Here is a 126,497-nt window from a genome sequence, read left to right as displayed (position 1 = left end):
GTGTGTTTGTGAGGATTGGGCCTGCAGGAGGACCTGTCACACCGCAGCTGTGACACTCTCCACACATGGGACCAAATTTTGGAGCCTGTTCTGCACTTTTAGGTGCCCTTTCCAGGTATAATTGCTCCCATCACAACAACGAATACTTCTTGCATTCTACTTTCTTTTTAAAAAAAAAAAAAACTTAACAAACCGAACTAGCACGTACTCAGGCATTAATTGGGGTTAACCTATTGAATCGTTTATGTATAATGAGTCCATATTAGTCAAACCTCCTGCCCTCTATTCTCGATTCTACTTTGCATCAGGACGTATGGATTTTCTTCTCTGCTGCGTCTCCATGTGTCTGTTTAGTCCAGAGGCCAGAGGACTCACGAACTGTGGCTGACTCGCGCTTGCCTGGATGAGTGCAGGCGAGTTGTTGTTTTATTTCGCCGAGAGTCCTTTGACATTTATCTCTCTTCACCTGCTCCGTGATGGTGATTCCAAGTGACAGGGTCTCCTCTCTCTCTCTTCCTCCTCTGTCTTTCCGTCCCCCGTCCCCTCCTCCTCCTCCTCTTCTTCTTCTTCTTCCTCCTCACCGTTTTCCTCTCGCACCATCCCCCCCTCCTCTAAGCTCGTCTTCCTTTCTCCTCCAAACCTCGCTGCAGCTTCGTGCGTCCTAACCCCGGCCGCTCTTGGCACCGCGCAAAGTAAATTGAACTCGGTGTGCTGGGGGGACCCTTAAAGAGGAAACGCGTGTCAGTCGGGGACATTTGACGGCAGACAGCTCAAGATGGGACGGCGAGGGTGAAGACGTGCATGATGGGATTGCTCTCTTATAATGTTTAAAATGGGACAGCCTCTCTGATCCTTCAATTACTTAAATGGACGAGATAGGGAAGGAGCGCGTGCTGCCACTGTAGCTCTACTGTAACGCTCAGATTAGTTAATTGGTTACCCTCTGCTACAAGGTAGAGGCTGTATTTCACTCCAGCAGTCAGGAGGCATCACTTATTCAAAGTCCTCCCACTGTCAATAAACTGTAACACAGAAGGGCTTCTGTCCGGCCTCCTGCAGTGTGGGTTTACTCTAGCTGGAAGACAGATGTAGCTTATATGCAACCACCAGCACCACCACGCTGTAGCTATTTCTGAGAGGCTCCTTTGCTGCGCAGCCTGCTGCAAACGAAAATGTCAGCCAGAGAGGTGGCTGTTTCAATTTGTTTTCATCCTGTGTATTGGCCAGCTCTTCTGGGAAAAGTCACCTTAATTGCAAAGGCTTCAATACTTGACCTCACCATCAGTTCATTAACCCAGCAATAAAAGAAGCCCTCATTCTGCCAGAACTGCACCCGGTCTGCCCATTTGAAAACCATCTCACTTTCACAACCCCGATTTCCCCCCAGAGTAAACGCCTCTGCAAGCCACCCACTTTATCAATTGCCTTCATAATTTTAAAAGCCTTTTTTATGTTGTTGTTTTTCTCTCATATAGTAAATGGAGCCATAATTTAATATTTTAATGCATGTTAATGTGTTGTTTAACCTTCTAGCAACAATCAGGCGTCTCTAAAAGGTTAACCTTGAACGTGAGCCAGTGCAGACAGCAGCACAATAACGCGTCAATCTTTGAAAAACATCTCTGTCTAATGGATTAGTGGTTGATTGCACAGCCCCATCTCGAGGTAGATGCCGTATATATTGGATAGGCATTAAAACGAGCATTTCTCAATTTTCTCCCTCAGGGTCAATGGATCGCTAGGGCAACAAAACGCTGAGTCAACGCTTGCCTGTTAATTTATCTTGGGTTTGATTATAGCTTCATTTACGTCTCCGTGCAGCCCACCAGCACAAAAGTTGAACAGGTTGGATTTGAAGGAAAGGAGGGGGGTCTGTTCAAAGTTCACTCGAGAGATCTCTTTCCTTTTATAATAGACGGCTGGTTAGAGTATAAGGTATTGTGAAAACATGGCAGACCTGCACTGACATGAGAGGTAAACAATATTGTAAGAAATATGACAGGTAGCTAAAAAAAAAAAAAAAAAAGGAGTTGTCTCGAAATGAATGAGAGAAAGGGCATGCAGCTACTGGTGTGTGAAGGGTAACTAGACTGTCAGTAACCTTTATGTGATGGGCTGACATTGTATCTATCATATTAAGGATTGGTCAGGTGGAAAAGCAGCGATCAGGCACAGCTTAATATCCTCTGCTCTAAAAAAAAAAAAAAACAGGAGGAATTCTATGAATCTAAGTCATTTCAGTTATTTCCTTTGACCTGAGACATGTGATTTCATATTTGGGATTCACTGCAGTGCATTTCTAACTATACAGTTGATCCGTCTGAAACGGTTTAAGGCTTTAGTGTGCTTCAGAGGTGTGGCTTGTCTGATCTTTTCTGCACGTGTGCAAAGATGTGAAGCAGGCAGGGATTTAACTTCTCTCTAAAACTAATTTCTTCACTTGTTACAATCAGATGCATCCTGAATGTTTTGAAAAGGAGCCAAACTGTGCTCTTTTCCCCTTTTGGGTGATTAATGACAGTGAGCCAACAAAGTTACACAGAAGACACACAATTCCTGGAGACACGAGGGAGGAAGTGGAATGCCAGACCTACTGCCAGAGAAGATATTTTGCAAAACCTGAGCTTACATTTAAAGGTCCAGTGTGCAGGATTTAGAGGGTTTATTAGCAGAAATGGAGCAGAATATGAGGGTTCATTACAATGGTCTGTTTGTTCATGCCTGCAACATGTGCGAACAATAGCTGTCGTGAGTCTGGATGTTGTGTGACGTCACTCGATCAACATGAGGACCTGTATTACAGACTTTTTTGAGACGCTTTAGGTGCACATTTGCAATTTCTTGATTGAGCCTAAATTGGAGCAACGAGCAAACACCTCATTCTCACGTGGAGGATCATCACTGGTGACGAGAGGTGGGCCTGCAGAGAAGAAACAGTAGTTTTTACCATGTAGTTTCCAAAAGATGTTTCAGGTCAGGAGCACCAGGAGCATGATTGTTGTTTTCTTCTAAATTCACGTTTGTGCACCGTGAAACTCGTCTCCCAGGGAGGAAGAGCTCCACCACGACGTCCCGAGGCGTACGAAGGAAAACATTCGGTGCAATGGTGCTCCATTATGCTGTGCGCCCAGTTACAGCGAGGCGGTTACACCCAGGTGTGTTGGCCTCAACATCAACATCATTGCTCTCCAGTAGTCCCACTCACCAGATTTGTCCCCTTTGACTTATTCTGCTTCCCCAAACTGAAATATAAGTTTCAGGGTTGCACAGTGTTGGAGATTTGACGCTCATTGCAGGCTGTCCTCAACATAACGTAACAAAACTTTCAGTGAGTGTTACAAGCATTATAGAAGCACTGGGAGTGGTCTATCACTGCACAAGGAGAATTCTTTGAAGGGGATGGAGGCCTAATTTAAATCAGATCGTGTTTTTTATAGGCACGGTCTTGTAACTTTTTCATCACCCCTCATATTCATAAAAATGTTTTTAACAAACAAACTCCAGACTTCTGCATGAACGGCCATGCTAAACATCCATCCACCTTTCTGACATCCACACCCTTTACGTGAAAAAGTTGGATGGCGTTTTCTGAAAGCTACAAGGCATTACCACAAAGGTTTCGAAAACTGTCCATCCACCTTTGGGTGGAGATGCAGCAGGTTAAGATCTTGACAGGCTTTTTGCCACACAGTGCCGATTTAAACAGGTGTGAATAGTTTAGCTTTTCGAGATAATTGCATGGTGCATTATGTGAACAAGTTTGTTCATAAAGCTAGTAAACAGCAGTGTTGCTCTATGATTATTTGGAAATTATAATTTGACCATAGCTAACATCAGCAAATCACTTGACAATTAATTATTTCATCAATCAGTCAACCAATTTCTCATCATGACTACTTTACATTAGAGTAGTTCCAATTGTTTTCCTTAGCCAGCTCTGTTAAAAGTCTTTTAGTGTTGAAATACAAAATGAGATATTAAGGTTCACTAAGGCTTTGAGAAACATGCGTATCTTCTTTCTTGCTACAAATCCGATATGAAGACATGACGCCACTGTTGTGTCTGTATGGTAAACATAAAGATACAGCCAGCAGCTGGTTAGTTTAGCTTAGCTTAAAGAGTGGAAGCAAAAGTGACTGGCTAGCCTCCCTCTGATGAAATGATGCCTTATTAATATGTTCCAATCTGACTCTGATAATCCATTAAAAATACATTAAACGTGTAAAATGACACATTGCGTTTTTATAGGGGTCACACTGGGTACAGTCATTTTCTGTCTGGCTATAGTCTCACTGCTTTCCTGGCAGTGTTGCAGAGATGACAAGCATTGTAAACTCACACGATTAACTTATTTCAGAATAACAAAGGTGAAGGAATAGGGAGATGACTAAAAAAAATAAATAAATAAATTAAAATAAAAAGCTAAGAAGCATTAAAAATCAAACAATAACATTTAGGATGTATGGCTCTAAAAATGAATTGTGAACTAGTCAGCACTGTGTTTGTTCCTGATGTGAGCTGATAGAAACTAGCAGCAGCTTCACCACATGTAGAAAGCACTGGTGGGTCAGAACAGGCAGGTTCATACTGAATATTTAAGCTGTAAATTCATCCTAAACTAGTGAGAGATTTAGAAAAAAAAAGTAATAATACTGTGAAACCCGTTCAACCAGTGTAGTGCAGTAGAGAAGTGGAGTGATGTGTTCTGCTGTTTAGATCTTTGTTCGGACTCTAGCTGCAGAGTTCTGCTGCTTAGCAAACAGAAAGCTGACGATCTGCTCAAGATCAACTTCTCGTTTCGTATATTTGATTTGCTGCAGGTTTGGGTCAGTCTCACTGCACTGAGATGAATCTGAAACAGATCCCCAGAATGTCAAGTAAAAACCTGTTATTAGAATTAGTCACAGTTATTGAATCCTACACCAGGGCTGATTATTGGATCCAGTATCAGTTATTGCTATTATTTTTCAATTGATTCTAGATTTAATAAATTTATTTTAAAATAATCGTTTTTTAAAAATGTATATATGTATTTTATGGTTATTCAAAGGTAAAGAATGATCTAAATTCCCAGTCCATTTTTGTAATTTTATTTATATGTCCATGTATTTCATAAATAATATAAAATAGAAGGGATATATTCAGTGACTTTTTAAAAGTGTTGATTACAAATTATCGGTGTCCAGTCAAAAATACATATTGATCCCTATATTACACATACATCACTTGGCACTATGAGGCACCACCACCCAGCCCTGTTGTGGCTTAAACTCACTTAAATTCTAATATAATAAAATATTGATTTTAACATAACAAACTGTTACATAACAAACTAAAGTGCGTTCGATGTTTGTCTCGGTGGTAGTTTATATGTCTATCTGCTGCTTGTGTCCCAAGTCTCCTCAGTTTATCCACCCACCCTCACATCTGTCTTTATCCCTGCTCTGTAACCAGAGGCTCCACCTCTGAAAAGGTGCATGTGAGATGCCTGCGATACACTACAGTGACAGTGGTTGAGCAATGGGCCTGTCTTGTTCTGGGGCCCCTGCTGAAGCACAGTTCCCCTTTGTTCTGTGATGTATTGATCCATTCAGACCTCCTCCCGAATGTACTCCGCTGGTGCTCACTCTGCTCAAACCAGCTTGTGCCATGGATCTTCCTCTAATGCTTGCTCTCACATGGCAGCTAGAAAACGAGCCAAACCCAGTGACTTTATTTTCTACTCGAGTTATAACGATCGCGTGAGCAATTGAAAACCTGTACGTTCTATTTTTTATGCTATTCAATATAAAGGCCTTCAGACTTTTTCCTTGTCCATCATATCGTCTGCATCCTTAAGAGACCTGCGCGAGCGGATCAATTGATTGTCTGCTCAGCGTCTCCACAGTAATGTATTATGTGCCTTAAGACCTTAAGGCATTGTTAGGAGAGGGCTCGTCTCAAAGTCTTCGGGTCACACTTTATATTCTGAAATAAAGGGGATGCAGCTCGAGCAGCTCGTGTTGCTTATTGCCAGGTCACACAGAGTGTAATTAACATGCCATCTCACTTGCAGCTGTGGTGACTCATTAGTAGTGTAACACGGAGGCAAAGCAATATTTATTTAATTAAAAAAAAAAAAAACGCAGAATATACTGGAACTATAAAGTCACCTCTAACAGCGGACGGCGTCTCTACATATATGCAGTGTTGTATGTTTGAAAACACAGCGACTGACGAGCGCCCATGCAGCGGTTTCTCAGTCCAAACGTATTAGAATCAAAGACAGGGTTACGTGTATGAATCCGATCCATTAGTGCTGCCTCCACACAGGCTGAAAGCCGTGCAGGATGAAAGGGAGGATTTATCTGCGCAAACTCATCACATGATGTGACCCGGGGCCTGCAGCAGAAAGGTCTCTCTCTCAGGTGCCATGGAAACCAGCCCACCTCTGGCTGCTCGTCCCTTCGTCCTCCACTCGCCCTCTGTGCTTTTCCTGTGGAGGCTTCTCGGGCCTGTTGACTATCTGACTTAGTTTTTTTAAACAGAATATGTCAAAGCTGTGTCGTGTTCTAGCTCATTCCCCTGTTGGCATCTCAAGCATAATGTACCTTAGAATGTATTCAGATTACTTCACTGATTTACACATTTTATTGTGTTGTAGATTTGATGTTAAATTGGTAAAGCTGACGATTTTTCCACATCAGTCTTTACTTTATAATCCCAATCTGTCATTTACAAAAGTATTTATACCCTTTGTTGAAGTTCTTTAAATTGTTGTCAGCAGATTCACACTGTTTGCTGTAATTATCTCTGATAGATGTCTAAAATGTGATTGGTCACCAGTGTAAAAACGGCCTGTGTTTGTAAGGTCCCACCATTCGCTCTACTTGTCAGGACAAACACCATGCCATGAATTCCAAGGACCCTCTGTAGACCTCTGTGGTAAAATGATGCTGAAGCATAGCTGAGGGCTTTGAGTGTTCCTCCCTTTGAGAGCACAGTTTCCTGAATATTTATGAAATGGAAGAAGTTTGAAACCACCGGGAGTCCTCAAAGAGTCGGCTGTCTGGTTAAACTGGGCAACCAGGCAAGAAGGGTCTTAGTCAGGTAGGTGACCAAGAACCCAACGAACTGTCTAACAAAGATTTAGGAATTCTCCTCAGACATGGAGAACCTGCAGGAAGGACACCCATCTCAGCAGCTCTACATCTGTCAGGCCTTTATGGGCGAGCAGCTGGATGAAATCACCCTGGGTAAAAGACACATGACAGCCTGTTTGGAATATGTCAAAGTCCAAGAACTTTAAGGCCACCGGGAAAGAGATTCTTTGGAGCACTTGTGGAATAGCTCTAAGCACTTTGTGTTGAACAGCAAGCGCTATTCATCACCTGTTAATGTAATCTTTACAGTAAAGCATGGTGGTGGCAGCATCATGCTATGCGGCTGCTTCTTAGTACCAAGAACAGGGAGACTGGTCAGACCTGAGAGAAGAATGACTTGGCCAAATACCTGACCTGAGGTTGTTGTATGGTTTATCACAAGACTATACCAAAGCAAACAGCCAAGACAACGCTGGTGGGTCTTCAGGATAAAATGTGCTACTGTCCTTGAGTAGAGTTAAAACCCCAAAGAATGTCTGTAGAGAGACCAGAAGATAACAATTCACAGATGCTTCCCTTCTGATCTGTTGGAACTTCCCAAATCCAGATCCATCAGTAAACCTGCAGGAACTCACTCAAGAAGGCACAAGAAGCACGAACTGTGGCAGTCCAAACGGTCTGGATACTTTCTGAAGTGCCTGTAGGGCAAAGTTACCATGACTAACAAATAGTGATGCCTCCTTTGGCCTCTTCTCTTTTAGATACTCCATGTAAGCTGGTGAATCCACTGAATATTTAAGTCTGTTTTATTAGAGCAAAGCTGATTTTTATGGAGGACAAAACATGTGTTGAGTAAATTGATTAAATAAATTAAGTAAGAAATGCACAATGGAAACACTAAATACTCTGAGGATGTATTATTTTTGTTTGTGTATATTGTACTTTACTCATACTTATCCAGTTCATGTGACTTAGGCAGACAGCATCAGAAACACAAAATGCAAATTTAATCAAGTTGAACCCTTATCACCACAATCCTCTGAACATAAGTGGGCCTGAACCTGATTTGCCTGTAGTCCAGGAAAACGAAAACAGATGCAATCAGATTTATGACGTGACTAACAGAAACGTATTTAAGGTTTATTAAATCACATGGATTTTATCCAGATATGAGACACTTACAATCTGCTGTGCATAAGTGCCCTGTGATGGACTGGCACCCTGTTTGTGCCTGACCTCTCCCCCAGTACTTGCTGAAAGGCTAAACTGTACAGAAAAAAGACAAAGAAACAAATTCATCAGTAAACAGAATATTTTTTTATCACAAAATAACAAAACCAAACACAAGCCTTTATTTTCCTTCAGCAGGATTCCTTTTCCTCAAACACATTCACTGTGCTGTTGCCCAGATCATCCACTAAGACATTTGGGAGAAAACATCCGACTACAAATATGAGATAAAACAGATTAGACCACTAAAGGAAAGGAAATCTTAAATGTATTAATAGATAACGTCATTATCTTAGTAGTCATTTAATAAGGTGACATCATTTGAGCTGCATCTTATGATTTATTTCCAGTCAAGTTTTGTCCTCTGCTGTTGCCCTGGAGGATCTCCAGAGCAGAGGTGTGAGGGCCGAAGCTGCTGCCGTGTCCTACACCTGGGCGTTATATTTGCCACCACTGTTAGAGTCTGCCTTTGTTACTTTTAATAGCTGTGACGGTCTCACAGAATCCCACAAGGCTAGATGGCACTCTGCTCAGGGAAATTCATGTATTCTGCCCCGCGCTCCGTAATATATGGCTGATGTCTCCGGTGCAAATTAAGCATTTTACAGGACGTCTATTAGCATTTCCTGTTTTATCACTAGTGAGTGGCTGATCATGCATCAGCCTGGCAACGAGTGGATGAAGATCACTGCCAGCTCCGTGATTTGTTTGCCTTGCCATGTAGCCTGAAAGTATCAGCATATATTTAGATTTCTAAATGCCCTGCTAACATAGCTTAGCAGATGTTGGGGAATCATATGGATGTTGGTGTAACAGAGACCCCCTCAGGTATTCTCATTATTCTACTACTGAGCAGATGGCAGGGAAACTTACCACACTTACTATTATCCATCATACATATTCTGCTCCCAATTTACATAGCTGCTGCTTCACAAGAGCTCCTACAGGGAGAGTACCTAGCTCCAGGATTGCACTGCAGCTCCACCTGAGGCTTAGGGAGACAGTCTGAGATGTCACTGCCACTACGCCTCAAACTCAAATATGCTAATGGTTGTACAGAGGAATTCCAATGGGTGCATTCCAGTTGTATATTTTGGATTGCGAGGGAGAGAAATATGCAGCTTGATGATTTTTAAATAGTTTAATATCATTCAGGAGATGTTTTTACTATGAAACAGCCCTAATAAGATGGTAAAATAGTGGCTTTTGCTGCATCTGAGAGCGTTTGCGTGTCACTTACCAGGTTCTCAAGTCTCCAACCCGATGCATTTGCATGTGCAGGCGTTTGGGAAATAAATTAAAATTCCTGTAAAGTTTCTTTCTGCAAGCCACGGCTCCTATAAACAAGAAACACCCAAAGCTGAATCTGTATCTGCGCCTCTCGCTGGTTTGTAGAAGATCAGCCTCGGTTTGAATGTGATGATGACATATATTTCAGAGCGCCAATCAGGATTTAGCAACATTTCAATCACACTGTCATAACATTTGTGACTAGCTGAGCGGAAATATTACCTGAGGATATTTTTTCGCAGCACTCATTGATGTTTATTTAGTCATGAATATTTAAAGGCACCCCATCACGTTTTGGATCGCTAGTAGCACAATGGTACAATGAAGTGGATTCCTGTTTTGTTTATTCTCATGCAGACGCACAAACACGCCGTATACACATACCCGTTCATGGTTTTACATTCTTTCACTGATCTACAGGTGCCAAGAAATGCAGCTCTGCAAGAACAAATGCAGGATAGACAAAGACTGCTAACAAGCAACCATGGACATAAACTATTTTTCAGGGTCAAAAAGTCGGTTTTTACAACAACCTCCTGGGCTGAAAAGGTGCAGTTCCTTTAATGTCCACTTGATGGTGGCTCTGAATGTTAGTGATTCCCCATAGACCCCCATGTTAAAATGTCCAACTTTACAGCAGAAACAAACATCTTTACAGCCTGGTACAAAAACGGTTTTGGTCTCTGTAGTTAGTTTCCCCTTTTGTGACCACTATACACAGGGCGAATTTTTATGTAACTCACACATTTCAATTGTATTATGGCTTAAATGTATTCATTATTGGAGGAGTCAGATACTGCCCATATGATAGCAGCTGGAGCCATCACACTGAGGCTGTCTTCTAAATCAGATTTTTTTTTTTTTTTTCTATCAGTGCGTACTCCAACAGTCCTTAAAAAGTAGGGACTGTTTCACGGCATTTGCATATAAAAAAAGGACATATTGCTTCAGCATGATCGTGCACTTTGACCTGTGACCCTTTTTGCAGTCAGTAGTGCAAAATGTTCAGTAAAATGATAAACTATTCTGTTTGGAGCCCAGACTTACATTGCTATGTGCCAAATGAGCTGCCAACTGTTCTGTCCCAGTGACTCAAGGATGTTTATACTCACGCTAGACAACGAGATGCATCTTCTGCTGCAAAGGATTATGGGTCAGAATGGCCAGAAAAGCATGCCAGCTTGCATACTGCAAAATGCGACAGGATGCTATAGAACATTTTGGTGCTTTTGCTAAGTTGCATTTGACATACTATGTATTGAGACATACTAAATCTTGTTTCTGGCATACTAATTAGCGTAGCAGTATGGCTATCGGAACACACTCTGAGTTTCAATGCCATTACTAAGGAAACCTATGTCCTTCTTTTTATGTAGCTCATGTTTAGAAGGAAGGAAATGCATTCTGCACATTCGTTAAGCCTCAAGGACGCACCATCCACTGTATATAAAGACAGATGAATCCTCCATGACGTCACCCATAGGTTTTCTGCAGATCAGTTTTCCGTCTTGATGGAGTGACTCCAGCCGTCACCATCTTGGCAGCGCCTGACTCCGCCAAACTCCCGGCTAGTTCAAAAATGAGTGGAGTTGAGGTGGGAAACAGAAGCATCTCTGGGACTCATCTTATGGACTGCTTCTCAAAGCAGCCACCCCCTAACTATGCACAACTTTAAGCTACAATACAGTTTAAACAAGTCAGTTATATAAAAGTTCATCCCCTGTACGGTTGTCATTAATAGTAAAATTAGCTAAAGAGACCAAAACTGTTTGTGTACCAGACTGTAAACATGTTTATTTTTGTGGTAAAGTTGAATATTATACCATGGAGGGAAGGACTTTCTTTTGAGGAAGCCTCTTGTGGAATTTGTGTATTAATACAACTCTTGTGTATTTTTGTGTTGGCTTCACTTCTCTGCCCCGGAGGTTGCTGCTTCATATAAACAGACATTTGGTTTGTTTATGTAAAAACTCCACAGGGAGGTCTTTAGTCTTCTAAGAATACTTTAAGTCCTTTCCTATGAAATGCGTTGGTAATTCCACGAAATACTTTTGTCGAACGATGCCAATGTTAAAACGTCGTTGGAGCCTTTATGTCAAGATGATGTTGGAGTCGGCGAAGGTGAAAACGCAGGTAGCATCCGCTCACAATGGAACACTGTGGCGCTCTTCAGTGTTTACATACGCTCCTCTTTAAGCGTGCTACATCCAGGCCAGTGATTTGCAGTGCACTGTTCATACTTTAGTTCCACACTGGAGCTTTTTTTTTTTTATAATAATTTTTTGCTCCTCCTCCTCCTCCTCCTCCTCTCTTCCCTCTGAATGGCTCTCAGTGGTGAAGGGGAGCAGCGGCAGTGAGGCAGCACTGGGCCTGAAGGGCACTTTTCAGCCTGGCCAAACACACTCGGGCCTTGCTGCTTGGCTGCGCAACATGGGTCACCGCCTTACATTAGGAGGACCCTGCCAAAGTCAGCCAAGCGGAGCCCTGCAACATACCTGAAAATGAATGAACAAAGTGCCTACTGCAACAAAACAAGCATGTCTGACTGCAGGACTCTGTTTATGATACCAAACATGAAATATTAATGACATCCGAAAGGTGTTTTTCATTACGTGTCTCATCGGCGGATGGACTTTTGGCGGCCGTAAATCTTGGCGCGCATTATCCAGCTAATATTTTTAACAAATGAGAAGGGCCCGGCCAATAGTTTTGATTGGTGCACCTTATCTTGGCACGGCTTGGAGATGAAATGGTCTCCCGTGGAGCCAGCGGGGGGCTCCGGCGGAGGTCAGAAGGACAGACTAAAGCAGACCTCTTGTCTCAGCCGCTGTTATTTATTTGGAGTTGGGGCTCCATCCATCACTTCACACTGTCTCCCTGCTTGTAAAGGCAGCAGCAGCCACCATCTCCCAGCTTCTCCTCTGCATCCCCACTCATACAGTCCAATGATCGACGTTTCATGAGAGGCACCTCAAGGTGGGGCTAAATGGTCTTACAGTATATTCCCAATCATGTCGCGTAGGCGGAGTCTGACTCTCATGCTCTCTGCTGTGTAGCCCAGCCTGCCCAGCCTGTACTGTACATGACAAAAGCAAGAGGATGGAGTGAGTGAAATAAATCCACACTTCCTATTTCTCACAGCCACTTTTTTTTTTTTTCCTTCTTCTTCATGCCTCCCTCCTCTGTAATTTGCCAGGCAGAAAGCAGGAGGAGGAGGAGGAGGAGGAGGAGGGGGGGTTTGGATCACTGCGCGACATTACAAGAAACGTGCATGTTAGTAGTAGAAAGCAGCGGCAGCAGCCTCTCTCTTTTTACGCACACCCTTCTCCAGTGAAGGCAGCAGCAGTTCAGATCAGATTTCACATTCAGCTCCGACCAGCTGAGAGAGAGAGACAGTCAGAGAGCAGGAGGGCTCGTTTCTCCGCTTTTCCCCCCTTTTTCTGAAATCCCCCTTTTCTTTTTTTTTTCTCCAAAAAAAAATAAAAAAATAAAAAACTGCTCGGCGAGAAAACGCGTGGAAACCCCCCCGGGTGCGCGGCGCAAATATCGGGATTTTTTTTTTTTTAGTTTTTTTTTTTTCCTCCCTTCCTTTTTTTTTTTCTTCTTCTTCTTTTATGTATTTTTGCAGGATTTCAGCAGCGAGAGCGCCACAGAGAATTAGATAAGAAGGGGGGAAGAGAAGCAGAGAGAGAGAGATGGACGAGCAGCCGAGGTTGATGCACTCTCACACGGGGGTAGGCATGGCAGGGCACCCCGGCCTGCCGCAGCATATGCAGGAAGGCACCGGAGGAACGGACGGCGACGGGAGGAAACAGGACATTGGAGACATTTTACAGCAAATTATGACCATCACGGATCAGAGTCTGGACGAAGCCCAAGCCAGGTAAAAAGGACGTGCGCCTGTTCGCTGTCAGGAGGAGAAGGAGGAGGAGGAGGAGGAGGCGGCAAACTGGGCTCCAATAGAAAATCAAATAAAAAGAAAATCGGGAAAAGATAAAAAAATTTCAAAAAAAACGCACGAGAAAATATACATACGCGTGCTTGGAGGGGGGAAAAAAATAGAAAATGACACTGTGTACAGAGTGGATGTGACTGTAAATGCCTTGTGCCAAATCCGACCAAAAAAAAAAAAGAAGCTCCAATTAAAATAACTCGACAACCGCTCAAACAGAAAATTAAAGTGTAATATGAACATGGGGTTTATTGCCAACGTGAGGGTATTTTTTAAAACACTTCAAGTCAAGCTGCATTTATTGGAAAACACAGATGAAGCTCCTCATTTAGTCTAAAATAAGAAATTAGTGAGTAACAGACAGTCCAGACTGGCTCTCAAGTGGTTCTTTTGCAGCTTTCTTTTCTTTTCCTGCAAATTCAAAACAACTTTCTTGCATGTGAGACATAATTTAAGATTCCATCCATGTGAAGCTGAAGTTGCACACTTTAAAAAAAAAAAAGAAGCTTTGTTTTATTGTTGTGGCACAGCAGGTCAGATCAGAAACTATCATTTTAAAATATGAGGAAAATAAATAAAGCTGAATAAATTGAATCAGTGGAGCACATGTGGGGACATACAGGTGCTATGAGGAAATAGTTGTAATATTTTTTTTTTTTAATTATAATTTAAGTGTTGTATTTATCCTGAAAAAGGAGAACGATCACTAGCAGTAATTTGGAAACTCTGTTTTGTCCTTTTGCTCATGAAGCCACTTTTTTTTTTTTTTTTATTCTGTTTCAGGAAACACGCTCTCAACTGTCACAGAATGAAGCCAGCTCTTTTCAATGTCTTGTGTGAAATCAAAGAAAAAACAGGTACGTTCTTACTTGTTCTGCGCCCTGAATCCACAACCTCAGAGTACCGATCTGTCGTTGCCTCCAACTGTCCTGACCCAGGCCAAAGGAATACAATAGTACAAAAAAAAAAAACAACCTCAGAGGCTCAGGACCTGCTGTCTGAGAGTGTGTGTTAGAGTGTGTGTGTGTGTGTGTCGGCGTGTATTTTATCATCAATCATTGCTATTCAGCCTCAAATTCACACTGGTGAACCTGATGTTGGATATTCAGTCACAACACAATTCGCCATATAAATTTCAGTGACATGTACGACGTGTGTTTCCTCCTGTCTGCGTGTTTTAGCAGTTTCACAATAGAAAACTGTGGACAATTACTTCCAACAGTCCTTATCAATTATTGTGTCAAAATATGAATGAGGGCCTCTTTTTTTTTTGATGCTATTGTGGAATAATAGAGAGTATTGAGCAAAAATTGTCACAAGCACGTTGATGTCTCCCCTTGTGAGTTAACTGTCAAGTCTGGTGAATACGTCTCTTTCTATTATGTATTGTGTCTCTCTATTAAAGCAGTTGTGAGAGAGCATGTCAGCAGAATAATTGCTAGGAGAGAAATAACGTAACATAGGAGGCGTAAGTCATGTTTCCAAATCATTTTCCTCGTGACATTTTTGAAATTGGCACAGATAGAACCCAGTGCACTTCAGACTGATAGCGTGCATCTCGTCCTTTATTTGCCTGTCTTTATGTGCCATAGGACTCTTCAAAACTTACAACTGTTTTGAGATATTGAGTTGCCAAAGCATGCCGGTTTTACTGCGAGAGCCGGCGCGTTCTGTGTGTTTCACACTCATTAGTGCATGAAATCAAATGGAATGGGTGGCGGATGAAGACGATATTGTTTTCATTGTCTCCAAAGTTGCACTTGCTCATACTTGACCTTTGTGGCGGCGGCGGCGACTGTTTATTCCTCGTGTGTGTGATCCCACCCTTCGCCTGGTGCTTTCATGGATGTTTTCATTGAGGTTTTCATTGAAGTTCACCTCGCTGCCTAAACCCCCACCACCACCACCCAGCCCTCCCCTCCCCTGCAACAAGCCTGGCAGTTTATCTTGAATCGGCCACTGCCTCAGGAGAGAGCAGGGGGGCCTTTTGAAGCCTGCTGGCTCGCTCCTCTTTTTGTTGTCTTGGTAGGTTTTTTCGGAGGGGGAGTGACACAGTTATGCATAGTGTTTTACTCCCTGGCGCTTCACGGAGTTCATCCAAAGTTCGGCTCTGCTGAGAGTACAAAGTAACTTGGACCTCTTCCTGCCTGCACACCCTTTTTCTTTTCTCTTTCAGCTGGTAACCTATAAATACGAGGTGCAGCTTGTGGAGCTCTACGCAGGAGATCTGCTGCTTGTCATGTTGTTGCACATTTTCATTTTATCCAGGTAGCTTTGTTCCAGTTTTAGTGGGAAACATTTAGTAGAATTAATGCTGCGGATTGATTTTTTTTTTAACAGTTTGAATTTGCTAATTTGTTCTCAAACTTTTTGGTGTTTATAGTCTCAATCCTACAGACTGTTGCTCTGTCGTCACCATCACTCCACTGAGTTTTAGCAGTGCAGTGAGAGTCAGTGTAAATTAAGTAAAGAGTGTGAGGATGATCAGTTTCTTACCATATAACAATAAAAACATACACATGATTAAAATAGGAAAATAAATATTATTCCACCTCATTAAATACAGAATACATAACTCGGGCTTAGAATAATTATTTTGCAGTGCAGGTTTTGACACAACTTGTTTACTGTCAGTTTGACCTTATGTGAGTGAAAGACGGAAGTTTTTGAATTTTAGTTGTTTTGTAAAAGTCGCAGCTTGTTGCTCCATCTAGTGGCTCACTCTCCTTTTCAAGTGGATTAAAACAAAGCGACTTATTTATGAATAATTTTCAAATTTCTCACTTTAGATTTTTTAATATTTATTTACGAAAACTTGATTTTTGTTCCGCTAACCTGGGAAAAGTATTTGACTCTTTTGTCACAGAGCCGGTGTTGTTGTGTTTGCAGTGAAAAAAAAAAAAGAAGTATAAATTTAGCACTTTATTGCTCAGTTATTTTTCTTCTTGTTTGCTCGTGAGTTTTACTTTTGTCATTTTCACTTCTAAAATTAGCACTAAATCAACCCAAGGCGACTTTAAATATTTGAAAGCGTATCCTCCGGTGACTCCTCCGAGCTGCAGCTGAGCCGCTTTAACTTTTTGTCCCCACAACCATCGAGAGTGCAGAGAGACAGTGTGTAGCCACAGATCTGCTGTTTGCTCGTTGTATATTTTCCATCCCTGGCCGTCCCCGGAGCAGCTGACAGCACCTGCAGGACACAATGCCAGCGCTGATCTAGGGCCTGAACTTGTGACCCGCTCTGTGTATTTTTACTGGGATGAAGTGAGCGATGGCCAACAGAAATATTGTGCAGTATAAACAAGCACAATAGTGCAGCAACAGCCGGGAGGAAAGGAGAAAGGAAGGAACACTTTATTTAAACCAATGGCTTTTTTTTGTTTTGTTTTTGTTCCTTTTTTTTTTTTTTTTTTTGACAGACATCGGCTCTGTCTTTACCCAGTTTCATTCCAGGCATATTTGGGCCGTCTATTTTACTTCAAAGGAATGCTGTTTTTCAGACGCTGCGCATAAGTGTGTGTGTGTGTGTGTGTGTGTGTGTGGCATAATGCATTCCTAAGAGGAGACAAAGCATGAAATATATAAAGCATATTAATTATAAGACTGTATGTGTCCAAAAAATGTGGAGCAAAGGTAAAAGCAGCAGGGTTTCGTCTGTGTTAGCGTTCATCCTAGCAACGGCGGTGTGCTCGTGTTAGTGTTCTCACAGAGACTTTCCAAAAATATATCCAACAGTGTGACTCCGCTGCTATTGGGCCATGAAACCTTAACCTCTCACTAACTGAATTCTTAAAGTTAACAGGCTGGTAAATATAGAGATGTCAAATAATCTCTCTATCTTAGTTACAGATATTTTTAAGGTGGGCTGTTTTGTCTGGGTCTTCAGCGTCACTTTTTTTTTTTTTCCATGATTGATGAAAACGCCTCTTTAGATAAGCAAATGCTTGACAAACTGATTTGGAAAATGAGCCGCCTTGACCTCTGTAAACACTTCATCAACATCATAAATCTCTGGCACTGTCAAACAAAACCACTCCTTGACTGAGCTGCTCAGTAAATGTGCTGCTCTGACTTGCTGTTTAATTTTTTTCCTCTCAACCTCAACAAAAGGCCAGCTTTCTCGTGGCCCGTGTTTGTGTAGTGTAAGGTTTCAAGCCTAGGGGATCCTCCATTTATAAAAATGACTAGCCGAGTGATGTAATGTTATTTTTTGAAGGGTGAAAATAGGGTGTTTTACAGAGGGCAGCCGAGCAGTGTTTGACAGGATGAAATGAGCCAGAGGTCTGATTATGGAAGGTGCATGGAAGCCCACACTACATTGACTTGCTTGGCATCTGCCTATTTGTAATACAGAGGCTGAAGTCAGCGCAGCGCCGCACGTCACTGTAAAAACACTTTGAAGCAGCCTTCAAGGTGATCCGGTGTGATGTAATCTTTAAAATGTGAAACAGCCGCGTGCAGCGATAAAAATGTTGGTCAATTTACTCGTAAGATGATTGATGGCAAATGGATCGCAGACAATTTTGATAAATCATTTTCGAAGCAAAAAAAAAAAGCCAAATATTCTCTTTTCCGGCACAACCAGGGCTGCAGCTAATGATTGTTTCCATTATTGATTAACCCGTTGACTTCTTTTTCGACTGATTGATTAGTTGTTTTTCGGTAAAAAGGTGCTAAAACATCCATCATTGTTGCCTAAATCACAAGCCGATGTCCTCGAATGTCTTGTTTTGTCCACAACCCAAAGAGATTCAGAAGAAAGGAACCAAAAAATAATCCGAGAATTTTTACTCAAACCAATTATCAAAATATTTAATAATTAGTTTTGTAGTTGACGACTAATTGATTAGTCGATTGATTCTTGCAGCTCTCATCTCCAGTGTGAGGTTTTGTTTACTTTCTTTTTAGTTTAAATCTGTAAACTTGATCTCTGCCGCTGAAATAAGTTTTACAGTTGTTGAAACTAGATTATTTTGTCGATTAATCAAATCATTTGGTTGAAAAATGTCTTGTTTTGTCCATCCAACAATCCAAAACCCAATAATTTTAACATTTTCTGTCATGTAATACAAAGAAAAGGAGCAAATTCATCCATTATTTTAAAAAAAACATCACTTTTGTGGAAAGTTGTGATCAACAGTCAGTATTTTTGCACTGAGAAAAATATCCTCAAATACAAGACCATACAATTAAACACATTAATCAACTAGCAAAACTTTTGCTTTTGTCCACATGCCAGTTAAATCAGTTGGTAATAATAACTCCGGCTCAGCACTAACGTGGCGACACACAGCAGAAGGTTACACTCTCAGGTTAGCTAACGGCTGCAGAGAGCCACATTAGCGCAGCTGTAAAAACATTTGTTGCATGTTGGGAGTCAGCGCGAGCTTAAAACCAGCAGGTAGTAACAGCGCCCGTCGCCTCCCGTGCACTGTATTACATGGCGGCGTTGGATGTCACGGGGCCGTGCCTCCCCTCTCGTGATCGTCTCTCGGTGGACAGCGATACGTGCAGCTTTTGTCTTCCTCTTATCCTTCCTCCCCCGTGCTGATACAGCAGCATTGAGGGGGAGAGAAATGCCAAGCTCGCCGCCACAGCTGTTTCCCCAATCTCTCTGCTTAATCATCCACTGAGAGAGAGGAAGAGCTGGAGTCTAATTCTGCTCCGAGGATGTCGACAACTGGGGGGAAAATGTGTTGTGATTAACCAGCATACGGACTTTTCTGCTCTGTATTTGATGCAGAATCATAATCACAGAATCATCAGTGAGTGACAGCATTGTAAATGGCGAGTTAATACCATTACAGTATAGAACAATGTGGTTACATTATACATTATGCAAATTGTCAGTCGCCTAATTGATACATGTTAATCATATTAAGGAGCTTAATTATAGGAATCTTACTGTGCTGCGATTTGGTAATTAACACTGACATCACATGTACAAGGAAAGTGATCTATTTTTTTCCAGGAGAGCTTTTCTTTCTGCGCCGTGATCGTCTCCTCTCATCCTTGTGCAAAGGAAGCTCTACCACGTTTTTTTTATATATTTTTTTATATTTTTAACTTTTGAATTTCCTGAACTGATGAATGGTTTTTTCCCTCTCTGCTGAAGGCCACTGGAATGCAGTTTGTAGAAAAATTACATTTAGCTCCGAGCAGCCCTGCCAGTGCGGAGATTACAGAAGGAAGGCAAGATCCAAGCAGACTTGTAAAAGAGCCTCAATCTTTTACCTGAATGTCGACTCCTGCGCTCGGCGCCGAGGAACGATGGCTAAAATATCACTGTTCTGCCATTTACCTCGATCAAGGCTCTCTGTGCAATCTCAGCCCCTGCAGGTTTGCTCTGCTTTTTTTCTTCTATACCGGCCTCCTTAATATGTTACGAATTTAATCAAGTCTGCAAATTTGTTATGCACGTTAAATTGAACATGCAATGGCACATTTGAATGTGGTTGCCATACCAACCCCCCAGGAGTTCATTTTCCATAATGTAGTGTTTGGAATCTCATTTCCTCCGCTCTCCCCTGCTGCTACTTGCAGACGCCACCTCCAGGCTCCCACTGTATGTTCACTATGAAGGAGGCTCGGCTGCCACAGCTTTCAAACACTGGAGGGAGGGAGAAAGAAAAGAGAGAGGGAGAGAGAGGCCTCTCTCCACGTAGTGGAAATGACACAAATTAATATACACTACTTAAACCAGACCAAGATTAATGGTTCCCTTTCGCTGCAGCTTAGTCCCACTGTCAGTTGCCGGGTGCTCGTTGGACAAAATCAACACTAATCAACATTTATTCCACTTTTGCCCTGGGCTCTCAGGAGTCTGGCAGGACTGCCTGGCCCCCCCTCCTCCACCTCCGCCGCCCCTCACCTCCTCCCTTCCCTCCCAGCAATCCACCCCTCCCTCCGTCCGTCTCGCTACGCTTTTCACCTCTCATCCAGCTCCTCCATACATCACCCTCCTCACACCGCTCGGCTCCTCAGAGGAGAGTGCGCCCCCTCCTATCAGGCCACATTAGAGTCATGATAGATTTTCTCTTTTCATTTGCATCTGATATTTAACACAGCAAAGCAGTTGCTCTGTCACTTTACAGTGCGAGCCTCTGAGTGTGTGCACACAGGCTTTTGGAGTAGTCAGTAATCTTATCTGCACTCGGTCGCCGCTGCATTATGAGAAACAGGATACGCAGGCACAGCTCAGTCAGGAGTCAGTGTGTGTGTGTGTGTGTGTGTGTGTGTGGCAGGTAGTGTATTTATACAACACTTCATTTTCTGGAAAGTAGCATTTTAGATTTCCCACAACTGGGAAACCGAACTCCGAGGTCCCGCTACGAGGCCAACGTATCACATGAGCGTTTTCTGAACAACTACACATCTCAGCGCAAATCTGCACAACGCTCAATGGGTGCTGTGTATCGTCAATCTCCTTTAGATTTCCGTGACTGGCAGCAGTGGCGTCCACAGATCTGCTGACTCTTCTTTCAGCCTCACCAGCAGCTACAATAAGTATCCCATGAAGGCTCGTAATTACTAATGCAGGTCGCAATTCCACCGCTGCTGCTCGTCTCTTTGTCGTTCCAGCAGCTCTGATGAAAACACGCTCACAGGGGCGATTAGTGGGAAATATGCCCAAAATTAAGCTGCACCTACGCTATATCCTAACTGTAATTGCGCAGTAAATGGGGGTTTGCGCTGTTCTCATGGTAAACAAAGACTGGACTGGGTCTTGTGTGTTGCAAAGGAAATATCAGTGTTCTCATTCTTGTCGTTGGAGTTAATTCAGTCAAATAAAGACGGGAAGCAGAATGCAAAAGGAGCAGATGTCTGGAAGTAAACATGGTGTGTTGCTCCCGCTTCCTACCTTCAAGTAAAAGTCTAAAATGGTCACTTTTGGTAGGAAATTCCCAAAATATATCCATTATATTTATATTTATTGGCACAGATAGAACCCAGTCATCTGTTAGTGAGTTTGCAGGTTGCAGCCAGCTCCCTGATTCTTCTTGTTCTAAGCATGTAGGAGAACCTACAGTGGCTTAATTGTAAAATCACCAGTGGCCCTCCTTAAAGCCAGGGTGGGCTACAGTAGAAACATGACGAGCTCTGTGGAGGTGGACTCGCTCCCTCTAAGGATAAACAGTGTTTCCCTCCAAGCTGGCAAACAAGCAAAAACGTGAAACAAGTCCTTCTAATGTCAGATTAATCCAAGCTGAAAACCAAGTGATTTTATCTACACGGGCTGTTTTCTACGAGTGGAGCGTTTTAAATGTCAATATCTCAGTCGATGGTGTTCATTTAATTGTGAGAAGCCAAAATCGTTACTGTGATTAATATTCCATTTTTGTGCAGCCCGACAACTGAAGTTGCGTTTCACTTTCGCAACTAAATCTTCCGTTTCAGTGTTTCTCACCTTGGTTCATTTTGCAGTGAAAACACTCGATGTCAACAAGCTTCAAAAGACTCGATGTATCCCACAAATCTCAAGAAATAATTTTGCTGTCGGAAAAATCTATGTTTGCCAGATTAGTCATGGAAAATGAGAAGATTTCTTTTTGTATTAGGCAACCAAATAAAAGCCTGATGTGTTTGACTTAATTTGCTTTACTTCCAAACGCAGCTCTTACCATGTGACTGTTGTGCACGTCACAGTGTTGACGGTGGAAGACGTATCGTGCAGCCCTCATTAACAAAAAAAAGGGATGACGAAAGTTGCCATTCAGTCAGTGTGAGAACGCTGTGCTTTGTACTGCAGTGTGGCCCCGGTTTAAGATATAACATCGACATTTGCCCAAAATGAGCATTGAGGCATTTTTGATTTTACTAGATGAAAAAATCATGAATATAGTTAAGCCTGGTACGACATGACTACCTGCTAGCCTGTTGCTCAGTTAAGACATTCTAAATATGTGAATTAGTTTAAATTATAGTTGTTTTTTTTGCTGGTCAGTGAGAAAATGTGTGCATTTTTTTTTTTTTTTGCATACATCCGGATTCTCATTCATCCAGCTTGTGTCTTACCCACTTGTTCCTATTTAGGGAGCTGGATGTGCTGGATCTATTCCCAGCATGCATTGGGTGGAAGCCAAGGAAACACCCTCAGCGGGTGAACAGTCCATCACACCGGTTCAGATTGTATTAGCGTCCGGTAATCTGAGGTGGAATCCCTCCTGCGACAGACCTGCAGTCTGCACGTTGCTTTATTCCCCTCTGAAGATGAAATTGTGCAAACAGCTGATGCCTCTTTTCCTACTTTGCCAAGATATTCAGCGCAGTGTTGTCCATCTTGTAGGACTGCATGGCCAGAGGCATTGTCATGGCACCAACTGGCCTCATTGAAGTGACACCGAGTGCTTTGTCAGCTTTGTGTCTCAGGTGCCAACCTGCGCTTCCCAAAATAAACTGTCATGCAATGTGGCAGGACAGAAAAATGTAGAAGGAGCATGTTGGGACCTGGCGCCCCCCTGAAAGGAAACAAATGTTCCATAGCAGAAATGTATTGTGGGTTTGGATGCCTTCCCAGCGCCGACACCAGCGACGTGGTGGGGAACTCAAAGCGTGGAGCGTGATCGTCTGCAGCATCAGCAGGGGTCACAGCAGGTGGAACCGTAGACGCAAAACGTGGAGTTTCTTTGCGTCGACGTCGCCTTTTAATTCATTTTTAACTGATTTTATTTCACCGGCGACTGTTAGATTCTGACAGCTCTTTGTTATTCGCAGACATCCTCTTCCAGAAATAGCTTATGCTTACCGTAGTTAGCTCTTCTTCCTGTTTTTATAAATGGTGTGTCATTTTCTCTCCGCGGTGCAACATTACACCGGGAGAGCGAGCGGAGGATGTGCACTTGGTTGAAGTCACTTTCAGGCTGATGTCAGGAGGCTGGAAAGGGTGAGCGTGTGGAAAGTCGTATGCAGAGATTCCTCGCCGACCTCTAAAGTGTAACCACTGGCCGTGGCTGCCCTGCTGGATTTGGCCCTGAGCGTGTGATTCCTGTTAGATCTCGCTGTGGCCTGTGTGCTCTGTAGCTGCCATGACATTTTTATGACTAGTGGACTGAAGTAAAGGTGGGAGTCACAAAGGCTTGAAATAGAAGCTCAGTCCGCACCTCCATAATGAGGAACCAGGAGCTAATCATGCAGACAAAGGGAAGGATTCTGTCGGCTGACACAGGAGGTTTAATAATGTTTCACTAAACATGGACTGCAGAGCCGGATAGATGGTGATTTGAACAGCGTTCTGGCAAGTATCGTCCGAGAGGAGGTGAAATGGTCACATTCATACTTTCGTAGGAGGTCACTGCTCCATCCAAGCAAGCCACTAAACATCACTGTTCATCTGTGCATCCACTCAGTGCTGAAAACAACATATAGTGGCCAGTTTGTTTTCGATTTTTGGGAAATTATAGAATCATATGTGTGAAAAATAGAACAAGCAGACCCCTTTGATTTGAATCTGTATTTTTGCTTGAAGTCATCTTCAAAGAACAAAAAGATTCACTTTGTATTTAGTAAACCAAACCAATTTAGCGTAGCTCGCGTTATCACACAATAATAGCTGCAGTGCTGTGACACCACTGTGACAAATGGAATAATAGCTGTAACACTGACAAGATGAATTACGTTTACCGGTGACAGATAATTTTGAAGACATATTCTGTGAAAGTTTTCAGACTCCTGCACTTTTTGCACACTTTATTGTGTTTAACCCTCCGAATCCCAAAACCCAGTGGCGGGTTTGAAAGGCACGTTGTCTTTAAAAACTGCCACCGTGACACCATTTGTCAGTTGGTTGTAAGAACACAAGGAATCGTTGGGATTTTCAACTTTTCCAAGACTCACTCTGTGCAATTCTTTTAGAAAACTTAAACAAAATTAAGCCTATATCAAAATCAGAATCAGCTTTAATGGCCAAGTACGTACACGACATACAATGAATTTGGTTTCGGCTGTTGGTGTTGCCCTTGGAATGAGCAAGGAATAATAGAAATAGGAAAATAAAGTAAAAATAGCTATAGAAAAGAAGGGGTAAAATAAAATAATTTATGATAATAAAAAATAAAATAAGATAACAAATATATACAAGAATTTACATATCTGAGCAGAAAAAAAAAAGTTATGTTAAGTCAAAATCACTTTATTTTCTATGCATTATTTAGCCAAAATTTAAAAAATAAATAAATAAATCATCACTCCTTAAAACAGCCAAGGAACCATTAATAACTCAACCAACAGTCATGTGACAAAAAAATCAGGGAGCATTTGGCTGAACTGCAGCCTGTGTTTGCACAGCGCAGAGACAAGTATAAAAGCACATTTAAAAAGTAAGAAAATAGTATGGAGGGTCAGGATTTATTGCCAGTTTTAGTAAAGTCTTTGGGCACTTGATAAATAGGTTTAATTGTAAAGTCCATGTTGTTTCAATTTTGAATGTAACATGAGCAAGATAATGCAAAGGAACTACTCCAGTTTTAGAGGGTTAAAGAAAAAGCTGAAGTTTAGGAAAAAAATACATTGCAAAAGCAGCATATTGTCATTATCTGAAAAGAAAAATTCACAAATCATGTTTTCCCCGTAATTCACACTCTGGCTCGTCATTTATTTGGATCTAAATTGTTCCGTTTTCCAAACACGCTTCAGCATTTTCTCAGTAGCGTCCAAGATTCCTGCTGGAATGCTCTTTTGGTCGGATGATGAAGTCAGAAGTTTTCCAGATTTGATGTATTGTAATTTACTGTCTGCCACCGTTGCCTGTTGGTCGGTGTCTACCTGCTATCTGCAGATACGTGGCTGGAAAATGCAATAAAACAACGTGCCATTAAACGAGCTGGTATTTGCTAGTTGGCAGCAAACTGACGCCATCGTTAATGCAAAAACGTAGCAACGACAGCGCTCCAGTGATCAGAAATTCTATCAAAACATGCGTGGACAGAAAATGTGCTCTGACTGGCCTGTATCTCCTCTTCTTCTTCTTCTTTTTTTTTTTTTACTGTCGACTGGACAAAATAAGCAATTAAAATATCAATGGAGGCTACAGGAAATTGTGATGGGCACTTCTCTATTTTTTCTGACATTTTATAAACTAAGCACTTAATTAATTAATGTAAAAAAATCAGGAAACTAATTGATAATCCAAATAATCATTAGGTGCAGCTCTAAAAGCCAGCTGGCCTCCCTGTCATTGTTATTCCAGCTGATAAATTCACATTGCTGCCGCCTGCGCTGTAAAGAGATTGTGTTGATAAGTTAATATTCCGACAACAGAGATGAGATAAAGAGGTTTTAGGAGTTTGGAGGATAGTGTAACCTTGATAAAACGCTCATCTCAGTGACACTGATTTTCACCATCCATCTTCATCTGATATGAAGTATGCAAATGGTGGCATCGGCTGGGAGTGGAGTACAGTGCTGTTAAATGGGCCATTTCAAATGTTCTTTGTACCATGCTGACTTCCAAAAAAATTCACTGTCAGCCAGCTCGGCACACACTGAAGTCTTTTTGGAGACACTTTTCCACCTTTATCTTATATCTTCTTCTATTACTTCCACTTCTATCCACCCTCTCCTCCTCCCGTTTTTTTTTTTTTTTTCCTTCCCTTCTCCGGCTGCTCCCTTCCCCTCTCCTTGCGTGCCATACAAATTAGGCAGAGACACTGACAGTGTCAGAACGGCTACTCATGAAATATTAACAGCTTGTAGAGAATTTTACATTTCTCTTCATTTTTAACTATGTCAGCACCGACTGTGGAACATTTATTTGTGTGAGTTCAGGAAGGCTATTACCCTAACAGCCTTTTTTTTTTTTTTTTTTTCATGTTGTAGATGATATCCATCAACCCTGCTTCCACGTGCATGTAGTCTATCTCACCTCAAATATCTCTCCCCATCAATCCCACTGTGTTTATTTGTCCCGGGTTCATGATCTCTGGATACAAGATCCTCCATGTAACGAGGAGTTTATTGCCTTATGAGGCGGGTAATTATCTCTTTATGAGTAAGTTAAGTCCAACACTTTGCATTAAACAACATATGGATAGCTGTTAAAATGCCTGCATGGAAGGTAAAACATGAAGTGACTGTGATAAACAATAAGTCCAATTAGAAGTCGCCTAGAGTCAGTGTTCCTGAACATAAAAGAGAATTTGATGCTTCTCTGCTTTAAGACGTTTGATTTTGCTTTTATTTATTTTTTATCTCCCCGGTTCACAACTGCTCACCGAGCGCCTCCAGCTCAGTGGGCGGGGATGGCCTCTCTCTCTTTCTGCCTTTTTGTTGGATGGCCTCTATAAAGATGGAGCTGTCAATCATGTGCAGGCTTTCCAAGTCCTGAGAGGCAGCATCAGTCCTCAGTGAGGGACTGGAACAATGACTTTTGTTGTCACACATGTGCATTTCGGTGAAGCGTTCTGTGGACAGTGTGTTGCCCTTTAATTAAATTCATTCTTCCAGTCTGAAAGGAGGCGAGCAGATGATTGTCCAAATAATTGAACGGACTGATTATAGTGATGCAGAGAAAGGCCAGTTAGATCCCGTGACATGCATTCAATGTTTCTTCAAGGAAAGATTCCAGTTTATTACAATTTGACCCACTCTGTCTCCTAGAAATTACATTCATGAGCAACTTAGTAGTTTTCCCAGTTACATTTAGGTGTTGGATTGCATTCAAAGGCAGCATTGTTGTTTGAAGAATGAAGCCCCACATTGGTCGGGAGGTGGTCGGGGTAGATGGAGGGCAGAGAAGAAGTGCACAGCTCTTGACTTGTTTGCATCCAGACTGACGCGTGTTATGACGTTTAGGTACACTTTGGCTAAGGTTAGGAAAAGATTGTGTTTTGAATAACTATAATTGAACACATATAGTCGTCCTCAATGATTGGCTCAAAGGGTTGTTCAACAAAATATTAGTTTACAGGTCCTATCATGCTTGTTTGCTTGTGTGTTCGCTAACACCCAGATAGCCTAAAAGCAGCACATGAAAGTCCTGGAAGGTGAATACCTGAAGTCTGCATCCAGTGAGTCAGACTACATGTGCAGAGTTTTGACCTACATCTTGGACATTACCAACAGTCAAGCCAGTTTAGGGCAAGAAAGGAGCAGTCGTGTGTTCATACAGTTTGTAAAAAAATCCAACAGTTTCACCAGATTATCTCAACCAGTTCAGTTGGAGATAAAATGGAAGCCAGCAGGACGTACGTTGCTAGTAGTCCATCACTGGTTGGCTCAGCTGAACAAGGAAGTCAGTATGCTGATGTCTGTTTTTTAAGACTTTTTAAAAAACATCTTCAGAATATTATTTTGAAACAGGAGTGGTTGATTATCAATATATATAGTATTATGACAGTAACCTGTTTAGGATATCATGTGAGAACAGGGATATTTCGTCTAAAACCACTGATATGAATGTGTCATCTACTTGTCAATATTGTCTGACTCCATCCTCAGACAGTAAAACAAGGTAAATCAACTGACGTCAAGCTATGAAGATTCAGGTGTAAATATTCCTCCTATCATCGCTTTGTAGCTGTAAAAAAAATAAATGGAGGAAAATTAGTTAATGAGGTGTATCCTCCTCTCTTATTATACGTGGCTGGGCCTTCCTCTCCTCCTGACTAATGATGATGTGTGGCACAGGTAGCTGTCAGCAAGGCATGATTAATTAAAAGAAAAACTAGGCCAATTTGTCATATTGTTCCAAGTGTGGTCAGAGAGCACAGCGAGTTGCACTGCTGCTGCCTCCACACCCTCCGCTGTACCTCCACACTCACAACTTGTTGGGTTTTGCAGCTGTTTGCGAGAAGTCTCATCAGCTCCGGGGGAGTTTTTTTTTTTTTATCAGCGTCTCTCTGCTCACGCTGTCTCAACGCAGACCCGATAACAATTAGGAGGCGTCTGCTTCGGAATGGGGCTCAGAAATATAAGCGTGCCAAGCGAGGCTGACATAATGAACAGATCCAGCACAGAGGAGAGCGCTTCTTTGTCTGCCGAGTTTGAAGTCTGTGAGAAGCATGGAGCCTTTTGCCACTAACACAGATAAAGCTGCGTTAGATTTTCTGTTTTGGAGGCACAGGCTGTGTTTAAAAGATGGATGTAGTCTCTGACTCTGAAGCCAATGCACAGCTACTTAAACCTGCTGTCTTTCTAACCAACAGCAGGGGGCGACTCCTCTGGTTGCAAACAAGCAGGAGAAAATTACTGTGTTCCTCACTTGTTTTGTTACCTCAGTAAACATCTTCCGAATAAGTTTATGATCTCAATCAGCACTTTAAAGACTTTTAGAATACAGCGTGGTGTCGATTTTGTAAATTCTGGTCCTGAGCTGCCATGATTAGTTAGCATTCTCGATGACATTGATGCTAAAAATGCATCGACGTCTATATTTTTAATTTCTTTTCTTTTAGTCTGAATTGTAACAACAGCTGATTTTGTTCTGTATCACTTATTGCTGTCTAATTATGTGAGTCATTTTTGAATTCAGTCAATGGTGGTACGCTTTTAGACAATGGATCACAGTAAAAGTTTCCAAAGAAACAAGGCTTGCAAAGTCTGGCAGTACTTTAAATGATCACAAACGTAAATGTGGTTCATAGTTGTTGTCAAGAGATCAAGTAGCTCAATAAGACTGCATGTTGACCAGTAGCCACCTCCAAGCTGCTGCTTTGCACCGCTAAAGTCCTTCTTTTATAACCTTGATGTTTTTGGGCGAAATGACTCGTGTGCATTAATCAACTGATTGGTACAACAGCTGATAGATCAACTGAAAGAAAAACAGTTGGTAGCAGCAGCCTGTTTAGATTCAAAAAGACAACAAAGCGGGTTATAGTTTCGCTACCTCTTGATTGACAGGTCGCCTCACATCGAGACCTAAAGTTCTCATTCAAAAGAGCAAGATGGCGACGGCCAAATGCCAAACTGGAGGCTTCACAACGGTTCAGACCAGTGGGTGATGTCATGTCTGCGACGTTTATCTTTTATATACAGTCTATGTTTGGAGGTTCACCCATGCAACAGTGATTAGCATTGTTGAGAAGCCAGCGTTGCTTTCAGCTCACACTGACTGAGGCTTCTCAGCTGCCAGCTGTGGGTCTCACTGCAGGCCCAGTGAGGAGCAGAAGGCTTGTTTGTGTTGGACTGCAGTGTTGCTCCCAGCGTGCAGCCTGGCCCTTGTCAGCGGCCCTGTCATATCTGTCTCGGGCCTGTCCCGACAGCCAACCCGGACTCCCACGTCACTAAGGCGGGCTCGTCCTGGGAGAGACAGGTGTCAGCAACATGCGCCCCCCCCTCCCCTCCTCTCCTCTCCTCTCGCCTTCCCCCTCACTCATCCAGGCAGATGCCTTCTGCAACCGAGCCTCATATTTGAAGCTGAGCAACTTGGAAAGAAGGGTGATCTCTGCCACCCATTCACAGTCGCCATATCGCAGGAGACCGCAGTTCCATCAGCGTGTGAGAGCGCTCATGTCAGATATGGAGCATCCACCAGAGGAGACTGTCCCAGTCCGAAAGCATTACAGACTGGGGCTGCGTCCTGACTGACTGACACACTGACTGACAGCTTTATTGTGTCCTTTGAGGAACGGGGATAAAAGGCTCTCATGAAGAGGCCTTCCAAACACAGACCATACTCAGTTGTGCTCGGGAAGAATTACTTGTTCCTTTGTATGCATTGTTGTTTCTTTGTATGGAGTCCACGTCTTTTAGCTGACAACACACTTTTTTTTTTTTTTCTTAATTGCACAAAAGCAGCCGTGGAGGAATCTGACTAGTTATATTCCGGCGACAGAGCTTCAGCCTCATCGGGAATCTCGTGTCTTGTCCTTCATTTTGGCAGCAAACGTGTCCGTGTTCTGTTGCCGATTTACCTGCCGGCGCGTTTTTATTCAAAGAAATGACATCGAATCGCAGATGCCTGTGTCTTCTTACTCCGCGGCCAGCAGCAGCAGCAGCCTTGTTTTCTCCCCGTGTGTTATTTTTGTAGTCGTCTGAAGTGATCCACGGTGAAGCCAGACAAAGATTGCTGTATATTTAATGTCTTTCAGCAGCCACATTAAGAGTGCAGTTTGTATGGTGGTGGGCGGGTGAAGGGGGGGGGGGGGGGGGGGGGGGGGGGGGGGGGGGGGCTGCTGTGACATTAATAATTTAATTGCAGTCGTGTATCTGAATGCTGCAGGAGCGCCAAGTGATGGATATTTTTAATGATATGAAGAATGAAGCCCAGAAAGATCAATGCTGGCACACACACATGCACACACAGTGTCTGTCAGTGTGAATCTAAGGGCCTGGTGAGGATGATTGTGCTCCCACACTAATATTGTTTTGGTCCATAAGCCGTCTGGTCTGATCTTACGGGCTGAAGGTCTCCGGCCCAAATGACTCTGTCCCCTTTTGCTGGTGCTGTCAGAACTGACAGTCCTCATGTTTATTTCATTTTGCGTCTGGGCTGTCTCGTTTCCCTATCCTCCAATGTCATTAACGCTCCGAGCCAGGACCCTGCAGTGGCGCGCCTAATGAATTCCTCTGCGGCTCCTCACTCCCCACCTAGTTACCCCAGCTCAAGGTGTCAAATTAAAACAGGCTGGGAAAAAAGAGAGAGGAAACAGTTTGTGTGTGTGCATGTTTGTTTTAAGTGGTTATTACTGAGAGAGTGTTGATTTCCTGACCACTGAGAACTTTTAATCTTTCAATTAGAAAAAAGAATAATAAAAAAAAAAAAAAGAATGAGCCAAAAACAATAGACAAAAAAACAAGAAAACAAAAACCGCCTCTCTGGTGCAGCAATGAGTTTGATGCTGTAATAACAAGAGCTGCTTCTGATGTCGACATGCTGCTTTAACCTTCTTTTTGGTTTATGATCTGTGTGATTATTACTTGATGAAGAATTGTTGCTTTTGGGATCTCCGGGATAATTTGGGGAATGAATTCTTCAGCAGCGAGGATGCCTGGGTGACTGCTAATTGTGCTTATTTAGTTGTCATTGTGATAAGCGTAACGAGGCCAGACGTGTTATTGAGCTGTGAGGCTGCAGTGGGGAAGCACATTTCTTATATTCACCCCATATCGACGGAGGTTTTATGATGGGCGTTCGTTTTCTACGTTGGAACATGTACAGCAAGTGGGCTTTTGTTTGACTTTATGAGTTTAGAAGGTGTGTATTGGGGCTGAATGGAGAAATCTCTGACAGATATTGATTTGCAATATGAGTCTTTAAAGCCAAGCTTCGGTTCATTATTCACAGGACTTAAAACATGTGATGGAGCATTACCATGTGAGATAAAAGCGAGACTGTCTCACTAGAAGGAAGCTGGACCTGCAACAATGAATCAATTCATTGATTAACTGTGGTTAGCCAGCTATTTTGGTAATTTTTTTGAATAAAAGTCTAAATTCTGTAATTCCAGCTTCTTACATTTGAATATTTTCTGGTTTCTTTCCTCCTCTTTGATAGTGAAGTGAATGTCTTTTGGGTTGTGGACAAACGAGACATTTGAAGGCATCTTCTTTGACTTTAGGAGACTCTTCTGGACATATTTCACCATTTTGGACGTTTTTTTTAAGATCCAAGCAACTAATCGATCAATCGATTAATCGACAATGAAAATGACAGGAGTCCGAGAGGATGCCGTGAAATTGTACAACCATTGACACAACAGTTAAAACCACAGGTCAACCATGCTGCCTGTAGTCTAAATGACAGCCTTAGCAATTTGCTGATTGCATTGTTTGGAAAACAAGGGAATCCTATTGTGGTTATTTTGGCAGATATCGTGTTCTGAATCACGATAAGCCAACGGTGATCTTTGTATTTCATTTCAACTGAAAGAAACAAAAGACTTTTCCTGTGGCCTGTACAAAATAAGTCTGTTTCCGTACATCACAATGCTTAATTTTCTCACCTTCATCAACAAACTGCCTCTCCTGCAGTTTGGATATTGCACTTGGTCATACTGCGATCTCCCATTTTTTCCATTAATTGTGTAGCCCTAACGTATATGGCGGCTAAGCAAGGCTGTGTCGCAGAGCGTATGTCCGCTTCTCAGACGAGACCCTTCAGAAGTGACCACGTTGCTGGCGGAGTGTCAGAGGCCTCCCTGTGTGGCTCGCTCTCTTCCTCTGACAGCACCGGAAAGATGGAAAATGGTGTCAATCAATTCATCAGAGCAGCACGGGTGGCTGTGCGGAGAGGAGAGCTGGGGGCGTGGTAATGGCAGCGTGCAGGCGGAGCACAGCACATGATTATGGCTCCCTGCTGCAACTATTTCCCCTCACCGCTGTAGCTGATGCTGCAGTGCCTTAATAGACTGAGTGACTGTACAGCCGTCAGCTACAAAAGATTCCTGTGGCGCGTCCTTAGCGGACCACAGTGGCGTTGTGTTGTCTTGTGGGAGTGTTTGACGGGCCTCCCCTGCGCGCTTCCACAGTTACGGCCGCGTTCAGGCCCACCTTGGTGCTCAAAGTCCATGGCTTGTTAGACTAAAAGAATGTGCCACATTAATTAAAGATGTGTAAATATGCTTGAATGGGCCGCATCTTCGCATTAGGAGAGATTTGCGGAATCGGCGCTGTAATATATTTTAATTAAGGATTAATTAAAAAATAATGGGGATTTTATTTTGCCTGGCAGACTGGGTTTGGACATGATTCTGGCGTCTGCTGTGAGCTCATCAGTGGAATATTGAGCACCTCGCCTGCTTCTCGGGAGCACAGGGAGACTCTCAAGGTCTCCTGAAAACAAAAGCTCTGCCCTCGCCCCCTGTTTGGAGGGAAAAAAGAAGAAAGGAAAACAGACATTTACTGAGGGAGGGAGTGGCCAATGCTTAATTAAATTTTTTTTCTACCCCCCCCCTTCCCTCCTTCACTCCCCTCCTCATCCTCACCCTCACCCATCCTCTTCTCTCTTTTTCGGCTGGCAGAGCAGCAGAGTGGCTCTGAGACACGGAACACTAGTTGTGCTGGCAATTATGTTAATGGGATGCTATTAGGCCATGATTCCGTATGAGCGATCGGGGAGAAGAAGAGCCCCGGCGGCAGAAAATGATAACGGAGCGTGCGCCTCGTTGATACCGCTCCAGCAGGATCATTTGCATAATGAACCCTCCCCACTAACGAGGGGTGTGGCCTCGACACTGAGCTACTTAGAAAGCTCAGGAGTCGCAGCATGAGGCGAGCCGACAGTGAAAGCACAATGTGACAAAAAGATTCATGGACTTCACTAGTCGTTGCGAAAGCCATTTTGGCACGAATGTAAGTGTAGCATGCAAATTCCTCCGCTCGCTCCTTTGCAAACTCGGTTTACAGGCTCTGCTCAGTGTTTCCTTCCACTGAGAGACATGACAATGCAATTTCTTTGTAATGCACTCTCGCTGGCTCTTTGGTCTAATTTAGTCATGTATCTTAGACTCCCCAAAATCAAAGGTGATTTTTTTTTTCTTTGCTTCTGCGTACTGCTGGCACATATAGCATATTGTTATTTCTGGCAGCTACATTCTAAAATGTCTTCGGTTTCCATAAATAGCTACAAATCAAATATTCATTATGCTGCCATTGCCAATTTATTCATGTTCTTTTTTACTTTCAACCTTTCTCTTCAGAGTTTTTGCATTGCTTGTGCAGCACACACACACACACACACACACACACACATACACAAGCGTACACACATACATAGAGACAGCGTGTAGAATTTTTGGCTGTATGATTCACTAAGCGTTAAGAAGGAAACTACCTTGGGGCACCAAAGCCCTGTGGATTCCCTCAGCAGCTAAAATAAAACAAGCTGAGCAGGGATTGCTCCACTTCATTTCCACTGCTACACTGGCTAAACACACTGCACGTTTGGCCGGCCGTTTTCGCCTTATTTGTGCAGCCGAGGTTACGCACTGACGCTATCGATCCAAATCCGAACAATTTATTATTAATTTGGTTGCACAGTGCAGCATTTTTATTCATGCATCGCTCCTCTCTCTTGATGTCTTGATGTATTATTTGTGTGTCCACGCAGCGCGCATATTTTCCTGCGGCACGGCCTGTCGTCTTTAGACACAGCCTCAGGATTTGATCAGAATGATCTGGAGGCCCAGGGGAAGACATTAAACACCCAGAATGCCCCTCAGGCTGCTCTCCCCTCCTCTCATTCTCAACCTTTCATTCTCCCTTAATGAGAACTCCTCCTAATTATTTCAGTGGCTGGAGCGTGGGGACACAGCCGGAGTTAGATCCCCTGTGCTCGGACGTGACTGCTATGCTGATGAAGGCGGGGGATCAATAATTTAGGCCCTAGCCTTAATGGTGGGGTGAGGAGAAAGCGATACATCTGAGTCAGAGATTACATTTTAAAGGCATAGCTGGAGCTCCAGCCGGAGTTAACAAGAAACCCCCTGAATGTGTTTGCTGTAAACAGCTGACACATTTATGTTTACTGGAATCCTTATTGCTCTTCCTCTAAAGCTAAGTCTGCGTCTAAGTGCTTGTTTACCTAGCTTTGTATATCCTGCATTCAATTATTGTAGTCTGCAGAGTCACTCTGAAAATGTCTCGCTTGCCAAATGATTTGCATTTGAAGTACATGGGGATATAATTGATTTAGAGGCATGAATATTGATAGTATCTTATCAGCTTGGTGCCCATCCCTCAAACCGCTCTGTGGAGAATAATGGTCCTCTGAGCATTTTTCTGGTCATCTTGCTTTAGCGGATGCACACATAATCTTTAAGTGTACAGAGCCTCGGCTCCATGAAGCCCTTCCATCTCCCTCTGGGGAGGCATCCATGCATCTTTTAAGGACTCTTCACATCAAGAAGGCCTGAGCAGAGTACCCTGCAGTCTCTCCCTCAATTATTAAAGCTGGGATTTTGATGCTCTTTTTTAACTTTAGCCTTGGAAGAGAAAAGGAGAGAGGGGAGCCACATGCAAAGGACAGTAGCCAAGCCAAGCCTCACATCCCTCCCTTGAAGGGAGAGAAAGATGGTGACAATTTTCTGTGGCAGTTTATTAGAAGATTCTTTTTTTTTTTTTTTCTTTAATGGAAACTTGGAGGAGGTTTTGAAACATTCATATGGATTTCATATTGCAGACATTCCCGCTTCAAACAGAATGATTCACTGCGGGTTGCATTACAGTTTTCCAGCGCTGCATACACTGTCACTGTGTGATAGAAAAAAGGGGCTGTATCCAATTATAACAGGGGACACATTTGCTCACAGTGTTTCCTTTGATTGATGTGTGAGGGCTGTGATCGGAGCTCTAACGAAGTCCAAATGGCTCAGATTGAAACGTTACTTATTGACTCAGCCTGACAAACAATAACATCAACAACAGACATCAGTGTCCTCTGCGGTGGTTGCCATAGAAGTGGTAAAAATGAGTGATGAATCAACTAAACACAGGACAGGATCTCACGTTATTCTCTTCATCACTTGTAATGTAAGAAGATTTAGTTATTGCGTTCGGGCTCAGGGTACAGAATCCCACTTGGCCTTGATTGGATCATTGTTTATTTTTTCATTTAAGTGCCAAGGAAGTCATGCAAACTCCACAAATTGTTTGGCTGATGGCAATGGCACTCCATATAAACTCCATCTATTGTCTCTGTGAATTGCGGCTGCCTTTAACTCTGATTAAATATTGATATCCATGTAAACACTTGTGCCATATTGGGTACTTTATTCAGAGTCACAGTCTCCCTCCGCCGTGTGGAATGAGCTGCTGTTCGCTTTGAGAAATAGGCCCATTGTTTCTGGGGTCATTGTTGATTTATGGTGACAAAATAAAGTGTTCTGACACCCAGCTGAAATTAAGGCTCAGCCGATTTCCAGCTAAGGTGTCGGAGAATTTGAATAAATGCCTCTGCGAGCTAGCATGCATGTCCTCCGTTTACGGCACACGTGAAGCTGCTGTGAACAGCGTCAGCTGTCGCAGTAATTTAATATTGTCTTCCACAGGCATAAATATTCTCTGGTTGGGAAAAGACAGAGGATTAGTATGTCCTAATTGATAATTGACAAGATTTATTCAGCATCCACAATCAATCAAAGCAACACTTTGTAAAGTGGTTTGCTACATGAAAGCCAGTCATGTCTTTGATTTGCACGAGCGTCGGCCAAAGTGTGTTATACATGAATCTGAACAGAGGTTGGAAAGATAATATCTTTGCATTCAAGTTAAAAGTATGTATATGTGTCCTGTTGATGAATCTGTGCCTTGAAACAAGTACCAGATTCTGAAAAAGTGAATTATTTACAATTATTATCAAAAGAGAAACAGATCATTTTGAGACAGGCGCATATTTGAGACCAGCTTTACTCTCAAATTCCCTGTTTTACAAACTGTTTATTCAGTATATCGACAGCATCTACATATTTTATCAGTTCAGGATCATTGGACAGCAGTAATTCCATCAGTGCAACTTAATCCTTCCACACTGGGCACTCTGTTGCTCAGATTCTCTGTCCTTTTAAGTTTAATTCACTAATCAATTCTAAACTTGACACTTCCTGCTCAGTTGTTTTTTTTTACACTATGAGTGTTCTGTGTCTGCTTTTAAACAAAGTGTGAGACGTGACGGTTAGTGATTGAATAAAACAGTCGAATGCAGTAGAAATTATTTGAATGTATTGTTTCTATTCATTAGCTGGCTTCACTAAACCTAAGAACCACAGTCAGGCTAAGCAGTCGCACAAAGGTGGGGATCAACTCTTTAAGTCAACTCTGGGGTTCTGAATCTAGTTATGAGCACATTCACGTATTGTGTCGTTCTACCAAGGAACACAAAACAATGAAATGGAAATGAAACAGTGCTAAAAGTTTCCTCTCACTTGCTATTCACTGAGCTCAGTTGGATCTTATAGGAATGATGATGTTATTATCCAAGAGCACTGATTGGTCAGCAGGTGGCGTTTTAATATGACTGTTATCTTGAATATAACCGGAGCAGCTGTGCAGCATGAGTTGCCATGGTGGGAAAAAAAAGCCATCCAAAATCCAGAGTTAAACCTGAAGTAATCTTGCTAACCTCAAATCCAGAGTTCCAGGGACTTCCGGAGTGGTCCTCTTCAACAAGGCCAGAGACCCCCAGTGACACTAACCCCTCTCCCCTCACCATTGCCATCGACTCTATGCGTTGCATTGATGTACAGCTTTTCAATGGAACATTATTATCCTCTTGCACATTTCAAGTTCTTGTTTACACTACATACTATGTAACCTTATATATTCTCAGGTGACTAATTGCACATTCCTGCGCAATGAAAATATTTCTGTTACTTTTTGTGATTTGTAAACCCTTGATTACATCCATCCATCCATTATCTATACACCACTTAATCCTCACGAGAGTCGCAGGGGGGCTGGAGCCAGTCTATCACAGGGCTACACTTAGAGACAGGCAACCAAGCACACTCACATTCACACCTACGGACAATTTTGGAATCATCAATTAACCTCAGCATGTTTTTAGACCTTGTGGGAGGAAGCCGGAGAACCCGGAGAGAACCCACGCTGCACGGGGAGAACATGCAAACTCCATGCAGAAAGATTCCGGTGCCCCCACCGGGACGCGAACCGGCGACCTTCTAGCTGCGAGGCAACAATGCTAACCAACTGCGCCACCTTGCAGCACCCTTGATTACACATTCTGCTAATTTGACTCTTAGCACTGCTTCTTATTTGTCTTGTTGTACTTAATACCTCCGACTGGCAACACGGTTTAATCTTTATGTTCCTGTTTACTGGTACGCACTAAAACACTAAGTCAAATTCCTTGTATGTGAAAACTTACTTGGCTATAAAAGCTTTCTGATTCTGATTCTGAAGGGCAGAATCCCACTGCCAGTTCAGATCAGCTCCTCTTGTGCAGGAAGTTCTTGCGCAACAACGTAATGGTGACCAAAAAATTGGAACGAATACGTGAATTTCAGTCGCAGTTAAGCTGCTACAGGTAAACTAAACATGTTCTACTCATACACTTAAAGACTTCCAACAGTTTAAGTAGAAAAATCTTTTCCTTTTGTTCAACAGCAACTGGAAGAAACGGCAAAGTGGAAGCAATTAGAAAATAGTGAATGTGTGGCGTTGAAATAGTTGCTGTGTTAAAGTACATTACTCAGTACTTATCACATGAGCCACTACTGCAGCTGCTTCTTTTCCGGAGCTTTTATTTGTTATTTGAGACTTGGTCATTACTTAAATCCCCACATTTATTTGAGAACTTACTGTACTCAGCCATCAGAAACATTGCAAGAGAATCTGGGGACACCATCATCCTGGATTGCATCCACAGATTAGCTGGAGGCGCCGTGGAGCTCACTACCACCTGCGTCTTTCATCCTACTCTGCAATAGTTGCCACATACTGAGATAATGCTACTGCGAGGGGAGACATTTTCTTTCCTTCCCTCTCTCTCTGTTTTTTTTCTCTTTGTCTTTTCTCTGAATAATAGATCTCCTGCCAGTAGAGTTTCTTTTTTTTCTCCCCTCTGTGTTTTCCTGATATCTCAGGGTCAACTCAATGGCTATGTGAAATGGAAACATTACACACTCTTACTTTGAGTCTTTACAAGTGTATGTGTTCATACAGTATACCTCGATCCGTGTCTGAAATGCTGTGCTCTTGGGAGAGGGAAGCTATCCACATATAAGAAATGAATGAGGTAATGTGCTGGGAGGTAATGGGTTTATGCAACATACTGGAACAGAGAAGCTCATTAGGAGACTGGAGCCTTAACCCCAGTGCTGCTTGCCTTTACTCCCTTTGTCATAGCAGACTGGTGGAAGCCAGGGAATTCAGTGCTGGAGGGTGGGAAGGGAACGGAAGACGGGGTGGGGGGGGATCCATTTTGGGAGGTGGAATTTAATACTGGGAGCTTTTGCACAGAGGCACAGGTGAGTTACTTTATGTATGAAATGGCCTGTCTCCAAGCAACAAACCAGCCATGTCGCTTCTACTGGCAAGGAGGCACAATCAATAAGAAAGCACTCAGTATTAATACTATATAAGTGACCTGCATGTCATGTTAAATGTGCAGAGAAGTCGATGGCAGCTGTGATTCAGATGTAGATCCTAAAAATAGGTGCTTAAAAGAGATTGATACTAAAACAGAATGTTTTTGGGACCAGCTAAAACGTGTCCATGCAACCTATGGCTGGCCATTACATGCATTCATGATTAAAATGGATGTTTTCCAGTTTTACACCACTTCCTTAAACCCTCTGAACTCTAAAAACCCACTTGCGGGTTTGAAAAGCATGTTATCTTTTAAGAATTGCCAAAATTCCACCATTTGTCACAGTCTGAGTCTGTATAAACAGAAAGAATTGGCAGACTAACTTACTGACAGTCCTTGAACTACTCATCTGGGACTTGCTTTTTCATCGGAAAGCTTAACCAAATGTGAGCTAGAAATGGTGATATTTCTTTAAAATGACTTATTCCAAAATTTTAAATAAACAAACAAAAATGTTCGCACCAGATTCTGAGAAAAACCAAAACTCTGCACAACTTGACTATTGGGCTGAACTGCAGGCTGTGTTTACATGGAGCAGAGAGGAGACGAGTAGTAAAATATCTGTAGTATGCTATATAGCATGTATGATATATAATGTTTAATTCATGCTCACTAATCAGCTGTGTGGCTATCAACTGACCAATCACATTTATGCAGGTCTGAAGGCATTATAACTGTTACAGGATTATTCATTGGTAAGGTTTATTTGCTATTACTATTATTTATGTTGACAGCAAATTTTTACCTACTAGTTAATATGGTTCTCATTCATCTGTGTAATAACAATTGGATGAAAGTAGCAGAAATGTTTCCGTCACTATTTCCTTGCTTCCTTGTTTCTGTCTTCTGCAATGGTTTAATGGCACCAACTTTTTAATCCGGAAACGTCTAGTATTTGAGTGTAATAGATTTCAAACATATGATAAAGCATTACCACGTAAGACAGCTTCAAAAATGTGACTGTGACACAAAAAAGAATAGCACAAATTTGTTAAAACTTAAAACTTAATATTCTGTTACGTGACTGTCGGTGGCAGTTAAGTCGCTCATGTCTTTTAAGTTATGCTGAGAAGTGTTTTTTTGTTTTACAGAATCAAAATTTTTGCCAAATTTTTAAATGAGATGTGTAGAATACAGTGATTTTGATGAAATATGTCAATTGTAAGTTTAGTTTTGGGCACATTTGGCTCAGGTGAGTAGTTTAAACTCTGCTAAAGTTGGTGGATTTGTGTGTTCAGGCAGTTAAAGAGTCTTTTTCAATGAACCCATCTGGTATTAATGGTCAGTCCCGCCATCAAGCCTGATTCAAGTGCATCTTTTAAAAAGAAAAACACATCTATATTCATTTATATTCAAAGTTTGCTTTGTTATTGGTGCCAGACTCAAGTAATTGGAAAAATTTGATGTCCAGTCTCGTTGCTTACTGGATCTTTTGATTTACTGTTGCTGTAAACATGTTATTCTGGATTTTGTGCGGCAGTGAATTCAGCCACAGCAGAAATATTCTCTCTGCTTTGATGTGGATTTTGTTGTACAGTGAGTGTAATGTTTTGTTGGTAGCTGCACACGACACGGACAGAAAATTCAAAGCTGGGCTTTGTGCCATCCACAGCGTTATCACACATCAGTGGACAGCACATCAGCTGACTGAAGTGTGCTGCAGTATGTGTGCACTTTGCTCGGTGATGGTGTCAGCATTATAACTCAGTGAATAACATGCTTCGATCATGTTTGTTTTGTATGATTGAGACATGGTCGGGGGTTTGTCTCTCGCTGCAGCGGCAGGATTTGTTTGGCAGGCGGGCAGGCAGGCATCACCAGGTTTCTGGCCTGCGTGGAGGCAGAGTTTCCGGTCTATTTCCAGCACAGCGTGTTCATTCTAGGTGACTGGGGGGACTGTGTGTCATTAAAGGCCCGTCCTCTGCCTCTACCCAAGTGTGAAATGCTGCGCCTTGGAGATGCTGGTCTGCTTTTGTTTGTTCGACCAGCAACTCGGAAATCCTGGGCAGAAGGTTATTGCTGCTTTTAGAGGTCAAGAGCATGCTGCACTGTTTGAATTCAACTTTTTTCATCTATAAGCCTCCACCTGAGACTCTGTCCCTACTATATGTGATCAGTGATCATTGCTTATTTTCACTTTTAGATACACCTCAACCTAAATAGGCATTAATTTGAGTAATTGAGACTGTGTTACTCTGTATAGCACACAGTTTTCTCATTTACTGTCAGAAAAGAGAAACGAGCCTGTTGGGACATATCACCACAACAATAAAGTCGGTCAATTACCCCCTGGTTGACTATTTCAAAACCATTTTATAGTTGATTCAAAGATATAAAACTTTATTGGATTAAAAGATACGGGACAGAGCACTGTATGGTTTTCTTGGCTCTAGTTTATACTATCTATATTATAGGTCCTTCATGACATTTAAAACTTTATTGGACAGGACTTAGAAATCTGGGGGCAGTATATAAAATGAGGAATTTATTAGACTTTGTGCCCTTTTGTGTAGGTTGCGTTTGAAATATCGTATAGAGAGACAGATGAGCCCAGCCTGTGTGGTTTTAATGCTGCAGTCATTCAGTAATGATGTGCAGTAAAGAGCAGGTAACAGATGCTGAAATAAAAGGAACATGATATATCAATATTTAGCATAGCAGATGTGATGTGGCGTTTTATAATGCCAATAATCCCCAACTGACCCTGTGAGCCTGTAACAGCTGAGTGATTAGTGTGTTTAACAAAGCAACGCTTCGGAGCTTTATTATTTATCAGATATGCAGGGTTTTAGTATTTCCAGGGTCATCTTGCAGCATGATGTATATTTCCTGCACAGAGAAAGATACGTTCTAGATGTGGTTCAGGAAAGGCTATAAAGGCCCCGTGTTAAGCCAGAGACTTTTTTTTTTTTTTTTTCTTTTTTCCCCGAGGCAGGTGCGCATCCTCAGCCACGAGAGCAGAATTTAAAAGGAGCCGGGGAGGTAGGCTCTGCGGGGAAACCAAAGTAGGAAGTCAATAAGGCCTGAATCTTTTATGAAGGCAGAGGTATTCAGATCACAGCTCTGCCGACAGAAAGAGCAGGCTGCTGCTTATATGAGGAGACAGAGAGTAGTAGAGGGTCTAAATCTCTCCCAGATTTACCTCAGCCCTCATTAACGCAGGAGCTGCTGCTCGTTACGGCTCGCGCCTCCTCGTATGTATAGTTTCTTACACTGTGATGCCAAAACAGAGCAACAATACGGGAATACATGCATCATGACGTTTATTTTTTTATTGCATTTGTGTTACAACTAGGTGGATGTCTCAACCCTTTGAAAACCCATTGGCAGGCTTATGAGGCATCTGCAAAAAAGTCTCCAAGATTACACCAGAGCTAGAAACTACGAAAACAGGAAGAGATTTTCAACTTTACCACGGTCCTTGAACTACTCAACTGTAACACAGCGTTCCCTCATAACAATAAACCAAAATTAAGCTTCAAATTGTGTTTTTTTTCATTAGAAACCACCTTATTCTACGTGCCTTGTAAAAAAAAGCAACCAAAAATAAATCATTTGCACAAAACAGTTTATGTAAAAAACTAAAAGCTTCTGCATTTCTCTGCACAACCGAAAAGCCGTCAGTGGCTCAGTGACCAACAGTCACAAGAGATTTCTCAGCTAAAGTGCAGGCTGTGTTTATACAGAAAAGTATGTAAGCAAATTAAAAATGTAAATAGTAAAATATCTATTGTGTGCAGAGTCGCCATTGTTCCTCTAGTATTGGTAACATCTGTGGGAATTTGGAAAAATGTTGGACATAGTCTGTCTCTACTTTGTACGTTAACTAGCAAAGACGAAAGGCATCAAAATGGCCTTTCTTGTTTTTTGGAACAGCTAAAAAGTTAATACAATAAGATCACTTCAAACTCACTGGGAGTCTTTGTTTAAGCCTGTAGACTTCATTCATCACTATTGATGCCGGACTCCATCAGTTTATAAATCTACGGTCCAACTGATCTCAATTCTTTGCTGTCATATAATAGTCATTTGACTGATCACAAGATAAGCACCGATCACGAGACGTACGTAATCCTTTAGATGGGAGGATGAAGCTGTTCTTTGGTAAATAAAGGAGTTGCAGCATGAGGACTCTTGTCAGAAGTCACTCTAACATTTGATCACATGTTCAGTTGTAATTGACTAATGTATGTAAACTTGCCGCACGACTGAACTGTTGTTCCAAAAGTGCACTCTAGTATCTAAGCAAACAGCTCTACACCCTTAAACAAGATACAACCCAACTGCACTGGTTTTACGAGATGCAGTTTGTCCCACTTTTTAACTTCTTGGTTTACAACATTCTGGCATTAGTGCAGGGAGGGAGGCAGCTGCTAGTGGTGGGTGGCTTTGAAAAGTCACTGACTAGTATTTCTGCTGCCGACTAGTGAGGGTAACAAGGGAAATTTAACTGTTTAGTCAACTAATTGCGCATATCGCTGGTCTGCAAGATGTGTAAAGAGGAAACTGTTTGCTAGTTGCTGTCCCATACCAACGTACTAAGACGATAATGTGTCATTGTCGTGTCCACGACTTGATCCACTTTTCCCAAGCAGCCAAACATGCAGGTTTAAAAGATGCTGGCGTAAACGTCCGGTAGACCTAATTGAACAAAAGGATGAGGCCAAAGCTGTGACATGAAAATATAAACATAGCGCTTCATATTAACAGCAGCCTTTTCAGCACAAGCACTGCGCAGTTCCTGTGGGGCTGAACACTCAGTTCACACTCCATCATCTTTGTCTGATGTCCTCACTTCACTCCGACTTTTTCTGAGCATGTTTGAGTGTGTGTGCTTTGTGCTGAAAGACAGAGCGTCTGAGTGGCTCTTGTTTACTAAGGCTGCGTCTGGGGAAGTTTAAGTCTGTTATTGATTAGGGAGCCAGAGTGCATCTGAGAAGTGATGTTTTGTGAAGCATCGGCTGAAGAATAGCCCGTGTTGTGTTGAGAACTGAAAATAGCCCATCAGCGCCTAATCAAATTAATGCATACTTGCTGCTGCCAAGATCTAATTTAGCACGCCATGGAAATGCACAAAGACACCAAATGACACTGGATGAAAAGGGAAAATATTAATTTGAGAAGGGAAACAAATATGCAGCAGGGCTTTAATAGATTCCTGGAAACGTAACATCGACGCTGCCCTGCTCATTCACGATATCGCCTCGGCGCACAGGAAGGAGCAGGTGCAGCGTTGCAGAAAGGTCGAGGTTGTGAATGCTGGCCGGCTACACCGGGGCCTGGGAGATGTCCACAATAACAGACCTTTTTTATGTCCTTTTTCTCTCCCAGCGATGCTCCGCTGGCTCTCATTGCAATTAAAACCAAGTGTCCATCAGAGGCTATCTCTGCTCTGTGTGGCCCATATGTTTGGGTGCTGATAGAGCGTGGATTACTCTGTTTGGGACACAGATAACAGGCTGTTTATAACCTTGGCAGAGTCTGGGGCCTAATCTGGCAGGAGCATATTTCCCCTTGCTCCCTGATAAAGGCCTGTTAGCAGCTTTATCACACGGGCAGATAGAAGTCGAGCCAGAGCGAGACGAGCACAGCACTGAGCCCAATCTGGCACCACACACACGGTTCTGCTGCTTTATTTTTAGAAGCCTTCCCAACCTCTCCCCCCCTCTACCCCCCCAAACTCACACATTTACACAAACACCAGCCCCACTCCTTGTCAGAAAGAGCAATTAATTTCTACATCTGCCTTCACGGGCAACACAAGGACCCACAAACAAATTAAAAGGACAATGTCCCCATTCATCATTATAGCATTTGGAGTTGCATTATGCTTGTGCATGAGAAAAGAAACAAGAGCAGCGAGATGAAGGCCATTCTTTCTTATACATGTCATCGTGTTTGCTGCAGTTTGTTATATATAATGTTCGACGCTGAATTAGCCTGAGCTGGAAAACAGAATGCACCCCGAGCTGTGTTTATGTGAGCTATTCTTTCATTTATAATCTACTGTATGAATGGGTTCAAAAAAGATATTCCTGACTAAATAAAAGGAAGGTTTTATAGCTGTTTTCCTGCTTATACCTCTAAGTTGCTCTGGGATACGTGCGAGCCTGCTCTGCTATTTTCTGTATCCCCATCTTGATGGCTCTGCGTAGGCACAATTAGAGAGAGCGCTCCTTTCACAGCCAGAGAAAATTGTCGTCCTCTGCAAATTGCTTTTGCCGCAGCTTAAAGAAGATCTCTTGTTACCCTCTCATTCAGTCTTTCTCGCGGCCCGCTCTCCCCCTCTTTCAGGAAAATTGCTTTCTCGCAATCAACAGATTGCTTGCTGCACTTAGGGGTAAATACAGGTAGACTAGAGCATTAGCATAACATTATTCAGACAAGTGTCAACCTCTAGGCAGTTAGCGCTGCATCTAAGCTCAGTGTGAGGTGAAATGAAGTGCTACAGAGTTGGAGGAGCTGCTGCTGCTGCTGCTGCTGCTGCTGCTGCTGAGATATTCGGCAGAGGAGCTGGAATTGGCCAAAAGTGCAAGAGTGAGAAAAGATGATGTGCTTCAGTCGGAGAAAAAGGGGAGAAAAAAATAAAAAAAAACACAAGTCATCTTCAAGGAATTCAAGCATGGAAATGTGACAGCGGATCTTGCTTCAAGGTGACTTAACGTGTGCAGTTTGCTCCCTGTCAGGCTGCTGCAGGAGTCGGATCCTCTGGAGGTCTGCAGCATGTAGGTCAGACCGGCCTCATCATCCAACTGCAAACCATGCAGGGTGCGGGCTAGATGGCTGCACTGGTGATATATGGTCCGCTGCAAACAGAGCTGGGGATGTTGGACCGGTCCTGCCACAGAAAAATGTTAATGCGTTTTCACTCGCGTCGGTTAGCTCAAATTAACCTCACAAGCAAGAGTCTAATTAAGTTTCCTCATTGAAGCTTAGCACCGGCGCTCTCCTCTGCGGATGATTTGATCCCCTCTGTCCTTGGGGACGATCTGTGAAGAGCAGCAGCCGCGATCTCTCACCGGGGGAGACACCCTCTCCATCCTCCTCCATTACTGCACCCTCTTCTCTCGTCTTTCTTGATTGACAACAGGGGTTCCTTCTGACCTACATTTGCATCTGCTCCCTGACCCAAATAGGGCCCACGTAATGAGCCGCTCGGTCATCTCTCTTTTTTTTTTTGTTTTTTGAATCCTCAGCGCTTAACTTGTGCGGTTGTTCATCGTGGCTACAGGGGGGTGTTTAGCAGTGTCCCCGGGGCTTTGTGTCTGGAGCTGCAGGGCTACACAAAGACACTGTCCCAACCAGACGCCCGCCTGCCTGCCTGCCTGCCTGCCTGCCTGTACGGCTTCCCGGGCCATTCTGGGTCATCTGATTACTCTTCACGGTGATTACTAATCCGGGACTTGTGCTAATATGCCGTATCACCGAGACGCAGAGGTGCAATCATCACTGAGATTCCAATCTTATTTGTCAGGCGCTGTGTCATCAGTTTTCCTGGAGTGTCTTCTCAAATACGGCAATAACGCCAAAATCCATTCAGAGTCTTAGCCATGCAGAGCGTCGGGTTGTAATATAATCTGACTGTGCAATGAGCCTGTTGTTGTTTCCCCTCAAACACCAGGAAGAGTCGGCTCTGGCAGCAGCTTGTACACAAACAGAGAGAGAGAGAGAGAGAGAGATCCCCTGGGATCCCACTGTGGATTCCACGAGCGAGCGTGAAAGCCGCTTGGAGCTCTCAAGACATGCAGCTCGTGTTAGTGCAGCAGCCATCACAGCAAAATCCCGTCTGATAAACATTCATCATCACACCAGAAATATGAGCAACTTCCTGATGAAGATGTTTTGTCAAAAAAATAGTTCTGTTCTCCGACACGTTTAAGCGTACTTAGAGAGCAAATCACCTTTTTCACAGCACCGTCAGATCATATAGGTGAGTCTTAGCGGTGCAGCACAGTGTCGGACATGTTCCCAGTGTTGTAACATCTTATTGAGTACATCACACACACACACACGTGCCTCCACACACACAAGACACAGAAATGGGGAGGAGATTGAATTTCACTCCAGCAGAAATATAAATTTAGACTCGCAGCAACAACTCTGCGACTTGTTTCCTGGTTTCATTTCCTGTCTCTTCACTGTGGGATTTTCTCTTATCAGCGAGTGTGATATTATGTGAATAATCTCATTTTCCTGCAGCTTTTTTTGCTGCTTTCATAATGACAATTTCCCACATTCCTGATTTTGATGAACATCCTCGCTGCTGTAAGCGTCACAGATAAAAACCATCTCTTTTACAGGAGAGGGGAATGAGACATATTCACCTAGAAATTGCCTCTCTTTTCATTCATTTCACTCGTGCTTTAGTCCACCTCATTTCAGATATTATTGCTCCCATCTGTGCTGAACAATCAGAAAGGAAACCTTTTCTAGTGGCTGCATTAGATGGCCTTTCATTTTCTTTGGGCCTGCAATCATAATGGTCGTGCATGAGCCTCTGCAGGGCTCTTCTCTCTATCTCTCGCTGTGGATTCATGCTCAAGTAGCTTCTCTGTTCCTGATATGTAAAATACCAAATCCTATTATTTCTCCGGCTAAATAACACGGGTCCCAAAGGCGTTGTGTGATGTTTTAATGAGAGCCCCGATTCCCGATGCTCGACGCCGTCTTCTCCTCTGCATTTCCTTAAACTGCCAAGTAAGAGCCCCATTAATAATTCAGCTCATTAAAGTGTGTAATTAATCTGGAGCTGTGTAACAGGGAGAGACTGGGGCGCAGGGAGAAAACTCTCCAGGGGGGCACAAGAGAAACATTGGGCTAAGAGACACAGCACACCCGCTGTGATGGAACCAGCTCCCCGGCACACAACCAGTCCTCCTGCATCATTTATCTGGCAGGAAAAAGCTACAGAGAGGCGGCGGCGGCGCCACTGCTGCTGCTGCTGCTACACCCCGAGACATCTTCAGGCAACTCAGCCAATCAACAATTCTGCACGGGTACACACTGGGCGCTGGGGCTCTGTGTTTGTGCGCGTGTCCTTGTGAATGTGGAGAAGCTGCTCTAGTGTCTGTTTACTGTAGATGTAGAAGGTCAGTTGTTAGGTTTCTTGAAAAGCCTTTCTAGCCAACACAGATTTCCTTAAAATGCACACACAAAAATGTAGGTGTTCTTATTCATACAAGACATCTCATTATATTATATTCTCTGCCATAGTCAAGGAACTACATTTTTTATTGCAGTTTTATATTGTGAAGTCATTATGCACACATTTTGATCCAATTTATTGCTGTACTTAGATTTACTGCTGCACAATTATGGTCAAAATGATAATCTGGATCACACAAAATATTTTTATTGCACTGTCACATTTAAAAAATAGAGCACCACTTTCAGTCCCGTGTTGTGTTACAGTCCAGTTAATGTACAAGCTTAAAATAAGATATACCTGAATCCAGTGCATCTCCTAGAGGCAAAATATGGATAAAGTTGTACCTAAGCCTCTCCCTGCTGAACATCTGCTTATCAACAGACACTACAATTTTACTTATATTCTCTTAACACCTCACATGAAGTTAGACTAGATGCTAGCTGGTTGGCTGTGCACAGAGAAGCCTCCGGTCTCCACTGAGTTACTGCCACACAGAAGCTTAGACAGGAGTCTGTAGCAGCAGCTTCCTATGGGTTGGAGGTGAGTTGCTGCCCCAAACAAAGGAGTTTAAGTATCTCGGGATCTCGTGAAAATAAAGCGTAATGCAGATGTTGTACCAGATCATCGTGATGACGAGGAAGCTGAACCGGAAGGCAAAGCTCTCAATATACTAGTCAATCTATGTTCCAACTCTCAGGTATGGTCATGAGCTCTGGGTCGTGACCAAAAGAATGAGATCATCAGCCTTTGAGATAGGCTAAGGAACTAGGAGTCACTGCTCCTTCGTGTCCAAAGAAACCAGCTAAAGTGGTTCTGGGATCTGATTATGGTACCTCCTAGACGCCTTCCTTTGTAGGGTTTCCAGGCAAATCCAACTGGGAGGTGACCCCGGGGTAAACCCACAACTTGCTGGAGGGATTACATATCTTATCTAGCTTGGGAATAAGTCAGGATCCCCAGGAGGAGCTGGAAATGTCACTGGGGAGAAGGATGTTTGGGATGGCCTTCTTAGCCTGCTGTTACTCAACAGCAGACGAACTGAAGAAAATCAGCGGATGGATGAATAGACATGATCGGAAAAGTGGAGCCAATGCGGCAGTGCCTTCATCCTGTAGTCTTTCTCATCTCGAAAAGTGTGATTGTATTGATGAGAAAAGGCTCTAATTCTTTCTTGATCTATTATATACATTTATCTAATGAGTTCATAGTCTCAATCGCTAGTTTCAAGTCATGTTCAATGCAGCATGATGTCAACTTTGTAAGTTATTGTCGTTTTTATAATAAAATAGACAACAAAGCATTATGTGTTTGAGGGCATGAGTACCTTGTGATTCACTGCCGTGCGACCAAAAGACTTCAAAACTAGTTCACACAACGATTGGTGACGTCCACCTAAACTGTATCTCAAACCGGTGCTGGAGCTGCTGTTGTTATATTTCCTCGCTTTATATTTCATGGATAGACTTGTGTTGTTCAAATTGCCATCCCAGCTATGTAATATGTACATGTGTTTTTCAGATTTTATGTAATGTCTGTGAAAGTTGTTATTATTATTCAGCCAAAACAACTGCATAAAATGAAGGTTTTACCGCTTATATGTCCGTTAAACAATTAAACTTGTTCTGTAATTACTGCTGTGAAACTTGTTAAAACACAGCTTTCAAAAAAACATGCCTGTTTGGAGGTACGTTAATATTCCCATGTGGCAGAATGGAAAATATACAATATATATAATGAGTGACTCTAACCCTTAAAACCACATTGTCCTTTAGAGGCAGACCGACAAAATCAACGAAAATGATGTAATGGCTTCTACTAGTTCATTGCAGTGACATCAGTATTGAAAATGCAAAAACTGCTGTCACACTCTGTACATATCTTGGTCAGTGTTGTTCTAAAAATGCATCTAAAGGACCCTTATATATTTTAAATGCTTGTTTGTCACATGTGAAAATACTTCGGCTCAAACTATCAGTGAGTAAAGCAGAAGCTGGAAACAGGATGGAATGAAATTTTGCGTAATAAATACCGTGAGCTCACTTAACAGAATAGTTTTCTTTGCTAATTCATTCAATTATTATTCATTTCCATTGTAGCAGTGTCCCACTCATAGTCATAGCTCTTTAAAAAATGACTTAGTGTTTCATCACTTTGTCCAAGTCAGCCTGTAATCTGTTCTCACGTGTTGTCGAGGGTTTTCTCTGTGAATCAAACCGTCATGCTTTGTGTTTTGCAGTAGGTCTACCCGCGGTGTGTAAATAGATATCAGGAAAAGGTGCGCGAACATCAATGCATGTTTGAATTTAACTATGTTTTACACAACTATGAAAGAATCTTTTCCATTCTCACTTGCTGCCTTGTTTGTCAAGTTGCAGCAGCCTTGTGCCTGTTTGCTTCCACGTGTTTCAGGTAGACCTCAGTAAACACTGGCGTTCACACTCAGCATGCCTGCTGCCACTCACGAGCCCTCAGCTGCTCCAGATGTGGCTTAATTTACTGCGACTTGGCTAATCATGGTGATTAAGGATTAATTACTGTTAATCACTTTTACATAAACTGGTTGGCAGTAGGAGAGCCGCGCTCCGTGAAAAATGCCACACACAAGAGTGTGCAGTCAGATGGATGGAATGGAACAGAGCAGGAAGCTGCCAGGCTTCCCAGTCAGGTGCTGCTGTGGGTTTGTGTTGTGGCATTTTTACTCCTGAGCTCACCAGTCAGAGGAAGTTAACCTCTGATAACTCACTGCATCGGTTAATATCGCTCTCATAGTGCTGGTTGAGTCCAGGGGTGCAGCGCTATTTGTTTAGGCAGCGAAGCCGCCTTTGACGTTAATTTGTGTGACAAGTGACTCAGTACAGTAGGAGGGCTGCAACTAATGATTATTTTTATTGCTGATTAATCTGTTGTTTGTTTTCTTAATGAATGAATTAGTTGTTTGATCTGAATAATCGGCCATCTAAGTCATTGCAGCGAAACATATTAGTCAACTACAACTGACCACAATGTTAGAATGACTGTGAATAGTTGATAAAATTATCGTGTTTTAGGTTATTTACAAAAAACACAGCTTGATGCTGCTGTGTGAAGGATTATGTCCACATTGTCTCATTATCTTGCTATCAGTCAGGTTCAGTCAAATGACTGTTATATGAGGCAATAATGAAGCTCTTTTTCTAAATATATGTTTTGCAATCCGATAATAGCATTAATAGTGATGAATGAGGTATACAGGCAGAAATAATGACTTCTAATACGTTATTTTATTGTGTTAATAATATATTTATACCCCCCCCCCAAAAAAAAAAAACAAAAAAAATTAAATGATGTTTTGCTTCGTTTTCACCAATGCTGGATTCTGGGGGGCAATGCTGATACTAAGTAATTTGGGAAGGGAAGTTTATGGGGCTGTGATTCATTACCTCTCTAGAAATGTATTTCACAAACTAGTAGCTTGCAGTGAAGACACCCCTTGACTCCGCACCAGTGTCTGCCATGCTGTGATGCTGCTACATGTGCTGCAGGCAGTGAGAGTTTTGTAAGCAATGAAGTCAGAACGCACTCAGCTGAATGGGCATGTGATGACACCACATTTAAATTACCCCAAGTATCTCTTTCAATGGGTGACCCTAACCCTATATGTTTCATATATGCCGATATCGATATATCTGTGACAGACCAATATCGGCCCATAATATCGACCGATCCATATATCGGTTGGGCTTTAGTATAGACTAGTGAGAAAAATAATAATTGTATTCACTCCATTGCTCCGAGGCAAGAGGTAGCTAGCAGCAATTTTAAAGATGGATCGGTCAGTGCGTTTGTTGACATGGCGTCACTCCGGTGCTCTCCACCTTTGGTTGAGTTTCAGGATTCCTAACCGAGAGTCAAATTTCTTCTCTAACAGGAGAGACATTGTCAATATTCAACACAGCAGTTGTCTCTGGTCAGCTGAGGCCAAACAGGCACTGCTGGGCTGTACGAGCGTCCTGCTACAGGAGATAAGAATGTGAAGGAGCATAACCACTGTGAGTTCCATTAACACAGACTGACAAGGGAATCACAGGGACATCAGGGGGTCCGGGATCGGGCTGACAACAAAGCCGCTGCGCTCTGCCTCGTACCCCCAGCCCCCCTCCCGCCCCCCTTTGCACAAGCTGAGGGTGGCAGTGTGGTCACCTTCCCTCCTTGGCCTGGTTTCACACTGTGACATGCTCGTCTGCCCTCCTGAAGGAATGGCTTTAATAAGGTAGAGCGGATCAAGGCGACTGTTAATGACATGGCAGGCCCAGTCAACACACTGCCCGAGGCCATGGATGGCCCCAGTCTGGTGCATGCTGCTGGACGCTCGCTATCTCATGTGGGACACGCAGGACACTTGTCTGGATGCTCTTTAACTGCTACCCATCCTGGATGTGGGCTGAGAAGTTGCACAGTGGAAGGAACCCAACCGGACAGGTTTTGTTTCAGGCCTTTTTCGCTTGATATTTTCAAAATTGTAAATTTGGTCAACACTTATGAAGTGACATCATGCGCTTTAAGTATTTGCCATGAAAGAGTGGAGACTGAAAACAGGTATTACCGATTACCTGAATTATGTTTTCAAAGAAGAAAAACAGGAGCAAATGTCCTGTGACTTATAAGGGCTATTTTTATTGTGAGCTAATGCTTTATTCAGACTATAAATGGCACCAAATGCTTCATTATTCCATGAATGGAGGGTTGGAGGGCTGTTGAAAAGCTCCCAGTAACTCCTAGAGGTGGATCTGGAGTCGAGCGTTCTGTGCAATCCTACATTATCTTTATTGTGAATATGGAAAACGGTGTGTTGCTGCAGAAAACACACATTGTTCTTTGTATTCCACCGAGGTTCCTCCTGACACAGAGTAGCAGGTCTATCACATAGCAAAGCAGAGTACCAGAAAAAGTTTTGTTGGTGGTGTGGCATAATCATCCAGCGATACATCCTTCGTATTGCAGATAGATTTCAAATATTCGTGTCTGAGTTTTCTTATGACAAGAATTACACTAATTTGAGTCCTTAATCAGTTCAGGAAGCAAAGCCTATACGAGTAAAAAATTATGTAAACTAAAATTGGCCAGCATGACCTCAAAGATGCATCTTCTCTTGCACTGTATTACAACTTCCACAGTGTGGTGGGGGCGTTAACCACAGTGCTTTTCTGCACCACTTACTGTATATAAAGATGGATGAACCCTCTGTGACATCAACCAGTGTGGTAGCTCCAGCTGCATCTTGGCAGAGCCTGTCTCCACCTAACTCCCAACTAATCCAAACATTTGCAAAGAGGTGAAGCAGACTGAGGTGTGAGAAGTGGCATAACGTTAAGCCTTATTATCGTTTAAATGATCGTTAAACAATTGAACCCAGTAGAGTTGTCATCAAGGAAGAAATTAGCTTAAGAGACTGAAATGGATTTTGTACCAGGCTTTAAACATGCTTATTTCTGCTGGAAAGCATTTTTTTATTATTGAGGTCTGTGGAGATTGAGGCACTTTTGGAGTCAGCCTCAAGTGGACCTTTAAGGAACTGCAGTTTTTAGCCTTTCCACGTTGGCTTCATTTGTCAGCTGCCAGTTACTGCTTCTCCACAAATACCAGAGTGAAATGATAGACAGGCTAAAGAATAGACTTTTTTAGGTTTAACATCTCTGAGGCCAACGTTTGCTTACATCCTTTGAGACCTTGTGAGAGAGAATTTTAAGAGTTTGGCAAAATCTACATGAAATGACTTCTTTTTCCTGTACTTTGTTTTCTTTGTTTTTCTTGCGAGAGAACTCGATAACATTCGCTGTATTCAAATGAAATCTAAGAAAAAAATTTTTCTGTCAAACATATCACAAAACATTGGGTTCAAAGGTTGGCTTCACGGGGCTGGTCGGTGTCGCGCAATCAGAAATATTGAGGTACTTTTTGAACAATAGTTTGCACTCTTTTTGGCTCTGTAGACATTAACAGAACTAGATGGAAGCCCGAGGCTGCTGGTGATTTAACTTCATCCTGAATGCAGTGAGATTAGGTCAAGCATGCCATTCTTATAAAGAGAGAAGTTTATTTAAAAAAAGAAAGAAAGAAAAGAAGTGAACTGATAACTAATAAAGAGCATTTCCATGTACATTCCAGTGAGAAGTGAACCAAAGTCTACATTGTCAGAAGTGGCCCGAAGGTCTTGGTGGATCTAATTCTAATTACGTCCATTAGTGGTATCTGCAGAGGACTGGAGTGTGTGTGTGTGTGTGTGTGTGTGTGTGTGATCAGGATTTCCTGACAAAGACGACGCTGCTTCTTCCTCTTGTGACGAAGCGGCGGGGCCACATAGAGGATGAGAAAGCAGCAGAGCGCTTTAATGTGAAGGCTGTCAGCTCCGCTCCCCTTGGTTTTCACCTTCTGAAGAGAACAAGGCCTTATCGCTTTAATTGACTCTTTATCTTTTTGTTAATTTCCCCTTTAGTGCAGCAGCCCCCGTTCTACCTTTTGATCTGTCATTTTATGTTGGCTTTTGTGTGACTTACAGGAAGTTGGCTGTATAGATTAGTGTATTTCATAAAAAGACAGATTTCTTTAGACCGTTAAGGAGCTCGGTTGCCACTTAATTGTCGCCATTGTCCATTAACCCCTTTGATATTGTGCGTTAACCTTTTTTCCCTTAAAGTGAATTACATGACTTTATGTGTATGCTTTGAAAGTAAATGCAGCAAAAATCATTTTATTCTTTACACATCCCAAAGCACATCTTGTGCATATTTTCTAAGTGAAGTATAATTTTATGTTGCTGGCAGGACTTTAAAGACTTGAGTCTTTACAAAGGCAAACAGAGGGGACTTAAGGAGAGCAGGATTTAACAGTTTGATGCCTGTCGTCTTCCTCCTGGTGTATGTTGGTTCTCTTTCCATTCCAGTACACTTGCGACTGTATAATGAATTATGCCGATGTTGAATTAGCATGTAGCTGTCGCTTCGGCTCTGGTGCCTGCCTTGTGACAGGACCACCGTAGCACAGGCTGGTGCAGAAAGAGGGGGCTTCTACTGTGATTTATTAACTGCTGAAGCCACAATGAAGTGTGCCCACTGAAGCACCAATGCAAACAAATAGGGCCAGAGCTGTCACAGTAAATTCAAGCAGACAGGCCGACCACCGCCTGACCAGGAAGGGTTAATTATGCAAAAGCATTTGGCTCTCACCATACACACCAGAGTGTTTTTAAGGATCCAGGCGAGATTACACCAGTGCTGCTTACGATTGTGAAAATATATAAATGTTTAATATATAGATGGAACGTTTTGGTTTTGTCAAGGGATTTAATAGAAATTTGAATTTATGTGGGCTTGCACTACTGACTTATACGGTGAGAGTCATTATTTTTACCACGCTGAAGTTTATAGTTTAATTTTACAGATTTGCATTTTAAAATATGTTTACATCTTGTAATATGTTGCATTATACACAGATATACAGATATCACAATAAAATTAGCTAAGTTTAACCCTCCTATTAGCTTCAAATTTACTGACATCATTTTTCCTTGGGTTCAGTTAGACTCCAGCAATTTAAACCTCCAGAAAATATCATAATTAAAATTGTTACCCAAGTTTATGTGTAAATAGCCCTTTAAATAAAACTGAAAAAAATATGACAATGATTTATTCTGAGATGTTTAATGGGGTCAAATTAACCCCAAAGATAATTAACTAATCGCTAAAATAGTCAATAGTTTATAAATTAAAAAATAGTTAAATATTAGCCTGGCATAAAACTATTAGTGACTTCCAACATAACTTTGCATTTTATCCCCACGTTCAAGCAGTGATTTGAATTTTGCATATAAAAAGTCAGCTCTGTCAGGTATTTATTTGCTATTTTAAGCCATGGTGGTGGTTGGTGCTAAAGCTAACAGCACAGGAAGCGTCAGCCTGCGTGGGCCACAGAAAAGCTGATGTGAAAGTCAAAGAGCTGTTGGAAATGTCAGAGCAGGCGGTTGTTGATGTGCCTGGACACGCTGTCACCTGACCGGCATCGAGTGTCACTTTTGGCCGGCTCTCCCCCTTAACGCTGCCGCTCCCCGTGACGTAGCGCCGCGGATCACATTTCAGCATCTGGGTGCAGAACGCAGGGGCCTCCAAAGGTCTCCACCAGTTTGAACTACGGTATCCAATCTCTGTCAGAGGCCTTTATGTTTTACTGTCCATCTTGCTAACTGTGACAGAACAGCCAAACGTCATTAATTAAACATCAGGCTTTCCCCCAATCACCCGATCGCCATGACAGGCTGCCATGCCAACAGTCCCTGTCGACATGCCTTCGAAATCTAGAAGGGGATTACATATGGTAATGGTTTTTGACAGCCTGCCATTTGCCTCTGTTAATCTGATAGGATAAGATATCTGGACTGCAGAGCATGGTGTGCTGTAACTCTTTGAGTCTGATATTGTTATGCCATAAAAAAAAAAAAAACAGAATCATTTTGAAGATGGAAGCATGGTCCTGGAAGAAATCTTAATCCCCCTGACAAGCTTTTGATACAATCCCAAATATTGTCACTGACTCAAAAGTGTATTTTTAGAGTTGGATCGTGCTCGTATTTGCTGTCAATTTTAATTTTTCTCACATCTGTGGACTCCCATCATGTACGTGACAAACTATAATGGACCTGTGTCCTTCCCCAGTGATAACACGTCTCCAGAGAAGCTAGTTACGGTGCCCCAGGCAGCCAACCCACTTTTGTTTTGCCACGGTTCATTCCCCTTCAGAGAGAGAAGACAGAGTTTATTCTCTGGTCTTTGTTCAATTAAGACTCGGCCCAAACTCAGAGCTGCTCTGAAATGATGTATCTCTGTTGCAAGTAGTTCAATTAATGTTTTAATACCCACACCCATCTTCATATGAGGCCGCGAGCCAATCTCCTCGAATGACTAATATATGGGGAATGGAGAGTGTTACACATGTGCCTGCTGAAAACAAGTAACGAGGGGGGAGAAGAAGGGGGTTTAGGCGAGCTGCTCTCCCCCAAATAGGGGCGTAAATCATCTCCGAGCATGATATTCCGAGCTTATCCTCAAAGAGCAAAAGCTTTTTCCCTCAGCTGTGTGGAAATGAAATAAATATTCCCAGATAAACGACCAGACGGTTAAACATCCACCTCTCCAAAAGCCAATTGCCCTGGGCTTTTATTAAATATCGATTTGATTTGTAAAAGGCCAGATGTTGGGAGGTTAAATAAATGTCATGTTCTCCCATTCCAGTTTACTTCTCTTGTCTTCTCAGTCGGTGACATTTTGTCTCTCTGCGTGTACACGGAGCAGTAAAACCACCGGCCATGCTGTCCCGACGCATCCGTGCAAGAGACACGTCTAATACACGTTTCCATCCCACCACTCCACCACAATCCTGCATTCTGCGTGTTTAAATCCACTAACCGACCAAAAAAGCCAACGTTAAAAAAAATAAAAAAATCGCACGTTTTTTTTGTTAAAAATAAAGCGCGGCAATAAAGCGCGGTGCATGCCTCCTTGTGAGAATTGCTTGTCAACAACAGGGGGGGAGGAATAAGGCATCGTCTGACAACAAGCCATCTTTGAAACGCCTCCAAGAGGGGAATGGCATCCATTAGAGACATACAGAAAATGTGTGTTCGCTGAGGGGGAGTGGGGCCCGGATCTCTCCCACACACACACACAGATAATTGTTTATCCCTGGGAGAACCTTCAGTGTTTGTCTGCGGGTGGCTAAGTAAGTTCACCAGCACTATTGGACAGGGAGTGCCCAGCAGACCCAAGGCTCGAAAAACATTAGGATGAATCAATTAGGCTGCCATTAGCCAATAAAGTGGCCCTCACTGAGTCGTGTAATTATGACCCACAGCAAAGCCAATTTTATGGAGGCACATTATCCCTTTCTTTTCTTTATTCGTTTTATTTGTTTGAGATAATCCCTCCATGGTTTTAATTAGGTTCAGGGTGGAATAAATAAATCATCATTTGCTTCTGCAGGTCTGCGGTTTTTCTCCGTGTAAGAGGAAACTACCCAATCGCGAGACAAGAGATTGTCACCGCGTCTGTCATCGTTAGAAGGATCGGCCTGATCAGTCGTTTAAATTAAAAATGAACGCGTCCTCCTCGCAGAAATCCACATTAACCCCACTCGGAGCAAGATCCCATCAGATCGTGTGATAAGAGTCGGCAGGAAGAGCTGATATTACAGGCAGGCAGCTACTTAGCTTGTTCCCAGCTCAGAGGACACTGTGTAAGTGTGACAATGTGCTGTCAATGAGGGATGACAGTACACAGCCAACATGGCGTAATGCATTGTTCCTTCCTGGGTCCCTCCTGACAGATGCTCTCCAAGACAGCTGGATCAGCAGCGAGAACGGAGCTGGGATCTGGGCGGCGTACGAGGAGACGATGTGATGTGCGGCTGATTAGTGGAGGGTGTACACGTGTCAACAAGCAAGGCCTGGGGATCGCAACGGGAGTTTCGGTTAATTCTCAGCTTAAGAGCATGATGTACGTCTTCGGATAACCGGCGAATGTAGTCGTTTGCTTTCCTTTTGTCCGTGACCTTTCTGATGTCGAAGGAAAAAAAAAAAAAATCAGCCTGCTGGTTTTTCCCTTCCAGGAGAGATCTCCTAAGAAATGACCTTCTCTGCAACAGGCGCTCTTATAAGACTGATGCTGGAGGAGCTTCAAACCAAGTAAAATAAACACTTCATGAATGTTAAGCTGGAACTTGGCAGACGTGAATTGAATCGTTTTTGTGGACACAGGGAATTTTTATGTTCCTTTTCATTTGACAGTCTAGACGTTTTATGAGTTGGGGAAGAAATCCGACCTCAGATTTTTTGCTCGAAAACATCTGAGGAGAGCTTCTTCCATCTTGCATTTGCACCCTGTTGTTCTCTCAGATTGTATTCTTTGTTTTGTGATTTCTTATGATACTGATGACACTCACAGTTTCACCTAAAATCTGTATTTAAAGATCTGAAAGACAACTCTGGTAGGTCGGCGTTTAACTAGGGCTGCAAATAGCAATTATTACCATTACTGATTAAGCTTCCTATTTTTTTCTTTTTTTTCGGATCTTGTTTGGTTGCTAAAATGTCGGAAAATGGTAGAAAATGTAGATCAAAGCTTAAAGATGACGTCCTCAAAGGTCTTGTTTTGTCCACAACTCAGAGATATTCAGCTTAGGGTCATAGAGGAGAAAGGAAACAAGAAAATATTCACATTTAAGAAGCTGACTGAGAATGATCTTACTCAGTTGAATTGATTATCAAATAGTTGTTGATTCGCTAATTGATTAATCGTTGCAGCTCTGCATCTCACACTGTGTGGAAACCTGAAGCCTGCTTCACACGTTGGAGAAGAAGAAGTATGAGAAGTAGCAGACATCATCCAGTGACTTTGAAATTAAAACTGATTACATATTCATAGATTGATGAATGAAGGTGTAACCATGTAAAGGAACATGCAGAATGTTTTGTTTACAGAGATTCAGGATGTCTGCTGGGAATCTTAAATCTTGTCCCTGATTTTCAATTCAACGTAACGTCTCATTGTGCGCTTTGTCAAAATCTTTTATTCCTTCCTCTTTAACTACGTTCTGCTACGACTTGTTTTCCTGCCGAAAATTACTTCCAGAAAGTGCAGCTCATTTTCCTCCATGGGATATTGTGGTGTGCTCTCATTTTAACACCCACTTTAGTCTGGTATTTATGAGGTGGTAACTGTAGAAAAAAAAAAGGAGGGGGAAAAAAAAAAGAAAGAAAAGGTGCCTCTCCGTTCTGGTGAGCGTTCAGGAGCCGCCGCTGGTGTACGTTAACTAAAGCAGACAGGCGGGTTTAGAGTTTCTGATGGAGCGGGCTTGATCGGGTCGTAGCGCGGCTGCAGCCGCGGCGGTGCGGAGGTGAGGCGGGTGTGAAGCCATCCGAGATTTTCCACCTCCGAGCGCCGTCCATACATTACCGGAGTGATGAAGGATTCTGGGTAATGAGACAGGATGTTTGTACAGTCCTGCCATCCCAGGAGACGCCCCACCACCGCCTCCCCCCTCCGTCCTCCTCCGACACTCCTCCCACACTCAATCTACCTCCCGCTGAGCCCGTGGCCTGAACCGCTGACCTCTTCCACTCGCCAACAGTTGCCATATTTGCATTTCCAGTCCACTTAAAGTCTGAGGTGGGGGGCGAACGAGGCAGCCCCCTCCTCTTCCCCTGCTAGTACAGCAGGCCTCATTCTCATCCCAGTGACCCCCTGCCCAGGCCTACCAACCCGGACAGCAGTCTGGGGTTAATGCACCAAGCACTCCTATTGTCTCTGAATTAATGAAGTGCTCCCTGCCTGTCCCTTCTCATTCAATGACAACGAGACAAATGACAAGTGGTGCTGTTTTAAACGGCTATCAACACTCGCGGGGCACAAAGTCACAGAGTCAGAGCTCGCGTCGGCGCCGCGGCCGAGGCCCGGTAACGAAAACACCAGCTGCCGCCCGCGTCCACTCTGGGATCAGGTTGGTCCAAGGCAGCGCTGAGCTCCACACCGGAGCTGAGCTTTTATATTGAAATGGATGGTTCTCAGATGGAGGAGGAAGAGTCTGAGCCTGGGAGTGTTTCCACCTCAGAAAATGGAAGGTGGGACTTGAATGTCCTAAAGAATGGCAAGGGAGACCTCTAGTGGAAGGCAGAGGCATCCCTTCAGGTTACTGCTGATACCGTCCAATCTCATTTATTGTCCTGGGTAACACATATTCCTCCATCAGATCACATCATTGTCGCTTGGTATTAACCAGCTCACACCTCTTTCACATGTCATCACCTTTTTGTTTCAGCCTTTCTAATATACGTCAGCAAATGAAGTCTATCTATATCTTTGCTTTTTTCAGGCTCATTTTTTTTGCTGTAATATGAAGTGTTGCACCTCCATGGAAACAGCACAGCCATGGCAGGAAGTAGAGAGAAGTCAGCTAGTGTGTAGCATGACACACTTGTATTGTCATAAGCCATGAATCGAAAGCAAGGGTTAAAACTCACTTGTTTTTTAATCACTGATAAAATCGGGATCAAACATGCACAGCATGTTTCTAAGGCCTTAAAGGTGAATCTGCATGCTGTACACACAGCCTGCAGTTCATCCCAGTTCAGCCCAATAGGATTTTTAGCCACGGGACTGTTGGTTGCAGCTCATACACTTATGGCTTCTTGGTCACGCCGAGCAGTGCACATTTTTTGAGTTTTGTACAGAATCTCGTTTATTTATTTTTGGTGATTTTTTTTAAATAAGACAAAGAAAAAAGTGGTTTGAATGAAATGTCACAATTTCAAGCGAAGGTTTTTCTATTCGTTCCAATGTAACACTACTTTATACATGATTTGTTGGAGGATCATTGGGAGGCTGATAATTAAACAATTCTTTTTTACATTTAGTGAATAAATGGCAGCCAAAAGAACAACATAAAGAAGAGCGTCGATAATCATAATAGTGATTAGTGAGGGAGAAGAGACAAACTTCTACCTCTACTGGGGCTGCAAAAGTGTTTACTAGCAAATAATCCACTGATCATTTTCTCAACTAATGTCTTGTATACAATATAAGAAAAAAAAAACTAATCCAAGGTGATGTGGTCCAAAACACAAAGGTATTAAATTTAAAGCGAAAAACTGGAAATGTTGCCCCTCAGAATTATTGCTGCTCATATTTTTCTGTTGATCAATTCATTGATTAAGGGACGAAACGCTTGAGCTCTAATTGAATCAAGCCGCCAGTTAGTTATCGTGGGAGGCCGGATGATTGGATTCCAAATTTACGAGAATCAGCTGCCTGGCTTTTAAAGTAGAGAAGGTCACAGCAGCTTTTTGGTGTGTAAGGAGTAGCCAAAGGTTTATTACTGAGTCCAATGCTCTGGAGAACAAATTGATTCACACAAGCTCGGAGCTGAGTTTATATATTCCAAAAAGAATCCATATCGGATTCAGTCTGACAACAATGTCTCCCGAAAACTCATTCCTATGCAGCTAAACTGTATTCAGAAACATACTTCTTCATCAAAAGGTATATGTGACGTACTGGGAAAGGCTTCCAGTTTGAAGGAGCCACAAAGTCCATGTAAGGAGGACGGAGGCATAAGTCAGCTACGAGACTTCACACAGGAGAGCAGGGTCTGTGTCCAACATGGGACCAGTATTCTTAGAATTGAATTCACTGTTAATTATTAGTTTTCACTCGCTGTTTGACTAAGTTTGGGTACCAAAACAACATGGTTAGGTTTGGGAAAATATCCCAGTTTGGGTTAAAATACGACCCTTTTGCGTTGTGTTTAAAGCTTCTTCTCGGTTATAACAGATGTGTCGATTCACAACATATTCGTCACAAACAAACATTATTCCGCATAAAAATGTAAACAAAAATAACATTTAGTTGTACAGGAGCGTCACTTTTGGGACGTAGAATCTGAAGAACTTGTTCCTTCTCATCAGTTTCAATCCTTCAGTCCAAATCACATTAACTTTTAGGTGCACTGGACATTTTTCTAAAACATATAAAAAGACAGATGTGAAGGTAGTCAGTGGTTTGAAATCTAAACACAACAGAGGGATGATTTTTTTTTGCACACTTCCCACTGCCCATGTGTCTGTCTTTGCTACAACATCCTGCTCGGCTCACACTGAGCCGGCGGACGTGCCGGTGCTGCTCGGCGATGTCAGCCGAGCAGCGCCGCTGACAGCTTGTTACGGCGCCTCACGCCACTGCAGGTGCGACCTTTATGACTGACCTCTGACCTTCTCCTGTCATCGCAGTGCTGAGCATCCGCGGCGCCCAGGAGGAGGAGCCCCCCGACCCCCAGCTCATGCGGCTGGACAACATGCTGCTGGCAGAGGGCGTGTCCGGTCCGGAGAAAGGCGGAGGCTCTGCAGCGGCGGCGGCGGCCGCGGCCGCCTCGGGAGGAGCGGGGGCGGACAACTCGGCGGAGCACTCCGACTACAGGGCCAAGCTGTCCCAGATCAGACAGATCTACCACACGGAGCTGGAGAAGTACGAACAGGTGAGGCCTGAGTGGATGCAGGAATGCCACACATCTGTGGAAGTTACTCAAGTGCTGGATTTTACTCGAGTATTTCCAGTTTCTGCTGCTTTGTATTTCCATTCCACTACAGTTTGGAGGCAAATATTACACTTTTTATTTCACTATAGTCAAGTTACTTTTAGATTTAGTCTGATGATGCAAAAGATGATCAACAAATAAATTATGTACATTGATCATTATTGATCCAAGAGGGAATTTAAAAGCTACCCAGCAGATATAAAGTCAGTAAATCACCTCTATCAGCTCCAACTGAAAATAAAAAACACATGAATGCATTATTAACTATAATACATTATTAGAACAATGAGTATCTTCACTTTTGGCACTTTAAGTACACTCTGATGCTAATACTTTCATACTTTTGCTTAAGTAAAAATTGAATTCCTGTCTTTTACTCGTAACAGAGCATTTCAACAGTGTTGGTACTTTAACCAAAGTTATACGTTCCAATTCTCAGTAGAGTCGCAGTTTTAGCGCTTTACATTTTGACATATATGTTTGAATTCCTTCTTGTTAAACCTAAATGTCTTAGAGGAAGCTTTAATCCTGTTTGTTCTACTTTGTTCTACAATTAAACCATTCAATATGTAGCAACAACAACCAAAAATAAGCAGTGGGCTTAATAATGTTAGTAAACTACAGTAAAAAGACAAAGAAATGGTCAGAATTGCTGTATCAGAGCCCAAGAACTAGAGATACTCCTGAATGTTTTCCAGTGTCACATGTCAAAACAAAACACAAAAAGTGTCCATGCCAAAAAAAATATATAAAATGCACATTTGTCCTTGTAATGAATTCTAATTGCTGGCCAAAAAAATGTCACCGTGTGAATAGTAATTTAATAAAGATTCTTGGCAAATTATTACTAAAAATACTTACTACGAGTGTGTGGACTCCGTCCCAGCACAGCGTAAGGTCTGCTAATGACTGATGCCCATCAAACTGTCCAAAACTCAAAGATGTTCTCTTTAAAATCATCAACAGTTCTCTCATTTGAGCCACAGATATTTGTTGTTTTGGCTTCATCAGTTGTTTGAATAAGAAACATTGTTGGTTTCCTTTCTGTTAGCTGACTCATTGATCGACTAACTTATTTTGACAACTTCCAGGACTTTAGCGCAACTTTATGATCCACTTATCTTGACTTTGCAGAAGTCTTGGTTATTGTGGTTCCAGACCTTGGGGCACATGTGGGAGACAAGAAAAAAATGCATTTTTATGATAACTCAGAAATGATTTGGGTTGTTTTTCAGGAAAAAAAAGAGAAAGTACAGAACTCAATTACCTCCAAGACTGTTGGTCAGACAAAACAACACATTTGAATATGTTACCTTGGGTTATTTTCTCACATTTTGCGTCAGAACTTTACAGCTTTGTGCACTTTGTACACCAAAAAGAAGCCGTCCTAACCCCCCAAAAAATGCATCATCACTTCTCAGACGATTATTTGTTGCCAAACTGGTCCATCTCCCCACTTCTCCTTTGCTCTCCTGAACTTTATAACCCAGATTTTATTCTCCACCGAGCCGGAATCAGTCTTAAATCAAGTGGCAGCCCCTCGCAGACTCAAACTGCTTCCTCAATGTACATCGCTGTCAGTAAGAATTCACTTTAGACTGTGTTTTTACCCTAGAATAGTCCATCATATGCAGCGCGCTGTGTGTCTCTGTGTGCATTCCAAGTATAGCCTTGAAAGTTTGTTAGAACGGAGGGGGGGTGATTTCCTCTCATTGCCTTGATAAGCGATGCATTCATGACAATAGCATCCCTTTCAGATGAATGTGAGTAAGACAGATGAACAGGCAGATAGACAGACACAGACAAAGCCTGACACGGCTAAATCCAGAGAGAGATCGACGGGAGGTGCAGAAATAAAGAAGAGGAGACAGTAAGAGACGCAGAGTCGGAGTGTAATATCGTGGCAGATTCACGCCTGGTGTCACACGGGGGGATGAAACGTTGTGGCGTGTTCGTCTCTCAGGGTTGGCTATGCTGTGAAAGTGTGTGTCTGAGAGGGGAACAGCTGTCATTGGTTCCTCTCAACATACTGCCATCACCATTTCTGTTAAATATGAAACATATCAGTGCTTAAATTCCCTCTTGGCTCAGGGAGAAAGCTCGCCCCAGAACTGCATTAGGCAAAGAGCTGGGTTTTAGATTTCCATCATCTGTGAATTTTAAATACTACACTCAGTGAATTTGACACGGCCACATTGACAAATTGAGGTCTCATCTGCAGTTTTCTCAAGACTTTTAAAGGAAGTGGGCTCTTTGACGTTTCACCGCATGTGTTTGTATCCTCCCCACAGGCGTGTAACGAGTTCACCACCCATGTGATGAACCTGTTGCGAGAGCAGTCGCGCACGCGGCCGATTTCGCCCAAAGAGATCGAGCGCATGGTGAGCATCATCCACCGCAAGTTCAGCTCCATCCAGATGCAGCTCAAACAGAGCACCTGCGAGGCCGTCATGATCCTGCGCTCCCGCTTCCTTGATGCCAGGTGTGTGTCCTTGTATACATGTGTGTGTTTTGTAAGCCCACACCACCACGCTCCATACCACAAATAACCTCACAATTCAACCACATTACAAACACCTCATCATGCGCTTTCCCTCTCAGCCTCATATCCATATGAATGGCGGATGTAGGAGGCCTATCATGCTATAAACATGCTGTAACGCAGGCTGTTTTCGCTGCTTGCCACACATGCCGGGCTGCTTTGCATCTACGGATGCCATTTGGACCAGCATACCCAGCAACACCGGCCAATAAGAGCTCCCTGCGTGCTCCATAACGCTAACTGTTTCCCTTTTTTAATGTAATCGCTTGTTCTCTTTGATGCGTGCTTTGGATTTGCATACATTTCTCCAAGGATAAATCTCACTCAAAGTCTGAGTTGGAGGCATAACATTTAAATGAGGCATGCGCTGCCTTACAAAGCTCCCTATCTATTCTCTTGCAAATGATTGTGGTGGCGCAGCAGCGAGGGGAAGGGAGAGGAAGAGGAAAGCTTTCGCTGGTTGAGAGGCACTGCCTTGCTCGGCTCCGCTGATTAATCTACTGGCTGCTGGAGCCCATGCTGTGCACATTTACATATTCTCATGCAGGCTTTTGGAGCGGGGGACAGAGATTTTAGCACAAATCTCCTCACCGGTGGATGCATGCAAAGAGATTTTACAGGGTCCCCCTCCAGCTTATGTAAAGCCCTCTTTAGATGTGGCACATGCAGACATGACCTGATAGGTGCAGGAGATGGAGGGTCAGTCAACTCATGGGCATCAGCATGTGATATCTGTCTGCTTTAAAGGGTTGTGTTGAGGGATCTAGCAGGGTTCGTGTTTAATATGCAAACCGTGGAAAGATTTATGGCAGTATGTCACGATGGATCAGTCTTCCCTTGTTTCTGTGCTGCCGTTTTTAGTATGCTGGGATTTTGCATGTGTGTTCTTCTGCATGTTTAAATTCAAAAACTGTAAAAATGCTGAATTAATTTAGAAACAAGAGCATAAAGAATAAGTCCACAACAGGAATTCATTGTTACTTTTTTTTTTTTTTTTAAAAGGAAAACCATCTGATTAAACTGAATTTTAACCCACTGAACCCCAAGCAAGAGCTGTGCTTTTTATTTTATTTATTTATTTTGCTCCTGTCACATTTTAACTCTTATTTTTCACTGCAATATGAATTCCTGCACCTCTATGGAAACAGCACAACCACGGCTAGAACTAGAGAGAACTCAAACATGTATTTTGTGCCACAAATCATGCAAAAACAAAGTTGAACCTTCTATTTCTTATTTTTTACCAACACTTTATTCGTGCTTCCAGCAGTAAAATATACAATTTTAATTCCTTTCCACGTTGTCTGCTGTCTGTTCTGTGTAAACACAGCCTGCAGTTCAGCCCAAAAGTCCCTGATGTTTTTTGTGACATGACTGTTGGTCACAGCTGACACACTCATGGCTTCATGACTGCACTAAGGAGCAAAGAATGTTTTAGTTTTTCACAGAATCTGCTGTTACTGGTTCATTTTTGGCAAAAATATTAAACGTGGCATGTAGAATCAAAGTGATTTTGATTAAATGGCATAAATTTAAGCTGAGATTTGGTTCAGTTTTCTGGTGAAATAAAGCTTGAGACAGAGGAAGGAAGAAGCAGCAGTGTACAGTATTATAGGAAGTAATGTGTCTCTGAACATTAGAGCATGTAAACATATTCTAGCAGACCCCAAAAATAAAATGATGAGAATAGGTTCAAAATAAGCTCTTTGGGTCAGTAATTATCTAATCATCGGGTCAGTACACGACTATAAATCAAAGCAGCCAGAGGTTTGTGTCATTCAGCCCCTTTACAGCACAAAGGTGTGATACCCAGCGTTACACCCGCTTTTAATTTCCAGATATTTAAATATCTAGATGCCGCACACTGCTATTAAGCGCTTTATAAATGTTAACGTACACATTGCGACTTTTTTATTTGTCCACAATTAGTAGCAGATATTGTCTTAATTATTATGGCCCTGTATGTGCTTTTATTGCCACCGCTAATGATTGCTCATATAGAGAGCCGTAGATCAGCAGTTCTGAGCCAAGATTGTTCTCCTGAGTCCCGACAAAGTGTCTCAAGGCAAAACCGCAGCTAAATTGAAAGTTTCTAGTGCAGCACAAAGAAAGTAATGTACCACCAAAGCAAGGTCAGCTCCAACATCAGTGATGCTGGGCTTAAAAAATACAGTTTAGATGAATGGTTTGAATTGCAAAGCAGCGTTTTGCAAACCGCCTCTTCCATATTAAAACATGTCACAGCGTTCAGCAGGGTTGAATTACATGTGTCACTTTTGCAGCCCGGGAGACGGCCGCGTTTACGGATGCATCCAGCTTTTATAGCAGCACTCTGAGAGCAACTGTAAAGTCGCAGATTGAGGCTGCATGTGATGCTAATGCAAGTTGTCAATTTCCAGAAACACAAGCTGCCTGTTTTAAAGTGACTCCTAGTGGTCGTATTAAAAAAAGACACCGTTGGACAGCATGTTACGCCACCCTTCACTCTACCAGGTCATGGTTACGGTTGCACAGTATTGGACAAAAACTGACATTGTGATATCTTGCTTTTCTGTGACATATATTGCAATATGATAAAAACACAGATGACTTGAATAACTCTATTTGGCAAGAATTAATCATCCTTGGGGTGATTTTGTTGGGGAGTGCATCTGCATAGAATATAAATAAAATAAAACAAAAAGGTGGAAGGAAAAAAAAAAGGTAATTGTAAATTGCTCATGTGCATAACACAGGAAGAGGCATACAAAATAGATGCTTGCTGTGGATGACATTCAGATCTGACTTTATGCTCATCATACAGAGCTTTGTGGTGCCAATTTAAAAGATAAAATTAACCTTGTTGCCTTGTGTAGCGGCAACAGTTCCCTGACAGAGTATCTGTTTTGGGTCAATGTCATCTTTTCTGTAGCCAAAATATTTCCATACATGTGATGTTCTGTTTTATTTTGCAACCAAATCTTCCTTTTCAGTAATTCTGTCCTGTTCCTCGCTCATTTTTTATTTTTTTTGACTTCTCTTTATTGAGGTTTGTATTTCTTTACAGGTCCAAAACAATACAAAGCTGAACCTTATTTTCTCACACTTTTTTTTTAAAACCATTGAACAGGCATGAACATACAGCAGATATCAAAAAGCAAACAGAGATTAAATAGAAATAAAGATATATAAATTTAAAAAAAAACGACACACAACACCAAACAAACAATCAAGATATTCACCCCTCTCCACCACCAGGGTGTCATTGTTTCTCAAATTGACTAGAACAGTGTTGACCTAATGAAAACTTGGCAAAGTCCAGACTAGAATGGGTCCATATTGTCCAGGATAGGTCGCCATATCTTAATAAATCCTTCAGTATTGTCATGAAGGGTGTAGGCCAGCTTTTCCAGAGGGAGTATTCTCAGGCCCTCCTTGTACCAGTCCTAGAGCTGTCCTTCGATATCCAGAATGTGAGAATTGTCTTTCTTGCTATATATATAAGAGAATTTGAATTAGTTCAGCATTGTATTTGTCCCTAGCATTGTCCACTTTGGCTGCCAAAATGCACTGAAAGAGGGGAGAGCTGCAAGTCATATCCCATTAAGATAATAACTTCATCCTTCACTTCAGACCAGAAATTTTGTATTTTGCCACATTTCCAAAACATGTATGTATATGTCCTCGCTCATATGTGGAGCCTGCATGTCAGCAATCAATAAAGTTAAAAAACAAACTCCCCCCAAAAAGCCGAAGTCAAAGTAAATGATGTACTTCCAGACTTCTGTTGTAGATGAGAACTGTTTTCTTTTTGCATTAAGCAGCAAAAAAAACGTGTTTGACTTAACGATGTCATTGCTGAAGCGATGTGCTGTGCAGCCCCAACGTAGGCTGGCTTTTACTCCTGCTTTAACTCCCGACGTTCTCGTTGCAGACGGAAAAGACGAAACTTCAACAAGCAGGCGACAGAGATCCTGAATGAGTATTTCTACTCGCACCTCAGTAACCCTTACCCCAGCGAGGAGGCTAAAGAAGAGCTGGCAAAGAAGTGTGCCATCACAGTGGCCCAGGTACACCGCAGATCACTGCCTCCTCACACCACCTGTAGGAGCAGAGCACCACTGCACACACAACACTGAGATGAAGACGATTTTTAATCTGAAGCTACTGTGAGCGTCTTGGCAAGTAACCTAATAATAGGTTTTGTGACTGTCATGAGTACAGACAGCTCCTCTAATCTTTTACCTTTCATTGAGACAACAAAGCACTCGCAGTATAAATATGCCATGTCATAAGATTGTAATCTTGAAAATCAAACCAGATAAAGCAAGTTTTGACCAGTGACTCTGTGTTTCTATTGAAGCTCAGCGCAACACTGCTGTCATACTTCTTATTTATAGCGTCACATAGTAGAGCAGTTTGTTTTTTTTTTTACAACCCACAAAACAAAGCCTAAACACAATCCAAGTATTATTACAAACTGCACCACAAAGGTTTATAGAGCAGATATACATGTATTCATGTATACTGCATGTTTACTTTGTGGCTAGTCTTCAAATTAAATAAAAAAACTCAGAGGTAAAGCCCTGAACTCTTTTGAAAGCAATGTGACGATTAACCCTCTGAACCTCAAAACCCACAGGCTGGTTTGAAAGTGACATTATCTTTAAAATAAATCTCCAAAATTGCACAATTTATCAGTCAGAAACCATAACAAACAGAAACAATCATTGTTACTTAACCCAATCAAGTGTAAAATTGTGATATTTCATCATTTACTTCTATATATCTCATTCAAAATTTTGCCAAAGGAAAGTGTTTCACATTCTGTAATAGCCACGAGTGATTCAGTAGCGACCAACAGTCAAATCATAAAAGTATAGAGCCAAATTAGCTGAACTGGGTTGAACTGCGAGCTGTGCTCTAATAAACAATCAAAGAAATTCAGCTTTCTTTTTTCCTTTTTTTTAATGATCTATGGCATTATAACTGCACATGATAACATTTTGAGGTCCCTCTGCCTGTAGCTATGGTTGTGCTGTTTCCGTAGAGGTGCAGGACTTTATAATTGAGTGAAAAATGATCTCACAGTGAGTGGAAATGTGACAGGACGGGAGACAAAACAGCCACAAACTGCTTGGAGTTCAGAGGGTTAATCGACAGCTACTTTCACCTAATTAGCAAATCCATCAGCTTCTGAAAGCGGATGTCTGTGCTGATCTCCTACGATTTTGACAATAATTTATCAAGCATCCAAAAACCCGTGAGATGCAAGAGGAGTCAAATATTTAGGCACCTTGATTTTTTTTTTCATTTTTGCATTCTAGCACTCAAGTTGTTTCAATCCTGTGAGAATTGATAATAAGGAAAGCAATGACAACGCCAAGGTAAACAGCAGTTTGTGTTTTGAATCCATCATTTGGGAATGGATTGTTTTCTCGATTGGTTTCATTAATTTATACCAAATGATTGGAGGATGCAGCTGGGCCTGATTGTGGAAGCTGAATGATTTGTAGAGTTTCCATTTCTTGGCCATAATAAAGGAGAATGTTTACCTACTCTGTGTATTGGAAACTTTGCAGGATTGATTTGGTTTTCATTTTAATGTTGTTTATCATTAGCGCTGGGATTACCCCCCCGGCTTCATCTGGGAGTCCATTAGCCGTAATGGGTGTTAGCGGATGTTGACTGATTGGTGCTTGCGTGAGTTCTGATGATAGCTGCAGTCATGGTGACATAATGAGACTGTTATTGGCAATCATTCCATCCTGGCACTAATGCAGATTCACAGCACCAGTCTGTGTAGCCGCTACCTCTGACAGAGGCTCTCTGCAGTGTTACACGTGCCATTAAGGCCATGCAAGCTAAACGCTGCCGTGATTTTTCTGAGAGGCTCTGTGCGGTAACATGTCACGAGAGTTAAACTATGCCCTTTTGTTTGTCTGCTCAGGTTTCCAACTGGTTTGGGAATAAAAGAATCAGATACAAGAAAAACATTGGTAAGTTCCAAGAAGAAGCCAACATGTACGCTGCGAGAACTGCCGTGAATGCGGCTAATGCATCCTCACATGGAAGCCAAGCAAATTCACCCTCAACTCCAAACTCTGCAGGTGAGACAGGAAGTCCCTGGCTCTGCTCAGCTATTAGACATGTACCTCCTCTCTGTGCATTACTACAGCTAAGCAGTTTGAGGCTCTTTCAATGCTGATGCTGGTTATTTGTAAGGGATGAAAGAATTAGGGCTTTAAAGGAAAAGGCAGTTCTTCTACACAGAACACGCCTGTCACCTGGTAATGCACCGTCATTTTATTGAACAGGTTTCCCCTAACAAGTTTAACTACCCCTCTAGAGCAAAGCTGTGTCAGAGATTAGCCAACCTGAGCCCCATGCCAAGTCTCCATATTCTTACTGTCCTTTTGTCTTGGTCTCAATTAACCGTATTCTTCATGTTTTTAACTCTGTATTCATCGTGGTCTGTGCTGCTATTCAAAGGATAAGTCTGGTGATATTCTGTATTTTTCTTATGGTCGACAAATCACATACGATTGACAAGAACCAATAATGATCATAATGATGAACTGATCGTGCTATTCTTTCCATTGAGCGTCACTGAGCCACAGTGTCATGCTGATGTTTCTTCATTACAGTGAACACACGTATCTCCGCTGCAGAAACTTGTGGGCTGTTTAAGGGCATCCAGAACCTTTGTGCATGTTCCTACCACAAGAACCAAACCTCTTTCAAGTCCATTTTAAAGCAGTATCGACACCAGGGTTGGTACTACTAAGCAACCCTAAAAACTGCTGGAAAGGGTTGTTCCTGTAAACTTTCACTTTACCTTACACCTGCCCCGAGTTCCTGCAGCGGGAAGCCGTCTGTTGTAGTTTATTTTGAGTAAATCCCACATTCACTTTCCTGATACTGCAAGTACTCAGTTGAACATAGAATGTGTATTTATAGGCGGCTAACAATGCCCCAACAGACTATAACTTTAATTTCAGTCACATTTGCTATAAACCCCAGTGTTTGACTGTTTTAGGAAACATTTTTTGACCCATTTTTTGAAAAGTGGGGTCATCAGTGGGAACAATGGGCTTCGAGTTGAATGTCAAAGACGGGGCAGGAATATGAAAGGTATAGAGAGCCACATACTACGTTTTAAAAAGGAAACAATCTACTTTTACTTCTCTAGATTTATGTGACAGGTTCGGTTACTTTACAAATGATGATTTTGCCACACTGAACATGTACATACAAGTGTACTGAAGATGTCACTTTGGGCTCTAGTGACAACATTTATTACTATTTTCTGAACTTTTTCCAACCAAACAATCAGTTTCTTGTGGCAAGTGAAAGTGGGCGGTGATCTATCCACACATACCCTTATTTCCTGAACAAGAGCTACTAAAGCTAATGGAACAGAAGCTAGCCCGCACAAGAATTCATGACAAACACAATTCATTTTGAAGATAAAATATTAATTAAAATGTAATAAATAAAGTATAAAAAATATTGAATAATGCCAGACTTATCTTTTAAAATGAGAATCTTGTCTTTTTGAGAAATGTTTGCATTTGCTGTCTTACTTTAAATCACATGAAACCTAGCATTAGCGGGGGAAAACAGCTAGTTTGTGGTAGCATTGTATTCTGAGAGATCAAAAAAAAAATAATTTTCCTTTTCTTCACCACCATAAAACTGTCTTTTACATGTTCTATCCTGTTTAATCAAAAGTCGCCTATTTGATGCTTGATTTGTTTGAAACAAGGTTACGAAACCTAAGCTAATAGTTGCTAGCTGCCTAAGTGAGTACACCCATGTGCCATATCACTGAACTGAAACTCTCTGCAACAAAAGTCAGTCAGCATGGAGGATACCAAATTTCAAGTGAAATGTTCTGCCAAATTCTCAGTGATTATTTATTTCAGCTGCTTTTTGTTGGAGGGGTTGTGTTACTCTGATTTCGTCTGTAAAATACCCCAAAGAGGTTTTAGTGGAATCAGATCAGGCGTCATACTTGGCCAGGTCAAAGTTTTCACTTTTCCCTTCTTTACAAAATCTTGCTGGAATATTCCTCCTCTGCCAGACTTGTGCAGCCTGGGAGTCATCTTGTTAGTTGCCAGTATTTTGGAATATCAACAGACATTTAATAAATGTCACCTGTCCAACACCTTTTACATTCATACAGCCCCGTATCCCCACACTCCCACCTCTGTTCGTCACTGTCAGGACGATACGTTCACTGCAGTGGTCCCAACCAGGTTAATGCCAAACATGCTGGACCCTACGGACAATATCAACAAAATTATCTTGGTCTCATCTGACCAAAGAAAGGGTATTTCTCCTTGTATGCGGTCTATAGAGGCCGATGTCCTTCACACTGTCTGAACTGGTAAAGAAGCTCCGATGACCTCAGATAACCTCTATGCCTTAAGTACTTGCCTGTTGGTTTTTCAGAGCTAGACTGTGAAAGTCGTCCACGGTATGTTGGGAGTGCAGCACTAAATAATCTACTGTTAAACACAGAGATACTGCAATTATCGAGGAGTGATGCAACTTGTAAGAATTCGACATTTAGGTGATATTACACATGGGTGTGTGGTGCAGCTGTGTAGGACAGCAAGTGCATTTCTCACGATGTTGGACTGCTTCTTCAATTCTATTTTCCTACTATATCAACGACTTGCCTTTTTGTGTGCTTGGTGTTAAAAACATCCTCGACACACAGCTTTTCTGTCCTCTGTTAGCTTCCTCTCGGCTCCTCTGATCTAACAAAGCCTTGTCTGGCTGCGAGCTAACCTCCGCATGCTGCTCGTCTGGGCTGCTGCCTGGACGGGCCAACCTGCTTCCTCTGCTTGCTCTCTGTCTCTCTGTGATTCGACTGCTCCCTCTCTCCTTTCAGGTTCTGGTGGCTCTTTTAACATGTCAAACTCCGGGGACTTGTTCATGAGCGTGCAGTCTCTCAATGGGGACTCGTACCAGGGGGCTCAGGTGGGAGCCAACGTGCAGTCGCAGGTAGGGCAGAACTGAAGATGATACAGGGGGGCAGACCCACTACTTTTCTTATTCACCTTTCTAATGGCAGACTTTTTGACTTGTAAACAGGTGTTGCTAGTAATACGACTCACAAATATCTTACAACCAAGACACAATGGATGCAAATGGACTTCTTTTGTGATATAGAGAAAAGTCTAAAAGAGTTCAATTTAGTCCATTGTGCACCAACAGGTTTTGAGTTATTCAGCCAGTGACAAATTCTGGACCACTGAGTCAACCTATAAACGGTCATCCTAAAATGCAGCTTAATTCAAATGAAACGATGCCACACATGACACGAGAACGGGCTGTTAGCATGTTGTAAGCTGGTGTGTCAGTCAGGGCCGTGGCCAGGCACTTGAATGTCCACAACGCCACCTTTTGTTATCCAAGAAAGCAGTTCAGACAGCTCTGGATTGACATGTCCAACAACGAGATTCTGTCTCCTAACATGTGCGTCAGCTTTGTCAAAGCCTTCAGGAGGAGCAGGACAAAATTCCACAAGCAGCATTGGACAACCTCATTAACTCTGTGCATTGCAGATGTTAGACTAGGTGCTGACTTGTGATCTCTGGTCTGTGGCCCCACCGTTCCTTTGGCACAAAGGAGTTAAACACTATGTAAAAGAACTGGTTAGTTTTCCACTGTAGAAACTTGTGGGCTGTCACAGGGCGTACTGTGTGAATGCCACATTGATTGTTCAACATAACGTTTGCACCAGACTCTGTAAGAATCCAAAAATTCTGCACTGTGAAGCCATTATTCAGGGACTTTTCGGCTGAACTGCAGGCTGTGTTTACACAAAGCAGACAGTAGACAATAGTAAAATATCTGTAGTAAGTAGAGTCGTTTCCTCCCAACATTTGTAACAGCTGTGGGTACTTGGAAGAATGTTGGACATGTCGATTCCAGTTTTTTAAATTTTTTGGCAAATGAATAATGACAAAAATGTAACTTTACTTTAACCGATTTTCATCATTTATGACATTATAATTGTGTTATACAACGTGGAAGACATTTCTAAGTCATATCTACTTCCAGCCATGGTTGTGCTGTTTCTATAGCGATGCAGGGTTTTATATTGCAGGGAAAAATGAGCCCACAGTGAGTAAAAATGTGGCAGAAGTAAAAACTTGCTCGGGGGCTTACAGGGTTAATCAACATTTTTGTAAATGTGCCGGTAATGCCAGCTGGCTCATTTTCAACTGCAGCGCTTTGGCAAGATGCTGTTAGACATGATGCTGGTAACCTAAATATTACTAACCTTGCTTGCATGGACGCACTTGTTCAACTTATTTTCCAATTAACATTGTTTACCCCAGTCTTGAGCACAGCTTCTATAAAACCATCAGCTGACTTGGAGCTTAATGAAAAAGAGCCGTCATTAATGTTATTAATTACACCTGTGTTTTTCTGCTAAGTCAAAAAGTCTGTTGTGAAAAAGGACTAAACTCTCTACAGAGACTCTTCAAGGGCAGAATATTTGTCACCATGTGAATAGTTTAATTTTGGCGAGCAAAAAGCAAACATTTCTTTATCCAGACTTTCTCTTTTTGTTTGATTGGACCTTGTTGTCTCCAAGGACATGCTTGCAGCAGTGTACTCTTGTTGTTTCTCTTGTTGTCTTGTCATCCCTCTCTCTTTTCTCTTTTGCTTCTGTTGTGTTGACTCTGACCTTGCTTTGTCTGCTGTTTCTGAATGTTTCAGGTGGATACCCTTCGCCATGTTATCAGTCAGACAGGCGGATACAGTGAAGGACTCACAGCCAACCAGATGTACAGTCCGCAGGGCATCAATGTAAGCATTCTTGTTTTTTTTCCTTTCTCTCCCTACCAATTATTTCAAAGCCATAGGGCTCAGAATGCCACTTAGTAGGACTTGTCTCCGCTCCATGGTCACCTAGTTGATTGCTTCGCGTATCGCTCGTGCCACGGGCAGCGCGCTGCCCAGCGTACGCAGGCGTGGCCGCACACATGCAGGGCCGCCGTCTGAGCCTGTCATGTTCGATCAGGCCTGGCGTAGCACCTGCAGCCACGTACGGACTGCCGTGAGAGAACTGCACAAGCAGGTGACACCTCGTGTGCCGGACTTCAAATCCCTCCGACCACCTGACCTATGATTAGCAGCCCCGAGGCCAGAGGCTCCCATTAATGCCTCCCGGGTGGCAACGCCTAAAAATAAAACCTCACGCTGCTGGAAAACAGCTCCTCGTGTGCCACAGGGGCGTGTTCCCGATGTGTTTGTCTTATTTTGCAGCAGAGTTCGGGTATGGAAGTCGGGGGTTGGGGGGGTTGCTCGCTGGCGGCGGCAAACAGTAGGGAAATTCACAGCGACAAGCCGTGTCGTAAAGGGGAAAATCGATAAGACAGACACAAGGAGAGCAGAGTGTGGACTTGGGACAGCAATCCAAGCGCATTGCTCAGATCATGTTCCTGCCACACTAATGGCCCTGACAGCGAGCCGCGCTGAGAGGACGAGGACGGTCACAGCCGCGGCTGGGTTCCTCCGCTGTCGTCGTCGTGCCTCACCGGCCATATGATAATCAGATGAAATGTCTCCCGTATAAAAACATGTATGTGTATTCAAATAAGGCTCCCTGGCTGCTCCGAGCGCATCCCACAGCCAGCTGTGCTAACCCTGAGAGGCCGCTAACGTATTCAGGCCCTGTTCTTCCTCAGTCCTTTGACCTCACAGATACGGTTCTCCTTGGACGCCTGCTTGCTCTACCACATCTTACACTGCCACAATATGCTGTGTTATTCACTTTTATACCCTGTAAAGGAGCCCTGCGATGCATAATGTAAGAGCAGGATATCTGTCTGCCAGCCTGTTTGCCTGTGATTTATGTAGCCAAGGCGAGTAAGTTAGGAATTTTTGCTTTTCACTTGTTTTTTTTTTTATTATTATTTATTTACTACAAGATGTGCACTGCAGTTTGGTTTGATATGGTATTTTTTGCCAGTGGCTGTATTTTTTTTTTTGCCAAAGTTGTTCATCTTTGACAGAATACTGTGGCCTTTTTAGGCCACAAAATTAAGAGCTCCAGATGCATTATTCTACATAAATTATAGCTGACTGACATTTTTTACCAATGCCATTTATTACTCATCAAAGAGACTGGAAAATCTTTGTCTTTACATTTAGTATAGCACAAACTCCAACTCAAAACTTTATTTATGTTTTTCATTTATACTTTAGTGTTGATTGGCTGTTACTTGTGCCATGTAACCAATCAGAAACTGCTGTGGGTGGGACTTTGCCAAAATACTGCATCTTTAAATTAATGAATTTTAGCGCAAATCAATTTAAAATGAAATAAAATAGAATAAAAAACAACACCTAGAATAAAAAAAGGAGAATATTGGATCTCACAATGAGCTACTCGGATAATTGGTTCACTGTTAATAAAAAAAATGTAAAAATATATTTTGAAACTACAAATATATATGAAAAGGTCTCCTACAACCTCCTAGCGGAAAAACTGTGTTGCACATTTGTTGTAAATTAAACACCCTGCATGAACAATTAACATCTCAAGACAGATTTCACTTCATCTTATCTGAACTTATGAATAAAAAAAAGAAAGAAAAGACAGATACATAGCGCACACTGTGGACGATTAGCGCCACAATTAGAACTGGGAAGCAGGCGGCACGTCACCAAAGTCAGACGCTCTACAATCTGACCTCTCCACTTCTGATTACACACTGCTGCCTTAAATAACAGGCTATGAAATGAAGGGCTGTCAAGGACCATTTCCAGTTTTTCTGATGGTTGTAAATTTACTATTAATATCCTAAATGCTCTTCAACAGGCCTGCCTCTGGTGGTGGGAAGGCCCTCCAGAGCTCATATTGTATGTTAATTCCAGCTGTCAGCGTCATAATTAGTGCACATGATTGTGCTCGTTTTGTTTCAGAGGCCCCTTCCGTACAATTTACATATATTCGTATTATTTGAAACGACAGCGACGGGCTTTTATTTCAAGCGAAAATCTTGACTTTTCTTGGGCGTATTGTCTTCATTACTTGAATTTGAGCGTGCGGCGTGTGATGGGGTACAGATTTCTCTTTGTTTTTGTTTTTTTTTTTTATGTCAGTCTCCTTCTGAAGTATTAGCGGTAATTTGTTAGCTTCAGGATTCAGTTTGGCTTTAGGCTGTGTGCAGTTCAAAGTATCCCAGCTTTCATACACCACCTCGCCCTCAGGACCTCCATTCAGTGTGTTCGAGCTCTGCATCGAGTAATGAAGACGAAAACAAACAGACTCACCCCCGCTTCTCCCTTTTTATTGTTTCCCCTCCCAGGCAAACGGTGGCTGGCAGGATGCTCCGACCCCCTCATCAGTGACTTCGCCCACAGAAGGACCTGGAAGCGTTCACTCCGACACCTCCAACTGATCCTCCTCCATCCTCTCGATCCCTACCTTCCTCCTCCACTGCACCCCCCCGCCCTTCTAACCCCCACCCCCAAAAAAACCCTGAACCCCCTTTTTTTGGGACTGGACGTGATGTGACACAGCTGGACACAGTCGGGGTCTGGGGATTTTCATCGATACGGACATAAAGTTTCCTATCTGGACCACCGTTAGCAGCCTGCGTAGGGGACTCATAGCCACACTTCACAGTTTGTACAGTTTCCACTTGATGTCCATGCTGCCTCTTTGTATTTCTCTTTACATTATGTACCTTTACATTGTGTAGGCTCACCGTTAGCAGCATATCGCCCCCACGTCCTGTAAATTGAAATGCTTTCACACTACCTCTATTCGACATAACAACTGAGCAGACGACATTTAAAATGCTTCGGTTTTACAAATTTTTATAATTATTGCAGTTTTCACCACACTATGCCCCGTCACTACACTGTTGTTTTTTTTTTTTATTAACGCTGTTTTTTTTTGTTAATCTATAGTGCCAAAGTTCAACCCTGGAGGTGAATTTTGATAATGTTTTTAATCTCGTGTCCTTACATTTCTCATGCCATACTTTGTGAAGTATTATTAGTCGGGTGTTATCCAAGTATTCAGCCTCAGTTTATATCATTTGTATTGAGAATTTCTCCAAGAGACATATAAGGCATTTTATATTTTCTCGTCACAGTGGCGACGTTTTCTGCTCACGTGCAGTACAGCAATCTTCGAGTATCAACTAATTCAGTAGCTGAAGTTCTATCGTGCACGTCGGCTGTACCCATAAAAAAAAAAAAAAACGAGCTGAAACTCTTGAATTGGTAGCAGCGATTACGGCAGGTCAATATGTTTTAAAGCACAATAGCATCTACCGATTGAAGTCAAAAGGGGAACATTTGTAAATGTCAAAGAGAAAACAGTTTAACTCTAGTAGTCATACTATACAGTACATTATCAGATAGCGTATGTATGTGTATCAGTGACATCAATATAGCCAAATACTGCTGGTAACCAAATCCAAAAGGAAAATTCTGATTTTAAGGTATTTTACACATTGCATGTCAGATTTCACACTCACTTTTCTCGTATGGAATTATATTTGTGGTCAAAATTTTGACAACGTGGCGGCTCAGTTTGAGCACAGAATAGACTTTTTTTTGCTTTCTCTGCAAAATATGCTTTGCGTACGAGCGAATGAAACACGCGTCGGCGCTGTGTGCTCAGAATTCAGGCACAAATATAACTCCATGTCCATTCAGTGTTGATCAGTTTACGTCCTGTACCAACATCAGAGACTTTTTTTTAAAATGGAACAGTGTTTATCTTCTCAGTATTCAAGAGTCCCTTCACTTTTTGTTTTTGTTTTCACACTACATTCATCGACAGAAGCCAATCCAAAATGTGAAATTAAAATTGTGACCTTTGTTGTATGTACAGTATAGTATGTGGTCTAATGTATACATGATTACAGTAGTCCTCATGAGATATCAGCATTTACATACTTTGATACCAAAAAAAAAAAAAAAAACAGAAATGGCAGAATTTTTATCTTCTACATTGGGATCAGCTTTATCAAGGTTTTTGTTTTTCCACTTTTGGAAGCATTTTATTATCTGCGGTACTAGTGGGCATCCCATAATGCTCCAGTACTCTGTATTCAAAGCCAAAAAAAATGCCGTTGGAATACAGTAGTGTTTATATAAACTAAAATGGAAACAAATACCCTGATGGCACACAAATCCAGATGATGTTTGGATATATTTTTATGTCTCCATTTTGTGAATAAGTCATCTTTATTTTGTTTTGTTTTTTCTTCATTTGATTTTTTTTTCCTTTTATCCTACCATTATATGTGAATTAGCCCAAGAATGCTCTATATACAGTATGTAGATATGCACCGTTACTCTTCTTTTGCATCTTTGAATTTGGACAGTAGCTATTTTAACGGAGCCTGTTTGAGTTTCTGTTGGATTTAGGGTGAAATCCTTTTTATTTGTTTTGTACTCAGACCATCGACACGAGCCTGCAGCCGAGATGGCTACTGTCCCAATGAAGGTGGCGTGAAAAGTTAGTGTCAACATCGCCCTCTGGCTTTGTTTTTAGCTGAACTGAACTCTGACAGGAAACTAAATTCAGTCCCACGATCCCAAAAAGTCACAAAACAGCCTGGTATTTTTTTTTAGCAGTTGTCAGTGTGTTTGTATTTATTACACATGTATGAAATCATGGATGTTTCAGAGCTACAGCGTGGCGGTTTGACTACAGCAAACATTCGGATGACTCAGAGCGGCTCCCCCCTCGACTCACCTGCTCAGTATTACAGCCGAGGGGCCGAGCACCATTGAAGTGATGCACAGAACCTGCCTCAGTCGTGTCTTCGGAAGTCATCGGCGTGAACTGACAGCGGCGGCCATGCAAGGCAAACACGAGGATTGTTTTTGCACCCCTCAAAAAAAGGCTTAACTCTACTTTTCACATTGCCTGTCAAATATTATCGAAGCTTCATGTAATGATGCTTTTTAGTTTTTGAATATAAAAGGAAAAGAGACATGAAAAGAAAAATGAACAATTTGTAAAACATAAAATGTTTTATTTGTTGCATGTCTTTTTGTTCTTCAATAAAATAACGTACTGCAGTGTTTTGAATGTTAACTTCTTTTTTATAAGGATTTCAGAGTGAAATCGTGGAGCCTTTTTCTTGACAGGTTTTAACTTTTAAGATCTCTGCGTATGTAAAAAGGTATCAAATGGAAAACTATTGTCTTTTTAATTCCAATTCAAAACCTGTTTTCTGTGGAGAAAAATAGCTGAAAGGTGTAGGTTTTATGGTCTCTTAATTTGTACTGGCAATGCGTATCCCAAATAAATAGTTTCTTTTGTTGCATAAATTGCAGTTTTGTCATTCTTCCTGCTAACTTTCATGTGCTGTTTGTGCATTTTCAACCACAAACTTGAGTGTGCTTTCTCCTCCAGACTTTTGTAACAGGGTCAGGGTCAGAAGTCACTGTAGGACACAACTTAACACGTTGTAGACTTGTCAGTCCGACACCTCTGGATAACATTGCACGTCTCACTTCCAACTATGCCGTGGCACGGAGGCATTTTATCACCACTAACATAGCGCCGGAGCTCGGCCGAGCTGCCGAGGGTGTGAAGGGGACATTTTCACAGTTTTCGAAGTGAGTGAAAGCTGTGCGCTCCCGGCAGACAGACGCCTCCTCTACCCCCCACCACCCTTCCCCACACCCAGCGCTCCCTCCGAGGCATGGCTAATGTGCGTTCCCTGAAAGAGGCGGAATCCACACTTATCTCTCTCCTCCAGATAAACCAGACAGGATGTCTGATTCTGTTCTTTCGATTCATCCTTCCTCTGGAAGGGAAGGAAAAAAAAGGAGGAAGGGGTTCAAACATTAACTTGTGGATTAGGACGAGGTTCCCAGGAGCATCCGAAATCACGGAGCGTGACAGAGACTGTGGGAGTGACATATGCAAACATGATCAAGTGTAATTACATGGAGAAGCCTCCTTGTTTCTATCAAAGGGCTTCTTTTAGCCACTGTTCAAGGTGCTGGACGTGTATAATGTATTCATGTGCTCCTGCAAACCAAAAGCCATTGTGAGGCTGATTCAGTCATTACATGGTGAAAAGGTGTAAATCCCATTCGGAGTAAAATCACTGTTGGCTCTTTTGAATTTCTGATTCCTCTAACAAACGGGCTGGATAACGTGCTGCACCATGACGAATGCTGTGTAGGTTTCTAAGAAGACTATACTGATCATTATCCATTTTACACAGTGAGAAGATGCAAATCCAGTCAGCTGCAGAATCAGCTGCAGAATCTCAAGTCCTTTATCCATTGACAAAACACTGGAGTGAAATATAGATAAAGAGTAATGAATGAAATGGGTCCTATGAAAATCCACAACATTATCTTTTCCTGCCATTTTACTCAAACTCATTCACTCTAAAATCCAGCTGAAGAATGAGAATCAGCTGGCAGGTGTTAATATGTCGACGTACAACAAAGAGGGCAGGTCATTAAGAGCCATTTAGTTGATCATTTGCAAGTCAAAAGCCATGTAATCTTGGTTTAAACCCATTTAAATTTGGTTAAAAAGTAAAGGTTTTTATGTTTATGCTGAGCAGACTTTTATGTCTTCAAATAAAACAATCTATAATATAATATCAGAATAGTATTTATGCTTGCATATGTCACTCCATTCATCTACGTTAAATATGTAAATATACCCTAATTTCATTAACATGACAAAAGATTTGTGGATTTTCACAGACGGCAGTTTGACATGCAGGAAAAGCACAGGTCTGAATGAGAAAATGAACGATGGCCGAGTTCCATTTAGCTGCTTCAGTTTTCAGAGGTCTGGTAGTGTGCATGCTGGTCCACATGCTGCTGTTGTCATAGCATGACTGGGACGCTTTAGTAGACCAGAGCCTCCACTGACGCTTTATATAAAGGTGAACAACATGACAGCTCCACACAAGTACAGCCAAAATAACGCCCCCTGCTGCCTGGTTGCTGTAAAGGTATCAGGCCTCAACCCCCCAAACAATGGGCCACAAGCCAAACTATTTAAGATGAGTTTGTTCAATTTTTCTGATCAGTTTGTCATTGATTAGTTGATGCTATGTCGTTATGATTGACAGCAGCTCAGAATAAAGTGGAGGCACCTGCAGAGCTTTGCTCAGCAACTGTACACAGGCTGGTCAAAACGACATTGATGTTTGGATCCAATATGGCTGTTAAGGGAACAGCTAAGGGAAACTTAATCTTCAGTTTGGTTCTGTTTAGTTTTTTTTTTTTTTTTTCACATTTTAATGATGTGAAAACCTTGTTAGACATTTTAGGAAAATCCTTAATGATGTCTGAAACCCACCTTCAGATTTGTGAAACCTTTATTCTATTTGTGAAAATGCGAGAAAAAAACAAACAAACATCACAGCTGTTTTGTTTGTTTGTTTGTTTTTTTTAAGATACCAGGTCCAGATCTAGAACGACGATATACAGACTGGTCAGATTTGGACCAGATTATGCCAGAGAGGCTACACAGTCTTTGAAACACAGTCTCTGATTTGTAAACCTGCTTTGTTTTTGTATGTATAACAAAAAATGTTGCTGCTTATTGTAGACATGAATGCAGGTTCCAATCTAAAACCATGATATAATTCCTCCTTTATTTAATTTCTATAAATAAACTAAAGAGTTTACAAACCAGATATTGTGTTTTAGAGACTCTTTGGTCTTTCTGGCATAATCTAGTCCAGACTCGACCAGTCTGTAATCAGGGGTTGAGATCTGGAGCAGCTCACATGTGGTCCAGTTGCATAAAACAGCAGTGAAATGTTTCTTCTCTGCATGTTCACAAGTAGCATAAAGGTTGTTTGAAAGTGACAGCATTGAGGGTTCACCTCAAATGTTCAACACAGTTTAATGTTAGCAAAATGTAGAAAGAAAAAAAAACAAAACAGAATCAGTAGCTCGGTACTGCAAGTTAAGTTTCCCTTAAGTTTTCCCTTAACTGCAGGATTGGAAGCTACCTTCAAGGTTGTCATGTAGAGACTGTTCCTTTTCTTCATCCTGTGGTTTATCGCTGTCTGCTACAAACTACTAAATGAGTTTTTCTTCAGTAAACTACACTAAACAATATTCTGATGGATCAGGCAAACCATGGCAGTTCATCAAGTCATTAAATTAAATTTGTATTTTGAAGGAACACTTAATTATTTAGAGAGTTAAGGGCACGATTAATCAGTGGTAAAAAATAATAACAATTAGTCGGTACGCATCTAATTTGCTACACAATCATCAGTTAGTGATTTTTTTTTTTTTTTAATGATATTCATATAGCAAACAATATATAGAGTATATTGATAGAACAGCAGCTGGTCTTCTGACCGCTGTTTTAATTCAGAATGAAATTATATTGAGTCACATGGTCATTTTGTTTGTATATATATTAAATGTTCGATAATATCTGTTTTCTGTCACTTAGCTAATTTGAAAAATAAATAATTACAGAGAAAAGAAGCATGAGTTATGTGTTTGGTTCTGACCTTAACATTTAAGGTTGATTTGTATTATATAGAAAATACTGCAAGGGCTTGACTTTCATATTTAATTTAGTCAGATTAATTTGTATTTTGTATAATTTCGAGGGGTTTTAACTTTTTATTTGTAACACTAATCTCATTTCTCTACTGAGAAGCGCTTTGGCTCAATAGCTGTTGTTTTAAATGTGCTCTATAAATAACTGCGACTTGACTTCCTGTCAGTTTGTAAAACAGACCTCCTGGCTAAACAAGCTGCGTATCCCTGATCTACCGGAACACCTGTAACACCTTTTGCTGCTGTGACAAGTCAAAATGTCTGCAGTCAGTGAATGTCATAGCTGCCATCAAGGACACTGAGGTCATGTCCTCTGGAACATCTCTGCATGACATGAAGAGAAGTGAACACAGAAACCTGGCTGATGTACAATTTGACTTTTTTGGCAAAAAGAATTTAAAATAAACAAAGAAATGTAAAAAGGCGTCTAATATTCTACTCCAGATTATGCATAATAAATTACTATCAATCAGTGGGTTTTACTGTTTTCCAGTGGTGAGATGCACTTTTACAGTGAATCACTCAAACCACACAGTTTCAGTGCTGTGTGTGTATGTGTTATACTTTTTTTTGTTTGTTTTTAACCTCAGCTCACCATTTACCTGTCCTTTTGACATTATGGTTCACTAGTAGGCAGTCAAAACTGACGCGGTAGATGCCGTGTTTGTAGCCTATACTGCCATCTTGTGCAGGAATACTGGAGTATAGTCACAGCATTTTACAAAGGTTGATTGGTTACTGAATGAAAATGTAGATCTCCGCTGTCCCAAGTTCATTTCCATCCATTTTCTGCAGCTAGTCTGGAGTTGGGTTGTGGTGGCAGCAGGCTCGTGCAGATGACTGTTTGTGGAGAACCGCTTGGGGCATCCCAAAGTGTTTCCAAGCTAGATGACATACACAATGTCTCCCGTGAGCTATGGGTCTGTCCTCATGTGTCTTACAAGTCTTTGAAGACACATAGAACACCAGAACTACCTTCATTGTCTTCCATTCCACAGCAGCAAGCAGGGCCCACTGCTTATATCTGAGCTCCTTCATCCATGTCTCTATAGCATACACTCGGGGCTCTCAATCTGAATCGAGGGAACAAGCGTGGGACCGTATACGGCGTAAGACGAATGTAAGACAAACAGATAATCTCATCTGTCTTCTTTGACCTCATCAGTTGAGTACATCTGAGCCTTCTCATCACTGGAACTTCAGATCAATCATCCTCAACCAGACCTCAACGCATGTGGCACATGCAGTCGGGCTCAGGGCTCACATTATATCAATGACAATAACAAGGCTCATCAAGGGGCTGGACCCATTCACAACGCATAATATGCATCAGTTACATCAACGCCTGCCAGCATGTACACACACACACACACACACACATACACACCAAGACTGCACAAATGTGCCTGAGGGAAAGGCTGCTGAAGCAACGATGCAAGGTCTGAGGTCTGCACCATAATGGAGAGGCTTTGTCTCAAGGAAAGCCTCTCCATTAATAAGATGAAACAAGTCCTCCTCTCCGCTGATGGATCTCGTATGAATCACAAAGTAACTCCAAAGAAAAAAAAAAAAAAAAGGTTCTGCAGGAATAGGGTCAAGTAATTAGTGACTGTGGGTGTGTTCCAGTCAGTGTTGCAGAGTTCAGATTTGGAAAGTGTTCAGTTTGGCAAAGCCTCAGTACACGTATTGCCTATGCCACCCACAGATCTTTAATGAATTCCTCTGATCCCAACTTTCATAAAGAAGGCATTTGGAAAAGATTTCACAGATCAGTGTGCGTCATCGTAGCCTTTCAAGTTACTTCAACCGTGGAACATTTGAATTAGAATCTGCAGTATATTTAAGTCTTTCTTGGGTGTGGGAGTTTAAGGCTCTAAACTGTTTCTTTATATTTGCCTAAAGCTTCCATAATGAGCAAGATATGGACCTTATCATGTACAGGAAAAATAAAAAAAACCTTTAAAACCGTGCCAGGAGATGCTTTTATTAAAGGAATGAGAAAGTTATCTCTCCAAAACATGAATCAAAAATGAAACAAAAAAAATAATTTTTGCCCAGATGATCAAGGACGTTCAGAAACGGGGCTGTTGCAATAATTATCGCAGTCACTTCCAACGACAGAAGCGGGATCATTCACGTCCGTTCTCTTGCTGACTGTGAGCTAATTTGTTTGGGGGTTTGTGTCGGTGTTTTCATCTTCTTAAATGTTTTTGCTTGCGTTTCTGGACATGAAGTCATTTGACACATTTGGTCACAGCGATGTGTCGCTTTAGAGGGAAATCCTGTCTTTTCGAAAGATAGCAATGCTGATTATGTTGTCAGGATGGATTTATGTCTGGTTAAAAAAAACTGTCCAGTTACCCCTGCTCTGCGTACCCTGCTATATACTGTATATTGTAATTTAGGAGGCAGCTGTCATATTGAGTTTTGCCATTATCCACTACGTACAACAAGGCTCAGGGTTCGTCTGAACGCACTGGATGTGATTATAAAATCTTTGCCTGTCTCTCCTCACATACACAGTCTTCTATTAATTCAAATGGATATTCAAAGCAGTAGTTTCAGAAACCTTTTTTTTTTTTACAGACTAAAGCAGGTCTGCTGGCAGCCTCAGACTGTGTGTGCTAACGGTGAAACGCTGCTGACCCCTCATGGCCTGTGTGACTGAAGGTGTCAGAGAGCTGTAACAACACAATGACAGTGAGAAACAACGGGTAGGAAGCACAGACTGTCATTTAAAGGCTAGTTTACAAATAAAACATTTATAAAATAGAATTTTTTTTAAATAGAGTAAAATATATTAAAGACATATACATTGTACGGCCTTAATTTTGTTCCCTTTTTGCTTGTTTATACAATGCTCTATTTTCAAATGGTGCAGAAAATGAAGATAAACACTTATTACTAAATAAATATTGTAATTAAGTTAATGCATTCGTGCTTATTTTGTGAGGAAGCTTAGTTTCATCAAATCATACGAATTATACTACAGTTAGAAGCTGTTGAGAGGGCAGTTATTGGTACTCTACTAAGCTAGGCCATTAGCAATAAGCAGGGCTAGTTTATGGTGCAGTGTTACTTTTCTCTGCCGTTATTGTGCTACTGTTTCATTTATTTGGTTTGTTCATCTCAATCACAAAGATATTAGATCATCAAAACAAATTTTCAAAATAAATTGAGCAGGAGAAAGTGGGTACGCTAGCTTTAGCTAAGGCTACCTCACCAGCTAGCGTAACTAGCCAGATTAAAGGAATGCAGTCTCAAACATTACAGACATTCTGAAATTACTAAATAAATAAAGTCATTAAATCATGAATTAGTCTTAAACTACATATGATTTAAAGTTAGTTTAGTTTCGTAAAAACATGAAATTACACTACTGTCAGAAGCTATTGAGAGCGCTACTCCACTAAGCTAGGCTAGTTAGCTTTTAGCAGGGCTAGTTTATGGTATGTGTGTAGTGTCACTTTTTCCTCCTTTATTGTGCTACTGTCTTATTTGGTTTGTTAATCTCAATCACAAACATACTAGATCATTAAAGCTGATTTTTCAGTTCTACCTGGTAAAGAAAAAGTTTTCGGGGACAAGTGGGTAAATGAGCTTTAGCTAAGGCTACCACACCAGCTAGCATCAATTAGAGCGCAATCGTTGGACTTTTGCTTTTTTTTCCACCTTTCTGCCAAAATTTGACATTTCTGTTGTTTTTATGATCACGTCTTCAGTGAATTTTCACCACTTAGCTACTGCAGTTTGGTTTTGTGAAGCAGCATGAATGGATTACACTGAGACCCAGATGTTGTTTTATAACACTGAGGAAATTAATACTGTAATTGCATATCAAAAGACAATAAAGCTGAGATCATAGACAACACAGTCCACTGGTATGGCTCATATAAGGCTGTGATAGCAGTGATAGTGCGGCATTATTGTATGGGCCTCCCCACTGAGTGCAATTTAAATCAATGCCTGTATCTACCCTGCATGTCATTATTATGTTTTTCATTAGATGTGGGAACATTACAGGCCCTTGTGATGTATGTTTAACAACCATTTACCTTTATCACATTAATATCTTAATTCACAAACATAAATTGCCATTCATTGAGGCAAGATCACATTTTTTAAACACATTCTCTTTAACACATATTTTCCTCCACAATAAACTCTTTCACTTATAAGATCTTCAGCAGGTCAAACCTGTACCAGTCATTTTAATTTAGACATATCTTTTGTACAGTAACTGGATTCATTGATAAATATGATTTCAACATATTAATGTAAAAGTATTTTTTTAGCATGACTGCTCATTCTTTGAAAACTTAAAAATCTTCATCAGTGTCTTAGAGATGTAATTGAACGCTTCAGAAATGGCAAATAAATGACCTAAAAAATATTACAAGTTATTATTTACACTTGTTTTTGTAACGTATAAAAATTATGTTATGAAAAACTCATGTCAGAAATCCTGTTTTGTAGCTCCAAACCTACATCACTGGTGGACCTGTCAGACTAAATGTGTGCTAGGTTTATTTCTACATTTATCTTCAAGAGTTTTCAAAATTTCCCAGCAAGCCATACTGTTAAATACCTACAGTACATATCCACATTATACAGCTGGTTAACATGCTAGAGCTGATTGTTTCTTATCTTGCTTTTTAATAGAAACAAGGTTCAAACTTGGGTTATTTTTCCAAGTATCTCTGTTCTCATGTGTATATTTACTTATGCATATATTTACCTAAATAATCCATCGTGAAAATAAACTCCAACTTCAGACCTGAAATTGGAAATCTGCACAAAACTTGATTATCACACCAAAACAAATGTGACGACACGGTCACTGATGCATTTCTTATCTTAACCTGTATGCAAACAGGAAAAACAGAAAAACATTGTGCTATAAAACTGATAAACTACACCAGCCTAATGTACACGGCATCATTTGGCAATCAGGGCCTCATCTTACAACTTTGGGTGGAGGTTCAGCAGAAAACCTCGGCTGAATCTTTCTGTTTTGTAAGGTTGGGAGGACGCTGCTCGTTAGGTCTTTGTTTATAATTTAGACCTCATCTGTGGACGCAAGTGTGACCTTGTGCAGCTTTGAGCTGTCTCAGCAGAGCGTCTGACCACGGCGGCTGACACAGCGAGACGTCTGCCTGTTTGGGGACAGAGGGTGTATGTAGGTCAGCCATGGGCCTGCATGCTGTGACAGCAGCACGGTCACTGTGCTGTGCAGCGGGACAGGGATTGGAGTGGACAGAGTGAGCCGGCGCACAGAGAGGCCCCCCTCACACGTCAGCACCGATACTTCCTCATTTCCCCCCTTAAACACTTTGACATTATCAGGCCACACAGAGCAACGTCCACCCTCATTATTCTCACCTTTGGTACTGCAGCAAAATGGACAAAGACGAGCAGAGGAAGAGGAAACCGGCAGAAATGCGGAGCGGACATCAGATCATGGAGCCTGTCTAACATGCTGGGATGGTCATTTGATGGGGACTGTCTTGTCTGTGTCAACACGCTAAGAATGATTAGTTTCTTCATGTACACAGACAAGCAGAACCTTCAGTGTATCAACACATACCTATTTGAATATTGATTGAAATCTATTCATCACACAACCACATCGTCCTTTTGAAGATGTTTTATTGAAAAAGTGTCCAAAATACAGAGCAGCTAGAAATCCCATTAATGACAGCACACTGCCATCTAGTGGCTCACACAGTGACGCTCGGACGTGGGACTAAAAAATGGAAACCGGTTCAGTGACAGACAGAAGATGTGGAGACGTTTTCAGAACTCGCTAAATGTCACATAACCAGCAAGTTAGTCCTTTCCATGAACATAACCAATCAAAAGGTGTCTGTACTGTTCATGCTGGCGCTGCTGAGGCTGAGTCTCTGAAATGTAACGCATGCAAGTTGACCAGACGAGAAGGAAGGAGCTCATCGGTTGTAAGGATGCATCGAGCCAGATGCAGATTTGATGTTTGTTTTGATGCTGCTGGGCATCTTTCCTGAGAAAGAAAAACAGGAAGAGATCAGCTTAATGTAGTTTATACGATTGTTCAACCCTCTGAACCTCAAAACCCACCAGCGAGTTAGAAAGGCTCTGTTTTTAAAACATACAGTCGTCCTCAAATGTATTCATTCCATCCCAATAAAGAAAAGGCAAAATTCACAATAGTCCCTCAAATAACTAGAAAATGAAAAAAGTAATAATAAATAAAAAAATTGCTAAATCATAATTCTGTGAAATAAGACATTGTTTTTGAGTGGTTTAAAAGAATAATTTCAAAAAACAAAACTGTTCTGGACAAATGAGAGCACTTTGATGATGAGCAGTGGGTCAAAATCCAAATACCTGTCAACAGGTACAGAAGTCTGACTGAGAGTTACAGAAAACACCTGATTGCAGTGATTGGCTCAAATGGTTGTTCAACTAAATATAAGTTTATGGGTCCCATCATGCTTGTTTGTTTGTGTTTTCTTTAAAAAAATATTTCTGTTGAACCACAATTCAAAAGCAACGTCATGGTTTTCATTCAATTTTTATTTATTCTTACTTTTGTCAATTTCAACTTATTTCAGTGACACCTGTCTTTTTCCTTCTTTAATGAGAGAGTATGAATACGTCTGAGGATGACTGTAAATCGTCACTCATTAGAGCCAGTAACTGTAAAATCTGAAAGAATTGACGGATTTGTAAAATTCTGGTGTTCTTTGACCTACTCGTCTGTCGGGTGTTACTCTCTCCCTAAACAATTAACTAAATCTAAGCCTACAATCAGGATATTTCATTAAAGTCATTTCATTCCAAATCTCATGACATTATTTGTGAAAAATAAGCCACGAGCGCCGCATTCTATTATAAAACTACCTGAAAATTGTGTGCTCCTCAACTGTGATGCCATTAGTGATTCAGCTGCTTCCAGCAGTCATGTGACAAAAATTCAGTGAGTTTTTGACTGAACTGCAGGATGCATTTACACAGAGCAGATAGACAAATAAAAAATGTATACGCCATGTAGAAATGCCACTATTCTTGACACTTTGTGTGCACTTTGAAAAATGTTGAGCAAACTGATTCCAGGTTTGTTTAGTTTTTGTAAAACAAATAATCAAATAAATGAAACCTTTGCTTTTACAGGTTATGATTAATTGATTATAGTATTTACTATGCAAATATCTTAAAGTAAAAGCTGTTTTAAAAACCTATGAATGAGTAGATGTGTCCAACCTTTGGAATGGTGCTGAACTCAGTCAGCTGAAGAGCAGCTATGGATATGTACAAAGAAAACATTTACATTTTGCCCTTAAAAGACTGAAATACTGCTAAGGTTCCATTATTGCAGCTACAAAAAGAAATATTCAGCTTGATGCCAAATGATAAGCCACAGAACCAGTAATACCAGCGTATTAATTAGCATTCTTCAGCTACAATTATTATCTTCATCATATCTGTACTTTTTCCTTGCTTTGGCTGTTACAGTCCTGTATAAAGGACAATTCATGCTTCCCAAGTCAGCATGTCTGCAAGGGTCCACATAACAAACATTTTGACATCTGCCCACATCACAGAGGGTCCGTATCAACCCCTCTACAGATGTCTGCATGTCACCCAAAATGTGTGACCACGTGCACTGTCCACACTGTGTTGTATCAACTGCACGTGTCAGAAAAAACAAACGGTGTTTAAAACAAGTTTCTGCTATGAAGAGAGACTCTACAAGGAGATTCTCAGTTCTCAACACCTTTATTATTCTTCATTTAAAGAGCTGTGATTGAAGTAGCTGCTGTTGAACTTAGGATGTGTTTGGATTTGTACATGCTTTCCACTGGCAGGGGGAAATCCTAATTTTGCAAAAATCCTGAGCCATGTTCTGCCCCTGTGCTTGGCTCACACCCAGGAACAATCCCATTGACATGGTGCTTCAGCCTAACCTGTAGCCAGCTCCTGTAAAGAGCAGCCAGCCTTTCAGAAACACCCACAGAAGCTCTGTGCCAGTTTCTGTGTTCGATATGAGGGCTAATACGACCGTCTGTTTAGTAGACCAAACATGTACCTATCGTATAAATACAGCCACGTGTCTTGCTGTCCTCTTTCATAGTCTGCATTGATCAGTTTATGGGGATGTGTAAAAGCATAAATCAGCCTTAATGCGGTGCTTGAGGTGAAATACTAACCCAGGTCTCCAGGTCTCCTACCTGGCTGTCCTTGCTGCTGTGGAGCCACAGGTCCTCCCATACCCGCTTGCTGGCCTGAACCACCTCCAATGGTGACCTGCTGTAAGGTAGGACCTCCGCTCATCATTTGCCCCTGTCCTTGGTGTCCTGGGGCTACAGGACCTGGGGGCCGACATTTAGAAAGTCCCTTTCCAAATGCAACAGCTGAGACTAGTGCATTAGTGTCAGTCGGGTTGAAAGATGGTTTGTTCTGTCGCATTGCTGCAAATCACATAAAAGGTTAACATTTATTCACTGTTAAAATAGTTGAAGGAAAAACAATCTGTGCAGGAAAAGTGCAACAAACCTGCATTTTCTGCCTCTCTGTCCTCACGAGGGTTGTTTAGCTTCTCCAGCAGGTTAGAGCACAGCTTGTTCAGCGTCTGGATCTGTTTCTGTTGATGAAAATATAACAAGGGGGCTTGAACAAAATACTGATTGAATGTTTTGTCATAATTCGAAAATTGTCCGTAGGTGTGAATGTGAGTGTGCTTGGTTGTCTGTCTCTAAGTGTAGCCCTGTGATAGACTGGTGACCTGTCCAGGGTGTCCCCCGCCTTCGCCCTAAGTCAGCTGAGATAGACTCCAGCCCCCCACGACCTTAATGAGGATTAAGCGGTGTATGGACGATGGATGCATATTTTGTCATATGAGTAAACCAGCACTGATCCAATCCACATGGTAAGTAGCTGACCTGTGCCACCTCGGGGCCAATACGTGCTGCCTCTGTACTCAGCTGCTTCTCCTGCTCCTCAACTTCTGGATCAGGTTTGGTCCGCAAGTAGTCCGGTACGATCTCGTGGCTGAACACTGGGACTCGCTGCTCTGTAAGTTTCTGAGGGGCGGTAGATGGAGAGGTCAGAGAAATGATTTTTTTAAAAAAGCAGCTGACACATCATTCAGCAGCTCTGACACTCACCGCCAAGTCCTCGTCTCGGTCTGGAGACAGAAGCAGCGGTATTATAACCTGGTTGCGAAAGGATGGTGTCTTCTCATTCCTGAGCAGTTTATTGATGGTATTCAGCTGGCCAGACAGGAGCGCAAAGTTGTCCAAAACAGAGGGCCTGAGGAATAGCAATTTAAAACACACATTAGCAGCATGTGAGTGGGAACAAAAAAGAATTTGTTAAAGCTTGAATACAGGACTATTTCTAAAACAATTAAATCTGCACCATAAAGCTCTGTATGTGTGCCAGATCTGAATCCATCCAAAGCAAAACACTATTCTGGATGTCTTCACAACATATGACATGTTTTCTATTTCCTGTGCAGATGAACTCCTTATACCACCGTCCAAAATAACTGGAAAAACAGAGTGCAAGTTCGGTTTCATATGATTCTCTGTTTATTTAATTCGGACAAAGCAAACCCTTAAAAACAGCAGATTTACTCACCATGTCAGACGCTCGTACTCGTTCTCCAGCTTATAAATGAAACTGTGCAGAGCGTTTTTAACATGAGCCACCCGAGAGATCAGCGACTCCACCGACGCCTCTAACTGCTTCTCTTCTCGTTGCTGAAAGACAAGAAAACTCGTCTAAAACGTGCTACAAACGACAAGAACCCACCAAACTAACACACTGGGATCTATGAGTACGTTAACCTTTATTCACCGTATCCTAGCTAAACGGCTACATAACTTAGCATGCTAACTTTAGCGAGTTCAACAACTAATTAAGCCAAAAACAAATAAAAGCAGCACAACGTATCCACACATATACCACTAACTAATGTAGTGAACTAAGTATCACGCTGTAGTTTACAGTATACTTTAAAATATTTACCTGCATAGCTGAACTACAGGCTGACTAGATGAAATCTAAACAACGCGGAACTACTTCCGGTTCACCGTTGTCACAATAAAAGCATGTGATTTCGCATTTATTTTTCCAGGAAACTGATACAGGATAAAAGTCAATGCAGTCCTGTGCAAAATTATTAAATGTCATATGGTTTAAAATTAAATCAGCTCCTAATAATTCTAGTAGTTCTATGTTGAACAGTATTTCCTCTTATGAGCAATCAAAAACACATACTTTAGAAAGAATATAATGAAAATACAGGGCCAAAAGTAGAAACTCAAAGCAACAAAACTGAACAAACCTGTAGTCACTGACACACAAGTAAGAAAATCTATGATCATTGAAAATAAACTGAGTAGAAAGTTATGCTAATTGCATGAACATGATTATAAAATGACTGGTGAACCTTTCCAATTTCAGACCTGTGAGCTCTGTCTGCATGTCTGAATCATCTTTTTTATTTTTATTTTCTCTTGTGACCATGTTAGCTGCTGCAAAGATGATGCCAACTAAATTTCATTGTATTTCTTGTACAATGACAATAAAGCTTCTTCTTTTTTTTTCATGGCTCCACATGGAAAATAGTTCCCAGAGGATTTTAAACATCGGATTGTGAGACTTGCACAGTCTAGCTCTGAAAAACAGACGGGTAAGTGCTGCAGACTTGGCTCAGAGGTTATCAATACAAATCTGCAGTTTCTGTTAGCTTCAGAATGATGACGATTTCAAGCAAACTGCCAAAACCACACAAGTCTTAAAGAAGAAAAAAGTCAAAACTATGTCCTGGCCAAGTATGATGCCTGATTTGAATCCAGTGGAATCCCCTTTTGTGGTGGTTTGAAGAAAAGAGGTAGAGCAACACGACCCCTAGAGCTGAATTTTGAAGCATTAGGTTTTACTGAGGCTTTTTTAATATAGTAAATCTACACCACTATACAAAGGCAAATACCTTACTGTTAAGCCTAGAAGTAAAGCAGTTACTGTAAAGTGATCACAGTTTTAATGATATGACATTTAAGTGGTATTGCACCGAGGTATGCTCACTGTTATATACTGTAATTGTGGGGATTCTGTAGAGGGTGTTTGACCCCTTGATGTTTTTCAGTGCCACATTCCAAATAGGCAGCAGCATGGTTTCTCTTCTTTCTCACATTTTCCACATTTATTGTTCTGTGTTAAGGCTTATGACACAGTTTCAGTAGTGTAAAAATAATGCCTAAGTCAATTTATTCAATGGAGAACTTGTGGTTTGAATTTTTGATATTTTCCCATAAACCACTGAAGCACAGAGTAGAGTATGAGGAACATTTTGAAACTCTTGAGCCTTATTCTCTTCTTCTCCTATTTCAGCCAGAAGACAGATCCCATGTTGCTCAAGCTCAGCTGCAAACACGTCCAGATGACGGTTCTATTGTGCAAGGTCCTCAAATTACGTAAATGAGTATCAGGATCAGAAACAGCTTTAATGGCCAAGTATGTACACAACATACAAGGAATTTGGTTTGGTGTCACCCTCAGAATGAACAAGGAATAATAGAAATAGGAAAATAAAAAATACAGTAAAATAACTATAGAAAGAAAAAAAAAGAAAAATAATTAAATAAAATAAATAACAATAAATAAAATAACAGACCACTGTCATTTTGCCAAAGACATATCCTATAATAATACCCTTTCCTCTATGCAGATTGAGGCATTTTTCCATATAGACAAATATCTTTGTGCATATTATGACACCCCCAAAATCTTGTGAAATTGGGTTTCTTTCTTTGTGCGTTTCATAACAGCAGATGGAGCCATAATCACCCCTGTGTCCAATTTTACCCACCCAGGGTCCCACTTATAATTTGCTCAATCTCTTGTTACCTCTTTTATTTCAAATTTTGATATATAACTCCATGTTTGGGAGAGCCATATGTGTAGAGCAAATATTTATCTTTAGAATGAACAACCTTTAAAACAGTAATAGTGATTGCAGACACTTAGGAACAGTGCATTGTGAAGTACTAAAAACTGTCCATAACAACACAGTGTATAATAATAATATAATAATAGTGTTTCAATAGTAGATCTGCAAAAGCAACAAGCATCACTTACAGCATATGAGACAAAGTGCACCAGTGGAAGGTGGACATGTTGCGTTTCACTGAAATATCACAGACTAGCATTAGTACTGGTAAAGTTATGTAGCTTGCCAGCTGCTGCATGTCGGAAAATTACATTATATATTCTAAGTAGGGCTGCAAGGTGGCGCAGTTGGTAGCACTGTTGCCTTGCAGCAAGAAGGTTGCCGGTGCGCGTCCCGGTGGGGGCACCAGAATCTTTATGCGTGGAGTTTGCATGTTCTCCCCATGCAGCGTGGGTTCTCTCTGGGTTCTCCGGCTTCCTCCCACACAGTCCAAAAACATGCTGAGGTTAATTGGTGATTCTAAATTGTCCGTAGGTGTGAATGTGAGTGTGCTTCGTTGTCTGTCTCTGAAGTCAGCTGGGATAGACTCCAGCCCCCCCCCCGCGCGACCCTAGTGAGGATTAAGCAGTGCATAGATAATGGATGGATTGATGGATATTCTAAGTACTAAACTATGTGTCAGTTACACCAATGAAATGCAAACAATTATTTTAGTATGCCATATTCATTACTTTTACAATTCTATAATTTCATTTGGGGATGCTTTTATTCAAAGCGATGCAAATCTGAGAGTAACTACAACACAAGCAAGGATCTAGTCAGGAGAAACAAAAAAAACATGACACTTTGCCTGTAAAACATTTTATTTTGAAAAAAGGGAAAGGCTCATTAGTGTTTCAGCAAAGTGTACAGTATAGACTCTAATAAGTGTTAAAGGGATGTTTTCTCCTAATTCTGATCCTCCAATCTCTGTACACAGAATTTCTAATTAAGGCTCTTGGTTGTCCTTCAGTAAACTCTTACATTTACTACCCTACAGAGTGACTCATTAGGTAAAGACACTAAAGCGTACAGCAGGGAAGAATCGATTCTGGCTCATTTCATCAGTTTTCACTACGTATGCTTGAAGGCAGTGTGAAGAGGAGAGTGCTACATGCTCTACATTTAATATCTGATGCATAGCACATGAGCGGAGGGAGAAGTTAAGCGCTTCATTCACAGTTCTGGTCCACCAGTGTAAACCTAATGATGAGCTTAGAAGAGGCTCTCTACGTTGCCCATTTCCACCACCACGGTCTTCAGCTGGGAGTAGTACTCGATTGTCACCTGGCCATTCTCTCTGCCAAAGCCTGTGGAGATAATGAGAGAATAGCGCATTTTATTGTCACTCATGCAATTCAGGTCACTTGCTGCGTGCTCATTAAATTATAACACAGCGACTTACATCCTCGTTCAGATCATTTAAACCTCACAACACCCTACCTGAATTTTTGTATCCTCCAAAAGGCATTTCCACAGGGCTGGTGTTGTAGTTATTGATGAAGCAGGTCCCTGCCTCCAGATTCTCAGCCACACGATGTGCTCGAGAAATGTCCCTGCAGGCAGAGGAAAAAAATATATATATATTTTTTTAAATCTGTGCAAACACAATTAATCATGTGACCCCAAAACATGTGGGTGATGGTGGGTTTGAAAGATGTTATCTTACTCATCTGTGGCTTAACATTTTGTCAAGTCGTGTCCAGTCCATGTCGGTACAGGACTTTATATTGCAGTGAAAAATGTGCTCACAGTGAGAAAAATAGTGACATGAGCAAAAAAAAAAAAAAAACTCCAAAAACTCCTGGGAGTTTAGACGTTTACAGCAGCTATTGTGCAATGCATTAAACTTGGAAACTTTTCTTGGCTGCACTGTAGAAACCTTGAACCACAGCTAACACAAAGCAATAAATGTATTATCTTCAAGAGCAAACTAGCAGCATTGCTGTATGCAGCTCGTGTGTTCCTCTGCCAACCTGGTGAAGACTCCTGAAGCCAGTCCATAGGTTGTGTTGTTTGCTCTCTTGATCACTTCTTCCTCCGTGTCAAAGGGCATGACAGACATGACGGGGCCAAAAATCTCCTCCTTCACGCAGGTCATGTCGTCTCTGCAGTTATCTGTGCCGACAGAGATGAGTGAGTGCAACATATGATACATACTGGCTGGGGCATCAAACATGCAGATAGTGTAAAATCCCAAAGCTAATGAGTGTTTCAGACATACCAAGGACACAGGGTGACATAAAGTACCCTGCTTTCAGTTTGGGGTCACTGGGGACAAAAGGGTCTCCTCCACAAAGCACTCTGCCTCCCTGGAAGACAAACATAGAACTTTAATAATCAAAATAAATAATAATGAAGACTTAAATCAACTTAAGTGAATGATTGGCGGTACTATTAAAATTGATTGAATCACTCAACAATTGCTCAATCTCCCAAATCTAATAATCTGAAGAATATTACTGCACCTCAGCTTTGGCCTGGCTGACGTATTTCAGCACTTTGTCCAACTGTGGCTTGCTGATCAGCGCTCCCATCCGGGTGCCGTCCAGCAGTGGGTCTCCCACAGGGATGGCCTTGGTCCTCTTGACCACTTCCTCCAGGAACTGCGGCATGATCTCTTTCTGCACAAACACTCTGGTCCCATTGCAACACACCTACATTTTTCAGACAGACATGCTACACTGTGAAAGCTGACGGAGTTTGTCTCGGATCAGGTCGAGTCTGGCAACACGATCCATAAATGACGGAACCCTGCAGTCTCACCTGGCCCTGCGTCAGGAAGTTAGCCATGAGTGCTCCCTTCACTGCGTTCTCCAGCTCACAGTCTTTGAAGATGATCAGGGGAGATTTCCCTCCGAGCTCCAGAGTCACCTGCTTCACCCCCTTTGCAGACATTTCCATGATCTGAGAGTGAAGACAGCAGGGATTGGTGGTGTGGGTTTTTATGTACGAGGGCTGTGGTCTCCACACTGACTGCCTAATTGTTTGTTCGATGTGCTCCCATCCCACCAAATTCTCATTAGTTAGACAATAGCTGGTGTTACTTTTGGAAGGAGAAAAGCGATGCATCAATAGCCTTCCAGGATTATTCTAGTATTTTTGGCAGCAGGAGGAACAGACTTTGAACTGACTAACAAATCCAACATTTAGAGTTAATATCAGATAAGATCACGTTTTTGTGGAGCGCTGTCCAAACTAACTGCCACCATGTCAAAGGCAATGTCAGTGAGGTTGCATTTTGTTTAAACAGAAGCAAACTTAAAGAAAACAGAAGTTTGTATATCGCAGCTCAACAAGCAACCTGGCAGATCATTTAAAAACAGGAGGCTGAGTTGCCTGGATTACATTCCTCAATGGTTCATGTCCTGAGATCACCCATTTATGTAGCTGCAGTTTTAGAAACTATATGATTCTGGTCAGATGCACACTAATCAGCTCCAGATCTGTTATCATTTCAGTATAAAAGTTCAAATAATTAACTTGCTGCAAGTGCTAGCTTCTTATGTTGATTTAGAATTAATTTAATCTAAAAGAAACATTATAATTTTCCTTTGCACATTTCAAGATGTGGACATTACATGCACTGTGATCTTGCACGTACTCAGGCAAAACGTTTTCCTATTCCTGTACACTGTAAATACTTCTATGACTTCTAGTTGGCTTTACAATTTCTTGGATTTACTACACTTTGAAACACTAGTTGCTGTATTGTTTTGTTTTTTTAATCTTTTATCTTGTATTATCTTTCTTTAAAATATACTGTGGAGATGGGTGTAATTGGTGGCAAACGGCAGTGAAGAGAGGTGTGGGGTAGAGCTCAGGAGATTAGTGTCAGGTGAGTTGATGGGTCCAGGTGCTGCTGCTCTGCCTAATTGTGGATATGCTTGTGCACATAGTAGGGTGCTGGCCCGGGAGAAGGGGAGAGAAGGCCAAGGAGGAGGATCTCTGCCTGCGTTGGGGAGATAGAAGACGCCGACTGGAGAGCGCGTGCTGCAGACACGCAGCCGCTTTGTGTTGTTTCTCTGTTTTGTGCTGGGTTTGGCGCCGTACAGCAAATAAAGACTGTGGACCAGCGACAATTCGTGTGTCTGTGCTGGGGGGAACCCACGGAGGTAGCGAGACGGCTACATGTACTAATTGTATTTATGGTTATGTCAAATTTCTCCTATGTAACTACCTACCAGGCAATAAAACAGACTCTGATAAAGCTAGCAGATGAAGGTCCATTTGGCTCATTTAAAGATAACATTAATAAATACCCAGTAGTCAACTAAGATTTTTTGGGGGCCAACTACAGTCCTGCTCTCTACCTTTTTGCCAGTTGGAACGCTGCCAGTGAAGGAGACTTTGGCGACCGTCGGGTGACCGCAGAGCAAGGTGCCGGTCTCTGCTCCGCCTTGGACCACACAGAAGAGCCCATCAGGTACCCCTGCCTCTTTGTAGATCTCCGCCAGGATGACAGCAGTCACAGGAGTCATGGGAGAGGGCTTGAACACCATGGCGTTACCTGGCGGCACAACCACAGTCTGGGTTTTTCATGCTGAATGTGAACTTGGGGGGGCGACTACGTACTACAACAAGCATGATGGGTTCAGCAAAGGCAGTGGGCCTGTGTTGTCTTATTTCACAGGAATCTGCATTTTCTTGGTATTTCATCAACAAAAACGTCTTCATGTGTATGTAAATGAAGCCCCAATTAACAAAACCCTTCCCAATAGGGACAGACTGATTATCGGCGATTATTGTGGCAGATACTTGTCATTTTTCTGATTATCTGTATTTTTATTGACCTATTATCGATACATTAAATGCGCTGCTTTAGGTCTTCCAGGGGACAGCGTCCTAATCTAATCACTCCAATATCTATTTTACATATTCAGTTATAGTCTCCCTTATTGATGAGGGAGGCTAGTTATGAATGACAGGTTCTCTGCTATCACATGCTGTTAAAGCATTTAATGTGTATTGGTTTCTACACAAACAAACCAACAGAAAAAGCTGATAGGATAATTGATAGACAAATAGCTGTTACCGGCAGCCCTTTATATTTCAGTTTCTTTTATTAACACACATTCAGCAGAACATGTTTGTGTGTGTGTGTGTGCATAACCTAATTAGCTCATAAGAAAGCCAAACTGAGAAAAAGAAGAAAGTAGATTGCTCATTCTAACCTTTATTCTCTATTATGCACACACTCCAAACTGCAGCTGAATTCACAATATAGCTGCTCTTATTTAAGTGAAGTAAAGTGCAGGTTCACAACATTTTGACATTTGCTATATTTAATGTGGGTGACACAATACATACAGCTACAAACTCACCACATGCCAGAGCAGGAGCAGACTTCGTTACTGCAATCTGGAAGGGGTAGTTAAACGCACCGATTCCCGCACACACACCGAGGGGCTCCCTCCTGGTGTAAGAAAACGCTCCACCAGGAAGCTGGATGTGCTGGCCTGCAGTGAATCACAACACGCCCCCCCAACGTTAAAAACAACACCAGGCTAAGGTTCTCCACTTATGGGAAACTCAGTGCACCCACCTGAAAGAGTTCCAGCAAGGCCAGCGTAATATTCCATGCTCTGCCAGGCAACATCAATATCCACCAGCGCTTCAGTGATGGACTTGCCATTGTTGATCACCTCTATCTTTGCAATCTTCTCCCTTCTTTCCTATTTTAAGATACGATAATTCTTTATTGACATGATAATTTAATTGGAACAAAACAGCTTTAAGCTTATGCAATCATAAAATCTTCCTTTATGTGCCATCAAAGAAGCGACGCAGACTCATCAAAGGTTGATATTGTGCAAATGTGGGCCAGCAGTAAAAGCAGGCGGGGGCAAGCATGTGGTTTCTAATGAATAACTAGTGTCTTACTGCATGCCTGCAAGTCAGCTCCAATTATTGTTGCACAACGCTGAAACCAAACTGCATAACTTCCCCGTCTGCTGAGGGTTATGACACAACAGCTTGACCGTCTCACCCTGATAATGCGGGCGGCCTCGAGCATCACCCGGGCCCTCTCCATGCCCGCCATCTTGCGCCATGTTAGGTAGGCGGTGTGGGCACTCTGCATGGCTTCGTCCACCTCCTCGGCCCCACAGGGGACCAGCTGACACAAGACTCGGCCTGCAGACGAAAGAGGGCGAACAGGTTACAAATGACAGAAGTTTGGTGGAACTGATAGCTGAGTAGCCGGCGCACAGACCACATGGGTGCAAATGCCCTGACATTTGAGCAGCAAGTTCCTGGTTTGATTCCTGACTGGGCACTATTTGCTGCATTCTCCTATTCTCTTTCCCCAGGCATAAAGGCATAAAAAATTGCCCCAAATGAATATTAAGGCAAAACACTACAGGTGAACAAAGTAAACAAATGCATGTTAGTGAAGTTTGTGTTATTCAAAATTCTGATAAGAAGATTTATATTTTTAAAGCTAACGTGAATTGGTTTCAGATATTGGTAATCAGTCTCCTTGATTATCAATAATCAGTATTAGTCCTGGGCTGCATGGTAGCTTGGTGGTTAGCAGCTCGCAGCGAGAGGATCCCCAGTTCGCGTCCCGGTTAGGACACCTGGGATCTTTCTGCGTGGAGTTTGCATGTTCTCCCTGTGCAGCGTGGGTTCTCTCAGAGTTCTCCGGCTTCCTCCCACAAGGTCCAAAAATATGTTGAGTTAACTGGTGACTCTAAATTGTCCGTAGGTGTGAGTGTGCTTGGTTATCTGTCTCTTAAGTGTAGCCCTGTGACAGACTGAGTCAGCTGGGATGGACTCCAGCCCCCTCGCGACCCTAGTGAGGATTAAGCCGTGTATAGATGATGGATGGATGGATGGATGGTATTACATGGGGGACATGTTGGATATCTCTTTTAATCGTACCATAAATAATAAATAAATGAATAAAAATACTGTCAACCGCCATGTTTGTAGGAAAAAAAAAAAAGGTTGCATGAATCAGGCTGTGAATGACATATGAAAACACTTAATTAAAAACCCTGAGAATATAGGCAGGAGCACAACTGGGAAGTTTGGTATATTGAACTGGGAAGCCACATTTAGCACAGTGAACTATCTTTTTAGAGTTGCTGTGCAGAACAGTGTGAAAACGTTGTAGAGGCTGTAAAACTGCAACGATCAATTGCATATTGAGTCAACTATTAACCAGATAGGGGAAGGAGGAGTGTTCTTGGTTTTCCTTCATGTTCTTACATCCACGCAGCATTAAATCCCAGTAACTCCACCCCAACTAAGGGGAAAAAAAAGAAAAACACCAAGTTTCAGTTACATAATAAGCTGTCCTTGTTAACCCCAACGCACTCCCAATAACCTACCGACCTTTAAACAGCACTTACACATTGACTTAAGATAAATTATTCAAACTCATTTTCCTCAGGAGAAGCATCAAACCCGGAAGTGGACATTTAATGAGTTATATATTTAATAAGCTGTATTCACCAGTTGCAGGCTCAAACACGGGCTCTGCGTTCTTCTCCTGCCGGGGCTTCACTCGTTTCCCTCCCCAGTAGTTCAGAGGCTCTGTGACCACCAGAGATCCCGTGGAGGCTCCGGACATCGCGTCGAGGATTGACTGGGCCATTTTCAGACAGAGAGGTTCCTGCAAGAGCACAACAAATCCTTCAGGAAAAGGAAAAACCAAACCAAGCATGAATAAAAAATAATGTTTAAGGACCACCGCGTGTAGCTAACTGTCCGCGCTGCTAACGTGCAGCTAGCAGCATGCTAGCTAAACTAGCGACGGGAGATTTTAAATACTGGGACACGCAGTAGACAGATAACTGTACTTTACCGTTGATGCTCCTGCAGACGGACTGGGAGGTGGAAACCGACGCCAAGTCACATTTAAGGCTCGTTTCACGCCCCTACAAGCGGCCAGGACACACCTCCTCCTTCATGCTAACGCTCGGTAGCCTCTGGGCTGCGTCTCTGCAGCTAGCGGACACAACCGAAGGAGATGAAAAGGAGGAAGCAACAGGTGCTTTACAAGCAACACAGGCGGACTCAGGACGAAGGAAGGTGCAAAAGTCAAATGAATACTGTCTGAATTCTGTTTACTTCTTTCGGGTTTGTGCGGGCCGCCACAAAGTGACGCTGTCGTGGTTTATTGGGACGCTTTTTCATCAGGAAGTAGTCGGACCCCTTGTCATCAGTTCTGTCCCGAGTCCACACTCAGTAGTCCAAAGTGAAAACCTGTTTACAGAAATGTTTGCACATTTGTCAAAAATCGATACGTGAAACCTCAACCAATGCTGTTTTATAAGTAGTTTAAATATAACGGTGTTATTTATAATACAATTTTAATTTAAATATTAGAGTTAGGACCCCACATTATTACATAATAAACAGATTTACGAGACTGATTTAAATATTGAGGTTAAAACAATACGTTTTATAAAACAAATTTACAATTATATAGTTAGGACCCTACAGTGTTGTATAAAATGTCAATCTATCCAGTTTAAATATTAAGGATGACCCCTACAGTATTGTATTTTATATAAATGTACCATAACCTAAATATTAAGACTCTAAAATATTGTATTTGTCAGACAAATTCACCAAATCAAATTAAAATATTTAAGACCCTGAAATATTTATTATACAAATTTACTAATGTAAATATTACAGACCTGTATCATATATTATACAAATTTACCTGACCAATTTAAACATTAAGGGTATGGCCTTACAATATTATATATGATATACACATTTGCCTCATTTGCATATTAGGCTTTAGATCATACAGTAAGTGTTAAGAGTAAATTAAACATTAGTTGTTGTATATTGTGCAGATATACCTGATTTAAATATTAAGGATAAGACTCAACAATGTTATATATTATTTAAATGTATCCAACTTAAATATAGATTTAAAAATTCTTATGTTATATATATATTCCAAATAAAGCTGACAGAATTAAATATTAAGGTTAGAACCATATGATACTTATTTGTTAGTTTACCAAACTAATTCAAGCATGATTAGATCACAGTATTATTTATTATATATATGTGCCTGACTAATTTCAGTAATACAGTAAAATAAAGTAAAAAGGACACACTTTTAAAATGTAATCATAAAATTTTTTTTATTAATATGTAAGATACAGGCATTGACGTACAATAATACTGAAAATGGATCAGAAGTTATTGTGCTGAGTACATGGCAGACATGTGTAACCTTTGGTAATTAACAGAATTAAGAACAACTTCTCTTTCTCTAACTTCTAAGCAAAACAACTCTTAAAGTTAAATAAACAACACAAATGAGAAATCAAACACAAAGTAGTGATACAGTAGCTGCAGCAGATTGGACGTTGGCTCCAGCACCAGCGGTTCTGTCTGTGCTCTGATGCAGATGTCGTGACGGCAGGCAGCTGATTAGGAGAACTTGGCCGCCTGAGGAGGAGGACCCAGGAAGCCTCCAGCCTGCTTCGTAGCTGCTCTGGAGGGCGCGAGGCCAAGCATCTTCTGAATGTTCTGGAAGGAAAAACACCAAAATATGTCCCTCAAAAACAAGGTAACTGAAGATTCTAGTCACACAGGTTTATATGAAGAATCTGGATTCCTGGCAGATACTTCTAATGTGCACAGATCCAGCAACACTTCCAGTTTATAAAACAACTTTAGTGTGCTTTGGGACTAGTCAGCAAATATCATAAAAGTACCAAAACCAACAATAAGTGTACTGAATTAAAAGTGTTAAAGCCTGAAAAATCCTTTGTTCTTCTGAGCCACAGAGCTCCATTGTTGTCAAAAAAAAGCCATTAGCAGCACATCACATGCATTGGCTGACGCACACTGTAGTTTTTTTTTTTTTATCATTATATAATCCCTCATACACAAACACAAATACTCATTATAACATCAAAAATGTACAAATCCGCAGCTGAAAATAGTCCCACAGTTCTGCCAAAAGCTTCAAGTAGCAGCTGTTTTAAATGATAAATTATTTGTTCACATCATCAGTGGGAATTTGTGTGACTGAGTTGAATGCTACAGCAAGGTGACACACGTTGGTTTCTTCCACGGGGTTTGTTGCCAATACAAAATATAGAACAACACCACCCTTATCCTTCTGAGTGTGGCAGATTTTTCTTGTTCAAAAGCGAGAACGACTGTTATCTACGTGGTGCATTAATGGGATTTTGATGAGTGTGTCACTGAATTTTCCAATCTATGTAGCAATTAATGACTAGTTTGAGTATAGTTGTTTTTTAATCAAGTTCCTAATGATCTTTAAAATGTCAACAAAGCTGAAATCTGTAGCCTGTTAATGAGGCTGTTAAAGCTCATTACACATCAGAGAAGAAAATAAAGCTGGATATAAGAAAATGAAAGCATTAAAACGTTATAAAGTTTGGCCAGAGGGGGGCGCCACAGGACACAGCATGCTGTTACCTTAAAAAACCTCTGTGTCCTCACAGCACAGATCTTTACCATCAAGCCTCAGTGACTTAATTAATGTCACAGCTGTAGTATTTGATTATGTGAGGTCATGGGGGCCTCATATAATTAATGGTGTAAAAAGGAGGATTGAGGGATAGTAATGTGAAAGTACACGTAGCTAAAAAACACCAACATCAACTCTGAGTGTCCCATATCTCCAAGTTTAGATGTTTACCTGTCTGATGGACATGGTGCAGAGGATGTAGAGGAAGATGAATGAGCAGTCGGTGTAATCCTCTCCCAGCAGGTTGCGATGTGACAGTCCCTGGATGTAGGACAGCGGCACGAACGGCAATTTGGCCACTACTCTTCCATCGAAACTATAAACATACACAAAAAAATGATAGTTAAAAAAAATTATACACATTAAAAGTAATGGACCAGAGAAATAACAGAAGACTCTGGGCGACACAAACTGAAGGCCAATTCATGGTTTCTACATTAAGTACACATCAGTTTGCACGGTTTGTCTGAGTTCATTCCTGATTTTAGATTGCACTTCCTGTGATGTCACGATTGCGTACATCGTGTTGTCGATGCTAAAACGATATACTGTGCAGCCCTGAACGAGAGCTACCAATCGAAGCACCTCCAAAATCTGGAGACACTCGTGTACTTCGCTACATGACGATGAGAAAAGCATGAATTGGCCTTTACACTCACCTCTTATTTTCTTATTTATTTTTGTCAGATTTTTAAAATCAACGAGAAAAATATATTTAAAAAAACTTTTACTCTGGTGCAACTTACATGGAGTTGAACATCCCCATCAAAGCTGTGAAGCAGAATCCGATGGCAAACATGGACTTCATGCGCACCTGCAAACAAACAATATTAAGAAATGACAGTTTGAATCTAGATGACATGTGACAACAGTCTACTAAACTCCAGGATGACAACAATCACAGACATTAAACTTAACCAATACTTGTTCACTGTAAACAAACTCACCATGGAGAGGTCTCTGTTGTTGTTCTTCAGTTTCTCTTCCTGTCTTTCTGTAATCCATTCAGACACAGACATCACTTACTACACAACACTGTCATCGTGAGGAAACGCTCATAAATGCAGCATGAGGTCTTCCTGTTATGAGACCATTTTGTTTACTGATTTCTTACCAATCTTCTTCTTCTGTTGACGTCCAGCAGATTCAGTGATGGTTTCCTTTTTCTTCTCAACTAACAGCAGATAAACAACAGTGAATGCTTTACACCACTCAGAGAGAAACAGTCAATAGGAGGATATGAGGCTCACGCAGGAGTCACTTACGTTTTTTGCTTTGTTTTTCTACTTCGGCCTTTAGCCTCTTGTACTTTTCAGTCCGATACACCAGAACCCAGGTAATTCCTGAGAAGAAAATCAGAACACGTAAAAAAAGAAGAAGAAGAAGAAGAAGAAACAAAAAAAGACTTTTCCTGCATGGACAAACGAGAGGGTTTGAGCCAATGCTAGAGGAAAATCACCAGCATCAAAATGATAAAATAATAATTTAAAAAAAGAAATTAATTTTAAGCAGTTTTGCTGTCTCATTTACACAACTTTATTTCATTTTTTAATTTAAATATCTATTAACCTCAATTATGAAGAATTAAATGCATTATAACGAAAGGAAGAATATAAATCACTAAAATCGTCCCTGAAGACTTTTATTTTGAAGATGGAACCGGAACATAGGACCGTGCACATTAGCTTACTCAGCTAAGCTAAATCCGTTCACTAACGTGCAAATTGTAACTCAACAAAAGATCCAAAATGGGAAAATTGCAAATATAAATAACGTCGACAACGTATCCAAACTGTGTAATTGAGAATATTAGCATTTTTAAATATACTCTCGGTTTAGTGGACGATAGTAAAGCGGCTGCCTGCTTCCGACCAGCGTGTCGAGCTGTCAGAAGGATTCGACTCACCTTCGGCTAACAGCGCCGTGCAGACAGAGATGAACACGATCAGGATAGTGTCCGCAAACATGGTACTCATGATGGTATCGTCCCGGTTATCCGACCTTAGACAGGAACAACGTTCAATTGAGATTACCGATGAAGCCCTGAGCACATCTCAGTGAGCAAAGCTTCTGTCTCGCAGAGCTCAGTCAGCAGTACGGCGGAAGTCACACAGCTCAGGAGCACTTCCGGGTCACAGCACCGAGCACGAAAACGTCACGTTAATGACACAAAACTGTTGTACAACCAACAAGAAATAAAATACAAAAACAGTAAAAGTGTTTTTTTTTTTTTTTTTTTACAACCAACAAGAAATAAAATACAAAAACAGTAAAAGTGTTTTTTTTTTTTTTCTTTACTCGGTTTTTGGATTCTATTTGTACAAATTAGTGCATTGATAAAGTCATACTTAATCAAAAATAAAAGCCTAAATTTGAATTTAAATTCATATTTACAGGCCCCAGACTTCTTAGGGTCCCAAGAAACCAGGTCGACTTAATATTATTTGGGTCTGCATATTTCAATTATTCCAAACATTCACTTCTAAAGTACTCCATCTTTTATCTTGTAGCCCTGAGCAGTGTAGCTACTATGACAATTAGTGAGGTATGTTGAGCCAGAAGTCAGAGTTTTCTATGTTACCAAGGTGCAAACCTCTCAGAAACGTCCCCCAAAGGTTGTTTTTTTGTACCTTATGCTGACTGGGGTTTTAGGTTTTGTCAAGCCAGCTAGCACAAAGAAAACCTGGATATATCAAACCTGCTTCATAGCACACCTCTCTGAGCTTGCAGAGTTTTAATCAATAAAATAAAATTATTTTATTAATCCTGAAGGAAATTGCTCCACACATCCAGCACTGTTGCCTCGCAGCTAGGAGGTCGCCGGTTCGCATCCCGGTGAGGACACCTGGGATCTTTCTGCATGGAGTTTGCATGTTCTCCCTGTGCAGTGTGGGTTCTCTGACTTCCTCCCACACAGTCCAAAAACATGTTGAGGTTAATTGGTGATTCTAAATTGTCCGTAGGTGTGAATGTGAGTGTGCTTGGTTGTCTGTCTCTAAGTGTAGCCCTGTGATAGACTGGTGACCTGTCCAGGGTGTCCCCTGCCTTCACCCTGAGTCAGCTGGGATAGACTCCAGCCCCCCATGACCCTAGTGAGGATTAAGTGGTGTATAGATAATGGATGGATGGATGGATTTTATTGGGCCTATTGCAGTTTTAAGTACTTCACAGATAACTGATAGATCAATAATTTTTACCCAATACTGTGAAAAAAGATGACTCTTCATACTTGATTTATTTTAGTACGTATATTTTTAACTTGTTTCCACGCTTGTCTTCTCTTTGCTCCACGTTATCACAGCCTGCAGTTCAGCTGAAAAATAACTGAATTTTGGAAACTTTAGTTTGCAACTGGCACATTTTTTTGTTTCAATTTTTTAATCATTTGTTCAAGGAATGTCAGACAGTTGACAATCCAACACTTATTTCTGTCTTTACAGTTTGTGGCTGATTATTGTGTAATTTTTTGCCGTTTTTATAACATTCACATGCCTTTCAAACCTAATGGTAAGTTTTTGGTGTTCAGAGTTGATTATCAAAATTGTTCCCACTTCAGTTTCTCTTAAAAAAAAAATTTTTCATTCCATTTGTCATTTTAATCAGTTCATCTTCACAGTAGGTGTCAGTGTCTCGGTGTCAAGGGAAGTGTCATATACGGTGGGGGGTCAGCAGGAACCCAACAACAGGCTCCTGAGGAGGTTAATCCACCTGTGTTAATGACCAGAGGCAATGGAAGCAGGTGAATGGAGAGTTGGTTTGTCTGAACTTAGTGCTGAGCGACCGATTCATGAACAAAACCATGTTAGACATTTTCAGGTAAACTCTGAAACCCACTTTCACATTTGTAAAACCTTTATTTTGCTTGTAAAAATGTAGTTCACAACAGACAAGATTCAGATCCAAAACCACTATGTAGAGTCTTTCTTTTTTTTTTGTTTTGGCATTTTCACAAATGACAAAGTGGAGACTGTGTTTGAAAGACTGTTTGGCCTTTCTGGCATAATCTAGCCCAGATTTGAGTCGTCTACAGATAATGGTTTTTGATCTGGACCTGGCACAATAAGGTCAACATGCAACTGCAACAACAACAACAAAAAAAGCAACGAAATCTAAATTTTTTGGCATTTTCACAAATAGATTAAAGTAATCACAAAGCATGGACTGTATTTTGAGGATTATTTAGCTTCTCTGGCATAATTTTGTCCCTTTTTGGCCCACCTATATCTAGTGGCTTTGATTTAAACCTGTTCTCATGTTATCTACATGCCAGAAAAGCAGTAAAATCTCCTTTTTTTTGCATTTTCACTATTAGAATACATGTTATACAGACTCTCTAGTCTCCCTTGTATAATCTAGTCCAGATTTGGCCAGTGTGTGTGTTTTTTATGTCATCTACATGCAAAAATAAACCAAAAAACGTAAAATCTCTGAGCTCCTACCATGTTATTATCCTTCCAGCTCCTATTCCCCCTTAACTTTTCCCCTTAACTGCAGACTCCTAACTTCGGTAAACATAAAACAGCAGCAGCACTCCTGAGATTTCATCATCATCATCATCATCATCATCATCATCGTGGGCCTCTAACGTCACCACCACCACCGTGCTCATCACCGGCAGCATCATGCGGGGGGAGGAGCGCGGACAGCCGGCGTGTCGGAGGGCCGCAGCGCGCTGCAGATGAAGCATGGCAGGCGACAGCGAGACAAAGCCGGAGGAGCAGGCCGAGAATGACAGCAGCCACCGGCAGCCTTTCCTCATCGGTGTGGCCGGAGGGACCGCCAGCGGCAAGGTGGAGGCTTGTTTATTATCATTCCTTGAGTTCCCCCCCTTTTTTTTAAATAAGAGATTTGTGTGAGTGATCGGATCGGCTGCAGCGGATCGATATGATACAGTGAGGAAATTCAGAAAATATGCGCATTTTTCTTGAATTTATTGATTAATCTTTTTTTTTTTTTTTTTACTGAATCAGCTGGACTGATTATGTTGGAGATAATGTCCGCCGCCCTGCTGCATGTCAACCAGCAAAAACATGTGCACTGTCAACATATGCCTCTTTTTCTTCTTCTTCTTCTTCTGAGACAGTGTGATGAGTAGAAATCAGGCTGGAGGACTTGTGTTTTCACGTGTGTTATCCAAATGAGACAGGATCAGAGTGAAAAGATGAGATGTCATAATCAGCCTCAGCTGTGAGAGATCAGGACAATTAGAAAGCAAAGAAGTGTAGACCATCATCTGTAGAGCAACAAAGCTCCCAGTACTGCAGCAGCAGCACAGTCTATTGTGTCAGTGTGTCATGCTGTCTGCAGGAGGTACATTTATGAATATGAAGTAGTGCAGTCAGTGCAAGAGGAGGTTTTATTATTGTTATTTTTTCCCCTAATGTTTAAGCCTCTGTGTATGCTGTTGTTCCCATTCTATCTTCTTCACACGTTGTTGTTCTTGGTGTCACTGTACTCGCTGTCTCGGACTCCCTCCTCGTTTTCATTTCACCTCATTTGACCGGCTGGCTCACCGGCAGTACACTGATGTCTTCAGTACTATGTTAGATCAAATGCATGCACTTCATTGTTCTGCTCGTTAATAGATCCCAATAGTTGCCAGTTCTCGACTTTAAAGATCAGAAAAAAGATGCTTTAGTCTTATATTTTGTAGCAGAGCAGTTTTGCAGACGAGAAAATTGTGACTGGTAAAATCAGAACCTTTATTATTCTTCCTCATGTGGCAGTTACAGCATCTTGCTCCTTTACAAGAGGTGACAGTAGGTTGATTTTACAGGTGATTAAATCAGCAAAAGTGAGTTTGTGGTTCAGCAGGCAGTTGTTTGTGGCTTCCACTTCCTGGTATTCTGCCTCCATTTTCCCAAAGGAGCAACTGTTCACTGAACCACCTGCTCTCCCAGACATGTTATCTGAACGGGGAGTAGTTCTGCAGTGTTTATGTGTCAGTCTGCGAGTGTGTGTGTGACTGCCAGGTGCACATACGATAGAAAGAATGTGCATCTACTTTTAAATAGACGCGAATGGCACGTCATCGTGGACGTGTCAACAGACCGGGAGATGAAACAGACATTGGGTTCAGGGAATTTTAAAGTCCTAATCTGCTGTGAAGTAGCTACAGCTGTCAGATACATGTAGTGGAAGTAAAAAAGTAGAATAACATGAAAATGCTCAAGTTAAGTAGAACTACCTTAGCACTGTAGCTGAATACAACACTTAAATAAATGCGTTTAGTTCCTTTACACCAGTGGGTATAAACAACCACTCAAGATGTGGTACTACTTGCAATGTAGTTAAAAACAGGAGGAAAAATCTGTTTAGAAAAAGCAACTGGGGCAACAAAAATGCTCTAAAATAAGTAATAATGTGCATGTATATTTGTGGATCGACAGACGGATGGATGGATAATATAGAATGATAAAACCTGAATATTTACCAAAGTTTGTGGATATTATATTGAATTTAACAGATTCATCTATTAAATAAAAGGAACTGTTTTTGAAATTAAAATATATTAATGTGTAATATATTTTTACAGTGTGTGTATTAACTTGTTGTGTGGACAGTCGTCCGTGTGCAGCAAGATCATGGAGCTGCTGGGCCAGAACGAGATCGACCACCACCAGCGACAAGTGGCCATCCTCAGCCAGGACAGCTTCTACAGGGTCCTCACCCCGGAGCAGAAGGCCAAAGCACTGAAGGGCCAGTTCAACTTCGACCACCCAGGTACCTCGTCACTGTGCTGCACCATCTGGCAGCAGAGGAACCCAGGACCGAAGCCTGCTGGCCTCAATCTGGAAGCGCCGTTTAATCTAGAAGCCATTTCAAAGTGACTTCTAACCGCTTTCTACTGTTTCCTTCTGTATAGATGCATTCGACAACGACCTCATAATCGCGACCCTGTGGGACATCAAGGAGGGGAAAACGGTCCACATTCCTGTTTACGACTTTGTTTCCCATTCCAGGTGAGCGAGTCTTATCTCGTCTCCGCAGATGCAACATTAAAGAGGGATATTTGCAGGTTTCAGCCTACGTACTGCAACGGAGTCTCTGATGCTTCATAATGCAGCAGTAACATTACCTTCAAAAGCAGAGATGATGTCCGCTGCCAAGGGTTAATTACTCTAACCTTTCACAGACATTGATTTTCACATCATAGCGCAATGAATGGAAGTCAGCAGCTGCCTGGATGATGGGAAAACATGTGAAATCTGCTTTAGTAAATGGTCACCAGTAATGTGGGAAAAGGGCTAAAACATGCAAAAAAAATATTGCCAGGGTCCTGTTTGAAAATGTAAGCTTTTTAAAGATGTTTGTTCAGCTTTAAAGTGAGATTGCGTAACTTTTGCGTAACTCCAGTGTTGTTGCCTTATTCAATCTGGTCTGGGAAAAGGCTTATAGTGTCAAACTTTAGGCGCATATTGCTAAAACCTGGCATTACACAACAAACATTTGGCAATGTTGTCGCCAAGAACGGTGACCGAAAACCGCAATGTGATCAAAAGCCGACAGCCACACGGGGTGTAGTTTCTGTCTCATGAAGATTCAGTCAGACCTTTTCTTACAAACCAGGAAACAGTGATCATATTACTGTCATGAAAAACGTGTAAGAATGTGCTTTTGTTTGTTTTTTAATATATGAGATTTGATTAACAATAATTGGTGGTGATCAGTAGGACACGCAACGTCCACTAAACATACAAAGCCTGGTGTTACTTGATGCCTACGTTAAAAGCATTTGTGGCAATAGTGCATATCTGTGTGTGAATTATATTCCAATCTGACAAGTTTATTTGGCCTTTGGAGCATCGCAATGTTACATGTCCCTTTGTGTTTCCAATATAAGGCTGTGTTGTGTAGTTCTTTTGAGAAAACAGGGTTAGAAATGTGTTTTTGCTCCCTCTTGCTTGATTTGTATTTATTTTTTGCAGAAGGTTAATACACACAAAAAATCAGGTAAACAAGCACCCTCTTCCTTAAGGTCCAGGAGTGGCATCCATCTGTAATCTAGTTAAGTTTCTGGATGTTGGCACAATTTGTTTTTAACCATAAAAATCCCTCTTTTTTTTTTGGGACAGTAAAACAACAGCCACTCAGTGTAACATGTTTGCTGAGCACTGAGTCAGTTAGCCAACTCTACTATTAACATTTATCGTCACCTGCAACCACAACGGCTGCTGTTCTGTAAATGTCACACAGTACGGCTTTAAGTGCTTTTGTGTTGTGTGTGTGGCAGGAAGGAGGAGACGGTGACGGTGTACCCTGCCGACGTGGTGCTGTTCGAGGGCATCTTGATGTTCTATTCTCAGGAGATTCGAGACCTTTTCCAAATGAAGCTGTTCGTGGACACCGACGCAGACACACGCCTGTCACGGAGAGGTGACTCATGCACACACCACTAGATTTAATATGCTAAACCTTTCAATGCAGGAGGTGAGCTTAATGGTTCATTAAGTCTTCAAACTCCAACTGCATGTTTTATTGCTTTATAAAGTCCATCTCTATGGAAACAACACAACTGTGGCTAGAAGTAGAGAATTTCTGTTGTGCAGTAGGACGGTGTTATAATGGCATAAATCATAAAACAGTGGGAAAATAAACTGGAATCAGCATGACTACAAATTTTTCAAGTGCCTATAGATGTTACCAGTACTGGGGGAAATGCCTGAATACTATCGGTGTTTTACTAATTACGTGTTGTAACTAGTTTCCAAACTTGTCTCCTATCTGCTCACACAGCCTGCAGTTCATCTGAAATTCAGCTGAATTCTTGTCACATAACTGTTGTTAGCGGCTGAGTCACTCATGTCTTCTCAGTTGTGCCGAGCACCTCGCAGTGTTCAGTTGTTTTCAGAATGCAATCTACAGTTTTGGTGAATTTTCAAATGAGACATGTAGAATAAATGTTGGTAAAATATTGCGAGTTTAACTTTTAGATTTGGTCAGTTTTCCTGACTGAACAGCTCTTCACGTATAATTAGTTCAAGAACTGTAGGAAAATTGAACGTCTAACGAGTCTTTTTGGTTTTACGGTTTTTGGCTCTAAAAAATTGTGTAATTTTGTCTATTTTTTAAAATGATAACAAGCCTTTTCATGCTGATGCCGGGATTTGGGGTTTAGATTAATAAAGTATCTATCCATCTATTTAACCTTTATTTAACCATCTATCCATCTCTCTACTTAGTTGCTTCCACATCTGCAAGAAAGCTTATTTCCTAAAATGCTGCACTACCTTTAATTTTGTGTCTCTGAACCCCAAATCCTGGTATCAGCATGAAAAGGCTTGTTATCATTATATATATGTGTGTGTGTATATATATATAAATATATAAAGTACATTATGTAGTGCACCTGTGTACTATTTCAAGGCACTTGTACTTTACCTGAGTCTTTTCTGCAACTTTATACTTCTTTTCCACTACAGTTCAGAGTGAAAAATCATACTTTTTATTCCACAACATTTATTTTATAATTGAAGTTATTTTGCAGATTAAGTTTAATAATACAAAATCTAATCAACAAATAAATTAGGATGTAATAATAGATTGAGAGAAACCATGATTGCTCCCTGAGGGGACATTCACAAGCAGTAGCTATGAAGTAGTTAAATCACTTTTACCAGCCGCAACATTAAAGTACTGATCACATGTATGAATAATTCAGTATCATGATTTAATATACATTATTCTGAAATATGTCATTCTGCATAACGGGTACTTTTGGTACATTTTGATTATAATTTGTGCTTTAACTTAAGCTGAAATTTGAATGTATGACTTGTAACAAGTATTTTTCTGTTGTGTTGCTACTTTTCCTTGTGTACAAAGTATTTCTTTCACCTGTTTTCTTGCTGAGATTTAGCTGAGAAGATTGATACCACACATGTATGTGAAGTAAATATGCAGCTACTGCTAGCAGAGCTTAGCTTAGCTTAGCTTAGCTCCAATATTGGAAGCAGGAGGAACCTGGTAGAACGACTCTGTACAAAGGCAACATCGCCCAAAAACATTTTTAGCCCCTATTTACCACAATATAAGTAGTTTATTATTTCGTTTAAAAGTGTAAAAATGCTTTTTTGTGTGTCCCTCAGTGCTGCGGGACATCAGTGAGCGAGGTCGGGATCTGGAGAGCGTTCTCGCGCAGTACATCACCTTTGTGAAGCCTGCGTTTGAGGAGTTCTGTCTGCCAGTGAGTGTATTTTCTGTTCTCAGGTTTTTCACGGTCGTGTCCCTGAACTCAGGATGAAACCGCTGTCCTTTTTTGTTCTTAGACGAAGAAATATGCTGATGTGATAATACCGAGAGGAGTCGATAACATTGGTGAGTAGTCAGCTGCACCGTAAACACCACATACCAAACGGTATTAAAGCAAGTGTTGGAGACTCGACGGTGTTATCACAAAGGACGCAGCTGTGTTTATTGTTGACCTCCATGCTGACAATTGTGTTCTCAAAACTAAGGAAGCAAGGCCAGGACAAAATAGCTTTGTCTAATTTGAGAAAAGAGGCATCCAAAACAAAGTGCAAACTATACATCTTCTGGAGGGAAGCTGGCCCTGACCTGTAGCCCCAGTTTGTGCCTCATTACGCTGGAGTTGCAGAGCTCAGCGTCAGCTTTTCTGAAAAATAAATACCAAGGTGAAAGATAATACAGTAGATGGGCTAGGCAGGCAGACTTTAAGGATTATCAAAATACCTTCAAGTGGTAGATTGTGAGTAGTCAAAATGTTCTGAGTATCGGAATAAAAATTCAGACTATTAATGGAGTAACTACGACGAGTCAAAACATGCTATTTTAATTCTGGATAATTAAACATGACTAATAAATGTAACAGTGGTTTACCGTTAGTGTGTTTCGCCACAGACGTCCATTCAGCTGCAGCAACAGTTCCCCCTACATGTTCACACAGAACAGTAAGGAAAAATAAAGACGCAACGGTCCTGCCTTGAAAACACCGTGTGAAAGGAGATCATAATATATACAGCAGTGAGCAAAAGTTTACATGCAAAGACCATGTATATCACGGCAGTCTTGAGTTTCCAGTGACTCCTTTTACTCTTTATATTATATGATGGAATTATTGAAACACATATCTATAAAAAAAAATAAATAAGAATCATGCATTTGTTTTGTTTTTTATAGATTTATTGCAGGTCTTTTAGAAATCCAAAAAAATCTGCAGGGTCAAAACTCTACGTACAGCAGTGCTAATATTTAGTTTAATGTCCTTTGGCCATTGTCACCTCAACTAGACGCTCCAGGTAGCCGTCCACAGCTTCTGGCAATGTTCTGGTTGTACCTTTGACCCTCCACTTGACAGAATTGGTACAGTTATAATAAATTGGTTGGCTTTGTGGCACACATGTGTTTCTTCATCACAGTCCACAGGTTCTTGGTGGGGTATTAAGTCAGGACTTTGGGGAGACCACTCTAAAGCTCTAATTCTAGCTTGATTTAACCATTTCATTACCACTTTTAATGTGTCTTTGGGATCATTGCTTGTCGTAACACCCAGCTGCCTCCAATATCCAACCATCTGGCTGATGAGTTTAAGGTTTCCTAAAGAATGTACAAGTGAAATTCATTCATTATTTTGACCTTTCCACTGGCAGCAAACAATGTCAGAGTATAATACTGCCACCACCATGCTTGATGGTAGGTTTGATGTTCTTGGGCTAAGGGCTTTACTTTCTCTCCTCCAAACAAATTGCTGTCATAATGACAAAATAGCTCATTTTTGATTTGATCTGATCACCAAACTTTCCTCCAGAAGGCCTTTTCTTTGCCCCTGTGAGCAGTAGGGAACTTCAGTCAAGCTTTAAGGTGTTGTTTCTGGAGAAAGGCCATCCTTCTAGCCTCTCAGCTCATGGCAATATAAAACATACTGTTCTGTGGACACTGACACCTGTGTTCCAGCACCTTCTAATTTATTGCAGACCTGCTTTTTGGGGATTCTTGTTTGACTCTTGACCATCCTGACCGATTGTCTCTTAGCAGCAGGTGATGGTTTGTGTTTTCTTTCTGATCGTGGCAGTGACATAACTGCACTATGCACTTAATACTTACAATTGTTTGTATAGATGATCTTTGAAATGGCTCCAAGCTACTTTCCTGATGGGCCCTATTTAAACTTTGCCGCACTGGGGTCAGCAGCTGTAGTTGATTTTGATCACTCACAAGAAGTTAAAAGGCCATGCCACTAAGTATATTTACTCAAGACAACTTTCTACATCACCAAAACTGATAATTCAAGTTGACTCAGCAGATTTTTTCATATTTCCAGAAGACTTATATTAAATCTAGGAAAGAACCAAAATGCCTGATTGTATTTTTTTAATGTGACAAAGACACACGTTTGTCAAAATAAAATTAAGAGTTGTTGGAGTTATTGGAAACTCAAGATTACCATGATTTACAAGTGTACGTAAACTTTTGTTCATAGCTCTATTTGCCACAATCTGGGGGTGAATCCTGACACAATGTCTTTGTCTCTTGCTGCAGTTGCTATAAACCTGATCGTCCAGCACATCCAGGACATTCTGAACGGCGGTCTGACCAAACGGCTCAACGGGTGTTTTGGCGGTTTAGCAAAAAAGCAGCCAAACATGGAGTCGAGCAGTCGGCCGCACTAAAGCACATCTCCACAGAGAGGAAGGAAGGTTCACCTGAACGTGGTTTTCATCGCAGCGAGGCAGAAGTAACTGCCGGGAAATCAGAAGGCTCCTTTTGGTTTGATTCTGCTTGGACTGAGGAACGTGATGAAGAAGGGAAGCTTTGTGGAGCCGGTTTAAAGCAGATGTATTCAGTTCTGTTTTTCTCTTTAGCTTGTGTGAGATTAAAGGGGGAGGAACGCAACGAGGCTCACTTTTAATTTCATTTCAAACTGCTGCTTGCCTTTACCACAGCACAGAGACGGTGGAAGTTAAAGAAGCGGCGTCTCCAGACAGATTCCCGGACACTTCTCAGCCTTTAACCACACAATAAATGCAGTGTAGCAACATGCTCTTTAATGGCAGGGCCTGATTCTCTTTATCAATGCAACTTTTCTTCAAGCTCTATATATTTAAGAAACAAACATATTTTCACTTCTACAAATACCCTTTGAAATAATGTGAAATTTCCAGTATTTGTGTCCCGTTGCCCCCAAGCTGTATTTGCTTCGTTTTGTGTAAATAGAAATTATTAATTAGTAAAAATGAAACAACCGATTTCCACCTCAGATCATCTGATGTACGACATCATCGCCAAAGATCTTTTCTTTTTCTTTTTCTTTCATGTCATCTTTGTGAACCAGTTGTGGAGTTTCCGTTGAATGTGATACCGTCACTCATTTAAGAACAATTAATTACGTCGTTACTGAATTACCACAAAGTGTTATTTTCATTTGGTTGCTTGCAATCCTCAGATGCACACGTGTGTACATTTTCATTTAAAAAAGATGCACTGAGCTGTAAAATGACATTTAGTCCAACATGTAACAGTGTTCTGTAAAAGTTTTTTCTGCCTGTATACACATTTCTTATAATAAAGTTCTCAGGTACTCTTTGTTTGCTTCGATTTGTCACTTTTAAAAGCCCGTGTCAATCCCTCTGTTTTAGTTGTTTAACTTGTCGAGCTGCATGTTGAGAGAAAAGTGCCACAGTGGTGCGGCGTTCAAGTGACCCAGATTTCACTGGTTAGTTACCGATACTGGGAGACGATCAGGTCATGTCATGTTGGGAGAAGCAGGCGGGAGAGTTTACATATGCTGGCTGTTTTATTGGCCTTTTCCCACTGGAGACAGTTTGACATGTCACACTGAGATAGGCCAAACTGGACTGTAGCCATCACAGGTTTTTTTGGTTTTTTTTTCCCCTGCAGCTTAGGCACACAGGACTGATGAAAAGAAGGGGGCTGCAAGGTGACTCAGTGATTAGCACCGTTGCCTCGCAGCTAGAAGGTCGCTGGGTTCTTACCCAGTGAGAACACCTGGGATCTTTCTGCGTGGAGTTTGCATGTTTTCCCCGTGCAGAGTGGGTTCTCTCCGGGTTCTCCAGCTTCCTCCCACACAGTCCAAAAACATGCTGAGGTTAATTGGTGATTCTAAATTGTCTGTAGGTGTGAATGTGAGTGTGCTTGGTTGTCTGTCTCTAAGTGTAGCCCTGTGATAGACTGGTGACCTGTCCAGGGTGTCCCCTGCCTTCACCCTGAGTCAGCTGGGATAGACTCCAGCCCCCTATGACCCTAGTGAGGATTAAGTGGTGTATAGATAATGGATGGATGGATGAAAAGAAGGCATAAACAGAAGCACAAAAAAAAAACACCACAATGCAGCAAAATGAAATGTTCTAACTGTAAATTACCAAAGAGGAGCTGCTTATTATTTCTTCCCAATGATTGAATCAATTCAATGCCCTTGAGCAGGGGGATTTCCTGTAATCTGGAGAATTGTTATGCCCCAATTTGTTCCTTTTTCTACACCAATTTACAGTGGAAGTGTATTATGCAATAGAAAAAACCTATATTCAGGTATAATTTGTAAAGTTTGCAGTTTTTTCAAACGATACTTACACCCATGTGTGTCGCTGTATTGGATGAAAATCTCTGCATTTTCCATCTATTTGACATTTTCAAGATGGTTAATCTTGATTAAATGAAACCTCAGTTAACAAAGCTGTGAGGGAAAAGTGTTATTTTTATTCCTAATTGTTAATATTTGGGTGCAACTTACAGCTTGTAAGTTTGGGGGGTGGTAAAGATCCCTCTGTGCAGGAAAAGCCCAGATGCTGTACTTTTCCAACTCTTAGTTGAAGTATTGGCTCCATAAAATGACTTTTCAGCCATCATATTCGTGTTAATGGTATAGAGGAGAATCATTAAATTTGTTTTGTCAATAAAATATAACTATTAACTTAAGAGAAAAAAAATGTTCTGATATGTTAGTAGGAACTCAGGAGTCATGACAAAAGTCCAGTGCAGGTAATATAAGTCTGCTGTGTCCCAAGTCCACACTAACTCCTGGCAGGTTTGTAGTGTGGTCACACCAAAAAAACCATCCATCCATTATCTATACACCGCCTAATCCTCACTAGGGTTGCGGGGGGCTGGAGCCTATCCCGGCCGACTTAGGGCGAAGGCAAGAAAAACCACAAAATAAAAATAATTAAAACTAAATCAAAACTTTGTTTTGCTGTCATGCTGTTGATGGGACCCGTTCTCCCACAATGCACTGCACCAAGGAGCTGGAAAATGCTGCAAGAACACATCATGAAACTGTCTTTTTGGGAAACATTTTTCTGTCCGGTTTGTTTAATTAGCAGTGGACATTCAGACTGTGTACAGCCAGTATGGAGCTGGGATGCAGCATGTATGTGAGAACAGTCCATAGGTGGAGATTTTTAAGGCATCAATTACTTTGTTTATTGCATTTATGTGATTTTTTAAAGGCACAGATTTGTTCTTTTCTGCATCAGTTTATGATGCAAATGTCTAAGTAAAGGATAAAAGTAAAATGTAGGCACCAGGTGACAATTCAAAATATACTGGATGAAACACACGTATCCCTGCATGTCGCCTGAAATTAAGGACAGTCACACAATTTGGATGTAAACAATCAGTTTACTTGAATTATAAAAGACAGAAACAAGACTAAAAGTGTTTCATCTCTCATTGTGCTTTGAAGTTTGACGGAAACAGTCAGTTCATTGGGCAGAGACACACTGAGGTATTAAAAGTATTTACAAAGAACTGCATGAGTCCATTTGATTTAAATCCAGGCAGAGCACCAGAACTGTCCACCCAGTGTGAGGAGCTTCTGCTGATGGACAGCAGAAGCAGCCTCATCACTCCTGGGTTTAGAAACTCCGTCTTTACTCCCTGACGGCGGCGTTCTGCCCAAACAGGCCTCGGTACAGCTCGCTGCGCGCCTCGTCGCTCATCGAGCTGTGATCAACGGGCGCCATGAAGTTGACCAGCTTGCTGTGGACGTGGAAGCGGACTTTGCGGCCCTTGCTGGCTTTGGTGTCCACCTTCTTCTTGATCTTGCTGCGCAGCTTCTGGATGGCGAGCCACTGCCGCCCCATCGCCACCTGGTCGTTGGGGTCCGCCGCACTCGTCTTGCGCTCGATGAGCTCTCTGAGCAGCTGGTGGTAGAAGTCATCGTCGTCGAATATGTCCTCGTCCAGATCTTTCAGATGCGTGTTGGCCTTCAGCTGCTGCTCTGCTCCCTCTGGATTCTCCGAGACGACCACGGAGGCCTCTTTCTTCCCCAGGACTCTGTACTCTGAGCGGCGGGTCTGTGTGCGCCTCACCAGCCTCTCGTTGTCCATCAGCACCTGCTCCACCTGGGTCAGAATGCTCCTGTCGAACGCCCCGAACCCTTTGCTGCTGCTCTTGCCCTGAGTCAGCCGGGTTTTGTCGTGCCACTTCTGCAGCGTGGCGTCACGATATGGCTGGAAAGCTGCAAACCGCTTGGCCATGAAGTCCGGGTACTCTGCCATCTCCAGCTTTCGTTTGGGTGCTCCAGCCCGCAGCACTGGCCCTTCATCTCCTTCGTCACTGTTTATCTCCTCGTCCTCGCTCTCCCCCGCTGCGATGCTCCTTGTGTCGGCGCTCTGGTGCAGCAGCTGGTCGTGCAGCTCCAGCAGGGACCTCTGCAGAGCCTTCAGAGCCTTGTGGCTGTTCTTCAGCGCCCCCGCCAGCTCGGCCCCACCCCTCCTCCTGAACTCCGAGAAGGTGGGCGGCTGGGGCAGCTGGTTGGTGGTCACCAGGGCTTTTTGGAGTTTGATCCGGCCTTCGAGCAGCTGGTCCCACAGGGCGAGCTGGTTCTTCACGGCCGTGCCCTTCTCCACCTCCTCGTCCACTTTATCCTGAGAAAACGTGCGCACGGCTCCCCCGTCCTCCTCGTCCTCCATCTCCTCTTCATCATCGGAGCCTGCGTCTTCATCGTCGTCGCTGCCTTCGGATTCCTCGTCATCATCATCGTCCTCCTCGCTCACTCCCAGGTCGTCCATGCCCTCTGTGAGTTTGTGGAAGTCCACTCCTTGAGGAAAGCTCACGTCAGAGCCCTTCCTCTTGGATGAAACTTCACCATCTGAATCATTGTCCAGCAACTCCTCATCATCATCATCACCATCATCTTCTTCCTCTAAATCACCTTCACCATCATCATCATCATCATCTACCTCTTCATCCCCCATAGAGTCCCCTTCCTCTCCGCTACCCTCCTCTTCCTCCTCCTCAGATCCTTCCACATCCATCAGCAGCTGTTTACGGGATACTGCCTTCCCCACGTACCGCCTGTCCGTGTCCGACAGCAGGGTTGTGTTGCTCTTCCTCAGCGCACTGAAGCCGACCTCATCTTCTTCCTCCTCCTCTTCCTCATTGAACCTGTCTATCACTCTGGCTTTGGTCGCTTCGTCGTCATCATCTTCTGGATCCGCAAATTTCGGCAAAGGATTCAGCAAATCCTCGAGCTCCTGAGAAAACGAGCCTGCCATGGCTCAAAGTTTTACAACAACCGCACGTGTGAGGCGCTCGGGACGGTTCCTCGGTGCGACGGTAGTGGCGGTGACGTCAGAAACATGCGACGAGCTCCTGACGTGACGGCATGTGAACCCTGCGCGCTGCTTTCAGGCGGAACCTTTGCGCTCGGACTGCGCGTAAAACCGGTGCCGTGCCGAAAACTGTGCGGTGCTTGTTCGAGCTGTAGATTATATACATTTATACTTGCACACATCTGGTTCAAACAATCATAAAGAATGCAGCAAATTGTTTTCAATTACTATAATTTCTCTGCATTATTGTACTTGCTCTGTGTGCCGGATTTTAACCACTCCAGTTCTTTTAATCAGCTTTAAAAAAAAAAAAAACAGTCTCAACTCACATAATGCAGTTTTCCACTTATCAAAAATGATGTTAGACCCTCTGTGGTGGTTGAAACGTTATTCGTGCGTCAAAATGACCTGATTCAATAAATGAGGGTTATATTTAAAGGGTTTTTGCCCATAGAATTACTGCAAAATAGATTTTTTTTTTCTTATCTGCTCTACAAAATACATTTGTGAATCATGTAAATTCTAGTCTGGTGTCTAAATATGGACACTGAACATGCCAAATACACACAGCACAATCAGCCAAAACAATACCATAGTGTTGCATATAATGTAGTAATTGCTTTAT

General features: G+C 41.8%; 6 protein-coding genes across 8 annotated transcripts; 2 read left to right on the top strand and 4 right to left on the bottom strand.

The window, feature by feature from the left end:
- Positions 1–13,036: 13,036 nt before the first annotated feature.
- On the top strand, positions 13,037–82,647 carry pbx1b (pre-B-cell leukemia homeobox 1b). Of its 2 annotated transcripts, XM_008296965.1 has the most exons (9): positions 13,037–13,485; positions 14,338–14,411; positions 63,490–63,734; positions 66,086–66,276; positions 70,250–70,385; positions 72,266–72,425; positions 75,218–75,330; positions 77,059–77,148; positions 79,656–82,647. In XM_008296965.1, the coding sequence occupies exons 1-9, from the start codon at positions 13,298–13,300 to the stop codon at positions 79,746–79,748; spliced, it is 1,290 nt and encodes a 429-aa protein (XP_008295187.1). In that variant the 5' UTR covers positions 13,037–13,297; the 3' UTR covers positions 79,749–82,647. The 2 variants fall into 2 exon arrangements, with proteins under 2 accessions (XP_008295187.1, XP_008295196.1); XM_008296974.1 differs by lacking the exon at positions 75,218–75,330 and having other exon boundaries at positions 79,656–79,743.
- An 8,869-nt stretch (positions 82,648–91,516) lies between these two features.
- On the bottom strand, positions 91,517–95,967 carry med8 (mediator complex subunit 8). Of its 2 annotated transcripts, none has more exons than XM_008296946.1 (7): positions 95,896–95,967; positions 95,506–95,627; positions 95,031–95,175; positions 94,806–94,946; positions 94,420–94,507; positions 94,074–94,334; positions 91,517–91,903 (listed from the first exon to the last, which is right to left on the bottom strand). In XM_008296946.1, the coding sequence occupies exons 1-7, from the start codon at positions 95,899–95,901 to the stop codon at positions 91,833–91,835; spliced, it is 834 nt and encodes a 277-aa protein (XP_008295168.1). In that variant the 5' UTR covers positions 95,902–95,967; the 3' UTR covers positions 91,517–91,832. The 2 variants fall into 2 exon arrangements, with proteins under 2 accessions (XP_008295168.1, XP_008295175.1); XM_008296953.1 differs by having other exon boundaries at positions 94,095–94,334.
- Positions 95,968–98,667: 2,700 nt separating this feature from the next.
- aldh9a1a.1 (aldehyde dehydrogenase 9 family, member A1a, tandem duplicate 1) lies at positions 98,668–105,741 on the bottom strand. Its single transcript, XM_008296936.1, has 12 exons — positions 105,675–105,741; positions 105,323–105,482; positions 103,851–103,996; positions 103,407–103,536; positions 103,186–103,320; positions 102,175–102,371; positions 100,628–100,768; positions 100,330–100,518; positions 100,086–100,173; positions 99,838–99,979; positions 99,305–99,417; positions 98,668–99,171 (listed from the first exon to the last, which is right to left on the bottom strand). Exons 2-12 carry the CDS (start codon positions 105,462–105,464, stop codon positions 99,077–99,079), a joined length of 1,518 nt encoding a protein of 505 aa, XP_008295158.1. The 5' UTR covers positions 105,465–105,482; positions 105,675–105,741; the 3' UTR covers positions 98,668–99,076.
- Positions 105,742–106,950: 1,209 nt separating this feature from the next.
- tmco1 (transmembrane and coiled-coil domains 1) lies at positions 106,951–110,451 on the bottom strand. The gene is made up of 7 exons (XM_008296928.1): positions 110,248–110,451; positions 109,607–109,684; positions 109,456–109,515; positions 109,289–109,335; positions 109,088–109,155; positions 108,513–108,657; positions 106,951–107,368 (listed from the first exon to the last, which is right to left on the bottom strand). The coding sequence occupies exons 1-7, from the start codon at positions 110,315–110,317 to the stop codon at positions 107,270–107,272; spliced, it is 567 nt and encodes a 188-aa protein (XP_008295150.1). The 5' UTR covers positions 110,318–110,451; the 3' UTR covers positions 106,951–107,269.
- Positions 110,452–113,026: 2,575 nt separating this feature from the next.
- uck2a (uridine-cytidine kinase 2a) lies at positions 113,027–121,033 on the top strand. Its single transcript, XM_008296919.1, has 7 exons — positions 113,027–113,131; positions 114,905–115,064; positions 115,207–115,303; positions 116,575–116,717; positions 118,430–118,527; positions 118,610–118,658; positions 120,840–121,033. The coding sequence occupies exons 1-7, from the start codon at positions 113,027–113,029 to the stop codon at positions 120,968–120,970; spliced, it is 783 nt and encodes a 260-aa protein (XP_008295141.1). The 3' UTR covers positions 120,971–121,033.
- Positions 121,034–123,915: 2,882 nt separating this feature from the next.
- On the bottom strand, positions 123,916–125,864 carry aatf (apoptosis antagonizing transcription factor). The gene has a single exon (XM_008296908.1). It carries the CDS (start codon positions 125,813–125,815, stop codon positions 124,187–124,189), a length of 1,629 nt encoding a protein of 542 aa, XP_008295130.1. The 5' UTR covers positions 125,816–125,864; the 3' UTR covers positions 123,916–124,186.
- Positions 125,865–126,497: the final 633 nt, after the last annotated feature.

Source organism: Stegastes partitus, unplaced genomic scaffold (assembly GCF_000690725.1).
Source record: "Stegastes partitus isolate 25-593 unplaced genomic scaffold, Stegastes_partitus-1.0.2 Scaffold25, whole genome shotgun sequence".
Lineage (NCBI taxonomy): Eukaryota > Metazoa > Chordata > Actinopteri > Pomacentridae > Stegastes > Stegastes partitus.
This window is presented reverse-complemented; position numbering and strand designations above follow the sequence as displayed.

Coding starts and splice junctions, on each gene's coding strand:
- uck2a (XM_008296919.1), top strand. CDS start 113,027: ATGGCAGGCGACAGCGAGACAAAGCCGGAGGAGCAGGCCGAGAATGAC. Junction 115,065..115,206: donor GTTCAACTTCGACCACCCAG/GTACCTCGTCAC, acceptor CCTTCTGTATAG/ATGCATTCGACAACGACCTC. Junction 116,718..118,429: donor CACACGCCTGTCACGGAGAG/GTGACTCATGCA, acceptor TGTGTCCCTCAG/TGCTGCGGGACATCAGTGAG.
- aldh9a1a.1 (XM_008296936.1), bottom strand. CDS start 105,464: ATGGCCCAGTCAATCCTCGACGCGATGTCCGGAGCCTCCACGGGATCT. Junction 99,980..100,085: donor TATGTCACCCTGTGTCCTTG/GTATGTCTGAAA, acceptor CTGTCGGCACAG/ATAACTGCAGAGACGACATG. Junction 99,172..99,304: donor TGGAGGATACAAAAATTCAG/GTAGGGTGTTGT, acceptor TTATCTCCACAG/GCTTTGGCAGAGAGAATGGC.
- med8 (XM_008296946.1), bottom strand. Junction 94,947..95,030: donor ACCGAGACGAGGACTTGGCG/GTGAGTGTCAGA, acceptor ACCGCCCCTCAG/AAACTTACAGAGCAGCGAGT. Junction 94,335..94,419: donor CAGAGAGGCAGAAAATGCAG/GTTTGTTGCACT, acceptor TGTGATTTGCAG/CAATGCGACAGAACAAACCA.
- aatf (XM_008296908.1), bottom strand. CDS start 125,815: ATGGCAGGCTCGTTTTCTCAGGAGCTCGAGGATTTGCTGAATCCTTTG.
- pbx1b (XM_008296965.1), top strand. CDS start 13,298: ATGGACGAGCAGCCGAGGTTGATGCACTCTCACACGGGGGTAGGCATG. Junction 13,486..14,337: donor CTGGACGAAGCCCAAGCCAG/GTAAAAAGGACG, acceptor ATTCTGTTTCAG/GAAACACGCTCTCAACTGTC. Junction 66,277..70,249: donor TCCCGCTTCCTTGATGCCAG/GTGTGTGTCCTT, acceptor TTCTCGTTGCAG/ACGGAAAAGACGAAACTTCA.
- tmco1 (XM_008296928.1), bottom strand. CDS start 110,317: ATGAGTACCATGTTTGCGGACACTATCCTGATCGTGTTCATCTCTGTC. Junction 109,336..109,455: donor TCAACAGAAGAAGAAGATTG/GTAAGAAATCAG, acceptor AATGGATTACAG/AAAGACAGGAAGAGAAACTG. Junction 107,369..108,512: donor GCACCATGTCCATCAGACAG/GTAAACATCTAA, acceptor TTTTCCTTCCAG/AACATTCAGAAGATGCTTGG.